General features: G+C 42.7%; 4 protein-coding genes across 8 annotated transcripts; 2 read left to right on the plus strand and 2 right to left on the minus strand.

Annotated features, from left to right (window-relative positions):
- Positions 1-894: 894 nt before the first annotated feature.
- igf2bp3 (insulin-like growth factor 2 mRNA binding protein 3) lies at positions 895-18,166 on the plus strand. Of its 2 annotated transcripts, none has more exons than XM_030741034.1 (15): positions 895-1,547; positions 2,510-2,570; positions 7,922-7,970; positions 11,283-11,334; positions 11,546-11,609; positions 12,316-12,594; positions 12,722-12,856; positions 13,219-13,341; positions 13,517-13,652; positions 15,389-15,520; positions 16,800-16,922; positions 17,059-17,133; positions 17,292-17,423; positions 17,512-17,625; positions 17,739-18,166. In XM_030741034.1, exons 1-15 carry the CDS (start codon positions 1,373-1,375, stop codon positions 17,841-17,843), a joined length of 1,755 nt encoding a protein of 584 aa, XP_030596894.1. In that variant the 5' UTR covers positions 895-1,372; the 3' UTR covers positions 17,844-18,166. The 2 variants fall into 2 exon arrangements, with proteins under 2 accessions (XP_030596894.1, XP_030596895.1); XM_030741035.1 differs by having other exon boundaries at positions 16,803-16,922.
- Positions 18,167-23,437: 5,271 nt separating this feature from the next.
- gpnmb (glycoprotein (transmembrane) nmb) lies at positions 23,438-30,563 on the minus strand. 3 transcript variants are annotated; one of them, XM_030741623.1, is made up of 12 exons: positions 30,374-30,560; positions 28,896-29,048; positions 28,653-28,814; positions 27,321-27,494; positions 27,067-27,228; positions 26,639-26,947; positions 25,976-26,035; positions 25,642-25,839; positions 24,987-25,092; positions 24,522-24,742; positions 24,313-24,403; positions 23,438-24,120 (listed from the first exon to the last, which is right to left on the minus strand). In XM_030741623.1, the coding sequence occupies exons 1-12, from the start codon at positions 30,441-30,443 to the stop codon at positions 23,973-23,975; spliced, it is 1,854 nt and encodes a 617-aa protein (XP_030597483.1). In that variant the 5' UTR covers positions 30,444-30,560; the 3' UTR covers positions 23,438-23,972. The 3 variants fall into 3 exon arrangements, with proteins under 3 accessions (XP_030597483.1, XP_030597484.1, XP_030597486.1); XM_030741624.1 differs by having other exon boundaries at positions 28,674-28,814; positions 30,374-30,559; XM_030741626.1 differs by lacking the exon at positions 24,987-25,092 and having other exon boundaries at positions 24,522-24,556; positions 25,653-25,839; positions 30,374-30,563.
- A 3,852-nt stretch (positions 30,564-34,415) lies between these two features.
- Positions 34,416-41,321, plus strand: LOC115788444 (polypeptide N-acetylgalactosaminyltransferase 15). Of its 2 annotated transcripts, XM_030741469.1 has the most exons (12): positions 34,416-35,140; positions 35,260-35,426; positions 35,516-35,720; positions 36,615-36,782; positions 37,124-37,241; positions 37,645-37,839; positions 37,940-38,071; positions 38,162-38,263; positions 38,344-38,487; positions 38,572-38,728; positions 39,665-39,741; positions 41,202-41,321. In XM_030741469.1, the coding sequence occupies exons 1-11, from the start codon at positions 34,620-34,622 to the stop codon at positions 39,673-39,675; spliced, it is 1,920 nt and encodes a 639-aa protein (XP_030597329.1). In that variant the 5' UTR covers positions 34,416-34,619; the 3' UTR covers positions 39,676-39,741; positions 41,202-41,321. The 2 variants fall into 2 exon arrangements, with proteins under 2 accessions (XP_030597329.1, XP_030597331.1); XM_030741471.1 differs by lacking the exons at positions 39,665-39,741; positions 41,202-41,321 and having other exon boundaries at positions 38,572-38,970.
- Positions 41,322-48,380: 7,059 nt separating this feature from the next.
- On the minus strand, positions 48,381-119,200 carry kcnh8 (potassium voltage-gated channel, subfamily H (eag-related), member 8). Its single transcript, XM_030741250.1, has 16 exons — positions 119,125-119,200; positions 90,014-90,247; positions 81,573-81,704; positions 78,360-78,487; positions 76,175-76,412; positions 75,926-76,083; positions 69,762-69,960; positions 66,701-66,916; positions 65,036-65,235; positions 63,707-63,956; positions 57,981-58,195; positions 56,901-56,939; positions 55,723-56,003; positions 53,286-53,401; positions 53,022-53,101; positions 48,381-48,962 (listed from the first exon to the last, which is right to left on the minus strand). Exons 1-16 carry the CDS (start codon positions 119,198-119,200, stop codon positions 48,381-48,383), a joined length of 3,144 nt encoding a protein of 1,047 aa, XP_030597110.1.
- Positions 119,201-120,288: the final 1,088 nt, after the last annotated feature.

Consider the following 120,288-nt stretch of genomic DNA (forward strand, 5'->3'; position numbering starts at 1 on the left):
GCCATTCTAAACCATCGTCCTCTGCTTATGGTTTACAAAAGATCTTACTGACAGTTGTGTAATGTTTTAAGACACGTATTCCACACGTGACTGAACTGGGCTTTGCTTTACATAGTACGCTAGGGGCACATTGGTGTGGGAGACCCCTCCCTCTTTCAGTAAATTCAAATCCATGCTGGGGTATAGAAGAGAGGATTCACCATGTGTGATTCGCTCCACATGGCCAACGCTTCATAGTTGTGCCAAACAGCCCGAAAGACGAAAAAACAAATGGCGTGGCAGCACTCATTTCGCCCAAAGATACCCTCTCGACGTGACCAAGAGCAAATGGGGCCTGCTGTTGGACTTTGAGTTGTGGATCAGAGAGGGCATGGCTCCACTCTTTGCAGAAGATGGATGCCGCCATGGATAGTAGTAGCCTACGTGTCATTTCCACATTGCGTGAGGCCCCAAGGAGTGTCACGGGGCCTTCCCCACTCAAAATACTTACTGTTGCCTATACTCTATATGCAGTTTAACAATATGGTGTAAAATTATTTATGAATGGCCCCACCCCCTTTTCCATCTACTGTGTCACCAATGCAGCGCACTTAGCACAGCCGTGCGCACAAGCCCCCGCAATATCAGCGTCTCCCTGCTATGGGCGTGCGCGCACCGCCGTTTTACTATTCCTCATCCGACCAATGAGAGTCGAGGCTGTGCAGAGAAAGGCACACGAATGTGATTCTAGTAAAGATACACTAGTTTCTCACGGAATCCCTTTACGCACAAAGCTCGCCAGGTTTTTTCCCAACACCAATCCACTCTTCCCCTCCTTTTTTTCTCCACTCCCCTTTGCTGTCCCCACCCCAGATTCCCGTGCAATTTTCCCCAATCCCAAACACTTAATTGAGCAATTGGGATTCCTCACGTGTGGGCTCATTTGTAGTTTGAACACGTGGCTCATTCAAAAAAGCCGGAATAGCTGAGGATTTTTTTTTCTCCCCCTTCTTCTTCTTCTTATTCTAGGCTCTAGACTTAGAGGCGGGCGCCAGCCTTACCGTGTGTGACATTCTCTGTCTCTTTGCCAAGGGGTTTGGAGGAAGACACAAAGTAGTTTCTCCTCCTTTTCACCCAGCCCGCCATCGTTCGGAGACACGAGATTAATAATTGAGCATTTATTTATTGCGCGATAGAGACAGAGGGGCGAGGGAGCGCAAACGCACTGTGAGGCTGCCAGTTTAAATCTATCTGTGGCTTGAACGACCGGGAAGCACGCCACAGCCACTCCGTAGTAGTAAAGGCGATTTAGGCTACTCCAAACACTGCACATCCGTGAGAGCAAATAACTATCTCTCCCTCAGCGTAAAGATTGTCCCTTTCGGCGCAGAACATGAATAAGCTATACATTGGCAACGTAAGCGCAGAGGCGAGCGAGGAGGACTTCGAAACTATCTTTGAGCAGTGGAAGATTCCGCACAGTGGTCCATTTCTTGTCAAAACTGGCTATGCGTTTGTGGATTGCCCGGACGAGAAAGCAGCGATGAAGGCCATCGATGTTCTTTCAGGTGAGAGAATCTGGGGCAAAAGGTGCTATTAAGAAATCCTCTATAACTGCTGCAATTGTGTGAAGATTGTCTTACTTCGGGGACCCTGGGAGAAATGCATGTAGTCCTGTAGGGTGGGGGTGTATCCAAGCATTTCTTTCTCTCACACAACCTTTACTTGGCCTTTTGACACTGTGGGGCTCAGACAAATGGCTTCCCCGAGTTGGAGTGAAATTCTGCCCTTATATTTTTACTGAGTGTAGCTTGATGAAACGGTAAACACAATCCTCAGGATAATGTACGTTATGTGCCGTTCAGGGCAGTGGAGTGCATAAGCAGCGGGGCTGTGGAAGCCGTGAAGTGAACCTTACTGTGGGCTCTATCACACAGCCCAGTTTGACACGATTGGGGAGCAATGTGTTGCCGCTTTTACCAGTTTCCGCTGAAACTTGCACTCTTCTCCAGGTTTCAAAATATAGGCCTTCTCCAATAGCCTCCACTCGCTACACTGTGAAGCCATTGCGTCCATGCTGACACACCAGGTGGTTTAATTGTGTTGGGCAAATGTAGGCCAACTAACTCAGGCACACCACAATTTGCTTTTGTACATTAATCACTTCATCCCACGGGTTTGTTGTCTAATTTCAAGTTAAGCGTTCTCCTACAGAATAACGTCACAGTTGAGCTAAACTCGTGCAATTTTACGAATAGTGCTAATGTCAGGCTCATTTGTCCTCGTGCTCCTGGTGGCTCGCACACTTTCAGCACTTTGTGTTCCTAAAATCGCACTATGCTGAAAATATCCAGCTCGCAGTCATGCCTATGTATGCCTGTCTGCATTTTTAGTAGTAAACACACGAAGTAGTTAACCCCTGTTTTGTGTTTGGCTTTTTGGGGGGGGGGGCTGGGGGGGTTCCCCAGCACCGTGGAGAGAGGTCATAGGGCTGATGAAATTAACGTAGCTCTATTTTGATTTCTTTTAGGTAAAGTTGAACTTCACGGGAAAGTTCTCGAAGTGGAGCACTCGGTCCCTAAACGTCAAAGGTAGGTCCATTTTTAGTAAATAGTGCTTGGTTTAAACTCGTGGGAGCCCCACGTATATATTGTTTAAATAGTAGCCGTCTTTTCTTCTTTTTTTTTTTTTTTTCTTTTTTTCTTTTTCTTTTTTTTCTTTTACATTGACCTGTGTGTGTGAGAGTGTGTGTGTGTGTGTGTTAAGTAATAATGCTGGGTGTGTGCATTTATGTTGCTGAGCGTTGGATTTCTTTTAAAAAAAACAAAAACAAAACATGTTCACGTTTTCTTTTTTCTAAATGCTGTTGGGGTCAAATAAAAGGGGCGCATGGCGGTCTGCTTCCTCCTCTTGCCATGACTGTAGAGGTGCTCCCAAAACCGTTGTGCATTTGAGTTAAACCAGCTCATGGTTGTCTTCTCCTCGCTTGCTCATTCACTGTTGGTTTTTAGTGTATACGTGCAGTTTCTGATATTAGCGCAAAGCTCAGGGCGACTACCAAAGCCCCGAGTGAGCAGGCTGAAATGTGTGCTGAGAGAGTGCAGGCTGGATTTGAGGCGTACAGGCCTTGTGAAGTCGTCCATTTGAGAAGGATCTGCCCGTCATTCTCCCTGCCTGCCCTGCGCTTCCGCCCTCCTCAGCACATTGTGCTGCTGTTGCATGAGATGGACTCCAAACGCGAGTGGAATGGGAGGTTTGGGACCCAAGTCACGAAAACCCTTAGTTTCAGAGTTAGACCCCCGTAGCTATACTGGGCGGTTGCGTTTCAGTGTATGATTTCCAAAGGTGCACAGTAAATATATGTATATATTTTTAGTGTTGTCCCCGTAATCTGTGCTGTGGACTTAAAAATAGAGGCAGTTTTTTGATATTGTATGCCTATTTTTGGTGGCGACGCTTTTCGGTCATAAACGAGCTTGTTGTTGAATTCAGTGGCTCTTGCTTGATTGGTGCAGTTATTTCTAAGTATTGCAGGTTTGCATTGTTCTCAGCGTTTGGCTGTAATCTGCTCTTATGTAAAGAAACGGGTCCTATTTGAAATCAAATTCCTGCTTAAACACGTAGGCATTAAAAAAAAAAAAATCGGTTCCCCGTGACTTGTATTAATTTAGAAAGTGTTTTAGATGTAAAACGGAGGATCCGCGAGCCCTTTACATGAAATGTATTTTCCACGTGGACATCATAGAAGCATTTCCTGGTAGGTTGTTGGTCTAAATTGTAGCTTGGTTAAATAAACCAGGTGTTCTACAATGAGAATTTGCGTCAGATCTCCAGACGTCCCTCTAAACGTTTCTCATGGCGAAAGAAATGGCGTGGTGATTGTCTTTCTGTGCACACTGCACAGTCGAGTTTGCGCCACATTTCAGAAAGGTAAAAAAAAAAACACGTGCCCTCCCTTTACAACATGGAACACAGTCAGTGGGAACAGTATACTGAGTGTAAGCCACACACATTTGCACACCGGGGGCCCTCTTTGCATTCCTGCCTGCAAATATCAGCTGGAGGGGGGGCTTGGCCAATCACCTTTGAACCCATTAGGAAGGGGGAAGTGCTATAGTAGACGGGGCATCAAAGTGGGGTGGCTATAGTTTGGGCTTCATAAAGGTGGGACTGAATACGATGGCATGCAGAGGAATGCTGCATTTTTACTTGAGGCAAAAAAAAAAAAAAATGCTACACACAACTACTTTTGTGTATTCCTATGACTTTGTCACGCATGTGAACAAAGAAGGAAAATTGTCTTCTATGCATTTGGCACGACATCAGATTTGTAAAAGGGAGTTCTAGAAATGAACTGTACGCACTGACAGCAAAATGCAACAATTATTTAACTGGAAACGCCTTTTCTGCACATTCAAGGTATTCTTAGTTAACAAACCTTGACTTATGAACATCTCGCTTTGCCTGACCATCGGAAGGAAAAAAATTATGCTTAACTCGTAATTTAAAAAAAAAAAAAAAAAAATCCGCCATTTTAAAGACGACACCCACTCATTCTTGCCAATATTTTTGCTTTAATGCCTTTGTTCTGAGGAAAGCGTGTAATTGTTTTTTTTTGTTTTTGTTTTTTTTTAACAGCTTAAAATTGCAATAATTTAAACTTCTGACCTAGTTTTTTTTATTTTTATTTTTTTTAAAAGTATAGTTGTCTTTCTACAGCTGCCATTATGTGACGTTTTTAAAGAATGGGATTTTTTTTTTTTTTTTTTTTTTTTTTATTTAAAAAAAAAAAATTTTTTTAAAAAAATATAAATAAACCACTAATAATTACATCACACCTAAAGCAAACTGAGGCGGTGTTATGTACACTGTCTGTCCATGGTCAGATTCTATTCCTGGTTGGACATTTTCAACAACGTAAAATTGCAACTTGCCCATCCCCACGTGTACATATTCGTCACATGTACAGGAAGAAAGAAAATGGCGTGTTGGGGGGTGGGAGTGTATGTTCAAGAGCAGTGTTTAAGTGTACACAACTTCCTTTTAATAGCATAATTGTTCTCAGTAAGTGTAACATTATAGTCTTGGTATTTCGACACTACCTTCTATTTCTTAAAGCTTAGTTTAAATTGTAAATTAAATTGAGACAGTACTGTTAAAACCTTTCACAGATGCTCATAGAAATCGCTCCTAACTCTAAGAATTCTCGGTCATGGGGTCACCGTAGGGCCCCACCTGCAGGGGGGTGGAGGGCGTGAGTTGGGGTGCCAGGGAATTATGAATGTGGCCCCTTGTTTTACTTAGACTGCAGGCAAATGCTAACTCTCCCTCAATCTAGACACAAATCAGAATGGCGTTTGTAATTTTGTTTGTTCTTAAATATATATATTTAGATTTAGAGGTAAAGACTCCAATGTATAATGGCTTTTGCAAAAAACAAAAACAAAACAGTTCTGTTATTCAACCATGAAATTCCCAAGAATTTCAACCTATCCAAATGCATTAATGTAGTTTATTGGGTGGATGATATGCATGTGAGGGCAGTGGAAACCAGACTGTGTGGAGTTCAGTCATTCAGAACCTCTGCATACTGAATAGTCAATGGCTGTGGATGGGCGTTGGGCATAGATCTTGTGCGTACCACACTGTCAACAATGGCGTTGATGTAGAGTGCTTCAGTGTGGGGGATGATCAAGAAAAGGAGATGACTACAGGTGTCCTGCAGTGTCATACTGTCCAACTTGTGAATGCTGTTGTGGAATATATTTACATGCTTGTATGTGTGTCTTATTGAAACCACCTGTATGCATGATTTCCCATCATGAGGCCACGGGTCTCAGCTGGGCGCCAAGAAAGGGGACCAATGTGCCGAATGTTGGTCCGTTTTTGAAAGTAAATAAGGAGCTCGGCCTCCTCCTGGCCATCACATGACGAACCAACCCTAGTCAGTCTTGGCCCTCCCTCATTCCCTCCCCCTCCCACTTTTAACCCTGCTCTACATGTTCCTGTCAGTGGACTTGTCTGTGTCCATGGCAACAGGGCCCCACCCCCACAGGGCAGAGAGGGCCCTTGTTACCCTTGCTTGAAACAGGACTGTCCCCCCCCCCCAATCCCCAATACCACACCCCACTCACACAAGCTCACACACACCCACCCCTCCCCAAATCAAAGACTGGGACTGGGGAATGTATACCACCCACAACCCCCACCCCACCACATACCCTGGCTGACTTCTTGTGTGTGTGGAGGTATAGGTTAATCCGACTGGAAGTGCTTTGTGCATTTGCACGTTTCGCGTGGCGTTCCCACCGCAATGCAGAGCATACCGAATGTGTGGGGAGATGGTGCTAGATCAGCCAGGAATGGCACAGTGGGCCGGAAAGGGCTAAAATTCCTGTTGGGAATATTTGGAAAGTTTTCTTTACAATTTGCTCATTTAGAATTAAGTAGTTTCTTAATGCCTGGTATTAAATATATTGTACCCTGTAAGTGTTGCTGCAATCCTAGTGGCTAAGCTGAGTAATTTCAGCATGTTGTACACATGCAGTACAATTTACTGTGCGCATATATGCATTTATGGAAAGTTTCAAGATCTTTTTGCAATTCTTGATCCTAAAATTTGAGTTCATGGTGGAAAAAGGGAGTTCATAAATGCTGCATGTGTTATAAGGGGCCATCTTGTACAGAGCGGATTACAAAATAACCATTAACAGTGGGGCAATTTGTACATGTAGATGCACTGAATGTAGACAGTGAAGATTGTGGAAAGGGAAAAATATGTAGTCAAATAGTAGACTTAACACATAAGGCAAAATTGTGCGCACAACGTAACGCTGAACTGCTTGCACAGAGCCAACAGTGTGTATAATGTGCAGCGCGCATGTAAGGTTGATGTGGAGCTGGTCTCGGGTCAAGGTTTCATTCCACGTTGTGTGTGTGTGTGTGTGTGCGTGCCTCAGCTCCCAGCCATATGTATGTCATTTCTTTAGATTTGTGTCAACAGGCAGTGGACTTTGGAGTGGCCTGTACTTTTCTCACATTTTTATACAACATGCAGCCAGACCCTTATGAAACTCAGAATAACTGACCCAGAAGTCCTACCGTCTGCATGACCTCCACTCATAGCCACTATACTCACACATAATTAAACTGGGAACCATAAAGGAATAATTGTGGGATTTCTGGTCTTATTTCTTGTGACAAACGCACAACTGTTTTTCTCCACTTCTGCTGCATGCACACTCTGAACAGATCACTTTTTTTTTTTTTTTTTTTTTTTTTTTGTCTCTTCCAGTGTAGTGTGATGTAGCAAGCGGAGATTTCCTTCAGCTTCTGAGAGGTGCCCACACCACCAGTCCCCCCACCCCTCCCCTTATTTTAATACAACAGCTGGTTGCTCCTATTTTGGTTGAAAAGAGTGGGCCTGAGCTGTTACAGTTGTTAAAACCTCAGGATTCAGTAATAGGGTACATGCTTGACTCAAATTGTGTAGACATGACATTTTGATACAGTATCTTAATTTTTTTTTTTTTTTTTTTTCTTTTCTCAGCTTTCTAGTTGATACATCTTACTACTCTCATCTTCTGGATTCACTGCCCCCCCCCCCCCCCCCCCCTTCCCATGTCATTCTTTGCACTCTGTAACACAGCTGGCAATTTGGGAGGGTGCGTGTGTGTGTATTTAAATTTTCGGCAACCTCAACTACACTTGCCTACTTCATTTCTACAATTTTATCCAGGCTGTTTAAGTACAACTGAGTTTAAAATGGAATTAAAGACCTTCTGTCACTGTCCAGCTTGCTGAGGCATTGAAGGTTGTCTTTAAAAAATGAAAAACAACCCCCCCGAAACACACCTGTATTGTCACCTATTAACTATCTTTTCTCACATCTTTTGTCTTGTCTTCCCCCACCCCTTCCTCCACCCTCTTGTTCTCTCTCCAGGAGCTGTAAGCTGCAGATCAGGAACATCCCGCCTCATATGCAGTGGGAGGTGAGTGCTAACAGGCTGCTAACTGCTTCCAGGGTGGGGCACCAATGGGGCAGCCCAACCGGGCTCTCATTTGGTGGCCTCTGGAGTTACCTTGCCTCCTTATGGGCTTCAATTGAGCATGCACTTGATTATTGGTTTGACTTTTGGCTGCTGTAGCTTAGTGTAACATACTGACTAGCGGAGAGCCGGGGGGTGGCACACTCTTGGTAATGTCACTAGGCAGTTGACAATAAGGATTAGAAGAGATTTTAATTTGTTTTTATTAAATTTTCACTATGTAGGAGCATGGCGACATTTTCCTGAACGGTCAAAAGATTTAATGAGGTGTAGGCTCTCCAGATGATACTGACTGGCTCACACAGGAGCGTGTTTGTAACATTAGTTCTACATGTGTTTGCTGCTCGCAAGACTTGTAAAGCGAAAATGCTGCTTGCTGATGTTTTTAAATGGGGAAACGTGAGTTAATTGTTTCGCCATGGTGTCCTTCACCACTGATCACATGGGCTAGTTTGAAAGTGAAAGCCTTGTCACACAATGTGTTTTCTTGCACAAAAAGAGTGGAAATGAATTAAAAATAAATCTGTCGTCTGAGGGGTTGTGAAAGATTTATGCAACACAGGGGCTGACCTGGCTTCAAGTCCTTATTTGGTGTATGGGACACTGCTTTGTTTAAGAAAAAGTCATTTTACTTGTTTGATTTCTTATGCACTTTTCTGTTTCATATAGTCCGTGAGGGTAATGGTTGTTTTTTAATATTTGTTACAGATGTCAGTACTTGACATTGAGCGAGGTGGATAAAATAAAATCAACACTTGCATAACTGTATGCAGACCATTGCAATAGATACATTTGTAATGCTTCTGTCAGGGTTTTTGAGACGGTTAGCGGTGCTGGTTCACATGGAGAGGTGGATCTTAATTTGATGTACACTTTTGACAAAATACAACAGCATAAACTGCTTTTGAGGCTTATTGTGCTGCTGGCTCAAAGTGTACAAATGCAGTTGGTTTTAAGCAAGCTCTGAAATAAAAATGCACGACTTGGTTTTTGCTAATTGGCTCCAAAATGACAGCTGCTACACAAAGTAGTATTAAACGGGGTGTTTTTATTTGGCTTGACGATATTGAGCCTGGAAGTGTACATTGACATATTAGACAAAATTATCCCCACATCATTAAATTCTTCAGGATCTAAAAGAAGAAAAGGGGGGAGGGAAACCTGTTTAAGAAAAAAAAACTGTTCTCAGTTGCGTAAGTTCATTAGGTTTTAAGGAAAGATTTTTGATTTAAACTGAGCTGACATGAGTGCAGTCCACTTGTGTTTAATGTACAGAAAAGCTGCACATTAACTGAGGTGGGGGGTGGGGATGAATATCAATAGAAATGTTGCGCTTTGGCATGGTCAAGATTTCAAGGCCGTTGTCTGATTGGGGTGGGGGCACCAGTGTTGAGCAACAGTCATGTATTTCATGCATTGCACGTCCTTTTTTTTTTTTTTTTTTTTTTGTGTGTGTGTGTGTACATGTTATAGGCATTTGTTTTAAAACTGGGGTATTCAGTGTCCGCTACACGTTCTGCTTTCATTAAACACTTATCTGTTGGGCACACCTTAAATTTTATGTGGGCTTAAATTGCAAAGTGTTATGTATTTTTTTTTTTTTTTCCAACTTTGAAAATGTCGCAATGTACCCAAAGCTTTAAAAAAAAAAAAAAAAAAAACAGTCAAAATTACGCACTTGCATGTGGAATGTGGTGGCTTTAACACAGCTTTACGTGATTCCCCCCACCCCACCTGCACCTCCACTGCAGAGGTTTAACTGTGTTGGCGTGTGTTTGCAGTGCAATTTAATTTTTCTGCTTTTATAAAGACTAAGGGAACCACATGTGAGAATTCTCATATGAAATTGCGCAGTTCAGTACTATTGTGAACTGCAAGAGTGTAAAGGTTAATGCACAACTTTAGATTTCAGCCTACTTCACTCACTGATCAAATGGCCACGGACACGCTCGGTGATTTTTGTAATGGTGGGCTCGCTTTGCCTACGCATGTCCCTTAAACTGCAGCTCCAGATCCACCCATGTTCCTAGTATGTAGCGAGCCAGCTTTCTGCTTTCTCAAAAGGTGACAGGGAGATTTCTCCCCCCTCAATGCGGGGGGAGGGGTTTTGTAAGAATGGAGGAACTGAATAGAATGAGGTCTTTTGATGCAAAGGCCTTGTATGTCTCTTATCAGGTAGATAAAACAGGTCACGGTGTGTGTGTGTGTGTGTGTGGGTGTGTGTGTGTAAACCTTCCAGCTAGAAAATAACAGCGAGAGTAATGGTGTGTTCACGGGCTGTAGTGGGTGAGTGGGTGGGCCTGGACGGTTTCCCCTTCCCTTCCATGTGCGCTGATTCACAGAATGTGTAGCATGAACTCACACCCCTCCCCCAGCTGCTGCTGCTTCCTGCTGGAATGTACCCCACCCTTTCCTGAATGGCCTGGATTCCTATTGGCCAGGCTAAGTAGATGGACAGGCAGAGTAGCCAGCCAGCAGCCAGCAACTCTTGGCTTCAGGGAACTTGTATCAGTGCTGGAGCAGCCAATGGTGAGGAGTGGAGATGGCAGGGAGGCGGGAGGTCGTCTGGTTGGTGGTTTGGTAGGGTTGGGGTGCGGGGTGGGACTGGCAGGGGTGGGGGGGGGGGATGCGGTCTTGTTGGCTAAGAAGTGGGGTTGAGCTCTTGAGGGTGTGGCCTTGGGTTCAAGCATGGTGGAGGTCCTAGCTTAGATGGGAGCCAGCTCGCTCCCCCCTTTTGCTCACATTTGATCACATCTATGAAACGGAGTCCTGTGGTCGCTTGATTTGAGGAGATGGCTAACTTGGTGTGGTTTTTCTCTTGAAAGAGTAAATTTAGCAAATGTACCCCCCCCCCCCCCCCTTTTTTTTTTTTTTTTTTAAATGTATGCATAGATCCAATTTTCAATTTTTTTTTTTTTTTCCCTGAAAATTGCATGTGTGTAATATACATTGCATTTGTCTGCTGTTTGCAATGGCATTTTTAGGACTTTCTTTTGTTTTTCACTTTTTATTTCACTGTATTTTAAACTACAAACAACCATGTACCAACTTTCCATAGGGAGAGTCATAATTTGGGATGGACAGGCTTTTACAAGAAGCAGCAAATTTATCAGTGTAACTCATCTTTAAACTTGGGTTTAGAATTAATGGAGTGTGTCCTGGCAGCGAGCTAGGCTGGTTCCCATGGATCCAGTGGGTTCAAATCAAACCCTTCAGTCCTGTGTACTTACCATTTCTTTTCCTTTTGCGCACCAGGTTTTGGATGGTATGCTTGTTCAGTATGGTGCAGTACAGAGCTGTGAACAAGGTAAATATGCCGTTGATTTAAGTTTTGTGTTGCTAGACGCGTCTTGCACTGAAATCAGATTTTATTTTATTGTCTTCCTATACAATTGTGTTCAAATAATGCATAATCTCCTTTTAGTTAGTTTGCAATAGTTTAAAATTCAGTAACCTAGCTTCGTAAAGTTTCACCATCATTTTGTGCTTGGAACTAAACTTTGTATATTCTCTCGCAGTAAACACTGACACAGAGACTGCAGTTGTCAATGTTCGTTATGCTACAAAGGACCAGGCCAGGCTGTGAGTACACACATGCAGAGTATTCACGTCATTAACCTTTATCTCATCTGTCTTGATGCCTTTGACATGAATCGGTTCAAACCTTCCCACTATTTTCCCCACATTCTCTGCTTGACACCACATCAACTTCCTCTGTCAAGTCTTCTTATAGTGCACCTGATTTCCTCCCTCCAAAAGCCAGTCTAGTTTAATTTGACATGCAATGATGACTGGGAGGGTGTGCTTGTTTGTGTGTGTGTGTTGGAGAAGGAGGGGGTTAAATTAGCCATCTGGTGCCCCCTGGTGTACATGTATCATACTACAGTGTTGCTCTCTGCAAGAGCGGTTGGAGGAGTCTCTCGGCATAATTGATCAGTTCATTAAAAATCTAAATCCTCGAGGCTAATGAGGGAGACGTGTATTAAGTGTGAAGGCTGACATAGAATATCTGGGAGGTGGTGGTTAGTGCAGGGAATGTTGGGTTTAGACCTTGTTCTTAAAATGGTGTATCAGTTTGGATTTAAGCCTTTTTTTATTTAAATGTCCCAACCTACTCTTGCTGCTTCAATAAAGAATCAAACTTGATGACTACCTCTACAGCAGTTTGTTTGGCAGTGTAGCCAGCCAAGGCCTTCCAGTCCATGAGTCCTGTCTACAAGCTTTCCTGTACTGTTAAATCATACACACTCGGTGACATACTGACTGTCCGTCTCTTTATGCCTCCCAGGGCAATGGAGAAGCTGAATGGATCTATGCTGGAGAACTATACCCTGAAAGTGTCCTATATCCCAGATGAGACCGCTGCACCAGAGGGTCCTCCAGCAGGGGGCCGGAGAGGCTTTAATGCACGCGGACCCCCTCGGTCTGGCTCTCCGGGTTTGGGTGCCCGGCCCAAAGTGCAGTCAGACATCCCACTGCGCATGCTAGTTCCCACGCAGTTTGTAGGGGCGATTATCGGCAAGGAGGGCGCAACTATTCGCAACATCACCAAACAGACCCACTCAAAGTACGTACACAGAGGTCAGGAATTATACTGAGCATTGCAAGCCAGTGGTGTCTTTTCCTGTCTGCATTGTTGGCTGTTAAGCTTTAAAGTGGGCTGATATGACATGAGTGCCTTCTCTTTACACCAGGATTGACATCCACAGAAAAGAGAACGCAGGTGCTGCAGAGAAACCCATCACTATTCACTCGACCCCTGAAGGTTGTTCAAATGCTTGCAAAACCATCATTGAGATCATGCAGAAGGAAGCCCTTGACACAAAGTTGTGAGTTTGAAGCAAAATGAGCAAATGTACCTTTAGTTCAGTTTTTTGTCACCTAATAACATTTGGTTGGCTCTGCCATTACATTGCAGCTCAAATGAGGGTAATGGCTGCATATTGTAATGCTCTTATAATTTAGTAGAAGTTGGTACACTCACTGAAAATCAGATACTTGTAGCTTCATAAGCTGCAAGTATGCTTTCCACATGCTTATAATGGCTCCCATTCTGTTTATTTATTTTAACTGTCTAGCTATAAACATTTTCTTTACTACTTACAAGGTCAGACAGCAGATCTTAGCTTCGCACAAAATAGAACTGGTTGTATCTGACTTTTCATTTGACTTCACCTCCTTTGTCTTGCAGTACTGAGGAGATCCCACTAAAGATCCTTGCACACAACAGCTTTGTGGGAAGATTAATAGGTAAAGAAGGACGTAACCTGAAGAAAATTGAGCAGGAAACGGGGACCAAGATCACAATCTCACCGTAAGTCTCACTGAGTTAATTGATGCTCTACCCATTGACACAGTTTGTAGTCTGTGCAGTTAATTTATAAAGGTGCCAGGTAGCATGGAATACATTTTAATGTTGTATTTCTGCAGTTTATACACTTTGAGAGCAAAAAGTTCTTAATGCGCCCCCCCACCTTTATTACGTCCAGTCTCCAGGACCTAACCCTGTACAACCCAGAACGGACCATCACAGTAAAGGGCTCCATTGAGGCATGTGCAAAAGCTGAGGAGGAAGTGATGAAGAAGATCAGGGAATCCTATGAGAGTGACATGGCTGCTATGAACGTGAGCATTTAATTAAAAAAAAAAAAAAAAAAAAATCCTTTTAACGGGGGAATCTGAATTGTTTACTAGAACAAAGTTTGATATGACCAGTTTCTTTAACAATGATGTAGACAGTCTGTTAACGTTCAAGTACACGGGCCATTAAAGAGGCCCAGGGGCAGTGTGTAGTTCCTTGAGCCAGCAGGATCCTTGCTTTGATTAAGTTTGCATAAAATCAGGAAATCAGATGGCCAATGAAACTGTTAAGGAAACCAGACAGTGGTGTTTACACTCATGGGAGTGATCTGGAACTACCATGGCATCGTATCACTTTTAAATCTTCAATTGTCTTCAAATATACACATGCAAATACATGTACACTTCAGTTTTTCTTTCTTTTTTTTTTTTAATTTTTTTAAATAAGCAGCATTATGTTAAATATTTGTCTAAAAGCATCAATCCAAAAGACATTTTTACTTTTCTAAAAAGGAAATTCAGATATTTTAAAATCACTAGAAAGGAATATTCTTATTGCTACTCGGTGGCTGTGGGTGAACGGTGAATTTTGCTTCAGAAGTTTCCTAAGAGCTCAATGACCCTCCCCAACATACGTGTGGCAATCACAGCAGCTCCTGGAAACTCTCTTGAATCAGCTGGACCATCTTTTTCTGAAAGGAAAATGAGGGGGAAAAAAACCATCCCACAATTCAAAGCAGTACACTGAGATGGTTCATAAAAGCAAACTGTCAACATAACTGACAAGTGCAGATCATGTACATTCAGTGCCTTTTCCATTTCATTACCATGACCTGATATATTTGAACAGGCTTTTAAACCACAGGTGATCCTGACACTGCTGTGATTAAAATCTGCATGTGAAGTTGTTGCCTTGCATGATTTCATGTACATTTATTAAAATAAAACTCCATACGTAAAGACTGAGCTAATTAAAATCACAAGTGCTTTCTCCCAGTGCACACAGTTCTCCTAACTTCTAATAATTTGTCCTTCACCTCCCATGAAAATCTGTTTATTTCTGGACCGTACCATTTACAGCCACTGTCTCTTCCTTCTCAGCTGTTGAAGCTGAGCTTATCAGGAATGTGAGAACTGCTTGTGAGAGGCTTATTGCACTGTGGGATTGTTTACAAAGTGGACAATGCATCATTTGAGATTTTCTGACTGCTCTAGCAAATATGCTTCAGGAATATAAAAGAATAGACTCAGTTTGGTTCATTTTGCTTGTCTGGACATTGCAAACATCCTAGCTGAAGTAGAGTTGCTTTTGCTCTGGGAGCTTATGTTTAGTTCAGAAAATTGTCATTTTTATTTGAATTTTCGCCACTTGAATAAAGTGGCTCTTGAACTGTTCTATCACACGTACTGCAGCTTGGAACTCTACTAGACGCAACCTGACAGTGGTGCATGTGCAAACACGAATATCAGATCTGATATTAACTGTCGTTGGGGGTCTTGAACCTTACAACTCCATGGTGTGGCTAATTGTCATGAAGTGTGCTACCTCCTGCACACTTGATCCAAACTGCAAATGAGTATTTCCAGTAGTGCAAACCCATCTTAGAGGGGACTGTTTCCTGCTGTGTGCCACATGTGAGAAATGGGCAGGTTCAAACTGTATTTTTCTGACTTTGTCCAGATGTCATGTGTGAAAACGGCCTTAAATAATCCATATGGTGCTGATATGAAGCAATACAATGTGAGATGTGAATTGTTAATAGGACTCTTTTTCTTTACAGCTCCAATCCAACTTGATTCCAGGCTTGAATCTGAATGCTTTAGGTTTGTTCCCCACTACAGCACCAGGCATGGGCCCCTCCATGTCCAGTATCCCACCTCCTGGAGCCCATGGTGGATGCTCATCATTTGGAGTAAGTGACACACTCTGGCAGATACTGTACAGTAGCTTGTTGCATACACAAACCCAAGGAACACCGTTTTTCAATTTTACACTTGCTGTGCTGCATTGCTGGGTCAGGTTAGTGAAATCTGTTGAAGCAGAGATTCAGTTTTTAGCGACTTTTTTTTTTTTTTTTTTTCTTTTTTCTCCCCCCTTTAGTGCAGTCCTTATGGGGGTGAAGGGCCATTATGGGCTCCTGTGCTGTCGGCGAGCAGCCAGCCCCTTGCAGTAAGTCACCCATCCCAAAGTGCTTTGCACGGCTTGTGGCTGCTTGCTGTGGGGGTCTTTTTTTGGGGGGGGGGGAGTCCATTTTCTCCTCCTGCTGATCTTTTGACATTTAGGCAGCCGGGTGTGTGTTTTCACCAAGTGAATGGGAGAAAGTTCTTGAAAGGTAACAGTATCTTTGGTTAACAGTTGTGGTTCTTAGATCAGTTCCAGGAGATGGATTTTTCTGCAAAATGACATTTGCATTTGTTGTGGAAGGTGAAGGTTTGACAAACAAGTGAGACATCCTCAGCATCAACAGCCCTTCTCCACATTTGTAGCTTGCCAGAGAAAGTTGTTGGTGTGCCCTCAGCTGGCACATTGACTGGAAAATTGGATGCAATCCAAAATCAACAAGTGCTACTTGTTTTGTGTGTGTGTGTGTGTGTGTGTGTGTTTTTGACAATGCAACCCACCTCCCTTTCCAGATCTTGAGTCAGCCACACTTGAAACAAGTGATTTTTCTTGTTGCAGTTTGCATCAAGACATGCAAACTGCATGTCTTCCATGGAGTGTATTAGCTAAATGGCTTCACATCTAGACACCACTGTCTACTTGATGGGTTTTTCAGACGGAATTTTTGTTTAAGGTAAACCAATGCATGCAGCAAACTCAAACTATGGCTTTTGTAAGCAGGATCAGTGTGTGTGAATCTGTTTGCTAAATGTTTTAACACTAATCTGAGCACACAGCATGTTCCCAAAGAAAACACCCAATGGTTTTGGGAACATGCTGATCAGTAATGAGTAGGAACCCCACTGGACATAACAGTAGCATCTGTGTCTATCGCTGTGGGGACAGACATGTCTCTTCTGATCAGCTGGTGATTTCAAGCAGAGGGTGTGAGCACCGATGACAATGAATTTAACAACCTTCGCAAGATCTAGTGTTGGCATTCGCGCTTTGGTGTTTGAAGGCTGAGCAAATGCTCTGCTGTCTGTGTGATCCTCTCCTGGTCTCAGTATTACTAAGCTGTTTATATCCAGCAGGGACACCCAGAGTCGGAGACTGTTCACCTGTTCATTCCTGCACTTGCAGTGGGAGCCATTATTGGAAAACAGGGTCAACACATCAAACAGCTGTCACACTTCGCTGGAGCCTCAATCAAGGTGAGTGACGGACAGGGGGTGAGACTCTGAATGCCAATGATAACATGTTGGTGCTAGCTGCCCTCCTGTTTTCACTTGATTGATGGGAATTGGTGCATAAGTGAAGCCCCATCCCCCCCTCAATGCCCTCTTTCAGATTGCCCCTGCAGAAGGAATGGATGCTAAGCAGAGGATGGTCATCATTGTTGGACCACCAGAGGCTCAGTTTAAGGTGTTGCATCTTCACAGCCGGATACATGCATTAAACACTCATGAAACACTCACTCATAGAAATAAGTTTTATTTGTACTGTTTTTCCCTCTCTTGGCTTAAAACATCTCCCCCTAAATTTAGCATGATTAATCCTTACTTGAACACGTCTGACTGCAGGCTCAGTGCCGTATCTTTGGCAAGCTGAAAGAAGAGAATTTCTTTGGACCTAAGGAAGAGGTGAAGCTGGAGGCACACATCAAGGTTCCTGCTTTTGCTGCTGGACGAGTCATTGGGAAGGGTGGGAAAACGGTAATCAGGAACATTGACTTAATAAATCACTCTGTAGCAATCCCAGTGTTCTCAAAATGTTTTACACCTGTTTTAATCTTGCCTACAGGTAAATGAACTGCAGAACTTGACCTGTGCAGAAGTGGTGGTGCCCCGGGACCAGACGCCTGATGAGAATGACCAGGTTATAGTCAAGATCAGTGGACACTTCTTTGCATGCCAGGTGGGTTACATGAAGAATAATTCTCTGGGTTTTTTTTTTTTTTTTTTTTTAAATTAAGAGGCAAGTTTGTCCAATTGATTTTTAGCTTAACACTCTGTCCTCATGTCACCTAGCTGGCCCAGAGGAAGATTCAGGAGATTCTAGCGCAGGTGAGAAGGCAACAGCAGCAGCTTAAACCCACATCTGGAGCCCAACCTCCAATGCCGCGCAGGAAATAAACATCCAGCAGACCTGGAGGAATAGTGACTGAATCTGCCAGAAGACTCGACAGAAGGACAGATGCAGCAGAGTCCGGAGGGGGGGGAGAGAAGACAGCAATGGGTCCTAATGCTCATCTCAGGGGTTTAAGGTTGTTAGAGCCCAACCAAACATCCACCCCTCCTTGTCTTACTTGGACTGTGTGGCTGATAAGACCCTGCGCCTCTCTGCATCTGTGAGAATGTACTTCTGAGGGCTCCCATCATCACCTGCCCTCACATGTACGCACCCCTCAACCGCTCTACTCCTCCCCCAAAGAGTGTTAAACTTTTTTTTTTTTTTTTTCTTTACACTAGAAACACAAAGAAGAAATAAGGACCCCCCCCCCTCCTATCACCGCCTTGGTGTTGTACTTTAAACATGACAAGATATTTTGGTTGACTTCAGATTTAGTGAATACCTGTTTTTTTTTTTTTTTTTTTTTTTTCCCTCTAATGTCTAATTGGTTGGTGAAGCTTTCTTATGAGATTTCTCTGGAAAGGAAAAGGCATTGCTATCAAGGTCCTGTTTGGACCAGCTGAAAGGTTTACTTGGGGGGGGGGGGGCGTTGGCTCAGATTGGGTGGGCCATGTTTTTTTGGGGGAGGGGGGGTGTTTTAGGACAGGACCCCTGAAAGGGTGGATTATATTGGGTGTCCTGCCCTGGTGATGAGTGGCATTTTATAAATTGGGATGCATTTTACAGATAGACCTATAAACAAAAAGAATTATATTAAATATATATTTAGAGTTGAGGGCAGCGCCATGACTGACACAGGGAAATGGTGCCGAACTGCTGCTGCCCAGGAAAACCAATTAAATATGCATTTTTACTTAACTACCTCAGGATCTAGTACCTCAAAAGAGAAAAGATATTATATATATGAAAAAAAATTGTTCCTTTCTTTTTTTATTTTGCTTTGTGGTATTTTGTATACTTTATAAAGCTGATAGTCTTTGAACATTTTTATTTTTTTAAAAAAATTTAAAATTTGGTCAGCTGCCAACTGACCTTGCCTTCAACTCTGGTGCTTTAGGTGGCATTGTACATGTGTATGTGTGACTTAAGATGACCCTGTACATAAAGTCTATTTGTACATAGCAGCCCCGGAGCAAGAGTTGGCGCCCCCTCAGCTGGCGGCTGACAGGAGTATAGAGAAAATTGCCTCAGTTTTTTCCCCTGAGGGTCCACCATCTTCAGAAAGAAGGAAGAGAAAAAAAAAAGTGCAAAACTACAACATGCAAATAATGCCAACCGTAAATAATTGCAGCAATGCCATTTATTTTTTTGGGATTACCATGGTTATTGATGATGGTACTTTAATTTGTCAGAATTTCCTTTCACCTTCCTATGAGGGCTGTGGTCAGGGTGCTGCAGAGAATTCTATAATGGGTCTTTTCCTAGAGCTACCCTTGAGTCAGCGGTGCATCCGTTTGTGGAATGCTCTGTTCCCAGACCACCTGCCACCTTCATGGCGAGTGTCTTGGCAAGATCCAAGCCCAACTAGGTTTATTTTCATAGAGCGAGCTTTTGTCATTTCAGAGTGGCCCTTGTAGCTAGGCCATCAAGTCGATGTTGACGTCTTTCACTGCATGGTGAGGGTAGGGGGAGTCACACTGATAGATGCATATGTAACTTTAATTTTCAAGGAAAACGATTTAAACAGAGGACATTCTCTGTAACCCACAAATTTACTTGACATTTCATTTAGTTGTTCTTACAGGGAAAACAAGCCAGGAAAGGCACACAAAATACTGAGTGAACCCTGACTTCAGGTGAAAGAAAAGAGGAAAGGAATCCAAAACTTAAAGATACAATTTATTTCATTTCTTTCCATACCGAATGTAAATATGTTGATTGTGGTAAAAGTGCTTGAGTGTATCCATGCTTCCACAGTAGAACGCCGTCTACCTCAGCTGAGGGGGCGGGGGGTTGTTGTGGCACTAGGCATCCAGCCCTGCCCCCACTGAGCGCCAGCGCGCACTGATACCTCAGTCCCCTGAACACTTTCTACTTGGGCGCGCCTTCCTAACACCGTGCTTAACTGAGGGGCACAAGTGATACTTTAAAAAAAAAAAAAAAAAAAAAAAGAGAGAGAATCCCTAACATCTCCCTATTCCCTACTCTCCTCCTGCCAACCCACCCTTCCCACACCTTTCCCCCTCCTACAGTTTGTTTTGATCTACCTCTTTAGAAATGTATTTGAAGTAGAGGCATTCTTCTATTTGTTAGAATTTAACCCTTCTCCACCCCTTTACGCTTCTCCCAGATAAGATTAAAAACTAAGATCATGAACTCTTTAGAATTGAGAAGAATCAAGTGATCAAAAAAAATTTTTTTTCCAAGTGTTTATAAATATATATACTCTTTGACTTAATTGAAATCCTCAAACAATAGTTCTTTCTGCTTTCTATTTTTGGTGGTGTGGCTTACATGTGTTGAACTTTTGCTTGGATTTTTTTTTTTTTTTTTCCTGTGAAACTGATCAAATCACTTTTTTTTTTTTCTCTCCTCTCTTTTTCCTTTCCAATTCAGTAGTTTTTGGTGTTTGTTTTTTTGTTTTTTTTCTTATGAAGGGCCTGGTTTTTGTTTGATTTGTAAGACTTCAAAATTGCTACAAGTCCTGTCTTTTTTTTTTTTTTTTTTTTTTTTTCTCTTTCTTTCATATCCCCCTTTTGTCTTTCACAGATGCTACACTTGCTGATTTTGGTAGCTCTTTTCTTCTGTTAGCATTTCTTGGCTGTGTAATGTGGAACCTCCTCTTGGTATGGGACAGATGAGGGACTGGGCCTCTGAGTTTTTGTAAAAGTGATCAAACTTCAGCTTGATATTCCCTCCTCACCCTCTCTGCAACAATGCTTGTGCCCCTTCACCTCCCTCTCACACACAGCTCCACTTGTCAAATGCCTCTAAATAAAAAGGAAAAATATATAGATTTGCATTTCTTTCTTTAATGCACCCTTTTTAAAAGGGTTAGACTACTGTAACTGGCTTTATTTTTATTTATTTTAAGGTTTTCACATGCTCATGCAGGCAGCAGAATAAGTTGTATTTACTTGAGGCAGAACTGGTCTTGATGCCAAACTTTGCAGCAGTATGCATCCACAAAATATTTAACAAGTGCATGAATTCCTAAAATAATTGGCATGCTTTAAATTCTAGGCTATGGTATCTGTTGCAAGAAAGATTATGGTTTGGCTGCAAGACCCACTGAAATTGCTGTGTGGTACAAACCAGGAGATGCTGATCTTCCTACACAGCTGTTTCTTGAATACTTGTTTTGGTACAAGAGCTATTTTAGTTTAATAATTTGAACATGTTTGAAAGTTGAAATCCTTTTAGGTTTATTTTGATTAGGGTATTTATGCATGACTTGGTTTTGATTTATGGCTAGCAGAGCAATACTACACTGTATGGACAAAAATACTGGGCCACACCTCTTAATCTTTGAATTCAGGTATTTAGTCTCATTGCCACAGTTGTACAGTGTTTCTATGACTAACAATGAAAGAAGCTGCTTGTCAGGAAACAGAAAGCCAAACAGTTTTTGCTGAAAGATTTAGTTTTTTATTAATTTTTTTATTTAACTTGATTGGCTGATCATCAGCAAGTGTGAGCACCCCTATAAAAGCAGATGTTTTGGCAGTTTGCTGTTCTGCAGCATTCAGGTGTGTAACACAATCTTCTCTGGAGTCGGTGACCCAGCAAATTCACAAAGGTCGGACTGTGCAGTGCTCTGTGGCTTTATGGACTACTGTGGACTTCAACATGAGCTAGCTTTCAGACTCAACAAGGCATGTTAAATGTTGAAGTTCACAACAGTGCAATTAGACTGATCAAGTATGGCTTGTTTGGAAGAGTTGCCAGGAGAGCACCCCTAAGAACAATATGACAGCATGGCTTAGGTCTGTAAAATTGCATATGGGGGGGAGGCTTTTCTATCGTTTGGACGAACCAGGCCAAAGTGGAGATGTTTGAATATGATGCACAGTGGCATGTTTGGCAGAAACCAAACAGCATATCAGCATAACCCCCTTATGCCAACTGTCCATGTTAGCGGTGGAGGGGTGATGATTTGGACTTGTCTTGCAGCCACAGGACCTGGGAACCATGCAGTCATTGAACCAATCATGAGCTCCTCTGTATACCAAAGTATTCTGAAGTCAAATGTGAGGCCATCTGTCTGAGCCAAGCTTTAGCTGTCATCATGCAACAGGACAATAGTCTCAAACACAGCAGCAAATCTACAATAGACTAGGCCATTGCAGCTTGCACCTTGATTCTTTTCTTTTTTTTCCAGCCAGTGAAAATCCAGACCTAAACCTGACTGAAATGCTGTGCAGGACCTTAAGAGAGCTGTGCAAAGAAATTCCTGCAAACATCAACGAATTTATGTAAAGAATGGGCCAAAAAATTCTTCAATAATGTGAGCCTAAATGTCAAATTCAAAATATGATTACTCTGTTATTGCTGCTAAAGTGTGTGTGTGTGTGTGTGTGTGTGTGTGTGTGTGTGTGTGGCAGTGGCGCAGCGGGTTGCCGGTTTGAGCCCGTCCCTGCGCTGCATTGTCCTTGGGCAAGATACTTAAACCACATTGCCTAACGGTAGTGCCAGTCTCTGGCTGCATGACTGCAGATGCTCATCTCTGGATGAGTGATCTGGAACAATCACTTGTGTGCACAATGACAATGAGTTGAATTTAACATCTAAAGGTGGTTCTATATGTGCTTAGTTTTTCACACGACTACATAGTCATGACCACCTGGAGTTGGCAATGCCCAAAAAATCCAGAGCAAAAATACTGTGGTTGTTAGTTTGAGAAATATCTAAAGCCACTTGGTAAAATTTACACAAGGACTGTAAAATGTTTAGTTAACAAGTAGAATTTATCAAGTTTCCTCTGTTGCCTCTGTGCAATTTAGTATATTGTACAGTAAAAGCATTAAATAGGGGTGGCTGTGGCTCAGGGGGTAGCACAGGTCAGGTCATCAGGTTCAGTCTCTGGCTGCTCCAGCCTGCGTGCCAAAGTATCCTTGGGCAAGATACCAAACCCCGAGTAGCTCATCAGCGTGTGAATGTGTGCACAAATGTTAGAAAGCACATTGATGTAGAAATGTAGCGAGAAAGTGAAAGCAGTGTTTGGATATTTGTTTTGCAGTGTCTCTGCTTTGATCACAGCAATATAAGAATGTGTCAATTATTTCAGTTGGGTTACAGGGACGGTATGTAGCAATGGTAACTGTATTGCTTGTTTTAAAAGCCTCAAACTTTAGGTGAGAACACAGGCTGGTGACCTGTCAAGGGTGTGGCTTTCCCTTTCGCCCCATGGCAGCTTGGATAGGCTCCAGCACCCCCTGTGACCCTGAATTGGATAAGTGGAAGAAGGTGGGTGGATGGCATTGTGTAATTTGCTGAAAACAAAATAAGTCAGTGGAAACAAACATCAGCCCTTCAATAAAATCACACCAAAAATCAGTTAAATTGTTTAATTTTTTGAGCTGTATATAAAGACAAATTCCAATGTCTTAAAAACAGAGGTTAGTTCACAGCTTTTATTTGTTCACAGCCTTTATTAGCTTCTGTTGCTCTGAATTCCTTGACTGAGATTTTTTTTTTTTTTTTTTTTTTTTTTAAACTTGGAGTTAAAGAAATTCCATTTTAATTCACTCATCTGAAGAGCGTACATGCGTCACTACTAGTGAACATTTGCCAAGGGTTTCACCTATAAACTACTATAAAAACGGTATTTTAATGCTGTCCTTGACAAAAGAATGGACAAAACATTTCTTTTAATCAGAAATGGCCATTGCTTTAGCCCAATCTATTTTATAGCAGCTACTGCATCCTATGTTGTAGTCAAAATGAGTGCCTCAATCACACATTTAACAGCCTCTTTAGTAGAAAATCATCTTACAATCAGCGACTGCTGTAGCATTAGCCATTTTCCAGAGTACGATTAAACAAAACAAGCAAAATTAGTTTTTTTTTTTTTTTTTTTACAAATATGTATTCCTGCTATTTTGATAGTTTAATGATTAAACTTTTGATTAGATTCATATCTGACGATCATAGGCTTCAGATCTTTAAGTGATGACACAGCTCAACAAAGCCTACAGGGGGTGTCTCTCAGTCAACAGGTGACAACTCTCCTCACTGGAGGGGAAGAGCGCCTCTCTCAGTCGAACCATTTGACCTCCAACCCTGGCACGGGCATCCTCCACCAGTGACCTGCGAATGGGCCGGTACACCTTATAACGCCTGGAAGAAGGAAAAATTAAACATGTGGAAAGAGGGTAATGACTCAAATCAGGTGTGAGCAGCAGCAGTTGGAAAAGAATGAGGTGTTTTTATGGGAAGGGTCATAATCAGGCTTGTGCATTAAAACTCTTTCTGTACTTGGGTCTTCATGCATTTACTGAAGGAATGCTGCTGTATGTGAAGACTACTCACCTATAAACCACATAGGCAATGAATGCAAATATGGCCACCAGCACAGCACTCGAGGAGAGAACCACTTCTGCGGTGCGAGAAGTCTCAGACACTAAAAACAGAACCACACCAAGAAGGTGTCAGTCTCTACAAAACTGATAGTTAAATGGAGTACATGTTTATTTCAAGAACACACATCCAGAAATATCTTGTGTGTTTGCGTAGCTAACCAGGTGTTTCCTGGGACTTGGTGATGGTGATAGTGGTGCTGGTGAGGGCCAGGCTGCTGGAGTTCTCCAAGGTGATGTTCACACAGTAGGTGCCAGGTTCCAGAAACCGTCGCCTCAGGTGCACTTTGCACTCTGACAGCGACGGCACATCGTTGCACATAATATTGCGTACCTGAGTGCAGCTGGGGTCTGACACGATGGTACAGGCTGAAGTGGGAATGCTGCAGATAAGGGATAAAAGGATGAATCAAATGAGCCTGTTTATCAAAATAAATAAATTTTTAACATGAGATTGTAACTACACAATGCCCTAGCCCCAAGTGACCAAACTAGATCTGCAGGGAGAAGACGGTTTGCATTTGTTTAACTTACAGTGAAAAAAAACGTAATTTTTTTTTTTTTTAAGATGAACTGTAAAAAACAAAAACAATTTATACATAAAGAATAAAATAGCTAAATGCACACCTGCCCAGACATTTCACCAGGAAGTTGACATCAGTGTTGGTCACTCTGTGGGCTGACACTTCCAAAATCTGACTCCTTGGCAGGGTGTTCAGCAGGTGCTTGGGCTCTGTGTGGAACAGAATATTTTTTGTTGGTTTTGGCTCTGTAAGCCTCTTCCCCCTAAATAATATGATGATGCAACCAATCACAGAATTATAGCTCAGGTGGTACAGGTTTGTAGAGAGAAACTGGACTGCAACAAAGAGGGTGTACTCTTTTCAAATGGCTGCATATCAGAAAGGTTTTTTTTTTTTTTTTTTTTTTTCATTTTAAGGGGTACATAAGAGTCCCATACTTATGCCTAATTCTTGTATATATTACTGAATCCAGGCTGCATTTTATACATTACTGTGATAAATGATTTTTTTTTTTCCCTTTTCTTCAAAATCATATCCACTTTGTTCATAGCATGCAAAGGTTTGCATTTATGTCTAACATTTAAAAAAAAAAAAAAAGGACTCACTAGCATACAACATAACATTTTAAATGTGCTCACTGCCATATTCATTTTAACTCACTGGCTCAAAGGGGGAAAAAAAAATAAGGTTTGATAACTAACAACTTTGATTGTCTTCAGGTTCCACTTTTAAAAAGGATAATACACACTGCCACCTACCAACGATAGTGATGTTGCCTGTGAAGGTCCCATAGGCGTAGCGGAAGCACTGGTTGCTGTTGAGACGCCTGGTGCGGAGCCACAGCGGGGTGGTGGGGATGGACTCTGGGGCAACAGTGGAAGGGAGGGGCTCCGTGGTGGGCAAACTCGTTGAAATAGAGGAGGAGGAGGCGGGGGACAAGCTGGTGCTGGGCGGCGCTGTAACATGAAGCAAATGGTAAGAACTGAACGTGTGTACAAGCGTGCATATATGATGCATACAGGTATTTTAACCTCCCCTCAAAATGAGGCATTCCTACAGGATCACAATCCATATTTAGCTGTGAAGTCTCACCCTGTGTGGTCTCCATCTTGGTAGTAACAGCATGAGTAACAAGTGGAGTTGTAGGAGCCTCTGAGGAAACGACAGGAATGCACATATTTCCATTAGCTTTGAGTCACTTTTTTTTGTTTGTTTTTTTAACAATGTAAACACTTGCACATAGTGAGGTGAAGGGTCTGTTTTAAAGTTTTACACAAATTTGCATTCTTTAAATCTTGACTGATTATGCGACAGTGGTTTCATATTCTCCATGTAGAGCCAAGAGAGAGCAGTCATTTCCTTTTTTTAAAGTTTATACTTTGGCATTTCCATGATATTATTTAAAAAAAACACTAACATGGTATGGTCTGGTAGAAACAGACTGTATATAAAATATAGACTGGGTCTGAAAAGTTAATCTGAAGCAGAAATGCATTGTTTCCAGGGGCCAGCAGGGGGCAACTGCTCTGGGTGCAAAAATATCTTGTATGGAAGTCTGAGAAACTGGCCCAACTTTCATTTTATTTATGACTTCAGTGAACACTTTCCTGATTATTTAAAAGTCTCAATTCGATCTTTAAAGTATTAATTAATAATGTATATTTTATCAACTTTGGTCCCAATTGCAGAGAAAACTAATCTTCAGATAATACTTGGCTCATTTTGTCATGTCCATATCTCTGTTTGTGACAGAACCTGTGGAAGTGCTTGAGGTCGGGGTATTGGCAGGAGGCGGACATTCAACTGGAAACGCTGCCTCGACCACCAGCTTCACGCTCATGGTCCCCAGCTTACTGTAGGCGTGTGTGGTCATGTTGCGGTGTGTTACCAGCTGATTGCCATCTCGAAAATCCCAGATGTAGTCAATGGAGGCGGCAGTTTTCAGGTAGCCGCTGGGGTCATGGAGGTGGACTCTGAAAACCACATCCTCACCACTGATGAAAATATTCTCAGACTGGTTGACTGCACCCTTCTGAGAGATGTCGACCGCCACTGGAATCTTATCTAAGGGAGTGCATATGAATAATAATAAAAAAAAAATGTCCTGGGTTTCTGCTTGTTTTAAGCTCTGTTCGGCTGAAACATGAAGACAGATGAAGTTGTACAAGTGAACTTGTTTCCACCTGTGAGAAAGAAGACAGTATTGGCGGTGGTGAGGGGGCTGTACTTCCTGCGCTCGCGTTTCCTGTAGACCATGACTTCCATGACCTCTGCCCCCAGAGGGATGTTGGTGGTATTGATGGTCACACTGGAGGAAGAGCCGTCACATGTCTCATAGTACTGGCCTGGGACAAAGAGAGGAGACAAATGGAGGTTGTTTGAGATCATGTTTTCCTTTTGTGTCCCATGTACACATACTTGTAAACTTGTATCTCACCCATTGTGTGCCATACATAGACGTAACTCTTTCGTCTCCAGTCGTTCCTCTGAAGGAAGGGTTTCCCATCTGGGAACACGTTGCATTTTGTCTTGTCTCTACACTTTCCAAAGCCATAGTCGTCCAACCAGGAAGTCCAGTTGTACACATAGCCAGAGTGAACCTGTCCATTGGCTGCTCGACAGAAGAAAGTGATGTGAAAATTTTTATTCTCATCCCCTCCCCCCCAAAAACTAATAAATATATTTGCATGATAAATCTGTTCAGTGACTACGCATGCTGTTGATGAGATGACTTTTAGTTACAAATGCTAAGATAAGCTGCCAGGTCCACTGGGCTGTAATTTGTCTGTTTTAGTTCCTTTCAGCTACTTGTTTTGGTTTTATTTTAAACAACTTTACAGTGACGCTGGGACCACAATGGAAATAAGTGTTCACACTTTATTGTGTAATCCTGGTTTCGTATGCCAAGTTTTGTGTGTGTGTGTGTGTGTGCTCTGGCAGTGATTAACCAAATAAACTAAACTAAAGTGAAGCTAAAGCAAAAAATATTTCCTTTAGGAGATACATTGGCCAGATGGACTACCACCATGTTACACTGCCCCCAAGTGGCCAAAAAATAAAAAAGCCACAAGCACAAACACCCTTACGGATACTGTTTAAAGCATGCTCATGCATCATCATGATTGCTAATCTTCTGCTATAGTGTGCAATCTAGAGTGCTCTCTGGTGGGCGTACACCAATCAGCCACAACATTAAAACCACCTGCCTATTATTGTGTGAGTCTCTCTCGTGCACAAAACTGCTCTGATCCATCAAGCATAGACCACCAAACCTCTAGTGCCTGGCTCTAGGTTGCTGGCAGTAAAGCCCTTGGTTAATGTGGGTTGTGGGGTGGACCTTTTTGTAGAATGGACTGGTCCAAGTGCATCCTGTGGATGCTTGATAGGATTGTGATCTAGAGAGCCTTTGGCTCTTTGTCATGTTCTTCTCACCTTTTTTCTCAGCAGTTTTTGCGGTGTGGTGGCACATCAGCCTGCTTGGAGAGGCCACTGCCATCAGGAAGCGCCCTTTGGCATGATTTTGTGTGTGCCTGGTCTGCAGCAATGTTTAGGCAGTGAGTGTGCGTCATAGTAACATCCACATGAATTTCAGGACCATCAGGTTCCAATATTACATTGTAATGATCTGTGTTATTCAGTGAATATGCTCCGGTGGCGCTTTGTGGAGGTGTGTGTGTGTGTGTGTGTGTGTGTGTGTGTGTGTGTGTGTGTGTGTGTGTGTGTGTGTGCGCGCGCAGCTTCATGGCCTGGCCTAGCTTTCTGGCAGCACCTGAGGCCTCCAGCTCCGTACCGTCCTCACAGTGCTCATCCCAGATCAGGTCCCCACTGGCATCCTCCTTCTGGCAGGGAGGATACTCCAACTTGGCAGTGAAGGTGATGCAAGAGCCATTCAGAGCGGGACTGTCACTGGTCAAATGGACTTTGGGTTTACCTGCAGAGAGGTAGACCTTCCAGGTTAATGACCTGAATTATCTAAAGAGAAAAAAAAGAAATAAAACAAACCATTACCTACCTCTGTGGTGCATAAAATCATTTAACTTTATGTTTAGTGGTGGGTAGAGGTAATCATCCCATGGGTTGGAATCAGGATCCCAGCCAGGAATTGGTGGGATTGGAAATGGAAACTTCCTTGATGAGTGCTTGTGTGGGAATACATCCCTGTATGCTGGGCAGAGAGGAAGCAGAAAGAAAATGGCCAGGAATGTTAAAATGTACTCTGAATCAACCTCTGGTTTAACATGAGTCCCTCACTAAAGAGCTTCTGTCATTTAGTTAACTGAACCCATTTGGAGATTAAATGTTTTCTTTCCTTGGTTGCGAAAAGAGAAACCTCCACAGATTTGATTAGGCTCCTTTTAAAACATAATTCAATATTTAGTAACAGCATAGCCCCCAAAATGCTCATCACTATGTTTGTAAGCACAGTTACAAAAATCATGATTATTTCCAGACTTGTGGTTCCAGTACCTGGTGTGTTTCCACCTTAAATAAAATATTTTACTAAAAGATCTCATTGACTGAAATGCAGATTGGGGGCTGTAGAGCAGATTACATTTAACTCTGGAGATTAAATATCATAATCTCAATAAACAGGAGGGAAAGTGTGCAGAAGTTTTAGCCTAAATAAAGTGATACGTTTAAAAAAAAACAAAAAACAAAAAAACATATATAAATATCGATGTTAATTTCCGTATTCCTGCGTTTTTCTTTTATTCAGAACTCCACGCCCTTATTTTCTAGTGTTTCTCTTAAATTAGCCTGAGTGACATATTTTCAGCGCAAAAACAAATTCAATAAATGTAATTTGATTAAAAGGTGGTGGTGGGGGATAATCCAAACATCTGGAACATCTTTGCGCAAACAGCAATGTATTCATCCAAGGGAGCTCATGGCGTGAAAAAAAAAACCCAACAAAAACCCAACAAAAAACTAAATTATTTTAAATGTGCATTTATTAGAAATTAATCTCACATTTATTGTTTTGATAACGGAGTAAAAAAAAAAAAAAAGGATTGCTGAACTGTAGGAGGCTTTTACGGGGCTCCACCTGGCTATTGTAATAAATTAAAGAAAGCTACGAGTTATTCGCTTTTTGTGGATGTAGAGAATTGTCTGTTTGCTGAGTGAATGGCAGTCTGAACGGCGCACACGCCTTAATCAGTCTCATGAGACTCTGACTGTGGAGAGCTGATGACAGGACAGGTTAAAAAAGATTCAAAAAATAAATAAACCTACGAGATAAATATTGGGAACTAAAATTATTCTTATTAGCTACTACACAATACGCCAAAAATACCTTTTAGACAGAGCATGTATTATAACAATCCTGTAATTTGAGGGTGACAATTTCAATTCAAGTAAAGACATGTAATAAATTCGGAACAGAGTATCAACCTGAAGTCAGCATGAGACCGCTTTAAACCTACTTTTTTAAAACTACCACCATAACGCTGACTTCAGTTCAGTCTCCGTCATAGTAGCGCCACTTACTTTTGCGTCCATCGGCTTGATAAAGAAAGCAGGCACAAGCCAGGAGGAATATATACCGCGGGGCATTCATTTCCACGCGTTAGTGGGGAAAAAACAGTCGTCTCTGCAGCTTAAAGCACCCACACAGCTTGTCCCTCTTTCTCCTCGTCCAGATTTCCCAGTACTTCCCCTCTGCTTGTCCTGGTGTTCGCTAATTTAAACTGGCTCCGCTGAGCGCACAAACATGTGATGTTTCCTAACAAGGCGCATCTCATCACTCATTAGTCTCCTGGACGCAGGAAACTCATGAGAGACGAGATGCACCATGCGCACACTCATTCTCTTCTTTCTTCCCCAAGTGCCATTTGATAAGAAGAGTTAGGTCACTTTCAACCTGATCAAAATTTCATTCACCCAGTAATCTGAAATTCATAGACTCTTGTGCTGTGCAGAACAGTGTCATGTTATTCCCTCTCATGTTTATGTTTTTGCCGATTAATCTTTTTTTTTTTGGTTTATTATTATTTTGTCCACGATAAATATTTTTCTTTACCTGCTTTTTTGTTCCTCCTTTGTTCTCAAATGTTAGCACCGTTACAAGCTCCAAATAACCCAACTATTGTTTTTATTACATATAAAAATAAATTAGTTCATTTTATTCTTTTTTTGGGGGGGTGGGGTGGGGTAGTAATTTTAAGAAATATGTTTTTTTAAGATTGATAAGTAGAAGATCAGTTGCTAAGCCTATGAGCTCTTACATAAAGGATTCAGACATGGCTTGTGCCCAATTTAGTCGGATCATATTCATTATCATGTAACTATATGATTAGATTTATGTAGCCTGAATATCCTTTTGTAAGATTATTTTCCCCCCTTTACATTCTGCCAAGGAAGTCTGATAAACAGTAGAAGTCCACGCGTGACAGCTGGACACATGACTGAAATATTTGATACAGAGAAGCTGCGTCATGCTGAGACACTTCACTCTGAGCGCGGAGGTTGCGCCATAGCTGCACCCTGAAAAACAGAAGGGAAGCGTTTGGTATCCGGCGGTGTTGTGTTCGTTTTCGACACCATCCAACATGTGATTAAAGTCAGTATTTTAGCGGGTTTGCTGCTGTCACAAGAAAGTTTGGAAAGGGTAACAAAGGGCTCCCAGCGTGGAAACTGATTTCTTAAAACTGGGCTCAAAAGTCAGCAGAGCATTCTGAACGAACAAACAGCTCTCATAGAATAATTCTAGTAATAATAATGATAATAAACACAATGTTGAATATTTGTCGCTCATATATAAACGAAAAAAGAAACAAAAAAGTATAAACGTGAATAAATTATGTCCTTACTTTCAAGCATAGAAAAACAAAGCAATGATCATTAGAAAATGTTGGCAAATAATTCAGTTAAAAAAAAAAAATATATATAAAATCTAAAAATAGCTCCAATCCAGGCTCCTGATCCTGATCATTTGTGTCTCTCCTGTGGGTGGCGCGGTTGCGTGTTATTTTCCAAAATGTAATCGGTTTAGTTGTTGGGAAACAGAAAAAAAATAAAAATAAAAATAAAACAAAAATAAATAAATCGATCTTGAGGTATAAGAGACTCTGTACGGATGAAGTTTGTGTTTTAATTTAAAATAAAAGGCATTATGACGGTTAATTGCTGTCATATGTGGTCACGTGCTGTTAGAATAAATTCACCGGCCGGAAAATCCGCATGGATAAATGAAACACTGATGCCCACTACGAGATTTGACCAAAAAATCTAGAGGACGGACCCATGTGGTAAAATTATTGTTTTCTTGTCAATACCCATGTAATGTAGGGAAAAGATACATTAACTGCAATACTGGTACTCTCCAGTAGAGAGAAGCACTTCTCCGCAGCTTCTCACACAGCCTGTTGAACCCCCACTCCTCTCTCCCAAATCACATCACCGCTTGATCATTTCCAGACTTCAGTTAAACGTTACTGAACCCCACAAAATAAAATTTAAAAAATGGATGGGGGTGCAACTCTGAGAATGCCATCGCAGTGGTATTTTGAAGTGCTTTTATTGGTTTCATGGTCCAAACCCGGAGAAATCCAGCTTATTTTCAAAAGATGGCAAACACGCATAAAGGTGGAGTTGGTTAATTATTGGCACTTCAACTTTTAAAAGCGACTCAAAGTATTAATTGTCCAACAGACTCAAAATATATCTCCCTGCGTGCCTCTGTCTGGTTGTCTTCTGTTCAGCCCAGCGTAAAGGCTCCAGGTTGTAAAAAAGACAGAAGTGTGATTGAAAAACTAGCCAACGGTGCAGCCAGCAGTCACTTTAGTTTCTCCCTTTCTTCCCCTTCTCCCTCTCTCTGTCGTGCCTTCTCATTTACAGCGCTGGCTTCTAGCTGGTGGACTGGATGGAGGAATGCAGTAACATTCCTGGGAATGTGGACTGGATCTTCAATGTGTCTGTCTGTGTGCGTGCGTCCGTGTGTGTGTGTGTGTGTGTGTGTGAGATTCTTTGGTGTTTGTGCGTTTGTCTGAAAATGTGCTGGCGGTGGAAACTTTAATTCAGCGTGTTTTTGGCTGTACAGTGGAACATATGAGGCTGTTCACTGCGCAGCACTGGAGACATTCTTTCTTTTTCACCCTTGAGGCGCATAAACACATTCCCACTAGAACATTGGAGTCAGGACCCGGTCACCACTCTTTCTGATCTTCTGTTTTTCTCTTTCATTTCCACCCACTTTGTAACACCCTCATCTTGCCTCTGTGGCTCTCTGAAGCCCGCTTCTTGAGGCTTTCAACTTGTTAGCCTGTCTCTCCAGGTGTCCCTGTCCCTCTTCTGTAAACTGTAATCATAATTATCAGAAGCTATTCTGCCCTGTCATCCAGGGAGGTGTGTGTCTTTGTGTAGTCTATAATGGGAGGAAGGGTAATCCCACCCAGTTATTCAGACTGTGCGGGAGCGGCCAGAGAGCCACCACCACCACCACCAGGACAGTGAACTGGCCTCTCACTGCAGCCAAAATAAGCTTTAAAGCTCCTCGGGCTCCATAATATCACCATAACGTATTAGGGAATTATTAGACGCTAGTTTTTCCCGTTTTCCACTGAATATGTGGACATTTTCCGAGTTTTTTCTTCAACAGTTTAGTTTCGTAGTGTGGGAAATTCCATTCGCACAATACCAAGAAGTTTTATGACAACACACAAGTATGCAAATTCCCACTTGTCAAAACAAGCGCACGGACCGAAGTCCGTCGGTCTTTTTTTTCTATCACACTGACTGCCAAGATATCCACGGAGAACCGAAGACATCGAAGCCGTGAACGCCCCGCTTCCGTGCACCAACAGACGGTCATGGGACCCGGAGGCCCGAAGCCAGCTGGCCGGAGGAAACATCTTTGATGTGTGACGCACGGAGGGAGACGCCTGCTACAAGCAGTCTCCCCCACACACACGCTGGAGGACATATAAAAACATAGCCTCTTTCCACTGCAGTGTGGACTCATTTATAACGGAGCACACCACTATTAGAAAATACGCTGTGTTTTGATATAGCCTTTATCAATGAATCACACTTATTTTAGGATATTTTAGGATTCTCTACAAGCGGTTTCAGGAATAATGGAACAAGGTGATGAGCCTAACAAGGTTTCTGAGCAACTCAGACTCCCTAAACTCTAAATATAGTAGTTTTATTGTGATGGAAAGTGAACACACACACACACACACACACACACACACACACACACACACACACACACACACACACACACACACACACACACAAATAATAAAGGTCCTCTACTGTGCTCTGTGCGCTCCCTAGAATTTTCTTTACTAATATTTGTCTAAAATTGTGTTTTAATCCCTGCTATTAGTAAAGCAGAAAATTATAGCGAACAGACTGAGGAACAGGTAGATGTTTCTGATGTGCGTTCACATGAACTCTGTTTCTTGCCCAGGCTTTAGGACCGCGGGACGAGCTGGATGAGAGACAAAGTCAGCGCACCTCCATCATTTGGAAGTTGAGGGCTTGTCTTAAACCTGCCCTGTATGTCACTCTTTTCCCAGCTCTGGTGCTCAATGAATGCACCTCTACTCTTCCGAGGACTGATGTGCGATATACTTATTTTTATATTTCTTGAATAATTCCACTGGAATTGCATCACACTGGTGAAATGCAATCCTCTTCAAGATGAAGGAAAACAAACACATCTGCAACTCAAAACAGCACTGGGCCACCTCCTGAGAACCGTTTCACGTCTCCTGAGCCGCTTAGCATGAGGCTGAAAAGCGCTGTGCGAAGGAGGATGCTTTGCCTCTGGCTGTTGCTCATCGGATTCGCCCTGGTTGCACTCGCGCTTTCCGATTTCTTTAACCGGGACAGCGACTACAATCTTCCCAAACCTGGCCCTCCCCGCCGCCCCCTTCAGCGGATCCAAAGTCCTCCGGATCTGGAAGTCATCGTGGACGCCCATGACCCTGCTTTAGAGCTTGGCGTCGATTTGACTCCTCTAAAATCTCTGCAAGAAGACCAGCTTTTATTCGTCCCATCCATACATGGCACCAAGAGCCCGCCACAGAAGAAGCGGAGTTACAAGATGCTTCTTCCCGGAGCAAGTAAAGATACCACCGTACACGGGCCACCTACGCACGATGAAATGGGGAAAGCAGTGCGGCTTCAACTGGAAGGTGTGGAGAGGGATATGGAGTTGAGGGCTTTGCAGCAGTATGGGTTCAATGAGGTGGTGAGCGAGAGGATTTCTCTGCATCGTAGGCTGCCAGAGGCGCGCCATCCTGAGTGAGTGAACAAAGCGCACGACTGGAAATATAAACCAAAAGTTGCCCCATACTTGAGTTCAAAGAGAACTAAAAGTTAATGTTGTTGTTGCTGTTTTCACATTTTCCCCAATCAAACAGGTGTGTGGGGGAGCAATACAGCGAGTCTCTGCCGTCGGCCAGTGTTGTTATCTGTTTCTATGACGAGGCTTGGTCTGCTCTCCTACGCACTGTACACAGTGTCCTCGACACTGCACCTAAACAGTATCTGCAGGAGGTCCTGCTGGTGGACGACCTAAGTCAACAGGGTGAATCCATCCATCCATCCATCCATCCATCCACCCATCCATGCACTGTGCTGACAGCTTGCTCTGCCTTTTCTCTGTGCACCCCCCAGGCCACTTGAAGACTGTGCTGAGTGAGTATGTGTCTCATCTGGATGGAGTGCGTTTGATTCGCAGCACCAAACGCCTTGGGGTTGGAGGTTGCCGGACATTAGGTGCTGCCAGGGCTGTTGGGGAGGTGCTGGTGTTCATGGACTCACACTGTGAATGCCAGAAGGGCTGGCTGGAACCACTGCTTGAGAGAATTGCCCAGGACAGGTACTCTTTACTCCAATTAAGAATAATTTTTCATATTTTGCAGTTATAAAACTCCTGTTAGTATGTTGCATGAGTCCATTTGCAAGTTATTAAATGGGTTAAATGTCAAAATATAAATAGTTATTGGGCCAGATTTTTGTACTTTTTCTAACGAGCTCTGCTTTTTGACAGAACCACTTGTGAGAAGTGAGGAGATGCAGGGTTCGGACTTATCATTTGCCCCTACTCATTAGTAAAGCAGGGGGATGCATGCAGTGTGTGTGTGTGTGTATCCAACACTGAACCCTCATGATTTGGCTCTAGTCTTATGTCTCAGGCTGCCTGCAGCGTGGCTCTAATTAGACTAGGTAATTAGGCTGAGCTCTCGGGCCTGGAATCTGCAACCATTCAGCTCTCTCAGCCACATGTTTGACCCCTCTCCCATTTTTTTTTTTTTTTTTTTTTTTTTTTGCTCAATTCCTTTTTTGATCTTTTCATTCCATTTTGTTGGAGCATCACATCACACACGGCCACTTGGCATAAATATTTCAGACTGCACACATGAGAGCCACAAGAGGCCCTGACAAAAGACAATGCATGCTTTTGAACTTTCTGTGACATAGCCTGAAACACAGTCTGGCATTTGCAATTACAAACACATGCACACAGAAAGGAAAACACAACACTTTTTTGTCCTCAGTGTCTATTTTACACAGATGTGCACAGATTTTGATTTGTAAGTGTAAATGTAGTCAAGGAAGACTTTTTAAGACTTTAACAGTGATTCCTAATGCTTACCTGTTAGTTTCATTTCATTCATAGTGACATGCTTTAGATCCACATCAATCTGACTCACCACACTTAACATGCGGTAAAAAAAGAACTGCTGAGATCCGGAGGGTGGTGTCTTTTCAGGACTAGAGTGGTGTCCCCCATCATGGATGTGATAGATTGGCAGACCTTTCAGTACAATGCCACCCAGTGGCCAGTTAGGGGGGTGTTCGACTGGAGACTTGACTTCTTTTGGGAATCAAATCCACAGCTGCAACATAAAGACCCAGAGACGGCTGTCCAACCTTTGCAGTAAGTTTACAGCTGTTAAAGGTGCAACTGTGCCCAATGTAAAGATTTAATAAGTTCTTATTGGCATAAAAACACCAAACGAACCATGTAAAAAAAGACTGATCAGATCTAATAATACATCCTTTTATGCAGTATATGTAAGTGCAGAATTGACCTTTGCTTTTGAAATTAGAAGTATAATAACTGAAAGCTCATTAAGGGTCATACTTTTGGATCTGTTTGTCCTCGTCTTGCAAACCCAGGCTTTAACACTCTGAAGTTCATTATGTCATTCTGCGCCAGGGATACCAACACATCCCTGCATTTCTTCTTAAAAATGATGCCGGTTCTGATTGTGACAGGAGTCCCGCTTTAGGAGGTGGAGTTGTGGCCATCGACCGACATTTCTTCCAGAGTGTGGGAGCCTATGACCCTGGGATGCTGCTGTGGGGTGCAGAACAAATTGAGTTGTCAATCAGGGTAAAGGAAAACTCATTTAATGTCAACGTTCCTACTAAATCCTCCCGTTCACATGCACACACCAGACAGAGAGATGACAGACTGCATTTGCTTTTCATCTTAAGCCATGTGAGGTATTTTAGCGATGCTTTGCCTGAGTGATTCGGCTGCCTTCTGTTAGGGCCCGAGGAATGCTGTGCTGTGAGATGATGCCTTTTGCAAATGGAAATCTCAGGCTGGATAGTGGTCTGGGAATGTCCTGGCCTGCTGATGAATGTACAAGTGTGAGAGCAAAATGTTATAAATCAACATGTTTGCCTGGGATGACCATGAAAACATGAAACAATTTGAAAAATATACACAAACAGGGAATTTTAAAAAATTCTGTAGTCTTTATCACTGAAATATTTCTCCACTGTTGCAGGTGTGGTCATGCGGGGGCTCTATGGAGGTGGTGCCTTGCTCCCGTGTGGCCCACCTCATTCGCCACCACCTGCCGTATCGCTTCCCAGATCAGGACTTGCTTCAGAAGAACAAGATCCGGATTGCTGACACCTGGATGGACACATACAAGAAAATCTACTATAGAAGGGACACACTTGCTCATTTCATCAGGCAGGTGTGTGTGCGTTTGTGTGTGTGAGTCAACACATCTGGTCAAGAGATTGGCTGGTGAGTGCACCACAGACTGAAAACTGAAACGTTCTTTCTTTGTACAGTCTGAAAGCCCGAACATCACAGAGCGTCTGCGGCTGAAGAGGAGTCTGGGTTGTAGGAACTTCCACTGGTTCCTAACTACAGTCTATCCACAGCTTTATATCCCTCAGGACAGAACTGCACTGTCAGGCGAGGTAACACAAGCTCACACACACAGATGTATTAAGAAGCTGCATATTTCTCATCCATAGACTGCAATGTATCATATTTGTATCTGTTTGCAGCTGTACAGTGTCGGTACTGGCAGATGTGCAGACTATCTGCAAGGTCAGGGACTACAGGGTGGGGCCATGAGTACAGCACCATGCACAGGGACAGGTAGCCAGGTAATCCTGATCACAGATTACCTGATGAAAACAAGAAACAAGTGAGACAGCGACAAAGCTGACATCTCCTCCTGTTGTAGCACTGGGATCTAAACTCTGAGGGTGAAGTGCGATGGGGTCCCATGGGAGCTTTGTGTTTGGATACCGAGGGGGAGAGGGCGGTCCTCTCTCCTTGCCCCAGTCACCGACCAACCCCCAGCAGACTGCAGTGGAAGTTTATAAAGGCAAGATGGAGAATTGAACAACACACAGTTTTTATGACCATCCACGGCATTTAGCCGACTCACTGTATATGTTTTCTTCCACAGCTGAGCGGCCAGCTCGTTCACCAGTTGTCTCAGTTATGTCTGGAAGCTGTAAAAGAAGGAGGTGACAACAAGCACAGGACAGGAGGTCTCTTCATGCGCCATTGCACCCACCACCCCAGGCAACAGTGGCACTTTGAGCAACTAGTAGCTCCCAAAGGTGCCTGATAGATGAAGCACAGAGAAGCCAGTGCATTAGCAAGATATAAATTCCAGGCAAATCTCAAAGGCTTCTCATTTCGTCTATTCGTAGTGGCATACAATGTGCCCACAGTAATGTAGAAAAATATACACAGTATACTTTTCCTCTCTATTTTGCCACTTTTTGCTCCTGTTTTAAGGATCACAATTATTATTATCTGTATTAGCTAATAAAACAATAAATGATCTGTCAGGAATGTTTCAGTACCTGCTATCTTTGTGAATATTTCAGCATATATATAAAAAAAAAAGTAAATTAAATTATCTTAAATTATTGTTTACTTCAGTAAATGCTTTCATTAATTCATGTTTGTGCACAATTCCAAAAAAAAAACCCCATTATCCAACAGACAGTAAGTTACCACATCTCTGAATTCAGAATGTGAGTTTGGCCATCATGTCGGCCTTCATCTACAACAAATCTAAGCTCAAACTACAAAAGCTAAAATAAATAAACATACAAAAATATGAGCTTCAGATCTCAGTAAATTTCCCCTGACTTTGTTTTAGTCTCCTCATACTAAACACTAAATTCAGCTCTGCTGTGTGATATGTAACCACCCTGATGAAGTGTCCCGATAACTACTGGAACAGTGAGCAGCATGCACAGTATTAAGACCCTGAATCTGAAATTCAACTATCATTAGGCACTGACTAATAACTGCATTTATTCTTGTCATTGTTTACTTTTTTCCCATGTGTATTAAGCTCCTGACACAAATGGATATTATGTATTAATTGTGAACAGCAGAGGGAGCCATCAGCCTTCAAAATCTTTTATAAAAGCCCAGCTCCTTTCTTTGTTATTGTTAAACACAAATAACACCCATCTCTCCGTGCTATTCATTTATGACAATATGTATAATGATGTTCTAATATGAATTTCTATCATTAGTGCTAACCTAATGGATGTGACGGTGATGTCCATGTGTGGATTTGGTCTACGACAGGGAAACCAGGTTTTGTTTCCAGGTATTAACTCACAGTCTAATAAACCACATGTGAAGATTTTATTTAGAGCCTGGAGCTTAAGGACAGACAGCAGCAGGCAGGAAAGACTGAGCTGGTTCTCAGTAACTCTCTCTTGGCCTTGAGGTGATGACTTCTAATAACCCCCTATACTCAGCCTCACAGTAATGCTCTTAACCTACAGTGCTCTTAGTCCAGTGAACTTCACAGCCCCTTTTGAATAAAAAAGGTAACCTCGAGGCATAAGTTAAACGACATGCTGTTGATTAGTATGTAACTACTACACAGCTGTTGACAAAAAGTGCAACATTATTCTGCTGCGGGTCTTCAGAGAGGGGCTATGGCTATTGCATGGAAGATTTCTCTATGAAAAATGGTCAAACATTCATGTCTGTATATGTGTATAAATGGGTTCTCTCTGGGTACTCCGGCTCCCTCCCACAGTCCAAAACCACGCATGGGGTTAGGCTAACTAATTCTAAATAGGCTGTAGGTGTGAATGTGAGCATGAATGGTTGTCTGTCTCTATGTGTCAGCCCTGCAATAGATCGGCAACCTAGCCAGGGTGTACCCTGCCTCTTGTCCTCTGACAGCTGGGATAGGCTCCAGCCCACCATGACCCTGAATTGGATAAGTGTAATAAAATAGATAATGAAATTGATTCCAAGGGTTTACTTACTTTTCTGCCTGCTCTGTTTGGATTTTTTGTGAATGGTCTTGCATAGTGCTTTTCTATTCTACTTGAACCCTCATACAACATGTCTCATTTCTACATCTAAGTGCTTTCTATCTATTATTCACACTCCAATAAACACATTGGGAGCAACTTGGAATTCAGTATCTTGCCCAGTGGTACTTTGGCATGCAGACAGGAGGGAACCAGCAACCTTCTGATTAGTAGGTGACCTGCTCTGCCTCCTGAGCCACAGCCACCCTTAATAAATGAGTGAAAAAGCTAGTTTTCCTTGTGGTGGCGTGATGGTGTATTCAGTAGGTATTATCCTAAAGAGGAGCAGATCTTCACTAGTCCAAAAAAAAAAAAAAAAAAAAAATCCACTTACCTTTGTACATGACGGCATAAACAGTGTTTAACCTGTGAGGTCTAAGTCATCATCTATGAAGAGAAGTGTCTCTAATAAGCCTCTTATTGATAGTTAGAAAGTGTTTTTTGTCTAATGATTTCTAAGAGTCGGAAAAACAATTTTCAAAAGCCAAAAATAACATATTCAGATATCACTGTTTTAGGTGTACTTAGACCTTCCATAACAGAAGCACACATAATAACCAGTGACTTCTTATCAGCTTACTCTGATCAGTTTTCACTGCAGGGTAAGATGTGTAAAAGATAAAATCCTAGCATTACATTGTTGTAATATTATTGTAAGTTGTTTGTGCTCATTTACACAATAAAAAAAACAAAACAGCAACAACAGATATTTGGATGTGAAATTCTCCTTCTCCAGAGACTCGTGCAGTACTCCCTCCAGTCCTGAAACTTTCCTCCTTCTCTGATGGTGTATGCAACCCTTTCCCTCCCCTCTGCCTTCTTCACACAGCATCTTCCATCTCTTCTCCATGCTGAGGTGAGTGTGATAAATACAATAGACTCCCACATCAAATGCTGATGGCTGCTGGGCATGTCACAATCTCACCAGCCTCTTTGTTTCTGCTGTTTTTTTATTTATTTATTTTTTTAAATATACACACAAACAGACACATACACACACATTGGAGTGAACCCGCGTGACTCAGATGGATCTCAGCTGCTGCGATGGAGGAAGCTGCAGTGTCTTTATGAAGATCTATGGGGCTATTTCACCCAGGAGCAGGATCGCTCTGTGCAACCCTCAAAGAGCCTTGGGTCTTCTTTACAGAGACGTTGTTGTTTCCAGTGATTCGTAATGTGCAATTAGGTTGATGTGGATGGGCCTCAGGAGTGGGGCTGACACAGAGCGAAGATTAAGTGCATTAAAATGTGACAAAAAGTGAGCTTGCAACAGCAATTAAGGTCAAAGACAAAAACAGCTTTTGCATGTATCATTTAGAAAGTTTGTTGAGACACAAACACTTTTTACACACATCCTTGTGGATTATGTGTCCTAGCAATAACTATATAATTGTACAATTACAAATTCTTGAAAACTGCTGGGTCTTAAAACACTTTAGAAAATGATACTAATAAGAAGAAATTAATTGCTGCAGCCTTGGTCATTTGCCCTACATTGTTTAAAATACACAAGTCCAGTTTTTCACACAGACAAATGTTATGAGCCCTCCCCTCCACGTGCATACTTGGAAAGCTGGAAGTGTGGAGAGCAACAGTGAAAACCTGGCACAGAACAGAGCAGGCATCAGATATGTTTATTAAGTTTATTCAGGTGGAGGTGGGTTGCAAAGCAGGTTACAGTGTGCGGCAACTGTAGGCAGACTACAATAGCTTAAAATAGTGTGCCCTATATGAGAGTATCCCAGTTGCATAGAAGGGTATCAGCTGAGCCGTCAGCTGGTGTGGACTGCATTGCGATCAGCTGACCTGCTGACTGTGGCTGCAATATGCTGAATCCACTGTTTTTCCAGTAAGAGAAAATTGGTAACAGTCGTGTGAAAACCCAAAGCTGTCATCCCAGCAAATGTGTTACTCCAAGTAAATGTACTATATATACTATATATATATATATATATATACACACAAAAGAACTAAGCATGGTTACATTAATGTGACAAAAAAATGCCCTGAAGACTACGTGGGGCTCACAGCTAAGAAAGCCATGCTGGGATAAGAGCCTTATTATTTATCCTACCAGTTTAATGTTTTAGCTGGCATCTCGGGCTATGAAATAGTCTCAGCTTGGATGGCTAAAAAGGAGAATTGCAGGTATTTCTTTTTTTTTTCTTATGGAAATGTTAATTTTGGCTAGTTGTTCTTAACAAAACACACCACTGCACAAAAGAATCTAAAGGCACTCCATATATGGCTGTCTGACAGTTTTAAAGTGTTTCAAAGGATAAAAGCTAAAGCGTTCCCTCATCTCATATAAATGTCTAAGCATTTTAGACCAGACTTTTCAACAGGGACCCTTTCACCGCACAAGGGAAGATGACAATTTACTAAGAGCTCTTCATGCTGATGATCTTTCTATCTTGCACTTAAAAATGCCAGACTACTCCCTGACGGTTGAGCAGTGAAAGAGGTAATTTAGCAGCCATTCCACTATCCTCCGCTGATGGGCCCAGGCAGACCTACATCCTTAAAAGAAGAAGGAACCATTAATTTCTACTTCTGACATGCGCATTGTTCTGCTACCCCTACCACCACTTGTACCATAGGACCCAGAGGAGCAGCTCAGACTCATTTATCAAACACAAAGATGCCCCCCCCCCCCCCCCCCCCCCTTACCCAAATCCAAATATAAGTATTTGGTTGTGCAACAGCAATCACAATCTCACCCAGAGTGGAACAGATAAATGTAAAGCTCTTGTACAGAGAGCCTCTCCATTTACATGTGTATGTGTGCTCTTACACAGGTCCAGGCACTTAAGGCACCTAGTGTACATGGACTCACAAATAGGCAGCACTACACACAGGTGTGCAAGTCAAAGAACAAATAATGAGACACAAACATAATGTGTCCTTCATTTGGCAGCCTAGTTTTTTTTTTTTGGGGGGGGGGGGGGGGGGGCAAAGCTCTGTAAGGCTTCAATGAAAAGACCAAATCATAGCTGGCACATTTCTACATATCTCCATTTTGACTGCTGAGATGACAGAGGAGAAATGAACATTTTTTTTTTGTTATTACCTGTTTTTCATTAGTTCTCACCTCCTGCACAGTGGTGGGGTGTTTTAGTGCTGAAATCTGGGGTGAGGGACAAGTGAAGTGGCTCTTTTAACTGGGATAAAGTGCTCATTTGAATGGAAGAGTGAATGTGCGTGCGCACACCCACACTGCATTTCTCTGTGCGTTTCCGATGAAAAGGGTGGACAGGGATGAATAGTTGCTGTATTTGGGTCAGGGACATCATCAAACAATGTGAACTGAATGGATAAAAACACACACACACACACACACACACACACACACACACACACACATACACACAGAGAGAGACACAAAGCAATAGCGAGGATATTAAACACAGAGTTAATTCTACATTAAATTTAAAAATGAAGAACCAGGTATTAAATCATTTCACGTAGAACCTCTTTTAACAAACCTTTACCCTTTTATTTAAGCATTTCTGTAGAGTGATTTCCCATTCCACTCATCCCTCTAAATAAAACTCAACTTCCATTGAAAATTATCGGTGAAAAGAGGAAAGCCGAAAGGAAGGATGCAAAGCAGGAAGCCAGATGGGCCTCAGTTTGCTAATGACAGATAAAGTGGAAAAGCAGTGAATAAAAGATGAGTTTTTCTAGCAGGTGGATAAAACGATGCATAAATAGTCAGGGGATTGTGTGTACACCATTAAATATAGATGGGTCTCCAAGAACCTAGGCTAAATCACAGCATTCCCACAGATGTGCTGGAGGTGCTGCTAAATACACAAGTAATCATTCTTAGAGCAAACACACCACCACTTACCGGCTTGTCTGGTACAGGAAAAACATGACATTTTCTAAGAAGGCGAGCGTTTTGATCAAACATCTTCATTTTGCACATCATCATGATTGCACTGGCACCTCCACCATCTCTACTGGTATTGATTCTGACTCAGACACATCCAGTATTCCCCGAAAAACCACTTCCTATGATATACAAAACCAAGCAAACACACTGGAGTTGCACCTCACCAGGTAAGAGCAGCTGGATTTGTGAACAGGTGCGCCAGCGTGATCCCCAGCACGCATACTTGCTCAGTTTTCACCCCCTGCCTACGTGACCAGTGGGACTTGGTGGTTGCTGCACTTTCACTTCAGATGAACTGTCACACAGCTAACAAAAGGCAGGAATACGAGTACACAAGTAAATGTACATTACTATTCTAAACAAACCCAAAAAACCTCATGTTGCATAAGAGAAATCTGGCATCCAAGTCCAGGAACAACACATATTAGCTGCAAATCAAATATGGCACGAACAGTAAGGTTGTCTCAGACACATGATCATAAAAATCGTGTCAAATGATTCATAAAGTCTTAATATTTTTGATTGTTTGTCCCATACAACAAAACCATATTTTGGTAGTTATGATACAACCTGGCTCTGGCATCACTGCTCTGCCTGTCAGATGATCCTGAATATCTCAACAGCTACTGACAAGATTGTCATCCTGTGATCCTGTGAAAGTTCTTGCTGTGGTTGAATTCAACAGCCACTGGATAAAAGGCAGTGAAAGTTAGTATGAACATTTATCATCGCCTCCTGGATCAGTTCAAGCTCACTAAACCTCTGCGCTGAATTATCAAATCTACCCTAGCATTAGTTCAGGTAGGCCACAGAGTTCAAATGAGCCATACACAGCAGATCAGGTGATGGCTCAACTTAATGTCCTTCCATACTTCCAACTGGTAAATCTAACACACGGCACACTATTTAAGCTTCATTAGTCTAAATAGACTGCAAGCTGCTTTGCAATCTACCTTTACCCCAGCTTCTCCACTTCATGCTGTATCTGACTTGATCCACATCCTATTGTCACTGATGTCTACTCTATTGTGTGATGGCATCATCCTTCATATTGTGTTTATGCACTTAGAAGGACTGGAAGGTCCCAAAACAAAGTCATGCCATCAGACACAAATGGCTGCAGATGGAAATCACAATCCTCTTGACATTCACATGGTCACAGCTGTAACTGGACATTAAACACCAACATGTCAGTACTGTCATGTGTTGTTGATGATATTTAGCACAAAACAATGTGCTTTATAAAAGCTGCTGTTATGACCACAGACCTTTAGTCATGCTATATTAGCAATGTTACATCATTTTTACAGGGTTTTAACGACAACATAAAGACATTCTTTATTCTTATATGGTTATCAAGAGGACATCGTAAAGACCTACTAACACCTTCAATCATTAATGACTATCTTTTCATGTACTGTATAGTGCTGGGCAAAATTCTTAAGCCACCCATCATTTCTTTATATTTTGCTAGCAAAATGGGAAATATGTGCAGCAATTTCCTGAAAGGTGCAAACATATATGGGAATATAGTCCATGAGGCAAAGAGAGAGCTTGCACAATTCCAATGAGCTTGAATGTCGATATTTATTATGACCACCTTTATTCTTTAGCACAGTCTGAACTCTCTTAGGTAGCTTCTTTGTCATTTCTTTAAGTGGCCTCCAGGAATAGTTCTCCAGGCTTCCTGAAGGACATTCAAAGCTCTTCTTTGGATGTTGGCTGCCTTTTGTTCCATTCTCTATCAAGATGATCCCACACTGCTTCAATGATGTTGAGGTCCAGGCTCTGAGGAGGCCAATCCATGACTGAAGTGTTCCACTGTGTGTTTTTCTACCCAGGTATGCTTTTACTGCACTGACAGTGTGTTTGGGATCATTGTGAAAAATTAGGCCACTAGCAATCAGAAACTTCTTCTTTTGTCCTCCACTTGTCCAGTTTTCTCAGATTTTTCTGAGGTCATACTGCACACCATGCTGAGATATACCAAGCTTTAAGCTAATGGCTCTTTGGGAATCACCTTGTTTGTGCAAAAATAATATTTTACTCTTGTGAAACTGTATTATCACAGTACTGCTTCATCACTTGAGTTAGGTGTCTTTTTATTCTTGAATGATTCATAGATCAGTGTTAAGTGGAATAACAAACAAAAAAAAGGTCAGGCACAGGGACTGGACTGAAAATGAGAAAGCTGGAGAACAAGACCACTTTAAAAACTACAAAAAAAGTCTGGTTCTTTTGAAGGAAAATATAAAGAAATGAAGGGTGGCACACGACTTTTGCACAGTAATGTACATGCACATTGTGTGAATGTACTTCACAGTTGTTTTGGAAAAAAGGAAACCTTTGGATGTGATGATCACGAATAACCTCTTTTCAGTTCTTGATGAATATTTTAGTAAACATAGAAAAAAACCCCACAATATTTAACAGTCATATTTGCTGTTTATTAGCATAACATTGTTTTGTATCTAATAAATATCAAAATGTTAGGGATAAAAGTTTGATTACAGTACATTCCATTTGCAGAGAAGCAGAGTCAAACCTACATGAATTCAAAAGAAAACAGTAGATCTGTCGGGATGAGAGTTATGACCTTTTCCTGGTTTAGGATTGCATACCAGCAAACAGCACTGCCATAACTTTTTATATACAGTAGTATCATTTACTGCCATCCCACACTCTTGCAATTTTTGAGGTAAAAAAATACATCTTTAGTATCGATACATTCATAGAAATATAAAAGCGTCTTTATGTCCTTATTGTGCTTTTATGTGGGGATATTGCCTTCACTCTGTGCAACTGAGAAAATGGATCTCAGAACTGATAACCCTGGAGAAAAAGCCTACATTGCAGATCATAAACCAGTTTAGTATCGGTAAGATTTGCTCCAGGCCACTTCACAACACAGGCAACTATCTTGTGCTAAATTAATCAGATTTTCTTTTTAAACTAAGCCCACATCCAATAAATATGCATCAGTAAATGCCAGGTTCAGTTATTAAAGACAGAACCATGTTTCCTTTAAATAGATAGATAAATGGCAAGCTGGATTTCCACAGGGTGACATGCAGCATGTTAATGTGTGTCTACAGGCACTACTCAAAAGGCTCGGATAGGCATGCAGAGAGAAAAGAGTAAGGGAGAAGTAGGGAGAGAGAAAGGGAGAGGTCTATGGACAGAAACATTGGAGAGGAGAAACAGAGAGGGAAAAAGAGAGTCCCTGTGCTCAGTGTGACAGACAACAGCAGGGGCTGTGCTGCCTGAGGCACACCATACCCCCACCACCACCTCCTTAACCATCTTCCTCTACCCCCACCCACCCACCCCACTTTCCCGAGGGCCAGCAGTAAAGAGCACAGTAATCCCCATCTCTCAACTCACGCCATCCGGTGCTCCCAGTCTAACCAGCCACAATCAGCCAGCCCCTGCTCCACACAATCCAGAGCATCTGATACTGGTTGAATGAGCAGGAAAAAAGGGTTAAACCTAAAGGCTTCTACCTAAACCCACCACTCACAATGCTTTCTCCTCCTCCAGCATGAAACCATCTTCAGTCAAGAGCAAAAAAAAAATTAGTGCACAGAAAAAACTCACTCTTCTTTTTCTCCTCCTCCTCCCAACTCCACCATTCTACATTATGGCATAGTCTCGTGCTTTGCGGGAACCTCAAGGAAATGGGGGAAGGTATTGGAGGTAAGTTGATAGCTGCCACTAAAGACCAGAGAGACCAGAGCTCCATAACTCACCCAAGCCTCTACATGCCATCTAACACGTAGTTTCTATAAGGTAAAGCTAACACACCTAAACCTTCTGTGCTTGTTTTCATGCAATGGGAATTTGAAATACGTGCCTTAAAAGAAAAAAAATAAATAAATCTGAGTTGTGTCCCTGTAAACGTTTTCCAGTGATATAGGGGACCCCAGTTTGTCAGTCTGATCTTGAGTTTAGGAAAATATCCCAAAAATGTTCTTGAAAAAGTCCTGCAGACGCCAAGAAACTGTTGATAAAGGTCTGCTACAAATCATTGGTTGGACTGTGGTAGACATGAGGAGAACCACCAGAGCTCTGAATAAGACCCTCATCTCCTCCGTCCCGCGGAGGTGGACTGTGTGCACCTGGACTAGTGAAGCTAGAAGCTCTGCCTCTGCAGTGGGAAAACTCTGGCGAGCTGAGGTGTGACAAAGGCATGTGTGGCTCTGAGATCACAGAGGATGGCTGCACTTGAAGGGCTGATGAGTTGGCAGCTGGAGGTGGAGTTGAGCTGAGAACAGTTAAGTCCCCTAAATGGAGATCCTGATTTCTGTGTATGAGGGAGTCCACATGGCACACCGCACCATGCTGCTGGGAGATTATGAGGGGGGAGGAAGGTAATGACATGGATGTGTCTGTCCACATGGTTGCAGTCTGAGAGGGGAATGGTGAAGGGTAAGTCTGAGGGGAGGGGGAATGGTGCAGGTATGTGTGGTGTGCGGGGGAGTAGTGTGTGGGGCAAACTACTGCAGGTTGTGGCACTGATGTCATGAGGGTTTCCATGAGCTGAGCCATTCTCTTCATGACCTGCCCCAGGTCAGCCACTTCTCTCCGAAGGGTGCTCACCTGCAGACATAAACAAGACTCGAGACAGTCTGCCTTTAACAATGGTTGGCATAAATAATTCAAGGCACTTAGCAAAGTATTAAGAAAAAAAATGTAGTTAGTGTCATGTGGGTACCAATGTTAAGCAGTCTTTTTTACAGCAGGCTTGTAATGTATTTCAAGACCCTATATGGTAGTTTTCACTGTAATTTTCAATTCCTGTCCTGAGGAATTTATAGAAAATGCACACAATAAAGTGCAATTTTATCCCACTCTTTACTCTCTTTACACTGTATGCTAATTTGTAACACTCCTGTTGCTGCTGCTTCAAACTAAATGCATTCAAATGCAAAAAAAAAAAACAAAACAAAAAAAAATACAAATAAAAATAAAAACGAAACACAATTAGACAACCATTTAAGCTGTTTTTTTCAGTGGATCATTTTGTTAGACTTTGCAGGAGAGCAGCACAATAACGAGGCTCCACAGTGAGCTGTGAAATGAAGAGCTGCATACCAAACAAACCACACACCTCACACTCTGCACCAAGGTACCAAACTTCATAGGGCCATGCTGCTGAAAACGAATCACAGCCTCTGCCTCACGAAACCCGAACATGGCTGCAAGTCATTACAACTGACTTTAAACAATGTTTATTTGGCTGTGCTGTAAACAAATACACCACTAGCTATACTGGTTTTGTTGGGCCAGTACAGATACTGGTGTTTTTCACCCACACTGGGTGAGACAGATATGGCCTGGAGAGGTTGACAGGTCACTGTGGGGGCAAAGAGACAGACAACTATGCATAGTCACATCCACGCATCCAGATCATTTCCTGCTAACTAGCGCTAAGTAACAGACTAATCCTAATACTAGAATTTTAATCACCAAAACTGAAGCACCAACTTCTTGTACAGGCAGTACAACACAGCGAGCCAAATGATTCTATTAAAATGCCCCAAAAGCCACAAACCAGCACCAACACCATACAGAGGTCCAGTTCAGCAAATCCATGCTGAATTGTTATGAAAGGAGATTATTAGCTACATAACCCAAAAACTTTATTTTTACCAGGCTGTGAGTATCACATCCAAGTCACCCACATGAAACTGATTTTGCTGACAATATAATGCAAATTTTCGAGGATAATCAAGAACAAAAAGCCACGGGTTATGAATTAGTTTTTTTCAGGTGAGTCCTTTCAGGTCAAAATATCTGTTTCACGCCTGCCGTTTCACATGTAACTTCAAGCTGCTATAATTGGCCATTACACTGATGGGGGGGGGCTGCTGATTAGTAGATCTCCGCACGTAGCGTGTCCACAGAAGGCACGACCATGAAACGATGCCAACGCGCCATCTGCTTCTGCCAGTCAAAGCACTCATGACCATTCATCAGGCCAATCATGCACGCCAGCGCAACTGGATGCACATCAGCCCCCAGCGGGACACACAACTCCAGGTGGGAACTGCTTACCGGTCGCTGCGTGAATATGTCAAGAGGTGATGAGGATGAGCACTCAAGTATATTGTGATCACGACAGACCTAATCAGGCCGGGAGCTTCCATTTCCTCTCTCAGCTCACATCTTTATGTTGATATATGCCTAAGCAAATGCTGTCCAAAGCGATGATCTGACTTAGATGTTTTAAAGGTTGTTAAACTTTCATCTACCATCATGAAACCCTGATAAAATCATAGTTTTGCTTTTAACAGAGAAATATATTCCGGGTTCTTCAATAGCTCCCTCTCACAAGTGGCCAGCAAAACCCTGCCTCTAAACTCTGACTCCGATAAAAATAGAAAAGCCGAGAGTGGCGGTCCAGTCCAATCTGACACGCTGTCAACGTGATTCTAGTACTCCCACGTCAGAGACGGCCGTCTGTGGAGACGGTCAGAGAAAACAGCAGCAATGCAGCGACAGGTACCCTCAAAATCAGTAAGAGCATAGTTAGACCAAACAAAGCTGGCGTGTACTGATCCACCAGAGTTCTAAAAAATACCCGACTATGAACAAGTGTTGAGTTGTAGCGCTGCAGTGCATAAATATAATAATCCAACATATTAAGCAACAGCAGGAAATTGCATGAACACTGAAATCCTGATTGCTCACTGGGCCACCCGGGAGCTCATGCAATGAATAAATTCATAAAGCTTTTCTTTGCATACTGTTTGGCTTGTTGCATATATATATATATATATATATATATATATATATTAATATATATATATATTAATTTAAAGCAGTATTAATTAAATTTCTTCAAAATCAAAACTTTAATACTATGCGGTTTAAAACGTCTGCTGCTTTCGTGTCTTAGCTTCAAGTGCTTGATTTTTTTTTTTTTGTTTGTTTCTTACTGTTCATTGCCAAAAGTGGGTCACTGCTGCTGAGCAGGCACGTCTATTGTGCTGTTTCGTGCCTTTCCAGCAGCCTCTTTTAGTAATTATACATCTAATTACTCAAGCTGTTCAGGTAATGCTCTCATTACGCCTGCTCTCCTATGTACATGTGGATTTAGTTGGCATAGTACAGAGGTCACCGTGTTAGGCCTCATTTCAATTTTAATTCCTCCCACTGGATAAAAACTGTCACAGTCAAGGCAACAAGTCGAAGGGCAAACGTAAGAGGCCAGAGAGCAATTCGCTGCTGTTTTATAGCAGCGACAACAGAATTTGTAGTTCATTAAATGGTGAGACTTTTGTGAGACTTTTGTGAGATTTTTTTTGACTTTTGTGTGTTTTAGGCCTGAATAATGAAATACGCCTTGAATTTAATCTTGTAATTCCTTGGTTCGGATGGCCTTATCGCGTGTTGAAAATTAAAGTTCATGCTTTATTATTCAGAAGTAATGTCTCCTTTGAACCAAAGCATGAACGAGAAGTAAACATTACCCCCTGAGTTTACTGTCTCAACAGAGACTTCCTCTGATTTTGATTAAAAATTATGAAATTGGGTATCTTACTAATGTCGAATAAATGGGCTAGTGCCAGCATAACTTAAAATCATTGTTGTTTCTTTTTTGTCTATAAATCCTCTTTTTGTTTGTTTGTTTGTTTGGATACTGCATGCATCCTAGAACATGCAAGGCCTTCATTTGTCATGCTTTTGTGGGGCTTTTGTGTGTGTGTTTACATGGGGAGCTGATAGGGTTCATATCAAACACTCCTTTTCATCTCCTATGGTGATCGCTGTGAATAGATCCAAGTGTGGATTAACAGCCTACAAGACCATGCTGAGGTCCTTCCTGTTAACCACTGGTCACCCACAGAGACAGGAGGCACAGATCCAGTGTGTATAGCTGTGAAAGGGCTGTGCCTTTATCTTTCACAATCCTCTCATTTATATTTTTTTCTTTACTTATGCTTTACACCCATCAAGTGTATACTGACAAAAAAAAAAAAAAAAAAAAAAAAGGGAGGATCTCTTTTCTTTCTTTCTTTTTTTAAATTTATTTTGTAAATTTTGCTCAGTGTTTTTCTTCTCTTCATGTCGCTTTTTCTCTCTACCTCAGTCAGGCCATATGATACACAGTAAGGCTTAACAAGAGGAGGCAAACACTCCTCCTCACCTGCCAAGGGGTCTAATGTCAATTTAGCCGCCCGCCAATCAAAACCATAGGACACTGCACGACAGTCTGTTTGTGTATGTGTGGACATTTTAATTTTCATATATGACCATCTATGGCATATCTACTATATGTTAATGTGAAAAAACAAAAAAAGAGGAAGATTAAGAGAATGGAAATACTAAGAAGACAAAGAATGGGTATTTGTTTATCTTTTTGCTTCATTACATCCCTTGGTCCCTTTCATCTGTCTTGTGCCTGACATGCTGATACAGCCATATGGTTTGTGCTTACCTGAGCCCACCTATCTCTCTCTCAGTCATGTTTCCATGAGCACATTAACTTAATTCCTGAAAAAAAATTACTCTAACCATAACCAGCTTCTCCTAATTCTTGCTCTTACCCTAAACCAAGTCTTTGACTTAAAATTGAATAATTTAAATTGTGCGAACTTGCTTCTTGTAAGTGAAAAGGCAACAAGCTCCCTATAAGCGCACACAAAATCCCACCTGTTGGTCGAGGTGTCGCAGTTGTCCTCTGGTCTCCTCTGCTTTAGCTGCTATTTCTGCTGTGCTGATGTGCAGCATATCTGTAACAAATAAGACACTAATAATTCCCTTCAATCAAGCCCCTCTGTACATCCCACAGTTGATTGCACTGACAGCCATTAAACATCCTGCCTACAAAGTAGGGTTTTGCATGTGAAGAATTTTCTCTGGGACTATGAATGGCATTAGTTCATATCTGTGAGGTTTGCTGCACGAAGAGAAGACCTGTGGTAGATGCTGAGGTACTGGTTGGTCCACTGACATGGTGACCTTGGCTGGTAGAGAAGCAGAAGGTCAGGGAACTCTCTGTCCCCTCACTGTCTTCAGTACCATCCACTATCCTGCAGAGAGAGGTGTGTGTATGGAGCAAATTAATATTCTGAAACAACATTTATGATATTAATGAACAATGACACTACATCATGTACACATTTGGGTTTTTTTGTCATGGTGATTCCCACTAAAGCATTTTTAGGCCAGATATCTAAGATCATGTATTTAAAATTATGCATTTAAAACACCAACCCATGCTCAACTGATTCCCTTCAACAGTTCTGTCAGTTCATGTTAGCTGAAGCTAACATGAACTGACAATAAACTCCACCATCATCTGACAATCAGGAAAAGAAAGGCAGCTGGAATTTTTTTTTATTTGTTTATTACATGAATGCCTTTTGGCAAATGAATCATATGAGTCCTACTTAAGCTCCTCTAGCCTTCCCACAGTTGCTGTGAATCTGCAAGCCGCTTTGCAACCCACCTCCATGCCAGTTCTTCTTTTTAAGTCATGTTTGACTTAATTAATGCCACATCTTATGTCACTTCTGTCTGCTCTCTTCTTTAATGGGGTCTTGCTGCTGCTTCCTGAGGCCTGCTTTTCATGTGTATGTGTGTAGGCATGGGGAGGTCCCACATCAGAGGCATGTTGATATAAATTAATGCAGTTGGAAATAATCTTCTTTTGATTCTTCCTTCTTTCCTTAACAATTCATTCTTCTCCGTGTCATGCACAGCTTACCAAACAAACAAATGCCTACTATACAGGCATGTGAAAAAGAAAGTTTTCACAGGACTCTGTGCATTGCTGTGAAAAACTAAGTGCACCCCATGCTTCAATATCTGCAGAACCACTTTTAACAACAATAACTGGAAGTGATCATTTTCTGTATGACTTTATCAGTCTCACATTGTTGTGCAGGAATTTTGGCCCACTTTTCTTTACAAAGTTGCTTCAGTGAGGTTTGTGGGCATTTGTGTATGCACAGCTCTCTTAAGGTCCTGCCACAGCTTTTCAGTCGGGTTGAGGTCTGGACGCAGGTCTGGGTTAAGGTTTGACTGGACCAGTGCAACACTTTGATTCTTTTACAGAAATTCTGTTGCAGATTTGCTGTTGTGCTTGGGCTCAATGTCCTGTTTCATGAGTCAGTTTTAGCCAACCTTTAGCTACCTAAGAGGAGTTCATGGTCAACTCAATGACTGCAGGGTGCTCAAGTCCTGTGGCTGCAAAACAAGCCCAAATCATTACCCCTCCACTGCCTTGATTGACAGTTAGTATGATGTGTTTGTGTTGATATGCTGTTTTTGGTTTTCACCAAACATGGTGCTCATGTTCATTATGGCCAAACATCTCCACTTTGGTCTCATCTATCCAGAGGACATTGTTTGGAAGTCTAAACTGTGCTGCCGTGTTCTTTTTTAAATAGAGGAGGCTTTCTCCTGGCAACCCTTCCAACCAAGCTATACTTATTCAGTCTTTTTCTAATTGTACTGCTGTGAACTTTAACATGCAGAGTCTGACATGCAGCTTGAGGAGTTTGCAATTTCTGTGAGCACTGCATAGTCAAGGTGTGAAACCTTTCTTTTTTCACATGCATGTATACCCTCTGTCATGGTCCAGGGTCTAGGATGCAGTATTTCTGATTTAGATTTTCAAATTCTGTTTTGTTTTTGTCTGTTTCACGGTTTATTGAGTTTTCGCACTTTGATTTCCTAGTTGGTTTTCCTATTTATATATCTAGGCCTTCTTAGCCAGATATCTGAGGTTCTTGGTTATGGTTATTTGTATTTAAACCCTGTTTCCCTATATTTCTCATATTCAGTCCTTGTCTCTGTGTTTGGTCTGTGGTGCCCTGCCTTTAGTCCATCTTGTGTTTATCTTCTGCCTCAGTATCAAGTTCACGTCTTAGTCCTGCTTTCTGACTGTCGTGTTTAGTCATTTCCAGTTTTACTTTGACAGTCCTTTGAGTCATGGGTTTTTTTATACTGTTTATCTTCCTTAGTCTTGTTAGTCAGATTCTGTTCAGCTGTGCTCCCTGGTGAGCCCTAGTTCCCTGATTTCCTGGTCTGTACATATTGTCGCTGTTTTCTTCAGTTCTCGTTTGTTACTTGTCCTGTCTGTTACTGCTGTCATTGCTGCTGTTCTTGTTTATGGCTTCTGCCCGCTGTGTGCTCTCTGTCAGTCTGTATCTTCAGTTAAAGTGAGTTCCTTAGTTTATTCTGCTGGCTCCCATCCATCCATCCCATCCTTTTGACACTCTTGACTCATTTCTAGTTTGTGCCATATGCACTTTTCCAAAAGATAGATAAAAATAGGCATAAGATGCAGTCACAGGGACACAAGCCAAGACAGGGAGTCAGACCAATCAATGGAGAACAAACTCACCTGGGACTGAGGTTGGAAGGATCTAAAGTGTTGAGCGTAATTTCCCGGATCGTCCTCCGAGACCTGCTGGAGATCTGTGCCACGTTCTTCTGGCTGGGTCCGCACAGTGAAGACTTCTCACCAGCGTCCCTGAGGTTCGCTGCTCGCTTCTGCTCCGATGACAAAGATATAGACATGGCCTCATGCTCCTCCAGCTCTGCATCTTCTTCCTCATGTTCCTCCTGTGCCTCTGTGATTGGTGGATAGCCCTGAACCAATTGCCCATTCCTTTTCACCCCTGACTGAAAAAGAAAGAGAGAAAAATCTACAGTGTCACTTTGTGTCATCTGTAGCGTGAGCCTTTATCATTTACACTTTGCTTTAAATACCTAATATGCAAAAACTTGTATTTCACAACATGCTGTGGCACAACATTGCCCTTTCACATTTTTTTTTTATGTATTTTCAAAGTTAATACAATGTGTCTGAAGGACACATTGTTTTTGTTAAGTGCACAAAATGTACTAATGACTTGTAAGTGAAAGGAGCAGCCCACACAGTTGGATAAAAGGTCAGATCAACATTTCAGACTGCAGATGTGACCTTCAGAATAGTAAATGCAACACCTGACATTCATCTCATTGAACACAAGAGCTGTGCCTCTCGTTAGTGGTCTGCAATGAGCCTTCAACTGGGCTCGGTCTGATAAGAACAGAAATAAAGACCACAGTCGCCTACTGAACCATCTTCCTCTGGCAAAAATACCACCAGTGTAAGATTAATGTCTCATTGAGAGGGACAGATTCTTCTGTAGAATATCTGAACAGCTTGGCAGTATATAGAGCATCTTATTGCCTTCTATTCTGGTGCCATCATGATCTAATGACTGCAACTAATTTTGTGCAAAAGTGATCTATTTCGTCCCTCAACCTGTCCACACAAAAAAAAAAAAAAAAAAATCTTACCATCTGATTCATTAAGTCTCAAATAATGATTGTGCCCATTATCAGTGATTGAAGTCTTCCGCTGAGTCACCCAACAAAGTTTCCAGAGCAGAAACATTTCTTTCTGTGAGCTGATTAAAATATCGGGGATGGATATTAACAAATAAGATGAGCTGTTCGGACAAGTCTTTTAAATTAATGGTACCTGTCTGACAGCTGCTTAGTTTCTGTTTGTGAGTGGGAGAATTTGGGTACCTGAGTCTCTTGAGCTGTTGTGGAGAGTCTGGCCTTCACCTGGAAGAAAACCAGAGAGGAAATACGCAGTAAATGAACTGCAGACAAGAGCAATCAACCTGCGATCTTTTTACTGTATAACTCTGGGAGCCATTTCCCAGAGTTATACAGTAAATCATTTTTTAAAGCCAGCACAGAAGAGATGATAATGAAAACTAGTTCACCTTGATACAGTAATACTAAAATGTTAAATGCAGGATAGACACCCCACCACCACCACCCACCCCCAACAAAAGCAATCTCAACATCTCAGCCGCAAAAACACCCCTCTATCTCCTGTCTTCATTTAAAGTCTGCTCAGCCCTGAGATTTGGGCTGCCCTTCTGCACATAAGCCTCACCTAAAAGCCCTGCGGCATGTAGTGTGAGTGTGTGTCTGTGTTAATGATGTGTGCACGTGTAAGTGGGCCAGTGGTGTTTGGGCAGGCGAGACAAAAACACCTGACTGTAATTACAGCAGTTCAGCTTCTCCAAGTCGGCTCGGCTATTTCTCTCTCTCTCTTTCTGCAATTTTAAAGTTTCCCGACCCTGCTTGCTTTCTCGTCTCTAAACTCATCAGTCATTCTCACACATTAGTACAGTGATTCATTTCACAGAGAAATTGGCAAGCGCACATTAATTGCTCCTCTTGCATGGCACTGCTGTGGGTAATACCCAGGCATCATTAATTAGATTTTTTTTAATATGAACAAAAAATAAATAAATAAATAAATCAGGACCTATCAAGGGTGTATGGAGATAATTAAAACAAATGAAAAATGTAATAATTTTCAAATTTGATATTTGCCTTTGGGATACCCAAATCTATTTTGTGTATTTAGTTTATTATTCCATTGCTATTGCTTTGCAGAATCAGCACCCCTAACATATGTCTTCTCGCCATCTTTCTTTCCTTTCTGTAATTTCTTTTTTAGCACGACAATTAAAAACAACCAGTGCATGGGGATGCATATGTAAAAATCTGTTTAAATCAATCTGCTTCCGAAGCACAAGTTAGCTAATTATAGGTGAAATCAATATAACACTACTTGGGTGGACTCACGTGCGCCTCGTGTCCCTCCCTCAGGTTGTACGTGAGGTCCTGCTGGATGTCCTGGACGAAGTGGTGAGAGTATTCAGGGTAGAGGTCCAACACCTCATAGAGTCCTTTCAGGTTGATACACTGCAGGTCACAGTAGGTCAGGGCTTTCACATCTGCATTGGTTTTTATCACCCGGTTATCTAAGGACAGGTTCGCTCCGATCAGGTCACCTTTACCTGCACAGAGACAGAGAGAGGAAGAGAGAGAGATGGTCAGAAAAAAACCTAAGTGACAGCATAATGTACATAATGGTAAAAGGTGTTAAAGGTGCAGACCCTGTCATCTTTAATGCAGACACATCAGATTTCATATCCTCCATTTACTGAAAAGTTTATAAGTTTGGAGGGTGGAGAGGATCTGGAGCAGAGTAAAGCTGAGACATTAAGAGGATTATTTATTTATTCTGGACTCAGCTCAAACTCTATAAGTTATTCTGAATTCTAATTAGCAAGTTAGTCATTATTATGCATCGTATATCTTTCAAAAAGCCACTAAATACTGAGCACTGTGTTGGTTCAGGCAGGGAAGGAAGTCATGCTCGGCCTGGTAAAGCTGAAAACAGCTGATCTCATTGTAAGCCTACACAGGTGACAGCTCAGCTGACACACTTGTGCAAAACCCATTAGTAACTTTGATATAGGGTGCAATATGTAAGAAATCTCAGGCTACCTACAATTGCTGCTGCCTCTGCAAGCTGCTTTGGAATCCACCTCCACCCCGCTCCTCCTTCTCATGTGGTGTCTGACTTAATCAGTGTCATGTGTGTTGTCATTTTCACCTGTTCTGATCTGTACCTGGGGCCTTATTGCTGCTATACCATGACAGAGCCATATACCACCAAATATGAATTACTGTAGATGGCAGATGATCATCTCTCAACCACAGTGGTACTCACTGTACAAGTGGTCCACACTACAATTGTCAAAAGTTTCAATAAATGTATGTACATAACCAATATTCATTTACTTATCCACTGACCGCTATGAATACAAGTACACAGCTTGAGCTTGAGTCTACTTCCTTTAACTAGGACAAGGGAGCCACAGCTGGAGCTAACATGAACTGCCATTAAACTTCACCATCATCTGAAGATCAGGAAAAGAAAGGCAGCTGGAACTTTTTAAAAAAAATTTGTTTATTACATGAATGCCTTTTGCTAATTAATGACTGCCACCAACTCAACAGATGTTAAGAGCACAAAGAGGGAAGACCACAAAGTGAGCACTTTATTCAGGGGAAGACGTAAAGCTTGAGATAATACTGTTTAAAAGCTAAACACTAATGGCCAAGTGATACAAAACAGGAGCGGGTTTAATAAGAGAGAGAATAAACAGAATATTGCTGCGTTGTTTTCGTCTATAATTATTATTTATAAATCACTCCCACTGCTTTTAGTCAGTTTTACAGTTTGGGTGAAGTGGCTGTGACAGCTGTTCCTCTCCATACAGGATGAAGATAAGTGCCCCTTTAGAGTTAATATCCCTTAAGTAGAGATAAATTATTCATTACGGTCATTTCATGGCGTGAACGTGGCTAAATTACACCACAGCTGATGGAGTGGCAGTCATGACTGTTCTTGTTCTCCCTCTCTGTCGCTTTCTCAGCCCACTCCTTCTCACTCTGGTTATTACTGCTTTCCTCTTTCTTTCATTCCCTCTGTTTCTAGATATCTTACTGGTCCAGCTATCTCAAAACCCTTTGTAAGCATCCTTTCTTTCTTTTCCATCCGCTCCATTCATTCCTCTCCATTCCCTTCTTTCTTTTGTTCTTTCTTTTACTTTACTTTCGTCAATTCTTGTTTTCTGCCTAGTATTTTCTGTCCTGGTAGTCAACTACTCTGTTTCCCTTCTATTTTATTCTTTACATTTTCTCTTATCTTTTCTTTTCATTCTGGTTTTTGTTTCCATCCCTTCATTTTCTTGCTTTCTTTCTCCCCATCTACACCTTTCTTTCCTGTTTTATTTCTTACTGTCTTCTTTACTTCTCTCTTACTTGTTTTGTATCTTTTTTTTTCCAAGTTTTCTTTCCTCCCTGTGTTTTGTTCCTGCCACCTTTCCTTACTTTCCTTCCCATTTCCATTTCTTTATCCTCATCTTCCTTTTCAACTCCCTGTATTCTTCTCCTCCATCTCCTTTTTGCCTTCTAACCCTTTCATCTGCTGTTTTACTTCTATCTGTGCTTCTTTCAGGTCACTCTTTCCCCTTTTCCTCTTACTGTGTTCTTTAAATTTTTGATCCCTTCTTCCATACATTCCTTCCTTTCTCCCTTCCCTTTCCTTCCTTCACTCTGAAACTCAGCGTGGCTGATTTTCACTCTCATCACTTTTCTCACCCCCCTCCTTCTCTTCTCATTTCCTCCTCTCACCCACCCCATGGCCCATTTGTTCTGTTCCATTCTTTTTCATTTACTTCCTCTTATTTGACTCCTCTTGTTTTACACTCTTCGTGCTTCCCTTTTTGCCCTCCCTCTTTCAGCGCACATTCTCTCCATCATCCCGAAGTTTCTGCTCATCCTCTCACTCTTTCTGGTTTGTACCTGCTGTCTGTTTTGTGGTACTGAACTGTGGCTACAGATTTGTGGTGCAACAAGGAAGTGGGGGACAGAGAGAGTGAGAGACACATGCTGGGTGAGAGAAGCTTTTTTTTTTTTTTTTTTTCCTTCAGACACTCAAAGTCAACCTGACCTTCTGCACACAAGCACAGAGACAATGCTCTCCGCCTGTCAAGCCTACACACACATATGCACCCACCCACACACAAACACATGCCATTCAGCTGAAAACAGCAGAAAACAATTCCGCCTACTCGATACACACAAACAGGCAAACACACAGAAACCCTTTTTTTTTAAACAGGAGAACAGGCGTGCAGGTGTTGGATCTGCAAAGAAGTAGATGCAAACACAAAGACAAACAGAGGGAAAACATGACAGACGGAGTTTCTTGAACTGTCTGATTCACTTCTATTCTCTGTCACACACACTTGTGACAGATAGAGTGTCTTCATCTGTCACGGAGGTCAGAAAGCAAAAAGGCAGTGAGGTCACCCAGGACAAGAGGTTGCGATGCACAGCAGATGTGCGTGGTTGCAGATACAGCTCGAGTGACTCTACATCTCATCTACATCGACACTTCTTCTGCACACAGAAATGAGGATGGGATTTCTGGTGAGTTCATGAACGTCAAGAAATCTCCATCATGCAAAAGCATGCACAAAGCTGAACATGATGTATATTTTTTAACTTATTTAAAGGAGTATTTTGGGAAAAAATAATGAATGGTGGAGAAGTTGAATGATTACCCATATAGCCATAACAGTTTAATGTGTTAAAGAGGTGCTAGTAGCAGATTTTTCTGGCCCTTTTTTTCTTTTATCTTCATGTCACTCTTTCCTATTACTGTGTTTTTGGCACTGGTATTAATAGTGGCAATGAAGATACAGACAGGAAATGTGGGTGGAGAGAGAGAGAGTAGGTTTGCCATGTAATCTGTCTCTAGTCCTTATGCTAATGTTATCCATCTTCTCTAAAACTTTATATTTAGGTACACATATTCACCATCTCTCAGCTGTTTATTAACATGCATATCAGTTGCTTACTGTTTCTTTATTAGTCATTGTAAAACACTTATTTATACTTTATTCTGCACAGCTGTGTTTTACTCTACCAGCATTAACTAACCATTTTCCCTCAGAAATTTACCTAACTGCTTCTTGACCTAACTTTACCTAACTGGTTTGCTTAGTCTGGGCCTTATAAGGTGGTATTATCAGTAGAACAACCATTCTTTAATAAACAAAGTAAAGGATGTACAATCTCATTGTACATCCTGTATAATGACAATAAAGGCATTCTATTCTATTCTATATGATCTATTTTCAAGTAAAACACAAAACAATATGTGCTATTAATGTAAAAAAAACTCCATCTAATTAAGACTACCCATAGAGAGGCCGTCATCATAACTAGATCACTTGTAGTTTGACATGTTTTGATGGACTGTATGGACTATTTCGATAGAGATCTGCCTATTAAGGTGATTATGAGATACATGCAATATGCGAGATGCTCTTACTCAGGCAAGTGTTAATGAAATAATAAGGAGAAAGAGACTTTGCCCTGCATCTCGAAGTTTACTAATGTGAAATGCACCTTCAGAAATATGAATTGTCTGAAGCACACATTTCTCCATTTTATTCTGCTGCTGGCTGTGATGGCTTTTATCTTTACCAAGCTTTATTTTCCTTTATGCTTCTTTTTAATCAGTTTCATCTACTTTTTCTTTCATTTGAATTTCACCTAATCACTTCTGCAGTATAAACAGAGCAATCCTTTTGATGAAAAAAATTATTATTATTATAATTTTATGAACAAAGACATACCAATATTTTTTTTGGGTTCGAGCTGACTTGCAGCTTTTGCGATCTCATTCGCTCACTAATGAGAAGCCAGTTTCTATTTTAGCATAGTGCTTCTTTTGGAATTGCTGAATCGGGGGAACCACATACTGAAATAGACCTTTTATGATTTTTTTTTCTGTTTCTGTTGTAGAAAACACAGAAGCCAGTTCTGGCTTCAGATGCTACAATTAGCTGCTGCTTTAGCAAATCAAACACTAATTTAAAACTGAAAATGAAAATGCAAATAAATTTGGCCTGGGGTGTCACATCGTGACCAGTATCATGAAGCAATGAGGAACTGGGCTGAACTGAAGAGCAGAAGGAACTAAAATGACCAAACTCTGTGAACTGGACTGATTAAATCTGCTAGATTCAACTGGACAGCACAGATCAAACCTGACAGAAGACTGAATTACAGTGCTGTGGAATAGATTTACTGAATGCTCAGCTGGACATCACTGGCCTGTAATAGTTTAGCCTGTATGGAATTGAACAATTATGGCTCAAATGGATCACTGGTATTTGATATAAAACAATCGGCAAAGGTTGAATGTCTCTTTCATCATCTGCCAGTCAGCTCTGCTCATCCTCAGTGAACTTGCAGATATTCTTCAATGCATCACTAAAACATGCATCCCAGCTTAAAGAAGAATGCATCTCTTCCATATTTAGCTCACAGGTTGAGCAGGTAACCAGATGCCGGAGAGTTATTTAGTATTGTTGCTGACCATGTCCATCCCTGTATGACCACAGTGTACCCATCTTCTGATGGCTGCTTCCAGCAGGACAATACGCCATGTCATAAAGTTAAAATCATCTCAAACTGGCTTCTTGAGCATGAGAATGATTTCATTGCACTTAAATGGCCTCCACAGTCACCAGATCTCAATCCAGTAGAGCGCCGTTGGGATGTGGTGGAACAGGAGATTCACATCACGGATGTGTAGCCAACAAATCTGCAGCAACTGTGTGATACTATTATGTTAATATGGCCCAAAATGTGTGAGAAATCTCTGCTGAGGCCGAGGAGTGTAACTAGAGGTGGCTCTTAATGAGAGCTTAATAATAATTCACTGAAAATGAGCAATAGCCTCTAGGACAGTGTAATCCTCCTATTTTAAATCAATTAGCCCATTTTACAGACTAGCTTTAACAAAATGTGCCACACAGAGCTTTGTTATTAAGCTTGCTGCTGGGAGTTTCTTTGTTAAAATAAATAATCCCAGTAACGAAAGATTCTCACTCCATCTTCCCGTCCCCAAGCCCTTTTCCTCCTCCCTTATATCATACCCAGAATGGCCAGCACCATGCCATCTTTCAGCACTTCCATGGACCCTGAGCAGACGAAGAAGATGGCCTGGAGAGCGTCACCCTGTCGGAGGAGGTACTCTCCCGGAGCACAGAAGGAGGTCTTGATGTGCAGTGACAGGGAGCGCAGGCAGCCGCGACTGGCAGAGGCAAACAGCGACAGCTCCAGGATCTCCTTGTTAAGGTGCATGGTGATGTCAGATCGCAGCTCATCTGGGAAGTCCTTCAGCAGCTGTGGAGATGGAAGGGAGAAAGGCAGAGAATGAAAACTAGAAAGCAGGGGAAGAATGTGAGCAGCATGACAGCTGTGATCCTGAGAAAAAAAAAAAAAACATATGCCTAAAGTAAAAAGATACTGGGCACGCAAATCAAAGTACTTACGGACTAGTACTTACTTTTATACAACAGTACTAACCAGCACAACAACTGTGGTTGCTACACAGACAACATACAGTCAGAATCTGAAGAAACCCTGTCAGAGTTTGAAAATAAGAATAAAACATTGCATGCCATCTATCTGTCCATCCCCTCATCAGGACAAAAATCTGCAGCTCACCGTCACAGATGATCAATGAGTCATCAGAACTAGGCTGATTTTAATCAACAGGCCCATCTATAATTCATCTGTCTGAGTTTCATCATCATCACTCCCTTAACTCCCTGCTCTGTTTTCTGACAGCTGCAGGCACTCACAGCCTAGAGGGACGAGTTACTATTACACTGCTGACTGGTTGCCTCCTTCTCCCTGAGCCTGTCAAGCAAAGGTGTTGTTCACCCTGTTTTACTGTGTGTTTTCTCTAAGCGGTCCTAATCGCACATTTGCACACTTAGCTCTGCTTGCGCATGTTACCTTTCAGTTAATGTTGTCTTCAATATAAAGCCCCTTAAAGAAAACATCTGGTTTTGAAAACCACTGGCCAACCTTGAAACAATGTTTTTGAAACTGAAACCTACTACAGCTCAATCTCAAAAAAGCACAACAGCTGATCCTCTAAATATCACCATACATGCAAAAAAAAAAAAAAAAAAAAAGTTATTTCCTTTCTCTCCCTGTGAGTCAGCACCCAGGGCAATCATGAAGTATTGATTGTGTTTTAACCCCCATGATGAGCCTAAATGTGGCCAACATATGAGGAGTATGTGAACTTTCAGATGAATTATTGATCCCTCTGGGCTGTGCTGTTGTGTATCTAAAATACAAGTGAACAGGCAAAGGAGGAAAAGGGTTACTAACAACTTAAGGGCCTACTGTATGTGATGGTGATGTTGGTCAGTTTAATGCAGATGAATCAGGCTGTCTTCCTTTCGTACCTCATTGCAGTCGATGCCATTGTTGACCGACCAGGTTGTTTGAAAGTACTCCAGCATTCGCTGCTTGAGGCTCTGCGGCAGATGATGGACACGTATGAAGTCCTTGAGGTCTTTGGTTTTGGTGTGGTACTGGGACCAGCGTGAGTACATCCTCTGGATAATGGCTGTCACATTACCAAAGACCAAGGCATGCATCAGTGCTGCAGGTGCAAAGAAGAGGGGGAAAGAGAAAGGAGGAAGGCATGAAGGAGAGTCAGACAGAACATTGATAATGGAGCATACAGCAAGCATGGATGACATATAATGAATAATGTGCTGACACTGGATTGTCAAGTCATGGAACAAAAATAGGTAAACCTTCTGGACTCTTTTCTAGCTCACTGTAAACTCGAATGATCCAAAGTGTAGGAAGAAAAACAGCAGCAGGTGTTTCAATAACAGTTACGAGCGCAGCACAGTAATAGTAGAATAACATGGATTTGCACAAGAGATCGTCTGTCGCTCAAACCAGGTCAGTGGCGCATGGAGAGAAACATCAAGGAACAGTCATCTTCGGTTATATTTTCATGGCCTGAATATATTTAAAAATAAGCAATATGGAATAAACAACATGAATGAGGTCAGTTTTACATCAGCTCTGCCTCCACTTGATTTCTATGATCAAATAAACATCAAACCAAATAAACATATACATGCATATCCTGCAGCTCTGCTCCTCCTACACAGGAGCATCAGGGTCAGGTTTGGCAGGCTCTTATTTGATCGGGATGACAGATACATGTCCTGTCCACCTAAGTGGTGCTGCAGCTGTGTCGCACACTGCCAGACAGGAAAGTGTGACTGCTATGACAGCAATTACTGATTGTGACTTGTATGATTAACCTTAAAACACATGATTTTTGTAACATTAGCACTCTCACTGTCACATGGGTGAAAATCCCCCGAAGGTGTCCTGGAAAGAAAAGTGTGCTTTTAGATTCATTATTGAAAACCAACATTTTATGTTGTATACTCCTGGTAAGGTAATTTAGTCGTATTGTTATTCATGTTTGCACTGAATGATAGAATAAAACATCTCGTTTGGCCTATGTTCTCAAATAAATATGGACAGGTGCTTGGTGCTAGTTTTCATTTTAAGGTAACCCAACAGTGATTGCATGTGTATTTGTATGTGTATGCGTTTGTGTGTGTGTACGTGTGTTGCAAGCACATGGTTATGTGGTGTGTCTGTGAAAGCTACTGCTAGTGCCCCAGGCAGCCAGGGACATTTAGCATTTAGCTGAAGCAGAATTGGGAGTGTCCCCTGGGAAAACCCCCACCACGGTGACCTCTCTTCAGCCCCAAAACACAAACGTAGTGTAACAATCCAGTTTAAACTGGATCAGACCTTCCTGCAGTTGTCAGCCAATGTAATAAAACAGCTTATAACGAAACCAGTGATGGACCAGGATCAGATTTTGTTGATGATCCATCCATCCCGCTTATCCAATTCAGGGTTAGGGTTATTTGTACATGGCAATATAATTCTGCATCCTGTTATCTCAGTGTGATCTCATTATAAATATAAGCTAAAAAAAGCATAATTTCCAAAACAGACATGTACTCCAGTTAATGTGATTTCATGTAAAAGATTTCTCTTGATTGATTGTTTGTTTGTTGATGTACCTCCTATGAGCATGACACAAATGGAGAAGATCTTCTCAGCATCAGTATTGGCTGACACGTTGCCAAAGCCCACGCTGGTGAGACTGCTGAGTGTGAAGTAGAGCGAAGAGATGTAGACACTGCGGATGGGGAGACCACTGCTATTACCAGTCCTGTTAACACCTCCTGTGGGATAGTATGGCAGCTCCAGACGCTTTCCCAGTTCATGGAGCCATCCTGTTTTTAATATAATGTAAACAGTAAACAGATGTTAGACAGACAAATAGTTTTTTCTTCAATTTCATAACACCACTTTCCACAAATTCACCAGCCTTCATGTTGATTGTTTATCTTGAAATTCTATGCAGTAAAGCATGTAAATACAGACTAACCCACCAACACCATTTCATAGTTCCAGAAACTGTGGTTAACTCTCCTCCATGCTACACCCACAACAATAGATTTCACAGTGGAAGCAGATCAGATGCTTGGGAACCAAAACTGTTCCCTGGTCAGTACAATGTGGAGACATACAGCAGATCCCAAGAGTCTCCTGCAGACACTGATGAATGGTAATTGGGTAGAAGCTCCTCATAGCCGCCTCACTTCAATGCTTACTTGAGCATCAGAAATGTATAATTAGGATACAATGCATTAATCCTGCCTCATGTACTGACCTGATATTTCATGACACTGAAATGCAGTAATTGGTGAAAAGAAATCTGCAAGGCTTTCATGACCAACTCAATATTGACCCAGAACCAGTTATGAAGATGCAAGATCGAGGTAATTGTGAGGGGCACAGCTCATCGATATTAAACAAAAATCATCCCAAGGGGCCTAATTATACATAAATGACCTAAGGGCTGATGGGGAAGCCTAAAAGCCTCATCTTTAATTATGAGAAGAATAAACCCATTTGCAATGATTTTACTATACACACAACCAAAGAGGCCCCCCACCCCCAACACACACACACACGCACCAATATCACAGCACTCTTAGGAAACAATGAAATCACTGAGGAAATTATAAACTCAAATTAGCTGCTAAGAGACAGAGCTTACTGATACATACAGTACTGTCTGTGGTCTCTGTTCCATAATATTACAACACGATGGAATGAATATGGTACATGAATTTTAACAGTGACCTCTAAATGAGATATTATTACCTGTTTCGAAATTACAATTAATCTATGAGGGCCATAACACTATTGCAGGGCTTTATTACCAAATAACAAATCTATAAAAATGAAACATGATTCGTTGTATTGCATCAGAATACTGGCACATTTACCAAGCACCACACATGTAAAAACATATAAAACAAAAATAAAAGCACAGGAAAATTGAGGGATATGGAGCCCCAAGTGCAACATGCAGTATGTGGGATTTATGTGACTAAAAAAAGTATGCCTTTTGTAATACCAGCCTTTATAACCTTTATATGAGCCAAAGGCTTTGAGCCATTTATTGTACAGATTTTTTTCCCATAAAAGTCCAGTGTTTCCTTTATATTGAGTTTGATGAAACTAGATAATGATTCCTTCAGCTAAAACAAGCTAAGGCTGTTTTTCAGACCCACAGTTGCCACCAAGGTCCGTTTTCCATTACCATCTTGTAACAAAGTTGATAACAAATCTCTGCAGGCACATTTCACATTACACACAACTCTTACCACAGTAGTAGGTAGCTGGAATAGTTATTAAGTTATTTATTTATTTTATTTCACACGGCTGCAAAAGTTGGTATTATAATGAATTCAATTATCTCTTGGGACAAAACACAGCAACAAATCTGGGGGTTTTTTTGGGGGGGGGTGGCCTTTTCTGGTTCTCTGCAATATTCTAACTATATTTGTGGTGAATCAGCAGACCTTCAATGTCTTTCTAAGAAGGATAGGGGATGGGGAGATCATATTACATTTTCCAGTAACACTAATCCAAGCACCAACAGTGCCTGAAGATGCTACAACTGATACTGGCAAAGTGCCCAGTAGCAGCCCTGCTAAGCTGAAAGAAATGAATATGGAGCTCAGTACAATTCACTGTTTATTTTAACATCATAGGAGTTCCAAGAAAGAGCACTACAGATGCCATGTTTGCTTTGAGACTGTTGATGGAAAAGCATGGAGAAGGTCAGAAGGAGCTCCACTTTGTCTTTGTCTTTGTGGATCTAGAGAAAGTGCTAAGAGAGGATCTGTGGTACTGCATAAGTCAGGAGTGGCAGAGAAATATGTGAGCATGGTGCAGGACATGCAAGAGGACAGTGAGACAGTGGTGAGGTGTGTGGTAGGAGTGACAGATGGGTTCAAGGTGGGGGTAGGATTACATCAGGGATCTGCTTTGAGCACCTTCTTGTTTGCAGTGATCATGGACAGGTTGACATATGAGGTTAGCCAGGACTCTCCGTGGATTATGATGTTTGCAGACGGCATTGTGATCTGTAGTGAGAGTAGGGAGCAGGTGGAATAGAACCTGGAGAGGTGGAGGTATGCACTGGAGAGAAGAGGAATGAAAGTCAGTAGAAGCAGGTGTGTGAATGAGAGGGAGATAGGTATAACAGTGGAGCTGCGAGGAATAGAGATAGTGAAGGTGGATGAGTTGAAATATCTAAGCAATGGACAGTGCACAAAAGAGGTGAAGAAGGCACTAACAAAAACACAAGAGGTGGACTTTGTATTGGCAGAGTTTAAGATGTTTTTCATTGGGAGTGACCAGGATGGACAGGATTAGAAATGAATACATCAGAGGGACAACTCAGTTTGAGCAGTTTGGAGACAAAGTCAGAGAGGTACTGCTGAGATGGTTTGGACATGTGCAGAGGAGGGATAGTGGATATACTGGACAAAGATAGAGCTGCCAGGCAGGAGAAAAAGAGGAAGGCCACAGAGAAGATTCATGGGTGTAGTGAAGGAGGACATGCATAGGGTTAGTGTGACAGGGGAGGATGTTAGGGATCGAGGGAAATGGAGGCATATAATCCACTGTGGATTAAAGGGGGCAGCCAAAAGATGAAGGAGTTTGAAGGTTTGTGTTTGGACCTAGGGTTCCACGTGGCATGATTTTCCCACTACTAACCAATATCCCAGTTGTTTGTGTCCATTTCCTTCTTGCCAATGATGTACCATATGCAGGCCATCCAGTGGGCCAGAAGGGCAAACATGGACATCAGCAAGGTCAGAACCACGGTGCTGTGCTGCGAGTAGCGGTCCATCTTTTGGAGCAGCCTCAGCAGTCGAAGTAAACGCACAGTTTTCAACAGGTGCACCACTGACACCTGTAAGTAAAGAACAATAAACCAAGCAGAATCAATTTTTAGATGCAGACTGTGAAGTCACTGATTACATACAGTACAGTTTTTGTTGTTAAGAACATTTCCACTGAAATGAAGTGGGATTCACACCTTATATCGTTAATTTTTTTTTTGTACTCAAGTGGGCAAGCACACACTTGATCTTCTTTAAAATGGTTCACATTGTCAAATAAATAACACATAAAATTGACATTCTGTAATAAATTTCATCATTTAAATAACTAATTAGAACCCATGCAGGTATTTTAAGGTGGAGCCTGTCGTACTCTAAACTCATCATGTCATCTACAAAGCTCTCTAAGGCCTTTAAAAAAAAAAGGTTGTAAATGCTTGTGAGTCTAGCAAGGGATTAACATTTTATAATGAAAAATACATTTATAAATACGTTTCTTAACTCCAAACTTTTTATGTCTTCTATTCTTTCCCTTCATTCTGTAACACATTAAACTTTGGCCCATGTCTTCTGAGCCCTCCTCTGCCTTGCACCTGCTCCTCAGGCAAACTCCACCAACCGTCTATCATTTGGGATTTGCTGTCATCTGTCCCCACAGGAGATATACACACCAGGTATTATTAAGAAGGATGTAGGACAAAGAGGACATTTGATACATGTTACATGTGTATGTGTCTAGTGAGGAGAGGGAGAAGTGAAAATTGGATAGGAAAGTGGGTCAGAAGTTCTAGTGTAAATGCTGTATATAAAGTCTGGGAGTGGTCAAAGCATCCATTCTTATAAACCACCAACAGCTATCTTTGCTTCCACAAAAAGAAATCTTTTAGTGGTGATATTCTGTTACCTACACCATTTATCAGAGCTTTTAAGCCTTTGATTGAGCAGCTAATGGTATAGCAGACAGACTCTATTTCCTCAATCAGTATACCAGTGGCCTCCCCAAAGATCTTGTTAGAAGTCGTCTTCGCATCAGCCGAGACAGAGGCTACATGAGGGCAAAAACAGGAACATTATGGGGAGGAATTCAAAACCTGTTCTACTTACATGAACGAAGCATTAGAGTGGAATACAGAGGACTCACAAGCTTTACAAACCTTTGCAATATCTCGAGGATTTGTTGAAATGCAGAGAAAGAAAAAAAAAAAGCACTGTCAAAGTACTGCGAAACTTGTCAACATGAAAATGGTAATCATGAAACTTCCTTACAAGGGATTGCGATACTTTGCGTATGAATTTTAGGAGAAGGAAAATATGAGACCTTAAGATCACCCTGCATCTCTTGGAAAAAAAAAGTCTAAAGAAAAATTGGCTAAAGAAAGAAAATATAGTGCTTCTCGCAGCCCTCTCAACAACATAAAAATACTCAGTTTCAAATCTCCCTGTGCTGCAGCAGTTACTCACTTAAGTACTGCAGGTCATATAAAAAAACCCCACAATGACAAGATAAACTTCCTAAAAGAGATTCTGCTTCAGCTGTGCATAACAGGGCCAAATTACCAACACTGCTGAGAAAAATGTACTCCTGCAAGTGCTCTCAGCAGCACCCTAGTGTCCTCCATATTGAGCAAATGGAACAGAGCATCAAGAGAAGAGAGGCACATTAGAATTAAAAAAATACTGTAGTGATGCACTCAAAAGCATGTGGATGCATCAGGGCTGGAGAGGTTATTCCAGTGTAGGCCTTGCATGACTCAGGTAGCATGACATTTTCTGTGCACAATGTTTTATGTCTCAACTAAACGTGGAAGGCAAAATAACAAACATCTTATTGCAAACACTGCAAAGTTAGTGCTAATGTATGTGCTCTTGGGCCTAGAGGTTCATGTCTTTAAAACCACAGAATGTGGGAAATTAAAGAGACTCAGAGTGAGGAACCCTATGCAGTGAAGATGGGCCCGTTCCTGTCAGTCTGTCACAGTACAAACAGCATCTGTCATAAACCTAGAAAAGTTGCTGACTAGTCAGTGCAATCAAGACTTCAATGAAAATGTCAAAGAAAAAGCATAAACTGCCAACTGAGGATAAAACGTTTCTCAGTATTGCATAGGTCAGCTTCACGTCTAGACAGTTATCACCTTAACCTTACCCTTTTGCAAAGAAGGTGCATGAATGCCTTGACTGTGGTGTGGTGTGTCAGGGTACATCTCTGAACCCTGAGCTTATGCAGGCAGAGACGCTAAACAGGATCCATTAGTGTACCGCATGCTGACACACTTGCTTGGAGCTTTTTCCCTTCTGTAGCTTTTCCAGTTTTGCCCCAGAAAGAACTGATGCAGGTGCTCCACAGAAAACCACACCATAATGAAAAAGAATCTGTGTGGATGACTGTCTAATATCTGTGTCCACAGCACAGGGGGCGATGCATTGTATTTATTTAGCAAATGTAATAAATAGTGGTTTATCTTTGGGACAATTTATTTCTGTGGCCCCTGGATTACCCTCGTGCAGACTCAGACATTTCCGCAGGCTCTATGCTGATTATCGGTAGGACACCATATAACAATTTTATACAGTAATAACTAGAATATATCACGGGCTATGTGTGTGCGCACATGGGTGTACAAGAAAGGAAAAGAGAGAATTACAGTGCTTGCACAAAGCTAAAAGGAGGAGATATGTGGACAGTCCTTATCAGAGCTTCTCCTGCACATGTCTCCAGTATGTTTTATGGCAACTTCTCCACTCTCTTGCTGTGAGAAATAGAGAACTGGTGCAGCATGAGGGGTAATGAAGCCTCCTACTGAGCCCTGGGGAGAAGCGCAATCTCCTCTCCACCATCTATCACCACTCCACATCCCACCTATGGAGAGAGCAGGCTGTGCCACGTCCCTTTCTCTTCCAACAGCATGAGCAGTAAGCAATATAATGTAGCCAGCAATGCATATGCGCACCTCCTGCTACTTTCTCCTTTAACTTTTCCTTCTGTCACTTCCATGTCACCCCCGTCTTTCACGTTTTCATTTCCTCTGCTTATCAGGTGTGAAATATATATACTTTGCAACCTGATTGCTTACCTTCCTTCTGCCTTTTGTGTATGTGAAACCATAATGTTACAGAAATGCTCATTATTTCTCCCCCTGTAGCCACGCCTTTAGCCCTACACGCCTATCAGAATGGCATGACCGGTCACGTTTATTTATTTATTTATTTTATTAATGCCACGGGGGCCAATAAGCATGAATAACATTGTTCTCTAATACCAACAAGGCATCCAGCCATGCAGACCCAGGAGACCTATTCACAGCAGCTTTTATTATAACTGTAAAGTCTTAATAAATCTAGTGGAGGCTTGTGTTTACATCACCTATTTACTGCTGAAAACATATTCATATCAGTAATAAGCCATTTTAGCTCAGCACACTTTAGATTTAAGAATGAAATAAGAACTGTGAAATGCACTACTGACATTATACATATATTAATAAAATTTCAGCTGAGGAGCTTTTTTTTTTTTGCCTCCTGTTTTGTTTTCCTGAAAAACAATTTCAGCACCCTAAAATTCTAGTTTTTCCTCAAACAGTTACTTTTTTTTTTTTTTTAATGATCACATTTCACTAATTCCTGTGGGAACTGGAATGGGAAAGGACTTCTCTGCAAATGGAAGAATATCAAAAACATCCAATAAAGAGGAGGGAAAAAATATATCCAAAGTAAAGTACTTGCTTGGGGCATGCCTGGAGCTGGCTTGTTGAAAATGGCATATAAATAATCCTAGTATTATTATTTTTCCCCCTACATTAAGGTGAAGAATAAGAATGTATTACTAAAATCTTGAGCCACCCTTTATTTCTTCATATTCTGTTAGGAAAATGGGAAATAGGTGCAGTCATTTATTGAAACAAGTGCAACGATATACAATATATAACAATCTTGAAAGTCAGTATTTGGTATGAATGCCTTTATTCATAAACATAGCCTGAACTCTCTTAGCTTTCTTCTAATTTCTTTAAGTAGCCTTCAGGAATAGCTCCAGGTTTCTTGAAGCTCTTCTTTGGATCTTGTCTAGTGGATACTGTTTCATTGTGTGTTTTTCTATCCAGGTGTGCTTTAGTTGCATTGTGATGCTGAAAAATGAAGACACTTTTCACATGGTACTGCATGGTGGATCAAAATCTGATGGTAGTCTTCTGTGTTCATAATTCCATCAGTTTTGACAAGATCTCCAATACCACTAGCTGAAAAGCAGCCCCAAGGACACACTGCACACCATGCTGAGATATGCCAAGTTTTTGACAAAAAAAAAAATATTTCATGCCTGTCAGACTGTAATCTTTGACATTTTCATGGATTCAATTAAAGAAATTGGAAAAATTATGTGTTTCTCTGATGGGCTGCTAGTTACAAAGTGCCTAAAGATAACATTTAAAATAGATTTTTTGCAGAGTTGTTTATGTGTAGACACCATATTGGTTCATCCCCTGAGTTAGGTGACTTTTATCTTGAATGATTCATAGATCAGTATTCAGTGGCTTAACAAACCAAACCAAAAAAAAAAAAAAACAATCCTCTAAAAATGGTCAGGTATAAGGAATGGACTGAAAATTAATGAAAAAGCAGCCAATGTCCAAAGAAAAGCTTTGAAAGACCTTCAGAAAGCCTGAAGAACTATTGCTCAAGACCACTTTAAAAATGACAAGAAAGTCTGGCTGCTTGGAAGAATAATACAAAGAAATGAGAGGTGGCTCGAGACTTTTGCACAGTACTGCATATTTTTAAGTATTTCACACACACTTCCACAGACACCTTTGCACATATATACCTTCAGCCAGTATATAGAAACTCAGTACATACATACAAATTACAGCACCTACAACCATAGACTTGTTTTTGCTTTATTCTGTACCCCCCGTCCCCTCCTGTTTTCTAAACTCGTGCAATATGTGTAAATAGTATCTGTCTTTTTGTCATACACAGAGGAATGATCATGGGAAATGAGAGCATTATAAAGACTATAAAAAGAAGTGAGAAAGTGCAAATGACAAGAACAAGAAACAGAAAAGTCAGAGTGAGATGAGACAGAGTGTAAAACGCCTTAAAACAGAAATGACTGAGACATGTGGTAAAAACAAAAGAGAGGAACACCGGTGAGGCCCCATGGCTCCTTTTGGTGAAAGATGGCTTCTGTTCTTGAAAGGGATATCAGCACGAATGCGCCATCCTTAGAGGAGATCTCACACAGAACAGTCTTCAATTACTAGCCATTCCTGCTGTTCCCAGTGGCAATGGGGGAACTCATGGCCTGGTACCCCATGCCCAAATCCAGACCTACTGGGAGCATGTGGTATTTCCATTAATAGAGTCTTGTATCAAACCGGTACCACTGCCTGCAGCAGTCTTTACTGCTCCCGCCCTTTCCCTCCCTCGTCATCTTTAAAATAAAACAATTTTTTTTTCATTTTGTTCTTTTTTTAATAGCAGTTTAATGGCCACTACTTCCATCTTACTAATTCTTCCATTAAATGTCTCTTTTTATAATACTTACCCGAATACTTAATGTCCTTTAATACTGTTCTCTTCTGAGTATTTGTTCTCATATGCACCCATTTGAGACTGGTTGCTTGTGTGCATTCATCCAGTACTGTGGATTGAAGCTTTTGATCCACTCTGCAGTGGCTGAGTGAGAAAACAGCAGCATACAGCACAGCCAAAGCATCCCATTCTCTAAATTAGAGACCACAGAGCGAAAACTTCTATAAGCAACCAATCAAAACCTCCCTAAAGTGCAATGCTTCGACTCAGTGACATCATTCAGCCGGGGACAAGACAGGATAGTCTGCCTAATTGCTCCAGATCTCTGTTTCTTCCTCCTCTCAATTGTTCTTTAGGGGGGCAAGTATTTGACTAAAGCAACAGAAAAAGAGTTTTAATGATACAGATCTGTTAGTCTTGTCAGTGCTTGTACAGTATGTGTAATCAATATCCCAAGGAGACACTGAAACAGCTCTGGAAACCAAATGATCTAGCAGTGTTACTCACCACACTGACTTTCACGGCATAGAGCAGGTCAAAGGGCAATGCAGCCACCAAGTCGATGATAAACCACGTGGTCAGGTAATGGATGCATATCTGTCGTGCGTCGAAAACCACCTGGCCTGACTTGCTGACAAAAGTGGTACGAAAATTGAAAACTATGTCTGGCAGGTAAAAAAGAAAGACAAACACAGGATTGGTGGTTATTATAAAGACTCAATTATTTATAAGTGGCAATGAAATAGTGTTACTGACCTATGATGAACAATATCTCCACGGCAATGTCACTGACGGTCGTGCTGCGGGTCAGGTCATCGTCGTTACCAATAAAGCACACATTATAGGGCACCGTCACGGCAACATAGAACGTGGCGAGCAGAATCAACCAGTCCCATCCTGCTTTGAATGTGCTGTAGTGTAGTAGGATGAATTTGGACTTCTTGGCATCTGCTACCTTGTACTCAGGTAGAGCTGGTGGGTCGCCAAAGACATTCTGGATGGTACAAGATAAGAAAAAAAAAGGCAGTTTACCACTTATTTCCACCTACAGTTAAGGGAAAGTACGTGCTCTTTCAATTCTAAGATCTTACATATCAAGATTTAATAAAAATAAATCTTCTGGTCATTACCAAGATTATTTAAATACAGTCACAGATGAATAACAACACGTAACATATTGCCAATTATTATTTATTTGACAAAAATAAACCAAAATCCAGAAACAGTGTGTGAAAAACACCCCATGATTCTACAGCTTGTGGAACCACCTTTTCTGTTCAACATCCTATTGCAAATGTCAGTTTGGGCCAAGCTTTACAGTAGCTCTCAGACAAGAGCCCTCGCATTTGACTCTAGAATACTTTGGTATTCAGAGGAGTTCACGGTCAACTCAATGAGTGCAGGGCGCCCAGGTCCTGTGGCTTCAAAACAAGCTCAAATCATCATCCCTCCACCACTGTGCTAACAGCTGGAATGAGGTGTTTGTGATGATGTGTGGCACCAACAGACATCTCCACTCTGTTCTCATCTGTCCAAAGGACATTGTTCCAGAAGTCTAGCGGTTTGTTTAGATACAACTTTGCAAACATAAGATGTGCTGCCATGTTCGTTTTAGAGAGAAGAGGTTTTTTCCTGGCAACTGTTCCAAACGAGTAATACTTGTCCAGTCTTTTTCTAATTGTACTGGCATTAACTTTAACACATAACATGCTAACTGAGGCCTGTAGAGTCTCAGATGGAGCTGTTGGATTTTTGCAGTTACTCTGAACGTTGCACGATCTCACATTGTTGGGACGTCGTGCTGGCAGTCGTCTTGAATGTTTTCCACTTGTGAATAATCTTTCTCACTGCAGAATGATGGACTTTAGAAATGGCCTTATGACCCTTCTCAGAAACAATTGCTCCAGTAAGATCATTGCTGATGACTTTCCTACTTGGCATTGTGTTAACACACACCTGAATGCTTTAGACCTAAAAACTGCCCAAACTTCTGCTTTCATAGAGGTACTCACACTTCCTGATGATAAATTAATCAAGTACAGTTGATTAGCAGCTCCTGGCTGCTACTTACCCTCTTAACTCCTACTTAGTTTTTTTACTTGCTGCATTCTGCATTTTGATTTAATTCTTGTTAAATAAATAATGACACAGTGTAATATGTCGCTTGTTGTACTTCACCTAAGGATGTATTTAAATAATTTTAAGACCCAGTAAAAACTAAAGGATTTTTATTATGTCCTGATATGTAAAACCTTCGAATTGAAGGAGGAGGTGCTATCTTCTTTACCATGACTATATTTTACTTAGAGATGCAACCTACTGTAGAGTACTGTATGTGCAGTGAGGAAAATCTACATCAATTCATCAAAGCTAAACTACTATGAGCTCAATAGCTACAAAAACTGATCAAACAACAGTTAAGGAGAAAAAAAATCTGACATCTGAATATAAAGCTTTTCCAAATTTACAGAGTGGTATATTGTTAAGTGACTTTTAGAGTGTTATAGGTTTGTAAATGTGTGAGTATATAATGTCTGAGCCTGATTGATTGTTCATATTTGTTTGATTCTTTAAATACAGGAGGACTTTGAATAAACCTTTCAGGCTGCTCTTCTCGCCCACTTTGCATTTGCAATGAATTTCTTGTCTTTTTAAAATGTGTTGTTTTTGTTCCTGTCTTCTGCTGTGAAAATAAAGGTTAGTTTAACTGCATATTAATACAGCAGCATTATTAACAAAGGAGTAAAATCAGTGCTACAAATAACTTATATTGTTTGTGGGAGATATCTGCTCCAAGCCCTTGACTTTGTTCATTATGCTTTACTAACAGCAGTCACGCAACTTCTTGATTCCCAAATTGCACAGTCCACCCCCATCCATTTTTTAAATGATCCTTCATCGTGCTGCACCCTGTCCCATTGTCTGAAGAGGCTGATGATACCTTGTTGAGTTTAATCTTGCTCTTCTCTCTGCTGTGGAGGTGACCAGAGATGTGGTAAAGCACGGTACTGCTCCGCAGACGAGCTGAACTGAATGGAGAGCCTGTTTTCACCCTGCCGCGCCGTCGTTCTGAAAATGCACACGGAAAAATTAGTACACACCGATCTACAATACTTTACCCCCCGAGGTTAACTGATGACTGAATCAGCCATTATGCTTGATGAAATACATAATATTCTGTCTTGAATAGGGAAACATGAATATGCAACAGCAGGAATGATTCATTTCTAAGCAAACTGTGCAATTTGATCAGAAATGCAAAGAAAATGAATGGTATTTACAGTTGTTGCTTTTTTTTTTTTGGTCAAAGAACATTTATTATGTTTTCATCTGCTACACTCAGGCAAATCTGTTGACTGATAATGTCTTATTGTGTACATACCATCTCCAACAAAACAGTGCAATTTTCAGCTTTGATAAGTCACCACTGGGGCAGAGAGGCAGTTCAGTACGGTGTATTTTCTGTGGTAAATTGCTACTGGTGTGGGACTGTGTGTAGTAGATAAAGTAGATAGTGCAGGAGTGATGTGTTGAGACTGAGGAGTTGGGTAATGGGAGAAGGCACTTTATTGCTGCTGGGTTCTAGGCCTCATTCTCACTGCTGCGAACCCAGAGGAAAGGACTAAGGCTAGATTGGCTTGAAAGGGGATAACAATGATAACAAAGCTGCAGAATTGAAGTGATAACTGCTTCTGAGTGTCCTTTGGAAAGTATATGAGTTCTCTGGTGTGTGTTGTGCATGTGTGTGCCTGTGGACCATAGACAAGGCAAAAAGACAAGGCTCATCCATAACGCAGTGCAGCCTTGGGGGACGCGACACGGAAGGAGCACAGAAGCAGAGACATGCTTATTTTTAGATCTAATGAATTTCCCTCCACTTTTAAAGCCATTCTTGTGCGGGTAGAGGGGGAGCACAGGTAGGGAGGGGTGCATGTCATGCATAAGTAGGAGAAGCCATGGATGGACTATAAAATAAGCTGGAATAGATGAGAAACTCATGGAGGGATACAGACATAAATAAAGGACTCGAGGAAGCAAGGAGCCAAGTAGAGGTGAGTAGAGGTTTTGCCAAAGGGGAAAAGATTTGTCAGAAAAGAAGGGAACAAAGAAAAAGAGGAGAGGAGAGTAAAAAGGCACTCAAGAGCCTGGGTTTCCCCTCTTTTACACGTCTTGTCCACGTCATCTAAACAGAAAGCAAATCCTTGAATGGCATCAAGGATTGTATGGAAACACCTGTCATAAGAGTTCCTGTTCTTCACACTTCTTAATGCTAAACATTTTGTAAGACGTTTTTCTCACTTTATAACTCTGGTTCTAAATAAATCACATTTACTTACAGACGCCATCACTAAATTCCTTCTGCATCTTCCCTGGGAACAAAATGTTTGAGAGACAAACCAGGCACACTCTCATTTGAACAAGACCGTCAGACTCAAGCCCATTATAGCATTTGTCTGTGTCAGAGGCATGCAGCATCAGCCTTTTTTTCTTTCCTATGAAAAGCATTTCATTATATTGGCAAAAATAACTTTGCTTTCCGCTTCCAGTTCTGCCTTATTTAAAGAAACAAGAGTAATTAAGCAAATGCAGAACAGGCAGGCCTGAGATGAGAAACATGAGTTTACTTGCTTCACAAGCACATGTATTCACACACATTGACCTTTTCTCTGGCTTTAGCTTAGCTTCTCATTTTATTGATGGAAATTAAAAAACAAGCTGGAAGCATGGATTGAAGTTCATTTTTTAAACTCTCTATCAGACAGAATATGCTAACCCCAACCAAAGCACCTTGATCAAAGTTAGGGAAAATCAAGTGTCCTGAATCACAAGACAGGAATTTACAAATAATTTACTTAAAGGCTTAAGTTAAAGATGGAGGCAGCATGGTGGTACAGTGGTTACCACTGTTGCCACATAGCAACAAGGTCCTATATTCAAATCCACGGGAGACCTGGGGCCTTTCTATATGGGGTTTGCATATTCTCCCCGTGTTTGCGTGTATTCTCTCCAGGTACTTTGGCTTCCTCTCACATTCCAAAGACTTGCATGGGGTTAGGTTAATTGGTGATTATAAATTGGCCACAGGTGTGAATGTGAGACTGAACTGTTGTGTGTCTCTCTGACTTAGTACTTGATGGAGAAAACCTAGTTGGCAAGCACAGTGGTAAGATGATTTTTGTAGTCGGTCACCAGGTTTGCACACATCTCAGGAGGGATTTTGGCCCACTCCTCTTTACAGAAACTCTAAATCCTTTTGGTTTCTTGGCTTGGTCCTGGGTCTTTGACCCGGTGTCAAGTAAGAGTTTTTCTTACTTGTGATTTCCTGTGTTCTTGTAATTATGTTTTGAGTTATGTGAAGGAGTTTCTAGGTTCTTGGTTATGCAATATTTAGTTATCATCTGTTGTGGTCCCTTTCTGTTTTCCCAATGGTGCCCTCATGTGTGTCTGGTCTCTCTATGTTGTCTGGTTTCCCCTTCTGTTCTTTCCTATCTTCTCTCTGTGTTTGTTTATCATCTGTCTCTGTATCAAGTTCATGTGTCTCAGTCTGGGGGTCAGTGTTTGTCAGTTCCTGTTTTATTTTGTTAGTCTCATGTCTCTTGTGCATTGTATTCAGTTTTGCTTCCCCTTGTCTGGTTAGATTCTGTTCACCACACTTTGTGCTCCCTTGCTCTCTGTTTTGCTTTTTTGTATTTCTGGCTCCAGCCCAGCCCCATTTGCATTTTATACATCTTTCCCTGTGAGTTTCAGCCAATAAAGCTGTGTTTAAGTTTACTCCCTGTTCTCCGAGTCCTGTGTTTGGATCCTACTTTGTCTGCCACACAGCCGAGCTGCGACATATGCAGGATTGCCTACAGAAGTTAGTTGTCAAAATAACTCAAGAAAAGCTGAGTGATTGTATAAGTGGATCTCACCACTTTCCTGTTTGAGAACGCAAGCATACTCAACTAACACATATTTTATGCAACAGCTTTAGGGGACTGTTTTTGTCTACATCAGTAAACAGCAGTTTAACTATTGGATCTAATGGATAAGTTGTTGCTGCTTATATTACAAAAATTCACATGCAAAATAAAGAGTAAATATTTGGGGAGTCCCCATTCTTGAGAGGATACAGAATCAATTCAGCATCACTTACATACATGCACATACAGACCTTCCCTCTTGTCCTCTTGGATGGCTTTGACTTTAGTGTCAGTGATGTCCTTAAATGAAGCCAGAAACAGCACCACGTCACCCTTCTCATTCTTAATTGGCACAATGTCCAGCAGGCACCAGAACAACACAACTGAAAGAGGGGAAACCACACATACATATATTAGCACTATTAGACACAATCTCTGATTGGATTCTGAATAGATTTACTGTGTGCATGTGTGTGTGTGTGTGTGTGTGTGTGTGTGTGTGTGTGTGTGTGTGTGTATACCAGTGTGTTTATGCAAAAGCAACAGTTCCAAAGATTCAGATTTATTAGTGAGCCTGTCTACAGCTGGATGCCCCTCGGGGGGAAGCAGAGACTTTAAATAGATCAAGTCACTGTTCCCCAGGCACAGCAAGAAATAAACCCATCTCTGAGATCCAATCTCCCACTAAATAGATTCCTTTTCAAAGGGACTACAGGTCATTATTGTGTGCAGTGTCTGATAAGAATGAGTGTCCTTGTTCTGATTATTGTAGACTTGTTAAATCCTTAATTTAACAACAAAAAAAAAAACTGTCACAGGAAACAGATTTTTGCACCCAGAAAACACATCTACCCCACAGTGTATCATTCTGTGCACACCGTGGTTGAGCCAATAAGTTTACAAAATACATGCTGTAAAATTATCCCCAGCCTGTAGTCCACCTCAGCTTCCTGGAGCATTTCTTTTTAGCTCACTGTTTTGGTTTCACAGATCAAAACCTTGGGACTGCTTTTACAGCTCTCATTAAAAGGCACTGTACACTGCCTGCTAAGCACCGAACAGCAAACAATTAGGAGTGTGCTAGTGAGCACAGTGGAGCATTCAGTAGCTAAGGGACAGATGTTTTTCACAGAAAGAGACTAAAGCAGACGGAGAAGGAGAGTAAACATTGGGCTTGGATTGATAGAAAAATTGAAATGAATGCTGTTTCTTGTCTGGATCTGCATATTGGCAGCTGTTTGCTTATGAGTTTACCCCATCAGCTTGAAAAGTGATCACGTCAGTGCTGTGTTTACAGCTAGCTTGAGTTCCTTAAAGGACTGTCTGGAAGTCTTGTTTATGTTAATTATTTAATCACATCAAATTATATCTAATCCACATCAAGCTGGGGAATGTGCATGGCTGGTGGTAAACAATAAGACAACATTTGATCAATTTCATTTTATTTATTTAAAAAAAATGATTTGTAGGTGAACATTTTTGCCCTTTAAAAGGAGAACTTGTCCTACAAATTTTCAGCACATGCATTTTGTCATTATGAAAGTAGAGATTTTTGCTCTACCTTTCCTTCTTTTCTGTTCAGTAATTAAAAATGAATTGGTGATCCAGAGGGAAATCCCATGGAGTTCCCTCCCATCACTCCCACTCACTGAATCCTCCTCTCCTCGTGATAACTAAATCACAGTATTTTTCATCTCCACATGTGTGCGTGTGAATATCTGTCTGCCTGCAAGACAAGGCAGCACTATCAAGTACACAGTGAGAGAAAGCGCCTTCCTGATTGCGATCATGCAGCGTTCGCTTTTCTCAGGCAGACAGACGGAGGACAAACTGAGTCAATCAGCCGCGTTTACTTTCGAGACTCTGCTGTGACAGACAAAAACGAGAGGGATGAGGCAACACAAAAAAGGCTGAGGCAGGGAAGGAAGCGGCAAGATAAGGAACAGAGACATATAGAAAAAACTGGTGCCAAAAGAACAATGTAGAGATGGCAATAAGTGTGGGACTGAAACAAATGGTATTGCCATAATAGAGAGAGGGAGAGAGAGAGGGAGATGAAATGTAACAAAAGGGCCATGTGAAAAGAAAAGGAGATGGTGGCAAAGGCAACAAAGCCAGAGAAAGATGTGGGTAGAAAATCACATCCGTGATGGTATTAGCAAAGCTGTGTGCATGCAAAATGCCCTGCGCGACCTGGTAAATTTGCTTTAAAAAGTCAATCAAAATAAATACATGCAAATGTGGTAAAACATCTGACATATCCACGTATCATCATCCCTGTATTACTCGTTTTGAGAGAGCATGCAGCATAGCGAATAATCTTCACAACTGCTGTCAAAACAGCATAATCACAAACAGCTTTTGATCAAGTCACAGTTTTCTAATCTCTCAATTTCTAACACATATTTGGTCCTCTGCAATATCAGATAGGTTTGGTCTGTTTGTTCATCCCCCATTAGCATTGCACTAAATTGCAGCCAGTTTTTTGATGGGTCTGCAATAAATACACTATATAGACAAAAGTACTGGGCCATCTATACATTACACCTACAGGAACTTCATGCCATGAAGCTCCAGATGCACAGTTTTTGTGCTGATATTAATGCCAGAAGAGGTTTGGAGCTCTGCATTTATTGAGTTAGCAGAGCGTTGCGGACTTTTATGTACTATGAGCCTCAGCACTCAGCGACCCCACTCTGTAACTTTACATGGTCTGCCACTTTGTGGCTGAGTTGCTGTGGTTCCTTAATATTTCCACTTTGCAACAATACCACTTAGAGTTGACATGGAATATCTAGGAGGGAAGAAATTTCAGTGTTTCAGCGTTGCAATGTTGCAGAGGCGTGTCAGCCTCTGCAACATCGCGAGGAGATCGGGGGCGGTGCCATTGGATTGGCAGACTGGGGTGGTGGTCCCCATCTTTAAAAAGGGTGTGCTCCAACTTTCGGGGCATCACACTCCTCTGCCTCCCCAGTAAGGTCTATGCCAGGGTGCTGGAAAGGAGGGTCTGTCCATTAGTCGAACCCCGGATTCAAGAGGAACAATGCGGTTTTCGTCCTGGTTGTGGAACGCTGGACCAGCTCTTTATCCTCTTGAGGATATTTAAGTGTGCGTGGGAGTTTGCCCATTGAGTCTACATGTGCTTTGTGAAGGTCATCCTGTTGTGCATGTCTGAATGGTGTCCAGTACAGCTCCTATTTTTGGATTACTCCCTGGAAGGCCTCTTCTGTCCCCTTCCAGTTGTGCCTTTGCAATGTGGGCTCAAGTGTGTCAAACCAGAAATTCTTCACCTGGGTTATTATTTTGTGGAAGTGGACAGACTCACAAGGAGTAGAGTGAGTTGTGACTGACAGTTGTGTTGGTGTGGCCAAAATACCCCTGCCTTCTCACAGCGCCCTGTGCCAGCCCACATTGACACAATGCAACGTGCCATAGTTCAGCTAATTTCTTCATCAGGTGCCTTAGGATGTTTCCATAGGAATCCATATCAATGGTCCAAATTTTTGTTGACCACTCCAGCGCTCAACTCCTCCTTGAATCGCCACCTTATCATGGTGGAGGGGTTTGTGTGTGTCCCAGTGATCCCAGAAGCTATGTTGTGCGGGGTCTTGTCCCCCTGGTAGGGTCTGGCATGGCAAATTGGTCCTGGGTGAGGGGCCCATGGAAATGCCAACAAGGGAACTGTTTACCCTGCCTAGGATAGGGTTACTGGGGCCCCACCCTGGAGCCAGGCCTGGGGAGGGAGCTCGAGGGAGAGCATCTGGTGGCCGGACATTAGCCTGTGGTGCCCGACTAGGCACAACCCGAAGAGACGACATGGGCCGCTCTCCTGTAGGCCCACCACCTGCAGGAGGCGTCGTAGGGGTTGGGTACAGTGTGTACTGGGCAGTAGCCAAGGGTGGAGGACCTGGCAGACCGATCCCTGGCTATCGAGACTGGCTACTGGGACATGGAATTTCACCTCTATGGTGAGGAAGGAGCCTGAGTTAGTGTGTGAGGTTAAGAGATACTGGCTAGATGTAGCTGGGCTCATCTCAACACATGGCCTGGGTTCTGGAACCAGTCTCCTGGAGAGAGGCTGGACTCTGGTCCAGTCTGGAGTTGCCCTCGGTGAGAAGCGGCGAGCTGGGGTGGGTATTCTTGCATCCCCCTGGCTTGCTGCCTGTACGTCAGAGTTTTCACTGGTGGACGAGAGGGTTGTTTCCCTGACTGTTGTTTGCGCTTATGTGCTGAATGACAGGTCAGAGTACCCACCCTTTTTGGAGTCACTGGGCAGGGTGCTTGAGGGTGCTCCATCCGGTGACTCCTTCGTCCTGCTGGGAGACTTCAATGCTCACATGGGCAATGACAGTGAGACCTGGAGGGGCATGACTGGGTGGATCGGCCTGCCCGATCTGAACCCAAATGGTATCTTATTATTGGACTTCTGTGCAAACCACAGTTTGTCCATAATGAACATCATGTTTGAACATAAGGATACACGTAAAGTACATAAGTGCACGTGGCACAGAGGGAGGCTGAGGACATTGAGGGTGGTCTGAGAGGAGTTTGGTGAGGCCATGGAAAAAGACTTTTGGACGGTATTGAAGCGATTCTAGCAAACCGTCAGGCGACTCAGGAGGGCACAGTGGTGATTATGGTTTATAGTGTGGGTGGAGTGCTGCTGACTTCAACTGAGGCTATAGTCAAACGGTGGAAGGAATACTTTGACCACCTCCTTAATCCTTAATTCTGTAGTGGAAGCAGAGTCTAGTGATGAGTAGGATGACTCGCCTATCATTGGGGGTGAAGTCACTGAGGTGGTTAAACAACTCCTTGGTGGCAGGGCCCCTGGGGTGGACAAGATTCGCCCTGAGTTCCTGAAGGCTCTGGATGTTTTAGGGCTGTCTTGGTTGATACACCTCTGCAACATCGCAAGGAGATCTGGGGCGGTGCCACTGGATTGGCAGACTGGGGTGGTGGTCCCCATCTTTAAGAAGGGGGACCAGAGGGTGTGCTCCAACTTTCAGGGCATCACACTCCTCTGCCTCCCCAGTAAGGTCTATGCCAGGGTGCTGGAAAGGAGGGTCTGTCCATTAGTCGAACCCCGAATTCAAGAGGAACAATGCGGTTTTCGTCCTGGTCATGGAAATCTGGAGCAGCTCTTTATCCTCTTGAGGATATTCAAGTGTGCGTGGGAGTTTGCCCATCCAGTCTACATTGTGGACTTGGAAAAGGTATTTGACCGCGTCCCTCGGGGTATCCTGTAGGAGGTCCTGCAGGAGTATGGGGTGTCTGGCCCATTGTTGCGGGGCATTCAGTCCCTGTACAACAGCAGCAAGAGCTTGGTCCAATAAGTCGGACTCGTTTCCTGTGGGTGTTGGACTTTACCAGGGCTGCCCTTTGACACCGATTCTGTTCATAATTTTTATGGACAGAATTTCTAGGCGTAACCATGTGGCGGAAGGCTTCTGCCTTGGTGGCCTCAGAATGTCGTCTCTGCTCTTTGTAGATGATGTGGTCCTGTTGGCTTTATCAGGTGGTGACCTCCAGCTCGCAGTGGAACGGTTCGCAGCCGAGTGTGAAGCGGCTGGCATGAGAATCAGCACGTCTAAGTCTGAGGCCATGATCCTCAGCCGGAAAAGGGTGGAGTGCCCTCTCTGGCTGTGTTCCTGCCCCAGGTGGAGGAGTTTAAGTATCTCGGGGTCTTGTTCATGAGTGATGGGAGAAGGGAGCGGGAGATCGACAGATGGATCAGGGCTGCATCTGCAGTGATGTGGACACTGCACTGATCTGTCGTGGTGAAGAGGGAGCTAAACGTAAAAGCAAAGCTGTCGATTTACCGGTCAATCTACGTCCCTGCCCTAACCTATGGTCCCGAGCTTTGGGTAGTGACCGAAAGAATAAGATTACAAATACAAGCGGCAGAAATGAGCTTCCTCCGAAGGGTGGCTGGCCTCTCCCTTAAAGATAGGGTGAGGAGAGTGGCCATTCGGGAAGGGCTCAGAGTAGAGCTGCTGCTCCTCCACATCAAGAGGAGCCAGTTGAGGTGGTTCGGGTGAGGTGTTCTTGGCTTGTCCTACCGGAAGGAGGCCCTAGGGTGGACCCAGGACACACTCAAGAGATTATATCTCTTGACTGGCCTGGAAACGCTTTGGGGTCCCTCCGGATGAGCTGGTAGGAGTGGCTGGGGAGAGGGAAGTCTGGGCTTGTCTGCTTAGGCTGCTGCCCCTGCAACCCAGCCCCGGATGAGCGGAAGAAAATGGATGGATGGATGGATGATGGATTGATGGATGAATGGAAGAAATTTCAGAAACTGACTGTGTGAATGGCAATCAGATCCAAGTTTATTTACTTACTTCTTCCCAAACGCACAGGTACAATTAATTACTCCATGGCTAGACACTAACTGGACTTCCATATTAGTAACCCATCTACATTGGAAACCTTTGGAGTGACAGACAGAAGAGCCTTAACCACAGGATTTATAAATTACAGGCCACCAAATACCTTGGCCTAAATGAGGACTTAGCTATTACTGCTTTTTTATAAACTTCACTTGCCTTTGAAAATGCATTCCTCTTGTCTGTGGCTGATGCTGCTGTGGGTTGCTTGTTTGATTTGAATTTGATGAATGTTGTGGGCTTTGAGTCGATATCCTTCTGGGCTCCTGCACCTGTCCAGGTTTTTAAAATGTCTGCTACCGGTGGAACATCACTTGTGGAATATTCCACTCTCATCCTAGGTGGAAGCTTGCCATTGGTGGAACACCAGTGGCAAGAGTTTTCATGACCTCCGTTTAACTCCCTGATGAAGGCTTGTATGCCAAAATGTGTTGGAGTTTTTTAGGGTAAACATGACCATGCCAAGCGAATAAAAACATTTAAATTTTATTTGAAAAGAGATTGCATTGGAGTTCTTTGATTACTTAGCCTATGTGTATGCCTTCCAAAGACCACCTCAAACAAAAACAATCCGAAGGAGTGCAGGAAACACTCCTTCTCAAAAACGGTTGTTTTCTTTTCGATTATGATTGTTGGGATTTTCTCTGTATTATTGTAGGGTCTTTACCTCACAATATAAAGCACCTTGAGGCCACTGTTTGTTGCGATTTGGTGCTATATACAGTAAATAAAATTGAATTGAACTGAATTCACTTGCATCTTTTAAAACAGTTCAGTATTGTGTCCAAGTAGAAAAAAAAACTCTGTTTCCCCTCACTCCCAACAAGTTGTGGTTGATGGCTGCCCCTCCCTGAGCCTGATTCTGCCAGAGGTTCCTTACTTTTAAAAGGGGTTCTTTGCTTCCCAATGTCACCAAGTGTCATAGGGGGTTGTGTGATTGTTGGGATTTCATTCTAATACTGTACTTTGGGGTGGCTGTTATTTGTGAATTGGCACTATATACATAATATTAAATTGAACTGAATTTAGTAATTTAGTGGCCTCCTCAATTGTCATCTTATCTATAGGCTGAGTGAACCCAGAGATGTGCTGACTGATGGCTCCTGCCCAGTTTTAGAAATGGAAACAACAAACCAACACTGTTTGTTTGAGTCAATTTACAGACACAGCAACCCGTAAAGTGACCAAATAGGCTGCATCTCAGTGCCAACAGAAAATGATGTTGTTGGGGCAGGTTCATTGCTCACCCCTGATCTGTTAGGACAAAACAATACAAAAACCTCCACAAACTAAAGTGAAAAATAAAGCAATCCAGGCAGATTATCAGGCAGAGAGTTTGCCAGTTGCACAAGAACAGATTTCTTTTGTTTCTACAGACTTTAAAGATTTATCAAATATGTCATCCTGAAGGTTCAGTTTAAAACTCAAGAACGAGCCCTAATATGAAGTGAGAGAAAGTCACTGAATGGAATCGATAAAATGAATAACTTTCCTCCTGGATTGTGACAGATGAGCTGTTGAGGAATTCACCATCAAATCCAGCATTTGGCTGGCTTGGCAGAAACCTGTTTTTCTAATTATTTTTTAGATTCACACAACTGGATCTGTTTAAAGAAAAAACAAACAAACCAAAGACAAGAAGCTTTAAAATAGCAGAAAATCTTAAATGCAGGGGTACATAGCACCATCTCAGCTTGTATCACAGCAAGCTTGTAGCTGCTGATGCCTTGATCATTATTTTTTACTCCATTTTGTTCACTGGCCAGCTGGCTAATCAGCAAATCACAGACCAAACCCTACCACACCACAGCTAGCTGCTAGTCTCAGTTTAATTGAGGGAGACAGGGTTAAGGAGTCACTAGCAGACAGCTATTAAAGTTTAATATGTCTCAGCATTAAATAATAACTGCAGGATATTCCTGACTGGTGGCTTGGTTTAATCACCTTTAATGAGAATGGCTCAATATAAGAAGTAATATATCCATGCCTTCTGTGATTGCTTCATCTATCCACTGGCACATCTATGCCAGTTTAAATTGACCTTCTTCAGAAATAGCCACATACAACCATCCATTTAGGAAAATCTGAAAGACAAAGTCCCACATGATGCATTCTCTAATAGCTTTTTGTGCCCATCTACAGTCCATGGTTCCAAAATCTAATTGGCAAATGGTAGAGGAAGGCAGTCTGCACTGCATTGTGAAGGAACTCGGCATGAGCCCAAAATAAATAACATGTGATGGGCGCTAACAATAATTGAACACACAACTGAAATACTACAACTAGAAAAGTAGCATTTGATTGAGTACCTGTCTTTTTGTAGAACATGATCTCATCCTTAAACTCTTCGCGCTTCTCCAAGGCCTCATCAATGCTGAGGATGATACTTTCACTGGTCTCAGGCCCATATAGGAACTTACAGGCGCAGCTCTTCTGCATGACCTCTGCCCGAGAGAAGCCCGTGAGCTCACAGAAGCCATCCGAGCAGTAGACAATGGGAAAGCCCTTCGACACCTGAGCATTGGCCAGAATGAAGTTGCTGTCTGCAGGAGAAAGAGAAAAAGGAGATGACATATTATCAAGGTTATTGTAGAATTTTATGGGGTTTTTTCTATTTACTCAGACAAAGTAATGAATGTCTTTTTTGATATTTCTGTTTAAAAGGAAAAATAAATGGCGAGCTTAGTGTACCTTAGTTCAATAGCTCTTCTCCAAAGAAAAGGAGTACTCTGTTACACTTGCCCAGTGACTGAAAGTACACATAAAAGAGAACTCTACAAGCAAACTTCAATTTTTGCTGCTTCAAGAGGCCTTTCAGGTCCCAGAACCAATCTCTTAGCAACCAAATAATGCTCCATCCACAGTCACCATTGTTGCTAACATTTATGCCTGCTTTAGTGACCTTGGTGCTTGGGTGGTAGTGTACAATGTGTTTTTAGAACATTTTCACAGAAAACAGTGGCCACGTATGTCTGAAAGCAGGGTTGATGAACCAAAGCACAAAGTAAATCAAGTGGCAGCCTCCATTGCTGAAAACTGAAGCCAATACAAAAGTGTCTCTAATGGCCACTTAAAATTCGCTCCAAAAGCGAGTCAATCCCAACAGACTCCTACGACCAATTTAACAGTATTAAAAGCTTGTTTACAGGCCAATACAAAAAAAAAACAAAAAACTGTTTGGGCTTTCATAGTTTCCCCTTTTATAACAAATATACATTTAGTTAACTTTTATTAACTTAACCCATCCATTTGGATAATGTTAAAGCCTCAAAATCTACTGGAGAGGCTGTTTTGACTGCTTTGGGTCCCAACACAGACAGCTGTATTCAATGACTTTCTTAACCCCGGTTAATTCAATTCTAATTCTGCTTGTAGTTTCAATGACTTCTGAAGCTTTTTAATGTTATAATCTGATAATTTAGTGCTGTATCTTCTCATCTAAACATACACTTTATGGACAAACGTACTGGGCCACCTACACATTACACCCACAGGAGCTTCATGGCATGGAAACCCATGCCATGAAGCTCCCACTGCACAGTTTTTGTGCTGATGTTTATGCCAGATGAGGTGTTGGAGCTCTGCTATTACTGAGTCAACAGAGTGTTGCCAACTTTTATACAATATGAGCCTCAGCTCTCAGCAACCCCGCTCTGTAACTTTACATGGTCTGCCACTTTGTGGCTGAGTTACTGTGGTTCTTTAATACTTCCACTCTGGAACAACACCACTTGTTTATGGCGTGGAATATCTAGAAGGGAAGAAATTTCACAAACTGACTGGTGTCAATAATGGCATTCAATTACAGTGTCACACTTGAATTCGGTGAGCTCTTCAGAGTGACCCATTTTTTCACAAATGTTTGAGAAGGCTGACTGCATGGCTAGGTGCTTGATTTTATACAAGGGACTGAAAACACCTGAATTTAAAGATTAAGAAGGCACGGTCCATACTTTTGTCTATATAGTGTAACTTCTGGCTTCAAAAAGCCAATATGGCAATGGTCATAACACTAATGTCAAGGCATCCAAAATGTGCAGCCCAGAACCCAATGGATGACTTCACAGTGGGTATGGCTATCTATTTTATACAGTCTGTGTACAACCACCAAATTTGCTCACAGATGCCATAATGCTCCATAAAGCCAGAAGGAAAAGTGCAGAAGGGTGTAAATTTTCCTTCACTGGCCTGTATGATTAATATGAGACATCTTTCATATTGCACAGTGCCATCTCATCCATATTGAAATGAGAAACAGCTATCATGATTTTTTTTTTCTGGAATGCTGAACATTATGAACAGAAAATTGGCCAGCTCATCTGTGGAAACTGTACTGCCAACACTGGGAGACCAAAATGCTTTTACCACCAACAACTTTTGAAACTTCATACAATATAAATGGAATCGTTTTCAACTGGTCAAGTAGTGCCTCTCTAGCTGTTTCAACGAATTACTCTCACTTAGCCGCTGCAGTGATATTTTAACATAGAGATACAAATTCTGATGGGATGCTTTTTTTTTAGCTCAGGCAGATAAAGGCCTGTGTGGGCTGCAAAATGAGAGTTATTTACCTTAAAAAAGACTTATTCTGTATACAAAGAGCAGCAGAAATATATCTATAAACTTCTTGAAAGTCCCTGAATTCAATACACTGACCCTTCATTTATAATACTCTTAGTGAGAGATGTGTTAAAGAGAGGCCATGGTTAGGAGAAATTCTGGTAAAGAGTGAGAGAAAAATCTGGAGTAGAGGATACTGTAAGTAAGGGAGAGGCGGCACGATGACAATGAAAAAAGTCTATCACAATTAATTAGCCCATTTGTGTCTAGCTCTAAATACCCAGTTGAAGTGGACCAGCTGTTTCTACCTGAATCCATCTATTAAGGCGCACAAACATACACCCATGTGTGCAAACAAACACCCACAGTGGCAGCCCTGTGCAGAATGATGCTGAGCTGTGCTGACAGACAGCTAGTGTTTACAGTACAATGCCCATTATACACAACAGATGACTGTGTCAGTTTGGTAGATTCTATAATGTCTATAGGTCTATGCATATGCATGTCCATAATTTGATAAGCAGTTAAATCAGCAAAACCTAGCCCATGAATTGCATAACAAAGTAAGAATACACACATATGCATAGCAGCTTCATTTGGTATTGAGAAATTATACAGAACCCACATGAATTTTGAGACATTTGTATAATCACAGAGAATAAATGAGCTGCAGCTACATTACTCCACATCGATACACAGAACACAAACCCACAAAGTGACATGAGCTTGTTTATAATCACTGCTTGAGACATCCTGCAAAGTGACTTGTTTCAATTACATTTCATTACAAAAATCAATTTTCTGCATCAATAAATCCCTTTTTTTCTTCAGCCCAGGTAATTAATTGTTTTATGTTTTATGTCAGGGTTTGTTGAAGGAAAACAACTTAGATTTGAACTGGGAATACAGCGGTAGATGACAACACTCTTGTATGTGACTCTCAGGAGGAATGAGCAGCTTGTTCCTTTTTCTGATCCCATCCAGAAATCAATAATTGTTTCTGCTGTCTTACAGGGCTCACTAAAAAAACTGATAAATGTCACTTTGCCTTATGTTTTCAAGTAATGTAATAGCAGAGACAGACTTACTTATTAAGGCTTTGGCATTATTTCCATCATTGGTATTACTTATTGCCTAGTATTGACTAAAATGTGGGAACATGGTAAAGTAACAACAAATATTTTTGGACACTCAGCAGCCAAATTATTAGGTATTGCTTACTAGTATTAAGTTGGACCCCTTTAGCCTTCAGAACTGACTTCACTCTGAAAACATTCCTCAGAGATTTTGCTTGATTTGATTGTGATCTGGGACTGTGGAGCCCATTTGATTACAGTGAACTCACTGTCATGTTCATGTCATGATTTGCGCCATGGCATGTTATCCTAACCATCAGAAGATTATAAAGGATAAATATGGTCAAAGGATTATAAAGGATGGATATGGTCACTGATAATATTTAACTGGACTGTGACGTTCAAACAATGCTCAGTTGATGCTAAGGGTCCCAAAGCGTGCCAAGAAAAAATTCCCCAATAGCATTACACCACCAGCAACAGCCTGAACCACTGGATCCAGGATGGATCCATGGTTTCATGTTTATGCCAAATTCTGATTCCAAATGTCACAACAGAAATCAAGATTCGTCAGGCAACGTTCTTCCAATTTTCCATTGTCCAATGTTGGTGAGCCCATACAAGCTATAAGCCTCAATTTCCTGTTCTCACTGGATATTTTCTCTTTTTCTGACCATTATCTGTAAACCCTAGAAATGGTTGTATGGGGAAAATCACAGTAGATCAGCAGTTCCTGAAATACTCTGATCAGCCCATCTGGCATCAACAACCATCTCACGTTCAAAGTCATTTAAAATCATCTTTCTTCCTCATTCCATGCTCAGCTTGAACTTCAGCAGGTTGTCTTGACCATGTTTACATGTCTAAATGCAATGAGCTGCTGCCATGCCATTGGCTGATTAACTATTTGCACTAACGAGCAGTTGTATACGTGAGTGTGGCTGGTGAATGTGGTTTTGAGGGCAATTTGGATTTTAATGCTGACCATAATTAAAAAAAACAAAAAAACAAAACATTCTTAAGCCTCTCTGAGTCCAAGAGTCCGTTAGGGTTCACTTGGTGTAAATATTGTCATGAGACAGTGAGTGTGAGGGTCAGTGCAGGTGCCGCATACCTGTCTGTTTTTTGTGACCATGTGGACTCATCTGTGGAAAATTTACATTACAATGCACCAACTACGCATTCACCACAGGACTGGGCTTCAAGCAGACTTCAGTATAACAGCAATGACTACACAGCCATCACATCTCCTTATGTCTGTTTCTGAAACTGAGTATGATCGGTTCTTTACTCTGTCTTGAAATAAATTCTAACATGCCCGAATACGTCATGTAATTGCTGTAGATTTTAAACAACCTCTTTAAAACTGGCAGATTTGCTCCTGGCTATATTTATTGGTAAATCTGCCCTACAGATTTGTAGTCTGTGACACTATTTACGGTTAACTTGTGCCACTATTGTTCTATTAAGGTGTGGAACCAAAATGTAGAGTGTGGTTTGAACATACAAAATGAAAACTGTTGTTTTTTCAAGCTCAGTAATGGGCTTGTTGGTATACAGGACTTTTCTAATCTACTTGAGCACTCAAAGCATTTTATACAACGTGTCTCAGTCACCCATTCATACAAGCACTTTTTTCCCTACACCTATATGCTTTCTATCTAACATTCACACTCCAATGAACACATCAGAGATCAATTTGGGATCCAGTATCAAGGATACTTTGGCATGCAGACTTGAGCTGCCAGGAATCGAACCACCAACTTTCCGATTAGTAGAGGACCTGCTCTACTTCCTGAGCTGCAGCCACCCTTACAGACTTGAATTTACAGTCATCTGCTTGTGTTCATTTGTTCTGCTCTTTGGCTAGGTAAAGAGCATTACGGATTATGAGAATTCAGTCAGCGTGTAGACCGCAGAGACCCGTTTGCATATATTCTCCTGAAATGAAAAATGGTGATGACAAACGTATGTTGAATGCTGATTGGTTGAGTAGCTGGTTTGAACAGGAATTGAAATGACAGTGACGTGCACCATGAAGAAGATGATTGAAAAAATGCTAAAGGTCAAAAAGCACAGATGAATGTGAGAGTGGACACGTCATAGTTTTGTCTCACTTGGTTTCATTTCACTACAAAGACGTTATTTGTATACTATGAGATCTTCTTTGGCTACACTAAAGGTCCAACAACAGAGCAGTGGCTCCACATATTTTCAGCATTGCCCCCAAAAGACAGTATACAGCTGGTGTGTAGACATGAGACTTCAAAGCTCTGTGTAGCACCTAAAGACTATCAAACTTTCCCTGTCATGTTTTCAGCCAGAAATGGGAGAAAAATCAATTAAAACAAGTGCAAATTGTGCTTTTTTTTTTTTTTTAAAGCAGCGTTATTGAGTTACTCCACCTCAGTTGCTACCTTTTTTTTGTTGTTGTTTATTTAACCAAAAGAGGTGGTAAACAAACCCACAGAAAAAAATGTAATGTGTAACAATGTTTTCTGAGTCATTAGCATACAATAAATCTCAGCGACACTGATCCCAATTTGTGAAAGAGGAAAAACACACAGGAACGTGTCTATATCCGCAGCAATACTCGGACCAAATAGCCCAGACAGATGGTCAGAGTGGGTCTTAGCACTGGGACTGGCTGTCAGGCATGAGCCCCCTAAGGCTCAGGGTAACGAAAAGAGAGACAGTCAAGACTGCTGGAGACTCGGGAGCCCTGAGAAAAGGCCTGCAGCCTATCTTGTGACAGCTCCCAGAGCCAAGGAGGATGGTGTTGACTGAAAACTAAACTTTGTTTGACAGCAGATTACTTGTGCTGTTTAGAATTGACAGATATATGGTGTATTGTCTGAGCATACAGTGTGCTTATACTGGGTCATATGGAGGGGAGACAAGGTCATGTCAGGTAACTTGTTTTAAGAGTTAGTTTCAGAAGTCATTCTATATACAGACTACACACTCACATAATCTGAACATACACTAGAACAAAGCAAACACTAAGCTAATAAACTCTATTTTCTCTTCATGTCCAGTGTTAAAATCAATATGTTAAAAACTAAATTTAGCCTATAGTTGCTTTCACACAACAGAATCAGGTCAGGACATTAAAGATTTCTTTTCTCACACAAAGCTCACAGCAGGAAATAGCATCAGACACATTCTCACCACTGGAAATGCTCTGTTTGGGTTTGTCTAGGCAGCTGCCTGGTGTTTGCGAAGCAGGACACACGACACCCACTCATTTCTGTGAATTCACCAGAAAATTACCTGAGCTATTCTTCCTACTAAACTTCACATGGGCTTTGTACTAGGCAACTGGCAGGTAAAAGAACATTTAACGTCTGATCCGACTGTATCAGACTTCTGACAGGCACCTCCACTGGGTAATTTCAAGAGAGGTTCAGGGCTGAAAACAGCTTATAACTGTGTCCCAAACCACCTTACTTCCAGCTTACGCTTGCTATTTTGAGCACATTAGTGCATTCACATTGACAAGCTATAAGAAGTGCTATATGAGTAACCTGGTGGTGTATAATGGTCCAAATGCTGGGTGTGGATAGCTGTGAGACTCTCAGTTGCCGCTATACTGGCTACATTAGAAAAAAGGGGTGGGGAATGCAAACCATCTTGCCATCAGCACCAACAGCAATGCCCATACAGTTTAACCACCTGATTCGAATGTTAGCAGTGGCAGATTTTTATTTATTTATTTATTTTTATCAGCGACTTACTTTTACTTACTTACTTTTGTCGTGATGTTTGGTGTTTGTGCATGTTCGATTGTCATTTTTAATATACAAGATAGATGATGAGAGGAGAGAGAAGTAGTTGTAAATGTGCAAAATGCATGAGCTGGCACAGCAATCAAGTGCTTTAGTCGTGTTTTCCAACTTTTTACACTTGCTTGTCAAAATTTATATACTATGTGAATAGGCAGTGTACAGAGCACATTACATGACAGTGTACTACTACAAGTACTACTACTAATAATAATAAACTTTATTTATATGGTACCTTTCAAACCAATGTTACAAGGTGCTTCTTGAGAAAAAAATAATCATGTTAACACAAATAGTAACAAAACATTTGAGAAAAGAAGACCAGCTGCACATGAACATTAAAGCAGAGAATAAAAACAAATAAATTAAAAATCTATGATGAAATAATAAAAATAATTACTAAGAAGAGACCATAAAACATTAAAAATAAACATTAAAAAGAGACAACATGTAACAAGTACCTCAAACAGGAGGCATTCAGGAAGACTGCTTATAAAAATATGCTGTTAAGCATGCTTTAAACGACAATAGGGAGCTTGTAATCTGATCTCACAGAGGTTGGTCCAGAGAATGGGTGCCCGAAAAAAAAAAAAAAAAAAAAAAGGCCTGGTAACCCTTGGTCCTCAGCTGGGATTGTGGGATGGCTAGCAGAGCCTTGGCTAAGGACCGAGCACATAAGGTGTCAGAAGATCTGAAATATATATAATAATCAAAGTATCCATCAGGAGACACAGTCTTTGATTCTTTAGAAATCTGGTCTTATGAAGAAAAGAATAAATAAGTATTTAATTTGTGTTTTTTTTTTTTTTTAAATAAAGTAAGTAATACAGTAACTGTGCTCAAAGATTAGGAAGCATCCCCTAAAAAGCTACGAATTCAAATCAAGAAATGCAACTATTTCAATACCGGTTAAGAGCTGTGAAAATGTATGTTTGTCACGGATCAGCTGTGTGGCAGGAAAGAAGGGGACCCCAAGGCAGACGAGGTAAATGGAAAAGACAGTCTTTAATTGGCAAAGTGCAGGACAAATCCAGGAACAAAACCAGAACTCAAAACCAGGACAAAACTGAACCACAGAGGAACACAGCAGGGGAGCGAACGACGACGACGCGACGAGGACAAAGTGAAAACACCGACAATATAAACACAGCAGGTAATGGGCAAATGGGAAACAGCTGGGAGGGAAACACAGGAAGCACAATAAAACCAAAAGCGCACAGACAAAAGACCTACCAAAATAAAACAGGAAAGAACCTAACAGAGTACACACTGGCTGAACACCTGGGAATACAGACACCGAAGGATAACCGACACCAGCACAACAGAGCACAAGGGAATAGAAACAGTGAAACCATAATAAAACAGAACTAAATCACCGGAACATAGAATACTGGGCCACCGGCCCAGGACCATGACAGTACCCCCCCCTTAAGGGCCGGCTCCCGACGGCCCACAACAAGAACAAAGAAAAACCAAAACCGGACCAGGGCGGGAGGAGGGGGAACCGGACGGAGGGACCGAACCAAACAAAACCCAGGAGACAAAACAAAACAAACCAGTCCAGGAACTAAACAAAAAACAGGACCAAAACAAAAGGCAATGGCACAGGGCCGAAGAGCGCCAACGCTCAAAATAGGGGTCAGAAAAACAAAAACACAGGGCCCAGGAAAACAGTACATAGTGTCCAGGAGGACCCACTGGGAAATCCCAAAACAAAAAAAAACACAGTTCAGGGGCCACACAGGCCAAGGGCCACAAAGCAGAGTCCAAACGAGGGAGGCTGACCGCGCTCCCAGCAGCGGCGGCAACGACGAGGAGAAGGCACTGGAGGCCGACCGCGCTCCCAGCGGCGGCGGCGGCGATGAGGAGGAGTCACTGGAGACCGACCGCGCTCCCAGCGGCGGCGAGGAGGAGTCACTGGAGGCCGACCGCGCTCCCAGCGGCGGCGGCGGTGGCGACGAGGAGGAGTCACTGGAGGCCGACCGCGCTCCCAGCGGCGGCGGCGGCGGCGACGACGAGGAGGAGGAGGAGTCACTGGAGGCCGACCGCGCTCCCAGCGGCGGCGGCGACGAGGAGCAGGCACTGGAGGCCGGCCGCGGGGCATGCGGTGGCGGAGACGGGTGACCTCAGGCTCTGGCGTGGAACCCTCGGGCTCTGGCGCAGGACCCTCGGGACCCTCCGGACGCTCGTGCTGAGCGGAGACCCCCAACGGCTCGGACTGAGCGGGACCCCCTGGCTCCGGCGCGGGACCCTCTGGCTCCGGGCGCTCGGACCGAGCGGGACCCCCTGGCTCTGGCGCGGGACCCTCTGGCTCCGGCGCGGGACCCTCTGGCTCCGGGCGCTCGGACCGAGCGGGACCCCCTGGCGGCTCCGACTGAGCGGGATCCTCCGGATGCTCGAACACTGGATGCGCAGGCTGGGGCTGCTTTGCAGGGCATAGGTTAGGTGAGTCTGATGGCGACAGGGGAGCTGACTGGGACTCTGACTCAGAGACCAGGGACTCTACAGCAGTCGACGGGAGAGACTGGGGCTGAGACAGAGACGCTGCTGAGACTGACTGGGTACCTGACTGGAAAGGAACTGGAATCGGGGAAGCTGACACTGGGGAAGCTAAGGGAACCAAAATTACAGAGGGAGCAGGAGCTGAGCGGACTGTAGAGGGCCATGGTGCCGGCTGAGTGGGCGTCATCCTGGGCAGCAGGGGCTGCTCAGGGAACAGTTTGGGTATGTCAGAAGATGGCTGCGTGGAAGCAGGCCGGGAGACGACTGGCTGCGTGGAAGCAGGCCGGGAGACGACTGGCTGCGTGGAAGCAGGCCGGGAGACGACTGGCTGCGTGGAAGCAGGCCGGGAGACGACTGGCTGCGTGGAAGCAGGCCGGGAGACGACTGGCTGCGTGGAAGCAGGCCGGGAGACGACTGGCTGCGTGGAAGCAGGCCGGGAGACGACTGGCTGCGTGGAAGCAGGCCGGGAGACGACTGGCTGCGTGGAAGCAGGCCGGGAGCTAGGGAGATCTGGCTGCGTGGAAGCAGGCCGGGAGCTAGGGAGATCTGGCTGCGTGGAAGCAGGCCGGGAGCTAGGGAGATCTGGCTGCGTGGAAGCAGGCCGGGAGCTAGGGAGATCTGGCTGCGTGGAAGCAGGCCGGGAGCTAGGGAGATCTGGCTGCGTGGAAGCAGGCCGGGAGCTAGGGAGATCTGGCTGCGTGGAAGCAGGCCGGGAGCTAGGGAGATCTGGCTGCGTGGAAGCAGGCCGAGAGACAGAAAGAGCAGACTGCGAGCTAGAGAGGGCAGACTGCGTGGGAGCAGGCTGCGAGCTAGAGAGGGCAGGGAGAGCGACTGGAGCTAGAGCTGACTGAGGGCGAGGGAGAGCTGCTGGCTGCGTGGGAGCGGACTGAGGGAGAGCCGACTGCGTGGAGACTGACTGAGAGCTACAGAGGCTGACTGAGACTGAGCGGTGACTGAGAGCTACAGAGGCTGACTGAGACTGGGAGGTGGCTGGAGCTACAGCTGACTGAGACTGGGAGGTGGCTGGAGCTACAGCTGACTGAGACTGGGAGGTGGCTGGAGCTACAGCTGACTGAGAGACAGGCTGAAGAGGCACTGTGGACGACACTGAAAACTGCTGTGAAGGCTTGGACCTGGCTGCCCCCACCCGCGGAACAGGAACGGGTGCAGAGGTCAGCCCGTCCGTGGCTGCCCCCACCCGCGGAACAGGAACGGGTGCAGAGGTCAGCCCGTCCGTGGCTGCCCCCACCCGCGGAACAGGAACGGGTGCAGAGGTCAGCCCGTCCTTGGCTGCCCCCACCCGCGGAACAGGAACGGGTGCAGAGGTCAGCCCGTCCGTGGCTGCCCCCACCCGCGGAACAGGAACGGGTGCAGAGGTCAGCCCGTCCGTGGCTGCCCCCACCCGCGGAACAGGAACGGGTGCAGAGGACAGCCCGTCCGTGGCTGCCCCCACCCGCGGAACAGGAACGGGTGCAGAGGACAGCCCGTCCGTGGCTGCCTCCCCCCGCGAAACGGGTACGGGTGCAGAGGACAGCCCGTCCGTGGCTGCCTCCCCCCGCGAAACAGGTACGGGTGCAGAGGACAGCCCGTCCGTGGCTGCCCCCACCCGCGGAACAGGAACGGGTGCAGAGGACAGCCCGTCCATGGCTGCCTCCCCCCGCGAAACAGGTACGGGTGCAGAGGACAGCCCGTCCGTGGCTGCCTCCCCCCGCGAAACAGGTACGGGTGCAGAGGACAGCCCGTCCATGGCTGCCTCCACCCGCGAAACAGGAACGAAGCCATCAGTCTTTGAACCCCCAGTTCTTTCTGTGGCTAATTTCTTAGGAGCCAGTTCAGGGGTGTCAGAATGACAGACCTCTATGACAAAGGCCCTAACTAGGGCAGGAAGAGAGTCCAAAAGCCAGGGATGTACTGACAACAGATTACGTAGCCTCTGCACTATAGCTTCCTTTTGCCTTTCACAATGAAGTTCAAGCCACAGATCACACAGCTTATAAACAAAGTTACACACATCCGACCGGGAGCCCTCAGCAGGGAAACCATTCTTTGTAGACAAACACGAAACGTCTTTATCCTTGGCTGTCAGTGAAACAGGGAATTTGGGGCTGGGTTTTACAGCCTGCTCAAAAAACACATGTCCTTTAGCGGCTCCTTTGTTCAGCCCAATGTCAAGGAACTCAGTCTTTACATTAACAGGCATGGCAACAGAGTTACTCACGGAACCTGGTGACTGAGTATGAAGCGGCGACGGCTGTGTGGAATCTGGAGGCTGTGGTGACCGTCTCCGCGGCGTTATCCCGCTCTGCTCCCGCGGCGATTCTCTACGATGCTGTCGGGAGCTTGGCCTTCCTTCCTCAGCAGCAGGCAGCGGTGAAGCAGAAGTGCTGGGAGGCCAGGGACCCCTGTGTCCCAGGAATCGGAAAAATGACTCCTCCGGAGTCATTCCGGGCGGCGGCTCCGGCGAAAAGTCTCTTTGCTTCCTCCGGGATCTCGTCCTCCGTGGCTGCGGCATGGAAAACCGCGGCGTCATACCGCACGGCTCCGGGGACGAATCATGCAGCTGCTGCCAGGGATTCCCCTTCCGCCATGGCTGCGGCGCCCGCTGAGGAGGGGAGGGACCAGTGAGCGGAGTGACAGGTGAGCGAGCGGCAGGAGACAAAAAAATTCCGCCAGTGCGGATAACTCGTGGCTTAGGAGGAGGAGGTGAGTGGCGTCGCCGGGGACCGTTCCAAAAAGCAGGTCCCCCCAGCGCCAGGCGAGTGCCACTGTAGGGGTCGGAGTCTGCGGGGTCCATTCGTGGTCGCGTCGTACTGTCACGGATCAGCTGTGTGGCAGGAAAGAAGGGGACCCCAAGGCAGACGAGGTAAATGGAAAAGACAGTCTTTAATTGGCAAAGTGCAGGACAAATCCAGGAACAAAACCAGAACTCAAAACCAGGACAAAACTGAACCACAGAGGAACACAGCAGGGGAGCGAACGACGACGACGCGACGAGGACAAAGTGAAAACACCGACAATATAAACACAGCAGGTAATGGGCAAATGGGAAACAGCTGGGAGGGAAACACAGGAAGCACAATAAAACCAAAAGCGCACAGACAAAAGACCTACCAAAATAAAACAGGAAAGAACCTAACAGAGTACACACTGGCTGAACACCTGGGAATACAGACACCGAAGGATAACCGACACCAGCACAACAGAGCACAAGGGAATAGAAACAGTGAAACCATAATAAAACAGAACTAAATCACCGGAACATAGAATACTGGGCCACCGGCCCAGGACCATGACAATGTTTTGTTTTCTCTCATTTTCAGTTTGTTCGTTTCTTCTATAAGTGAAATGTTCTCCCAACTTTGCAGCATTTTTGGCAATTTCAAAGTTCCAGTGTTCAGGTTTTTGAAACCAGCTTTTAGCAGCCTTGTTTCTCTTTTATGAATTATTTTCTTGGAAACAGCCAAACAGTTTTTGCATCTATTACTGTAATAACTGGGCACTTGTTTGTCGTTACCACAAAACTCATTTCTACCTCTTTTTTAAAAATTTATTTTCTCCTTTCAATGAAATTTCTCCAGCTATCCTTTTCTGTGCTCCCCCCTCTCTACTCTCTTAGATTTTCACCTTCTGCTTCTTTCCCTTCCTCCTCAACTTTCTCAATCACTCCAACTTCACTCTGCTCAGTCTCTCCTTCCTTTCACCCCCAACTGCTCCTGATGTCCCTCCTACCATTTTTGGATCTCTATGCCTAATTACTCTTCATCTCCTCTTTACCCTTGGAATTCCACCACACCATCCTCTTTTCCCCAATCCATTTATTTCCTGCATTTACTGCACGTTCACCTTCTTCCCCGCCTGCCTCTAAAAAAGTATCAACTGTCTAAGTTTACTTTTATCCTCGCTCTGCACCCTGAATCTCTGCTGTAGGAAAATTCTGAATCATCTTTCCTTCTTAGTTCCTTCTCAGATTTCATCTTTCCCATCTTCCTACTGTCTCTTTCATGTTATCTTTTTTAAAATTCACTATCCTTTCTCATCTGTCATACCCTCTTCATCACCTCACGTTGTTCGATTTTCTCCATTTAAATTTTCTTTTGGCTAATTGCTCCAGTGTGGAAGCCCATAGATCATTTTGCCTCATGCTCACATGACTGCATGACAGCTGCTAGAGGAACCCCACAGGTACACAGTGGAAAGAGGGAGGAGGAAAGACGGTGACAGAGAAAGAAAGCGAGCAGAAGGGCAGAAGAGGAAAGAGGTCAGGGAAAGACAAAAAAGTGCAAGAAGGAACGCAAAGACGCAGATGGTTACAGAGACTTCTTACGTAATTAAAGTGAAGGTGGTGAACAAGAGATTCTTAAAATATCTGTGATAAATTAAAAATTCCAGTGTTTTCTAGTCCCAAAGTGGTTTGCAGATTCACAGATTTAGACGAACACAAAATAACCAGTGATTTAAATTTTACTGGAAAGCGCTCCTTGTAATTATGCAAATCGCGACTGTTTTCAGTAGCTCAATAAAGAGATTTAAGCCAAGCTAGCAGTGTGGCTCTTGGGATGGAAATTCTGGTTGGTCACTGGATTAGTTGAACTCTGGTCCTTATTAAATATCTCAGCAATTATGCTCGCATTTTTATTCAGTGTGCGTAGTCTCACAGAGGCTACTAGAACATCTCATGTAGACTCTCAGTGTTGTTTTAACACTTTCCCTAACAGTAATCAGGAAGTTTTATGAGCTTAAACATAAGCGAGCCTGTACCATATCAGCAGCAGACAGGAAAACATCCATTTTTACAAACGGTGTTTTGAGGAGGCTTTAATATGCTTCTTCACAATAGGAGCGCCGTGTCAAACGATCATGTTGGCCGATTTTGTCAGCATTTGTGGTGGAGACAGGACCCAAATCCAGAACACAACGGCAGACAAAGTAAAACAAAGGAGAGAAAGGAAAGTCCAAGATAAACAACAGACGATCTAACAAAGAAAGGAAGAACCAGATTTGTATCTGCATATTTACACTGAAGATGGAATGAAGACATCAACAGCAGGTGAAAATAATTAGCACTGCTGAAGACAGTAAGGGCGGAGAAGACAATCACAAAGGAAAACTAGAAGGAGACACCACACAAAACTATCCTTCAGTGTAAAACGGGGAATGACCAAATGACAACCAACACTAAGACACTAAACCGGTCGTCTGTGTCATGATCCTGGGTGGGTGACCCAGTGTTTTCAGTTTTGTGGACTTTTGAATTTTTGTACCCTTTTTAGTTCCTGGTCAGGTTTTTATTTGTAGCCTCAGTTCAGTTGAGTTTTGTTTCAGTTGTCTCGTTAGTTCAGTTCAGTTCACCTGTTCTCCCCAGTTGAGTCCTGTTTCCCTAACCACCCTGTGTGTATTTAAGCCCTCAGTTTTCCTCAGTTAATTGTTGCGTCATCCCTCATAGTAGTGAGTTTCCCTGCTTTGTTTCCAGTTTGTCTGAGTAGCCATGTTCTTTGTGTTAATTCCATGCTTCCGGCCAGCAATAAAAGCTGTGTTTTGAGTTCACGTCCGTCTCCAAGTCCTGCATTTTGGGTCCACATCCGGTCTGCCTCACTACCGTCTCATGACAGTCGGGGAGAAGGACACAAGCACATAAACGAGACAGAAGGACAACAACATGGAAATGCTGAGGAACTAGAAAAATGAAATCAAAACAGAAGCCGAAATTCAATAAGTCACAAGAACACACAAAAACAAAAATAAAATACAAACAGAAGTTAGAATTCATAAATATCACAAAACTAAAGCCCAGCATGACCTTAATCATAATGAAATCAACAAAGGAATCCAAAATTCAAAAACAACAGAAAACTCTGGGACTGTGATTTGTTCAGAGGAAACTGCATGCTTGGATAAGCTGTGGATGAAATGGGACAAAATGGGAACGTTGATTAAACAGTGATAAATACTTGCCAATTTTCCTATGCCTGTGTCACATTTCCATTGCCTATTTGTAACACTGACCCCTATTAGAAGTTTATAAAGAGATAAAATTAAAATTGACCAGAATTGAGTTCAGCTTATTGGTACGGCCCTCCACAACAGTCCCAGTTTTTCGTGTGGCCCCTTGGGAAAAGGAATTGTCCACACCTGCCTTAAAGAAATGGTATGGTCAGAAAGAGGTGAGTGTATGCTTTTGCTACCTTGTCCGCACACAGCTTTGTCCCACATTTGTGGATTTTACACACACACACACACACACACACACACACACACACACACACACACACACACACACACACACACACACACACACACACACACACGGAACAGCTCGTCGCAGTGTTGTGCAGCCACTGCAAGCAACCCCAGAGCTATTTAAGTCACGACAACAATTCTTATGATGGAGAACTGAGCAATGAGGAGGCAATGGAGACACAGAATAAGGGAAGAGAGAAGTTAGGGAAGCAGAATCAGGCAGCACTACACAGCAGGGAGAGGAGAAGATGGATGGCAAATAAGATGAGAGAATGAGAGAGGAGGGGGATGTGGACAGGTAAGGGGAATAGAAGGGGAGGTTGAGAGATACACTGAGGCAGACAGATGAGGGTGTTAGAGGGGCAGAAGGTGAGGGGGTGATTTAGAAAGTTGAAAGTAAGTGAGATGGAACCGTGAGAGGTGGAATGATGAAAGATGGAGATGGAGTGTGGTAAAAATTGGTCAGGAAGTGGGGAGATGGATGGAAAAGACCTCGCCACCTTTTTGACGAAATTCATGTGGGCCTCTGCTACAGCAACAGTTACATAACCAAAAAAAAAGTCACTCTACAGTTGCCACAGTAACCACTGACACACACCATGGCAACCAAGGTTACACATGTACAGTTTGTCTTTAAAGTCAAGTCAGTCGTTGTATGGGATAATGAGATTAAGTGTCTCTGCTGTATCAACAAACCGTGCATCAATTATTAGTCAGAGCATACACATTCATACATTATATGCATACACATACTCTCACACCCATTCTAACAGCAGTAATCCTCTCACACCCTGGAATTGAAGAGAGAAAATCATTACACAAATCCACAGCCTTAATCACCTCAGTGCCTCTTTATCATACAATCCCCAGAGCTCTCACCAAATGAAACATTACACCGCGCATTACATTCCTGTAATTTGCAGGTCGCACACCTGCTGTTCCTTCCATGTCTGTCTCAGTCGGTGTCTTTTTGGCTCTCCATTATTTATTTCCCCCTCTTCTTCCAAATACAAAAAAGCCAAAAACAAACCCTTTCCTCCCTGTCTCACAAAATCCCGCACAATTAATTGAGTCTAAAAATGGCTGACTTAGCCCAGGCTTCCTCTAGTGAAACCCAGTTTGTTGATCATTTTGGACAGTCCATTAGGGATGGTGATTAGGAGAGGAATCTTGCTAATTAGGAGGTTTAACAAGGCAGAACATCCACGGTGATGGGGCGGCTCTCAGAAGTCCCAGAAGTTTGGTGGAACAGACAAGAGGCTCACCCTCCTTTAAAGTCACGATAATAATCAAGTCCAGTGACCTTACAGCGAGGACAGCATTTGCCAGCTAAGTCTGTACTGAAGAGGGTGGCTGTGTCTTTTTAACTGAATACTTTATCAAAGCCTTGTTAAACCCAGTGGGTAGTGCTGAGTTCCTATTAAATTGACACTGAAATTTACATTTTTCACAGTTGCTTTACAGTGAGTATGACGCATTGTATGCTGTTACTTTTAGCATGCAGCTATGCTGTAGGAAACAGCCTATACTAATTAATACAAGTTAATTATGTTTTCCTTGCAGCTGATGCAAGATGTGATCAAAAAGTTCTGCCAGTAAACTTCAGATGCAGGCCTGATCTGTCACTCACCCACTCCCTTCTCCTGTCACTCGTGGGCAAGACCCCAAGATACTCCTCCACCTGGGGCAGGAACCCGTCCCTGAACCGGAGTGGGCACTCCACCCTTTTCTGGCTGAGGACCATGGCCTCAGACTTAGACGTGCTGATTCTCATGCCCGCCGCTTCACACTCTGCTGCAAACCATTCCACTGCAAGCTGCAGGCCACCAACTGATGAAGTCAACAGGACTGCATCATCCGCAAAAAGCAGAGATGAGATTCTGAGGCCACCAAGGTAGAAGCCTTCCACCACCTGGGTACGCCTAGAAATTCTGTCCATAAAAATTATGAACAGAATCAGTGACAAAGGGCAGCCCTGGCGAAGTCCAACACCCACAGGAAACGAGTCAGACTTATTGCCGGCTATTCAGACCAAGCTTTGTACAGGGGACTGAATGTCCTGCAACAATGGGCCAGACACCCCATACTCCCACAAGACCTCCCATAGGATATCCCGAGGGACGCGGTTGAATGCCTTCTCCAAGTCCACAAAGCACATGTAGACTGGCTGGGCAAACTCCCAGGCACACTTGAATATCCTCAAGAGGATAAATAGCTGGTCCAGCATTCCACAACCAGGACGAAAACCGCATTGTTCCTCTTGAATCTGGGGTTCGACTAATGGACGGACTCTCCTTTCCAGCACCCTGGCATAGACCTTACTGGGGAGGCAGAGGAGTGTGATGCCCTGAAAGTTGGAGCACACCCTCTGGTCCCCCTTCTTAAAGATGGGGACCACCACCCCAGTCTGCCAATCCAGTGGCACGGCCCCAGATCTCCTTGCGATGTTGCAGAGGCGTGTCAACTAAGACAGCCTAAAATATCCAGAGCCTTCAGGAACTCAGGGCGAATCTTGTCCACCCCAGGGGCCCTGCCACCAAGGAGTTGTTTAACCACCTCAGTGACTTCACCCCCAATGATAGGCGAGTCATCCTACTCATCCCTAGACTCTGCTTCCACTACAGAATTAAGGATTAAGGAGGTGGTCAAAGTATTCCTTCCACCGTCTGACTATAGCCTCAGTTGAAGTCAGCAGCACTCCACCCCACTATAAACCATAATCACCACTTTGCCCTCCTGAGTCGCCTGACGGTTTGCCTGAATCGCTTCAATACCCTCCAAAAGTCTTTTTCCATGGCCTCACCAAACTCCACCCAGACCACCCTCAATGTCCTCAGCCTCCCTCTGTGCCACGTGCACTTATGTACTTTACGTGTATCCTTATGTTCAAACATGATGTTCATTATGGACAAACTGTGGTTTGCACAGAAGTCCAATAATAAGATACCATTTGGGTTCAGATCGGGCAGGCCGATCCACCCAGTCATGCCCTTCCAGGTCTCACTGTCATTGCCCATGTGAGCCTTGAAGTCTCCCAGCAGGACGAAGGAGTCACCAGATGGAGCACCCTCAAGCACCCTGCCCAGTGACTCCAAAAAGGGTGGGTACTCTGACCTGTCATTCAGCGCATAAGCGCAAACAACAGTCAGGGAAACAACCCTCTTGTCCACCAGTGAAAACTCTGACGTACAGGCAGCAAGCCAGGGGGATGCAAGAATACCCACCCCAGCTCGCCGCTTCTCGCCAAGGGCAACTCCAGACTGGACCAGAGTCCAGCCCCTCTCCAGGAGACTGGTTCCAGAACCCAGGCCATGTGTTGAGATGAGCCCAGCTACATCTAGCCAGTATCTCTCAACCTCACGCACTAACTCAGGCTCCTTCCTCACCATAGAGGTGAAATTCCATGTCCCAGTAGCCAATCTCGATAGCCAGGGATCGGTCTGCCAGGTCCTCCACCCTTGGCTACTGCCCAATACACACTGCACCCAACCCCTATGACGCCTCCTGCAGGTGGTGGGCCTACAGGAGAGTGGCCCATGTCGTCTCTTCGGGTTGTGCCTAGTCGGGCACCACAGGCTAATGTCCGGCCACCAGATGCTCTCCCTCGAGCTCCCTCCCCAGGCCTGGCTCCAGGGTGGGGCCCCGGTAACCCTATCCCGGGCAGGGTAAACAGTTCACTTGTTGGCATTTCCATAGGGCCCCTCACCCAGGACCAATTTGCCATGGGAGATCCTACCAGGGGGACAAGCCTCCGGACAACATAGCTCCTGAGATCACTGGGACACACAAACCCCTCCACCATGATAAGGTGGCGATTCAAGGAGGAGTTGAGCACTGGAGTGGTCAACAAATATTTGGACCATTGATATGGATTCCTATGGAAACATCCTAAGGCACCTGATGAAGAAATTAGCTGAACTATGGCACGTTGCATTGTGTCAATGTGGGCTGGCACAGGGCGCTGTGAGAAGGCAGGGGTATTTTGGCCACACCAACACTACTGTCAGTCACAACTCACTCTACTCCTTGTGAGTTTGTCCACTTCCATAAAATAATAATCCAGGTGAAAAATTTCTGGTTTGACACACTTGAGCCCACATTGCAAAGGCACAACTGGAAGGGGACAGAAGAGGCCTTCCAGGGAGTAATCCAAAAATAGGAGCTGTACTGGACACCATTCAGACATGCACAACAGGATGACCTTCACAGGGAGATCAGCAAAATTTATATCAGGGATGGATTTTGACTTTGTCATGGAGCGATTCCTGGAACTTTTTGATCACAGGAGAGCAAGGGCAGACAGACATGCCCGGAAAGATGTCACAGACGAGTTTAAACACCTTTAAATATCTTACCCCCACACCAATTCACCACACCTATCTCTGCACTAAATGGCCTGACAGTAGCAGAGGTGGGAGTCACCAGACACCCCACCATATGATATCCTGATTTTTAACTTTTTGCAATATGCTAAGTACCGTATTTTTCGGACTATACGTCGCTCCGGAGTATAGGTCGCACCAGCCAAAAAATGCATAATAAAGAAGAAAAAACATATATAGGTCGCACTGGACTATAAGTCGCACTTTTTTGGGGGGGGGGGGGTGTTGATAGAATCCGAGACCCAGAGCACAAATTCCATCTTGAACGGCAATTTAAAATAATAATGGATTAAAGAACAGGACGAACACGGTTACACCTACGTTATGCTAACGTAGCACATTCAACTACATGACGCACAACGAACACGTGTTCGGTATTGTAACGTTGTAAACACACTTCCAAAGTCGGCGATATTCACAACAAAGGTCGTCTTTATTAACAGAAAAACGGCTGCTGTAGGCCACAGCCACGCCAACCACAACTACAACAGCGGAACAGCAACACACACACACAGGCAAGCTCTCGGTCTTTTTCTCTCTCTCCATGCTGCCTTCACGAACCTCCCGAACAGTCCGAAATCCCACAACATCAACACGCTCTCTAACTAAGAGAATCGCTACAGTATGTTAACGTAACATTAAGTTATTCAGATAACCATAGCATAAAGAACATACTAACAAGTTAACCAAACCATCAATCCATTGAATTCTTCATCCTCGGTGTCACTTCTAAACAATTCCGTACACTCCGTAGACAAAGCGCCGCTTCCTCTTCTGTGTCGCGTTAGTCAGACTCGTCGTCAGCTGCAGTTCCAATTATTCCAGCCTTTCTGAATCCCAACAGGATGGTTTGTCACTGAAGCCCATGTTTTCTTGATCCATCCAATGACTTCCAGGAAAGTTGGGTGGCGCATTCTCCCAGTTGCCGTTAAGCTGTGCTCTCCATCCATGATCCACTGCGCCCACAGGTTACGCAAGACTGCCTTAAAGCTGCAGTTCACGGAGATGTCAAGTGGCTGGAGTATTTTGGTTCATGTGTTATAAATGTCACATATACGTCGCTCCAGAGTATAGGTCGCACCCCCAGCCAAACTATGAAAAAAAGTGCGACTTATACTCCGGAAAATACGGTATTACGTTATACTGCATATACTGTAATTTATCACCTTTTTTCAACTGCAAATTATTTCTTCAAAGTTAAACTTTGTCAGCATCTGTTTTATCCAAAAAGATAAACTTATCTCACTTCAGGGTTTTTTTTTCTACAAAATGAGATTGTAAAACACAACACGGTGATAAATCACCTAAAACCTGCATTAAATGTTGCCATAAAACAGAGTTAGTCTGCAGTTGAATGGGGTCAAGCTGGCAATTACATGCAATCTGTTCTGATAATATAGCAATTAACTGCTTGCAGATTTAACACATTTAAAAATTAATTTGTTCCTACATCAGTCACACTGGTAAATAAAGTAGGCATATAGTGTTTTGTCATGTTTCTGATGTTCTGGTCCGATATGCTGGTCTGTTCACTCACTGGAATGTATGTGGGAATGTGCATTATGTGTTTTCTTATTGAGTAATATGTGATGTTCACATGATTTTTATTGTTTGTAATGTAATTTAATTGTGGAAGCAGATTGTTTGGTGTTCAATGTCTATCTATCTATCTATCTATCTATCTATCTATCTATCTATCTATCTATCTATCTATCTATCTATCTATCTATCTATCTATCTATCTATCTATCTATCTATCTATCTATCTATCTATCTATCTATCTATCTATCTGTTGCTGTCTACGTAGTGAAAAGTGCACATGTAACAGAAATTCCCATTGGACTATTACATTTGCACTCAGCAACCTTCCTGTCCCATAGGAATATTACCAGACTACAACCAGAGTTGAGTCCACCTCAAGTTGCGCTCACTGACAAAGACTCATTCAAAGACTGCAACTGTTTGTAGAAAGGTTGCCTCCTAGGGGAACTGGTTGCACAATGTAATGGGTTTCAGGATCCTCTGTTTAAATGTGCACCTCTCACCACATGCTCTGTAGGTAAACACAATCTTTACTGCAGTCTTTTTCAGTTAAAGCTAAGTAAAGAAAGCAAATAACAGACTTAGAGCCACATGCATCACATAGCCATAAATATGACTTTAAGTGAAAGCCAGTGCTCCTCTGTCTCTGGTGGATGTATGAAAGGCAGCCATCTTTTTAGCATGATGTATTTTTTACAGCTCGCTAGGATGCAGCACAGCACCATTATTTTTTGTTTTGTTTGCCCTAAAATGTAACAGTCTCAATATTAAGTGGGCTTTGGAGAAAATTGGAACAGTAGTGGCAATCCACTGCCAAGTAAGTGAGGGCCCCTCTGCACCCTGCAGCACAGCAGTCAATGATGATTGATTACTCCCTCACAGTCTCATAACTGCACTCATTATTTCTTTTGCAGCTATTCTCTGACTGAGGACAATACTGGAGCTGCCTTTTCACAAGTTTGCATCTATTAATAAGCATCTGTTGAGGGAAGTTAAAGTGTTGCTGTTGTTTCTGTTACTATGTGACATATGCAATCTTGGTTAATTCCAGCACACAGTCCAGGCTTTTCTCACTTCAATAAACCTTCCAGAAACATACTGTATGTGCGTCAGTGTGCGGTCTGCGGTCTTTCATACTCAGTAATTAGCTTCCCCTGTCTTCTTGCGGGTCGCGGGGTTGCTGTTGAGACAAAGCCATAGAGACACCAACTGTATAAACTCAGCTCACTGAAAAGGCAGCTTCCTTCACTGTGTGTGAAACTCCAAAAGGCTCTTTTAAAATTCACCTGGCAGTAAGTGGTAATCACAATGTGGATCCCTCAGCCACTTCTTAAGCACGTAATTAGGTGTGCTGCGTTTAAAGAAAGTTAATCAGCAGAGAGGAAACTTCAGTTTTACTGCCCTCACATTCAAAGACAGCTGAACAGGAGCTACACAAACGTAGTTCAGTGATACAAAGCAGCAAAATGCAGAAAATGTTGCACACACTCTTGCTTCCTCTTGCTCTCCTGTCTCCCTCTGTCTCTTCGTGTCTTTTTACACACATGCTCTCTCTCCCCCCTTTGTCTCCTTCATTCACGTGCACACTTTAACATTATGACTGCCGTTGTGTTCCAACTCAACACGCAGCTGTTTCAAGTGTTGGCATCAGTGATCGTGGCAGTAATTACGTGCCTAGTGGAGGTGGAACTAGTCTGTGCTGAGAGTTAGGAAATAGCAATCTGGAAGAATGGTGCTGCACGGGGAGCAGGCGGCACTCTGCGAGACAACCAAACCGTCTGCTTAACTTGGAAGCAGGATACCCCAATATGGTCTCCTTATGAAAGAAAGGCCATCATTAGATTTCAGAGCCAAAAAAAAAAAAAAAAAAAGATTTCAGAGCCAAGCCAGAGAGAATTGTGTTTTGATGACGAGGTTGCCTTACCTTTAGCACAGTTATTGACTGCTGTTTAGATAAATGTACAGAAGCATTTTAAATGCTCTTCAACGACATTGCCACTTATGTACCAATTATAGAAAAATATCTTACTACTGAATTCACATCTTCATACTCTGATAAAAAAAAATTATTAATTAGACAGGAATAGTTTTACAGGTGGAGGCCACAGACATTATTTCCCTCTTTCTGCCTGTTTTCCGCTAGTTTTACTACCGGTAGCATGAAGCAATACCTGGGCCCTTCAGAGGTTGCACATTTAGTCTCTCCCCTCTAGGATGGAACACCAATATGTGCCACTGCCAGAAAGTTTGCTGTGTCAGCACTGCCAGAGCCCTGCACAGTGACCTCCAGCAGGCCACTGGTGAAAATGGGTCAGTGGGCAGTGGGTCCTGGGTTCCTCCTGGTGCATGACAATGCCTGGCCTCATATGGCGAGAATATGCTGGCAGTTCCTGGAGAACGAAGGAATTGATACCATTGACTGGCCCTCAAGCTCATCTGACCTAAATCCAATAGAACACATTATCTTTTGGTCCATCCAACTCTGCCAAGTTGCAGGTTAGACCATCCAGGAGCTCAGTGAGACCCTGGTCCAGATCTGGGAGGAGATTCACCAGTACACCATCTGTCGTCTCATTAGGAGCATGTCCCGACATTGTCAGGCATGCATACAAGCATGTAGGGGCTATACAAATTACTGAGTACCATTTTGAGTTGCTACAATAAAATTTTGGCAAACTTGACTAGCCTGCCGCATAATTTTTTCACTTTGATTTTTGCGGTGTCTTTGAATTCAGCCCTCTGTAGGTGGATCAAACAATGTTATCTTTTCATCCCTAACGCATTGTCCAGCCCATATCAGTATAGATATCCAGCGTTATTTTTTTCCCCTCATTGTGATGATGTGTTTTCAAAGTATTCTTTTTTTTTTGCAGTGTAGATACATAAAAATGCAATGCAAATGTGCTTTCAAAATCAAATATTAACACTCTAAACTCAAATGTCTGAATTTTGGATGTTGAATCATAAATCATAAGTCACAATCAAGGAATACATTTGTGTGTAAGAATTGATATTTCTTACTGATGCTTGTCAGGGAGACAGAAAGATTTTAAATGCTATTAAAACACGTTAGCCCCTACTTCTGCCCATGCACAGAGGTCTGAGGGATCTCTCAGGAAAGGTGGTGCTAATTGATTGATCAGCAGTTGATGATTTCATATAATCTGATCTCTGATCTAGAACATAACCTGCTCCAGAACAGGTGATTTACCCAGGTAAGAAGTCAACCACCTTCATAGTTCAGAAGTTACCTGAATAAACAAAATGCTGCTTCATAGTATAGACCTCAGATATGTCTGTCAGCCAATAAATACGCAAAGCATGTGGTGGGAAAAAAATACACTCTTCATGGTTTGAAATGTCATTAAATGATACATAAAATTACTTTATTCAAAACAAACTGCAACCTTTTTTCAGATGTGGCCGTCTGCAGAAATAATTAGAAGAATTCCCAAAGGAATCATTTTAATGTAGAAAACTGCTTTAACGCCTTAACGTAAACCTATTGTGCCCATTTTTAACTGCACATTTTTATTATTGAACCCATTAGAGTGGCTTTGCATGATTCATAGTTCATAATAATCCTTATTTATCTTATACTGGGTCTTTGGTGTAACCCTTTAGTTCACCCTTTAAGACAAAATTCTTCTGATTGGCTGACCCCTGCAAACAGATGATTTGAACAACAGGTGGATGGTCTTCTTCACAGCCAGAGCTTTGTCCCTATGACCATAACAAGGTCATCCCCTCTCTCTCAGTGACATTATGCTGAATGGATGGATGGATGGATGGATGGATGGATGGAAAGGCATAACAGGTTCCCTTTAAACATTTTATAGCTACCCTTATCTGAACTATTCAAATGGGAAGGCAGGCATTATATGTCTTCTCAAAGCTGTTAGTAAAATTCATCCTGAGTGTTTCCAGTTCTTAACTGTCTCCATAGACTCTGGTGATGAAGAAAAAACAAAAAAAACAGCTCAATTTATTCAGATAAGTATCAGCTGGGATATAAAAATAATTACCGCTCTTTGTGAGCATAAAGAAGTTAAACTGATTTAAATGACCACCACTAAACATAAAACACTTTCCTCCTAGTACAAATAAGATCACCTTAAAGAGTTTTGTACTTTCATTTTCATCCATTTATCACCATTTCAAGGTCTGACCTGCTCCCTTGACGTCAAATGGGATCGCATAGCAGTAAAACTAGCTCTTCCCTTATATTTGCTCTTGGCCAGGCCATCATAGCTAATTTGTCCCGTCAGGCTCCACTGCCTCCAGTCTGCCCCATCTCGCAGTTCAAATCCAACATTAATTTCCTCTACTTCACCAACTCAAGGACAGCAGTTCATTCTCTGGTGTTTGACAAACTACTTGTGCTACAGGTACAGTACAACCCCAATTCCCCTCTGTTAGCACAGAGCTCCTATACCTAGGCAACGTAATGTTGTTGCCTAATGTGTGCCTTTACTGGTACTCAACCAGCAGATACTTGAACAGAAATCAGGTTATTATTGTTATTTTCCAAGTGTTATAAACAAGCTGCAAGAAAAGGTTTGGACACACCTTCTTATGCAGTGTTTTTTTTTTTCCTACAGTGTAAATTAATACTGAAGTCATCCAGACTATGAAGTAACACATAAGGAATCATGTAGTAAACTTAAAAGTGTTAAACAAACCAAAATATGTTTTAGAGTTTAGATTCTTCAGAGTAGGCATCTTTTCCTTTGATCACAGATTTGCACACTCTCAGCATTCTCTCATTCAGCTTCATGAGGTAATCACCTGGAATGGTTTTCCACCAGTTTTGAAGGAGTTCCCAGAGGTGCTGAGCACTTGTTTGCTGCTTTGCCTTCACTCTTTGGTCCAACTCATCCCAAAACATCTCAACTGGGTTTAGATCAGATGATTGTGGAGCCCAGGTCATCTGACGCAACACCCTATCTCCCTCTTTCTGGGTCAAATAGCTCTTACATAGCCTGGAGGTGTGTTTGGGGTCATTGTCCTGTTGAAAAACAAATGATGGTCCCACTAAGCACAAACCAGATGGGATGGCATGTCACTGCAGAATGCTGTGGTAGCCATGCTGGTTGAGTGTGTCTTGGCTTTTGAATAAATCGCCAACAGTGTCACCAGCAAAGCACCCCCATACCATCACACTTCCTCCTCCTTCCTCAAATTTGGACTCATCAGACCAAAGGACAGATTTCCACTGGTCTAATCTCCATTCCTTGTGTTCTTTGGCACAAGCCATCCTCTTCCTCTTGTTGTTCTTCCTTAGAAGTGGCTTCTTTGCAGCAATTCAACCTTAAAGTCCAGATTCATGCAGTCTTCTCTGAAGATGTTGATGTTGAGATGTGTGTGCTACTTGAACGTGAAGCATTTAGGTCAACTCTTATCTGGGGTGCTGTTAACTTGCGGTTTCTGAGGCTGGTAACACTCATGAACTTATCCTGTGCAACAGAGGAAACTCTTGGTCTTCCTTTACTGAGGCGGTCCTGATGAGACTCAGTTTCATCACAACATTTGATACTTTCAAACTTCTTGAAATTATTTGGACTGACTGACCTTCATTTCTTAAAGTAATGATGGACTGTTGTTTTTCTTTACTTAGTTGAGTAGTTCTTGCCATAATATGGATTAGAACATTACTCAAATAAGGCTATTCACTTTATACCAACTCTACCTCTTCACAACAAAACTGATGGTCTCAAACACATTAAGAGGGCAAGAAATTCAAGAAATTAACCGGACAAGCCACAGCTGTTACCTGAAAGCCGTTCCAGGTGACTATTTCATAAAGCTAAATGAGAAAATGCCAAGATGTGCAAAGTCATCTAAGTAAGAGGTGCCTACCTTGAAGAATCTAAAATATAAAACACATGTTGGTTTCTTTAACACTTTTAACTTCACTAAATTATTCCTTATGTGTTCCTTCATAGTGTGGATGACTTCAGTATTAATTTTTCAGTGAAGGGGAAAAAAATGATAAAAAGAAATGAATAAGAAGGTGTGTCCAAACTTCTGACTGGTACTGTAGAACATCTCAAAGAGCAGCATACCAATGAGCTAATATAATAAACTAGAGCTGGAATCAGCCCTAAATGTAGGAAGCACTGTGATGTAATGAAATGTGGTACTGGCATAGAGTGAACAGACAGAAGTGAGTTTTAAAAGGTTGTCATGACAATTCCTGATAAATTTAAATTTGAATCACCAATCACACAAAAAGGTAATGCTTTTGTGTGTTTTTAAACAAATATATCAAAATATAGTATTGCCTTTTGTATAGTCTTATGTAATGTACAACATAATTTTATATCAAAGAGCAAAGGCAGGAAACTTTAGCCACAATTTTTAATAAAGAAAAATAAATCATGCTTCAGGGCATGAACAGTTGCCCAAAACAAAAAGCAACAGAGCTTAAACAAATCGAAAATGAGAACAGAGCGGTTCAAATGGACTGATTCTATTTGAGCTGTTCTGCTAATGATTCCTAAAAAAAAAGAAAAAGAAGAAGAAGAAGAAGAAAACTTCAACGAGAAACACGAAATAGTTATGAAATATGTTGCTTGGTGTTTATGAATCATTACTATTATTACTGAGACAGGAAACAAGAGCTCAGAGCAAAGTTGAAGAAATATCTGTGTGGGCTTCTGCCTGGGGAAGGACTTGCTGTACTGTCGCCGTCGACCAATTAACTTTGATAAATGTGACTGCTGCTTTCAGACCGGCGGGAGGAAAGATTTCAGTCGGCAGCTGCAGGATTTAGCCAGATAACAAAGGTTAACTTCACTGTAAAGGTAAAAGCGTGGAAAACCAAAGAAAGTTAGGCTATGCTTTCACAAACAGAAATATTAATACTGGCTGCAACTTGTGAACGTGTCCAAATGCCTGGCGAGAAGCTGTAAGCTGGGAGTGGACAGAGAGCGCCCACTCCCTTTGTCGCTGTCCGTGGTGCTGAAAGCTTCAGCGCTGTCTGCTCTTAACACTGGAAACAATTTTGGGTTACCTTGAAGTTTAATGAAGTCTCTCTTTGGGGGCAAAAAAGACAGAAATGTGCCTGAAATACCTGGTGCTTCTAATGCCACCTTTGACTCAGTGGCCATCTCTATCGAGGATAACAAGCGTGCAATCATACTGAAAGGCACTGACAACTCCCTATTCTCTATAAGACATGTGTTGGGCGTTTTGGATCAGTCGGCAAGCTTATTATCAGGGGAATTCATGCCACCCAAAAAGAAGGAAAAAAGGAACTTAAATCACGAACTATTACAGCTCCTTAAATGATTTAGTGGTTCCCAAAAAAATGTATTTTAAAAGCAAACTTACGAGTGCCATCAAACCGGGTGGCTATAGTGTCCAGAAACGTGTTCTGCGGCGCTAATAATCCCTTCATCACAGGCATTTTCCCTGCTTAATGTCGAATTCCCCATCAAAGTTACTGAAGAGAAGGTGCAAGTCGTCCAAACGCGTGAGGTGCTCCCATTGGAGGTGCTGATGGCAATATGACCAAGCAGCTATCCAGTCAACTCAGCACAACGCAAACCCCTAGCTGGTGGGGAGTGCGCGTGATGTGCTCACCCGTGCGTCTGTTGCGTGTGTGAGTGAGCCCACAGGTGAGCCAGGTAACAGACCGTGGTGAGACTTCCTGTCAGCGATTTCATTATTATACCTTTTGAGTCAATGATCCAACATCCACAGCGTGCAACGGTGCGAGACCATCATTCTCAACAACTGTGATTAAAGACGCAAATCTGCCACTTTCTCAGAGTGGCGACACGATGGTATCACAAGAGAGAAACGGCTGACTCCTGAACTTTTATTATAATTTTGATTTGTGGCTTTTTAATTAGTTTGCTCCCACTTATCAGCGGATCAATCAACTGAGTCATTAATTTCTCTTATGCAGTTGCTCAGTGGGCGGTGCTTCAGTACACAATGGTGCTAAAATGGACAAAACTGGGGGGGGGGGGGGGGGGGGGGGGGGGGGGGGTGTCTACGTCTGTCTATGAAAAAGCAACAAAAATTGTTTGAGCACAGCGCGTGCATTTGTACCGTTAATAAATGAAATAAATAAATCCATAAAATTACAGTAACATTAGTTGTGCAGACTGCAAAGAAGTAACTTAGGTAGATGCACGACTCATTCACATTGTTGTGCTGTCAGGAACAGAGCCATCCACAGAGGCGTTGTTAGTTTTTAGCGCCATCTGGTGACAGGATCACCGCACGACCTGCATGGAAGGCATGGCAAGACGGACTGAAGTCTACAGCGCTCTGCACAAAGAACTGAGCAGACCAGACCCGCTGTACTACATCGCCATCCTGTGGATGCCGAGCTCAATAAAGCCACTTGCAGAGCGGCATATAAACGCTCTTTAACGAATTGCAGTTTCTTAAAATATAGCCAAAATATTGGTTCATTTAGTGAGATGTATGCAAGAGTCAGTTTTATCCATGTCACACCAGTATGGTTGAGTGATTCAAAAACTA

This window comes from Archocentrus centrarchus, chromosome 11, assembly GCF_007364275.1.
Source record: "Archocentrus centrarchus isolate MPI-CPG fArcCen1 chromosome 11, fArcCen1, whole genome shotgun sequence".
In the NCBI taxonomy this organism is placed as follows: domain Eukaryota; kingdom Metazoa; phylum Chordata; class Actinopteri; order Cichliformes; family Cichlidae; genus Archocentrus; species Archocentrus centrarchus.

Bases quoted from the DNA above. Each gene is read 5' to 3' on its own strand.
- LOC115788444 (XM_030741469.1), top strand. From the start codon at position 34,620: ATGAGGCTGAAAAGCGCTGTGCGAAGGAGGATGCTTTGCCTCTGGCTG. The intron at 37,840-37,939 runs GTGTGTGTGCGT...TTCTTTGTACAG, and splicing joins TTGCTCATTTCATCAGGCAG to TCTGAAAGCCCGAACATCAC. The intron at 38,264-38,343 runs GTAATCCTGATC...CTCCTGTTGTAG, and splicing joins GCACAGGGACAGGTAGCCAG to CACTGGGATCTAAACTCTGA.
- kcnh8 (XM_030741250.1), bottom strand. From the start codon at position 119,200: ATGCCTGTGATGAAGGGATTATTAGCGCCGCAGAACACGTTTCTGGAC. The intron at 90,248-119,124 runs GTAAGTTTGCTT...TTTCTCCTGCAG, and splicing joins CACCCGGTTTGATGGCACTC to ACAGCAACTTCATTCTGGCC. The intron at 58,196-63,706 runs GTATGATATAAG...GTCTCTGTGCAG, and splicing joins CATGGTGCTGGCCATTCTGG to GTAAAGGTGACCTGATCGGA.
- igf2bp3 (XM_030741034.1), top strand. From the start codon at position 1,373: ATGAATAAGCTATACATTGGCAACGTAAGCGCAGAGGCGAGCGAGGAG. The intron at 12,857-13,218 runs GTGAGTTTGAAG...TTTGTCTTGCAG, and splicing joins GAAGCCCTTGACACAAAGTT to TACTGAGGAGATCCCACTAA. The intron at 16,923-17,058 runs GTGAGTGACGGA...GCCCTCTTTCAG, and splicing joins TCGCTGGAGCCTCAATCAAG to ATTGCCCCTGCAGAAGGAAT.
- gpnmb (XM_030741623.1), bottom strand. From the start codon at position 30,443: ATGAATGCCCCGCGGTATATATTCCTCCTGGCTTGTGCCTGCTTTCTT. The intron at 27,229-27,320 runs GTGAGATACAAG...TCTTTGTCCCAG, and splicing joins CTATGTATGGCACACAATGG to GCCAGTACTATGAGACATGT. The intron at 24,743-24,986 runs GTGTGCATTTAG...CCTTATCTGCAG, and splicing joins CTGGTGAAATGTCTGGGCAG to CATTCCCACTTCAGCCTGTA.